The sequence below is a fragment of the Trichosurus vulpecula genome, chromosome 4 (assembly GCF_011100635.1).
Source record: "Trichosurus vulpecula isolate mTriVul1 chromosome 4, mTriVul1.pri, whole genome shotgun sequence".
NCBI lineage: Eukaryota > Metazoa > Chordata > Mammalia > Diprotodontia > Phalangeridae > Trichosurus > Trichosurus vulpecula.
This window is the reverse complement of record NC_050576.1, coordinates 185,444,134-185,583,776: the sequence shown is the minus strand read 5'-3', so window position 1 is coordinate 185,583,776 and position 139,643 is coordinate 185,444,134. Positions and strand designations below refer to the sequence as shown.

Below are 139,643 nucleotides of genomic sequence, written 5' to 3'. Positions count from 1 at the left end.
CTAGCATAAAGCATGTGGAGGGAGGGGGGAAGGGAGAGGTGACCAGGCTGGCACTGTCCAGCTTGTGACCATTCTGTAAACTAAAAATGCCCCTAAGCTTTCTCCTGATGCCTTGGCAGACCATGCCCACTCCTCTACCCCTAGCTGCCCCCTTGTCTTCCAGTAAGGTGGTGAGAGACACCCACCTCAGTGCCTTTTCTGCTCCAGGGTGGGCGCCAGCCAGGCTGTCTTCCTCCCTCCCCCCCCACCCCCCGCCCGTTGCAGTGTGCTAGGGAGCGGCGGGCACACCAGATGGCGTGGCTGGGAACGCAGCGACGTTGCCGGGAGGTGAGGGCTGGCATGGGAGCGAAGCAGCAACTTGCCTTGTGGTGCCATGGGGTTGGAGGGGGAGGGCACGTGCATCATTGAGGCCTTCCCCCCTGTCTTCTGACCCCTACCAGGGTGCCAATCCGACAGAGGCCCTCCTTGATTTGTTCTCTCTGACCTCAGTGCCACTTTCTCTGGGGCTGGACACTCTCCCAAAGCTGGCTGAGCACACTCCTAGGATGCCAGGCCCTTGGGCAAAGCGTTCTGGGAAGGAGCCACTGCTGTTTCTTCCCTCCATGGAAAAAGACAAACAAGGCAAGCTCCCTCTTCCCTCTACTCCATCAATGAAAGACAAAAAAATGGGGCAGAACAGTCCATTAACAAGTAAGTCTCCTGCCCTGGATGTGGTAAATGACCTTTGTTCGCAGTGACCTCAGACTCATGGTTATGGAGCCAAAACTCTCTAAGAAAGGGAAGCATTTCTCCTCCTGATGACTGTGCGCTCCAACATTTCTCTCCATTCCTCACTGCTGGACAGTACTTTTGGACCCACAAAACCATTTTTAATAGAGCCTTAATGGGAAACTTGAAGTGGGAGCTGGGTTCAAATCCCAGCTCTGCCTCTTAGCAGCTGTTTGATCTTAGGGGAAGTGGTTCTTCTCTCCAAGCCCCCATTTTTTCCTCTGTGAAATATTTTAAGGTCCTTTCCAGCTCTGACTTTCCATATGCAACTTTGCTTCTCTCTCAGGACTTCACCACCATGGCTCAGCTCTCTTTCCCTTTCAGGAACCTTAGAAGTTCCCTTAGTGCCTGTATCCTTCTCACTCTGGAACATCCCACCCTTCATCCCCTTCTCTTATTGGTGAGTTTCTCCTGGGTTCTCCAGTTTGAAGAAGGGCCCAGACCAGCCCTCCTCCTAGTTCTGCTTTTGACTCTCCAGACTTTGCCCCCATGCTACCTTTCTCATCCTTTCCTATCCCTCAGCCTTTCATTTCCCTTTTATGTGTTTCTTCCCTCATTAGAATGTAAGTTCCTTGAGGACAGGGATTATCTTTTTTTTTCTTCTTGTATTCTTATCCTTAGCCCTTAATACAGTGCCTGGCACAGTGCCTGACTTGACTTTTGTGCTGATTTGTGCAACTCCCTTCATAAGGTTTTAATGGGGAAAGCACTTTATACATCTTAAAGCCCTAAATAATTCTGAGTAGCTACTGCTATTGTCTCAATTGCCACCCACTGTTTTCCCACTGTGGGCAGCGCAGAACTGTCCCACCTGTCTCACTGTCAGATCATTGTTTGGAAGACTGAGGTGAGGAGGTAACATATTTCCCTTAAAAAGTGGGACCTGGAAGGGAGGAACCAACAGTGACAGGTGGCCTGACTTGAGGATGGAAGGGGCAGCATTAAAATCCACCTTTGAATAGGCCTCCCCAGTTCATAAGGCTGGCTCTAGACACTGCACCCTATCCCTCCAAATCATAAAGCAATTTCCTTTTAGTCTTACTGTGTTTTATTTCAACTAACGGTCTTGATCATTCATGATAGAAGCCAGGATACCTGGGTTACGTGCCCAGAACAGATATCCCCTTTACTCTTTTCCCAGCCTTTAATGTACCTTAAACATCCCCAGTGAGGGAGTTCAATTCCAAGGGACATGTGTGGAGAGGTCCTTAGCTTAATCTCCTATGAGGGCAAGGAGGGAAGGGACTGTAGAATTTAGAATGGGAAGTGACTGAAAGACCAGTCAATAGAATAAAATCTTCTCAAGGGCAGGGATTGCTCCTTTTTTGTTTTTCTATCCCTGGAGCATAGCACCTAGTATACAGTAGGTGCTTAATGAATGTTTGTTGAATTGAAATGAATTACATTTGGTCTAACCTCTTTACTTGATGAGGGAACTGAGAAGGAGCTGAGCCCAAGGTCATGGGGGCAATACATAGCACAACTGGTTTTTAGAATTGATGTAGTATAGAGAGTCGAGTATTGGACTTGGAGTCAAGAGGACTGAGTTTGAAATCCTTCCACTTAATCTTTTAGAACTCCAGTTTCTCCATCTGTGAAATGGGGATATAATAATTAACATTTGCAAAGCCCCTTATAGATATCTTGTTTTCACAATTCTGGGAGACAAGGATTGTTATTTATTTTACGGCTCACTTTACGGCTGAGGAAACTGAGACAGACAAAAGTTACGTGAATTGTCTGAGGTCAGATTTAACTCAAGTCATCTTGACCCTAGACCCCACTCCATCCACTGTGACACCTTTCTGCCTCAAAGCTTAAGGCTGGAGAAAAATGTGAGTTCCTATTATGACTCTGGTCACACACTCATTCCTGGAAACTACATAGATTGGGGTCAGACATGTAGGTGAGTGGGCAAGGGCAAGACCTCCAGCAGAGACTGTTATTTTTGTCTTGTATCCCCAGAACCTAGGACAGTACTTGGCTCCTAGTAGATGCTTTACAAATGTTTGTTGGTTTGGGGTGAGCCCAGCCACTCTGATCCTTCCTTCTAGCAGAAAAAGATTTCTCCCTCTTCATATTTTCTTATGGTAGTTTGTCTGGGCAGCTAGGTGGTGCAGTAGATAGAGCGCAAGGCCTAGAGTCAGGAAGACATGAGTTTAAATCCAACCTCAGACACTTACTAGCTGTGTGACCCTGGGCAGTTCACTTAACCCTGTTTGCCTCAGTTTCCTCATCTGTAAAATGAGCTGGAGAAGGAAATGGTGAACCACTCCAGTATCTTTGCCAAGAAAACCCCAAATGGGGTCATGAAGAGTTGGACATGACTGAAGCAATGGAACAACAATACCTTTGTCTTTTTATCACATGGTATTCTGTATCATATTTGCTGATGGGCATCACTCCCCCAACCCTTATCTGAAGGATAGGGACTTCATTTTATCTTTAAAAGGTTAGGATGTAAGGTTCTTGCCAGTAACAACTGTTTGCATTCTTTGAGTTTGTATCCTCAGTGTTTAGCACAGTGCCTGGTACACAGCAGGCGGTTAATAAATGCCGATTGATTGATTAGCATGTGTTTGGTAAATGAACGAATAAATGAATGAACGAACGAATATTCTCCTCCCCAGGTATCAGGAAGAGTCCCAACCACTTGAATTCCCAGAACTCTTCCTCTTACTTGGAATGCCTTCTCCCATTCCTGTCCACTTCCCTGAACCCTCCAAACTCTTCAGAGTATCACCTCTTCCATGGAGCCCTGCCTGACTGACTACCTTTGCCTTTAGTGCACTCGCAACTTCTCTGAATGATTTTGTCTAAACCATTTATTTAACACTTACCTCTGTTATGGAAGTTTCCAGTCTCCTGCCTCCAACACTTCCTTGTCAGAAACGTCATTCCTAATAACAGGTCACATTTCAATTTCATGTTGTAGTTTACTCTCTGGCAAACCCCATGAAGCAGGAGATGTTCGTGTTGCCCTAATTTTATAAATGAAGAGTTTAAGTGATTTTCCCTGAGCAAGAAAGTCAAAGAGCTAGAACATGAGTCCAGGTCATCTCATGGCAAGACCACTGAACTACACTTCCTCCTGTAGAAATATGATTATTTGAGAAACATGAGGATGGTTCATAGAATCTAGTACTAGAAGGGATCTTAGATATTGCCTAATCAAATCATAGATTTAGGACTGGAGTTTTTGGTTGTTTAGTTGTTTTTCAGTCCCACTCTTTGTGATCCTACCTGGAGATTTCTTGGCAAAGATACTGGAATGGTTTGCTATTTCCTTATTCAGCTCGTTTTACAGTTAAGGAAGCTGAGACAAACAGGATTAAGTGACTTACCTAGGGCCACACTGCTAGTAAATGTCAGGTTGGATTTGAACTCAGGTTTTTCTGATTCCAGGCCTTAGCATTCTATCCACTGCACCACCTACCTTCAGAATCAAAGTCATCTAGACCAGTGGTGTCAAACTCAAATAGAAACAGGGGGCTGCTAAACCATACATAAGGATCTCTAAAGACCACATAATAACTTAGAAAACCACACATTAATTGCTTGCCTTCTCAATGAGGGTGGGTGGGGAAGGAAGAAGGGAGAGAATTTGGAACTCAAGTTTTGAAAACAAATGTTAAAAATTGTTTTTACATGCAAGTGAGAAATAAGATATACAGGCAATGGGGTATAGAAATCTATCTTGCCCTACAAGAAAGTAAGGGGGAAGGGGTTAGGGGGTGGTGATAGAAGGGAGGGCAGACTGAGGGAAGGGGTAATCAGAATGCATGCCATCTTGGGGTGAGGGGGAGGGGAGAGATGGGGAGAAAAGTAACTCAAAATCTTGTAGAAATGAATGTTGAAAACTAAAAATAAATAATCTAAAAAAACCACACATTAACATTATCTACGTTCTGTTATATTTTTATTTTTATTAATTACTTGGTTAAATATTTCCCAATTACATTTTAATCTAGTTCACCTCAAGACTGCCTAACTTGTTTAATACCACATTTTAATTTAGTTCACCTTCAGACTGCCTGACTTGTTTAATACCTCCGATCTAGACTAATCCCTTAATTTTGAGATGAAGAAAATGAGGCTCAGGAAAGTTGTATCTTGTCAACAGTCAGAATTTGAACCCAGGACTTCTCACTCCTAATCTAATGTTCTTTAGATTGCATCCTATTGCCCCCTTAACCTAAGCCTCTCATTTTGCAGATGAAAAAACTGAAGCCCATACTGGTAGAGTTGTTACTCACCGAAGTTTACACAGCACATTCATAAAAGATGTGGGGCTTGCCCAGAGGTGTCCTGGCTCAAAGTGCAATGCTTTCTCTACTCTACCACAGACACTTTCCCAGCCTTGCTGTGGTCAGGTTCGAATGAAACCTTTGTTTCCAGAAGACTTGTACACTTTGATGAACAAGGATGAGTTTTCTTTCCCCAACTAGTCCATAAGTGTTTACACTTTGGGTGCTCCACACAGCCCGTGGTTGGTTCTCAGTAAACTCTGTGACTCAGGATAAGAAATTAGCTGATAACCCATAGGGATATAGGTAGCACAAAGAGCCTTGGGAGAACCGGGTTCTAATTCTCGATCTATGACTGCCCAGGTGACCTTGGGCAAGTCAGTCACCTCACCCTTGGGCAGGAGCTAAAGGACCATTTTGGCACTGAATCTGCTATAGCCTAAGAAACAAAGTCTAAAATCCTTGTTTAAATCTAAACCATCACTTTTAGGACACTACCATAGACTGGGAAACTATAGTATGTTACCCGTGGATGAGGGAGAAGGAGGAAGACGGTTTATTATGTTGATTTCAAAGATTTTGTGGTTTCAGGATTTTAAGAGCCCATAGGTATGGGCCTAACCTATTGTGTCATCTGGACAGCATGGAAGAATGGAAGGTGATGGGCCAGGAGTGGGGAGGGAAGAAACAGGGAAGCACTGAGGGCAGGAGGAAGAAATATGGAGAGAGACATGGGCCATCTTTTAGATTAGGGTCTGCAGAGTACTAAGTTAATAGTGGTTTCAGAGAACCTACCCTCTGAATCTCTTAGCATTTTCTTTTTTCCTATCACTTTATCTTTACCTTACATTCAGTAAAATGTTCTCTTTTTTTGGTAAATAATTCGATATTTATTTAGTACCTACTATGTGCTAGGGACCCAAAGATTTAAAAAGATCAAAGTCTCTGTCTTCAAGGGAGGGACTGCAATCTGCTCTCTGGGTCTCAAGTGTTTAATCAGTCAACCAATGTGCAATTATTAAAAGCCTGCTGGGTACTGTGTTAGGCCCTAGGAATGCAGGGATAAAAATGAAACAATTCCTGCCCTCAAGGAGCTTTAAAAACAAATTGCTGTCAATCTCCTTTGTTTTCACATCACCTACATTTCTCAATATCTCTCTTCCCCACTTCCCCTCCCAGAGAGTCATCCTTTATTACAACAAATAAAAGAGAGAGAAAAACCCAGTTTAGCAAAACTAATACATTTTAAAAGTCTGACATAATATATACTCTTGATCTCTCATCTCTGCAAAGATGTGCCTTCTCACTTCTCTTCTTTGGAGCCAAATGTGGTCATTATAATTTCTCAGTATTCCATTTCAATTGTTTTGTTGTCTTGTTTGTTTTGTTTTCATTTACATTGTTGTGATCATCTTATATACTGTTTTCATGGTTCTTCTTACTTCACTCTGCATCTGTTTGAATATCTTCCCATGCTTCTCTGTCTTCATTATAGTCATCATTTCCTACAGTATGGAAATCATTGCATTCATGTACCACAGTGCTTTTAGCCATTCCCCCAATGGATGGCTACTAGCTACAAAGTAGGCTACATCTACCTTGTTTCTAATTCTTTACTACTATAAGAAGGGCTGCTATAAATATTTTAGAGCATACGACACCTTTCTTTATATCACTGATAAAGAAGCCTACATTCTGGGGGTGGGGATAGGGGAAATGCACATAAATAGATACATACAGAAACAAATAGATACCAAACCTCACTCTACTATGTCTGGAATTCTCTCCCTCCTCATCTTTGATTCCTGGCTTCCCTGGTTTTCCTCATGTCCCAGCCAAAATCCTATCTTCTGCAAGAAACCTTTTCCAATATCCATTAATTCTAATGCCTCCCTTCTATGGATCATCTCCAATTTATCCTGTCTATATCTTATTTGCACACAATTAGTCACAAGTTATTTCTCCCAATAGATTGTGAGCTTCCTGAGGGCAGGGACTGTCTTTTGCCTTTCTCTGCATCCCCAGGTCTTAGCAAATACTGGGTGATAGATAAAGGCTTGTTGTCTTGACTCTATGGATATAGGTCTGCTCTTCTTCTGCACTTACAATCTTATTTTTAAAATTATTTAATATTTTATTCCCCCCAATTACAAGCAAAAACAATCTTTCACATTCATTTTTTCAAATTTTGAGTTCCAAACTGTCTCCCTCCTTTCCTCACCTCCCCCACCCATTGGGAAGGCAAGCAATTTGATATAGGTTATACATGTGTAGTCATGCAAAACATATTTCCACATTAGTCATATTGTGAAACAAAATACAGATGAAAGAGAGAGAGAGAGAGAGAGAGAGAGAGAGAGAGAGAGAGAGAGAGAGATTGAGAATAAAGAAAGCAAAGAAAAAGTATGTTTTCAATCTGCATTCAGACTCCAAAAGTTCTTACTCTGGAGATGGATAGCATTTTTCATCATGAGTCCTTCAGAATTGTCTTGGATCCTTGTACTGCTGAGAATAGCTAAATCATTCACAGTTGACCATCCTACAATATTGCTGTTACTGTATACGATGTTCTCCTGATTCTGCTCATTTCACTTCGCACCAGTTCATATAAGTCCAGATTTTTCTGAAAGAATCCTGCTCGTCATTTCTTATAGCACAATAGTATTCCATAACAATCATATACTACAACGTGTTCAGTCATTCCCCATGTGACAGGCATCCCCTCGATTTCTAATTCTTTGCCACCACAAAAAGAGCTGCTATATTTTTGTACATGTGGATCTTTTTCCTTTTGGTTTTTAATCTCTGTGGGATACAGACCTAGTGAAAGACCTAGTGAAATTACAATCTTAGAGAGTTACCTTGAGCACTGAGAGGTAAAGAAATTTGTTGAAGGTCACATGGCCAGTATATGTTAGAGATAGGACTTGAACCCAGATTTTCCTGGCTAATGCTCTATCCACCATTCAATATAGCCTCTCTAGAAAAATAAATACAAAGTAATTCTGGGAAGAAGGATACTCCAAGCTGGGGGAATCAGTAAAGGTTTTGGGTGCTGCTGCTTGGGCTTAGGAAAAGAAATTCCAAGGGGCAAAAGTGAAGAGGGAGTCTATTCCAGGCATGTGGACACACAGGGCAGACTATGAGGAGTGGATGGAGAACAACGAGAAAGTCAATAGGTTAGACTGAAGGGAGGAATGAAGGAAGTGATCTGTAATAAGACTGGGAAGGTAGACTAGGGCTAGGGAGTGAAGTGTTTCAATTGTCAAGCAGAGTCTCGATTTTATTTTGGAGTAATAGGGAGCCACTGGAGTTTACTAAATGGGAAAAATGACTTGGTTGGATTGGCATTTTGAGGAAAGTCACTTTGGCAGATACACAGGGGACAAATTGGAGAGAAGAGAGATGATCCAGGGAGACCAACTAGAAGGTGATGGTGATTGCTCTAAAACTCGGGACTTGGTGCTCAGAAGACCTACCTGAGTTCAAATCCTTTCTCGGAGAATTACTAGCTTTAGGACACTTAGAAAGTCACTTAACCTCTCTCAGGCTCAGTTTCCTCAGTTGCCAAATGAGGATAATAATAGCAACTACCTTCCAGGGTTGTTGTAAGGATCAAATGAAGTAACATGTAAATTGTGATGTAAATACTAGCTGTTGTTGTAGTTCAGAAGACAGGTGATAGGGGCTTAAACTAGGGAGGGGACAGGGTGAGCAGAAGGAAAGATTCAGATGTGACAGATTCAGCAATAAAGTAAGTGAAAGACTTTTCCAGGGCCTCAGAGAAGACAACAAGGAACCAGCAGCAGTATTTCTTTCCCCTGGGAAAAGGCTGCCTTGGGTCAGGACAAGTATTGGAATCTGAGCTCATCAGGATATTTCCGTGCTCCCATGTAAAGGGGCTGATATTTCATGCTTTAGGCAAATGTCTTGATAAGATTTAGAGCTGGAAATGAGGGACCTGAGAGACCACCTAGAGGGAACACTCTGAACTAATTTGGGGAGTTTTAGGGCTATTGGGGCTGTCCCTCCCTTGGAGAGCTAACAGTGGAGGAAATAGGTACAGAGAAGTAAAATATCTAACCTAAGGTCACTCAGCTAATAAGACAGACAAGCTGGGATTTCAACCCAGGTCCTAGGACTTCAAAAACAATGCTCATCCCACTATGTTTTCATGTCCCTTCTGGTGCTATCATTCCCCTGTTTCAAGGTCCCTCCTCGGCAATCAATCAACAAAGCTTTAATAATCATTCTCTGTGCAAGGTAACTTGTATAGCTGCAATGGCAAAAAAGAAATGGTCCCTTCCCTCAAGGAGCTTACAATCTATTGGCAGAAACAATATGTACATATATAAGTATGTACGGAAAAAAATTAAAACTGGACCTGTGGTTTCATCAATCTAGGAAGCTCCCTGTTAGGAACTTCTGCAATGTTATTAGCATCTTCTCTGCAGCAGTCTGGGGGTACTGAAAAGTTAAATGACTTACCCAAGGTCACACAAGCAGTAAGTATACTATGTATGTATACCTTTCCAGGTAGGTGGAGGGAGGGTGCCAGCAGATGGGAGGGTCAGGTGAGGGGGGAGATTGACAAGAAAGGCTTTACATAGAATTTAGCCCTTGAGCTTAATCTAGAAGGAAATAAGGGATTCTGTGAGGTGGAAGTGAGGAAGAAAAGCATCCTTCCTCCCCCCTCCAATAAAGGACAGCCAGTTCTGACATCGTATGGACTGCTAAGACACTTCCAGCTTTAACATTTTATGTTCTGAGGACCCTGCCAGCTCTGATTGTGCCAGACACAGTGCTAAGCAGTTTACAAAGATTTTCTCATTGGAGTCTCACAATAGCCCTAGGAGGTAGGTGCTATTATTATCTCCCTCTTTGCAACTGAGGAAACTGAGGCAAACAGAAGTTGAGTGATTTGCCCAGGGTCATACTGCTAGTAAGTGTCTGAGGCTGCATCTGAACTCAGGTCGTCCTGAGTCCAGGACCAGCACTCTATCCACTGCACTGCCTAGTTGCCAATAGTCTGCTATTCTGCTGCTCTGCTATTCTACATTCTATGTTCTAAGCTCCCTTCCAGATCTGACATATTGCAAGGTCCCTCCCACCTCTGATATTCTATGTTCTAAGGTCCTTCCTACCTCTGATATTCTATGTTCCAAGGGCTCTTCCAGCTCTGATATTTTATGTTCTATTTTCTAATGTCACTTTTAACACTAACATTCTTTTGTTGTAAGGGCCCACCCAGTTCTGACACTGTGCAGTTCTGGAATTCTTAGACTGGAGGCTCAGAATCAGGAAAGGAGGGAACACTCTGAACTAATTTGGGGAGTTTTAGGGCTATTGGGGCTGTCCCTCCCTTGGAGAGACAGCACATCCAGAGAATTCAAAGTCTGCAGGAGGGTGGCTGCCAGGAGTCCGTGGTGTATTTGGCGGGGGCCATACCAGTATGTCACAGATTAACCAGAGAGTTCTTGGCTCAGTCCCTAAGGTGGGGAGGGAGGGGGTTGTTGAGACCAGAACAAGTGTGAAACCATCTTCCTTTCCCTCACCACCCTCCCCTTCCTTCACAGATGGCTGACTGGCACAGTGGGTGGTACAGTCCAGGCCCTGGACTTTGCTTATCTCTTCTTGCCAGCTGACCCTATGGGGCCAGAGGGAGGACACAGAAATATCTTTCAAGGGGATCATTAGGTATCCTTTGCTAGTTCCCCTTTCCCCGTAGGGGCATCACCTAGTGTTCAGAGAACCCTACAAAGTTAGAGCTGGAAAAGATATTACAGACCATCTAGTCTGATGTACCCATTATACAGAAGAGGACACTGAGGCCCACAGAGAGGAAATGTCTTGACTCAAATAGCATAGCAATTTAGTGGAAAAACTAGGAGTGTGTGTGTGTGTGTGTGTGTGTGTGTGTGTGTGTTTGTGCACGTGCACGAGCACTCTCTCTGGAGCTCCAGAGCAAGATCCAGGTGCCTCTTAAACCAGTGCTCCTTCCATGGTATTACACAGCCAGTTGGAGAAGGGTCAAGATGGGGAGCTGGGAAGGTGGGGACAAAGTGAGCATTTGCTATCTTTACCCTACAATCATAGGTTGTTGTTCAGTCATGTCTGACTCTTCATGACCCCCGCAGACCATACCATTCATGGGGTTTTCTTGACAAAGATACTAGAATAGTTTGCCATTTCCTTCTCCAGCAGATTGAAGCAAACAGAGGTTGCCACTTGCCCAGGGTCACATGATGGTAAGTATCTGAGGTCAAATTTGAACTCAGGTCTTCCTGCCTCCAAGCCCAGTGCTCTATCCACTGTGCCATCTAGCTGCCAGTGAATCCAAGGCAAGAAGGAGACAAATAGATTTCAGGAGCAGGGGCCTGGAAAGGGGCTGCAGGGAGATGGGAAAGAGAGAGAGGTAGGGTCTGCTTGTAGGATGAGGGGTTTTCGTGGTGAGGCTTATTTGTGACTAGGCACATGTTTTGTCAGGCCTGAGGAAGAGCCCTAGATTCCCCACCCCTACCCCAAGGCCAGAGGGCGAAGAATGGCACAGGGCTCAGACCCCAGCTGTACTAGAAAGGGAAACCAGGATGGATCCATGCCCCCCTCACACACCCTCCCCCCCGACCCCGTCCCACCCCAGGTTACTAGACACGTGTTCCATTGCTCACTGGGACACACGCATTCACCCTAGCCCCCTGCAGGATTTGGGGTGTGGGAAAAGGGAAAGAGCCTGGGCTGCTCGGGGAGATGGAAGGGGGGAAAGGAGAGGGTAGAGGAGGGGGGTGGTGAAGAGAAGAGGCGCGTGGCGGCAGAGCTGGCGGGAGGGCGGGGAAAGGATGCTGCCCCTTTAAGGTGCCACCGCCGCGTGGCAGAGAAACAGCTTGCGCTATCCCCATCCCACCCGGCTCCGCTACCAACGAGAAACACAATGCATAACAATCAGGCCGGGCTCAGGCACGCTTGGAGCCGTGCCATCCGCGGGCGGGCGGAGCCTCCCATCCCCGCCAGCCAAGGGGGGAAAAGGGGAGGGGGACGGCAGGGAGGGAGAGCGTGGCGATGGCCCGACCGCGGACCCAGGCGTCCGGCCGCCCCTGACCCCTTCCCCGTGCCCTGCCCTTTGCCCCCACCCGCCAGACGACCCCGAGCTCCCCACCCTCAGCCCCCTCCCCGCCTGCTTTCCCCCCACTCCCACTCCCCACGATCTCTCTCCCCGCAAAGTTCATTTCTACCAACTCTTTCCAGACCACTTCACACTCACATCTGACAATCCGGGGCCCTCATTCTCCCAGTAATCACTCCACTGCACTAATTGCACATGCAAATATGCAAATGTGTATTAATTAATTACTATACTAATTAGTTCTGTGGTATTTGCGAGTAATAAATCATTGGATGGGAGCGAGGAAGCTGGAGACCTGGCCCATTTTCATTCCGCATAAAATTTTAATGGTCTCTCTGGCTGATCCGGGACAGCAGCTCCGAGAAGGGCTCTTAAAGGGGCAGTGGCGGCGGGAGCAGGATGGGGTGTCGGAGAGTGACCTCACGGGGCCTGGGTTGGGGGGGAACAAGTGAGCACTGTAGCTGGAGTGGGGGTGGGGAGCCGGCTGGGTGCTGTGTTGCCTTCCTCCTTCAGGGACAGGCGCCAAACTGGGCCTCCCCCTCTGCAGTTGGCGATGTTCCATTACTTCCTTCCTCACCCCTGGCCTGGTTCAGGTGGGTCCCTGAGCTTCCTGTTCCAATCCTGAGGGGCATCAGCTTAGAGATTCCCAGCACTGCTGCTCAGCCTGCGCCTCCTGAATCCAAGAGGAAAGGAAAATGGGGGCGGGGGAGAGCTGGGCCCTACCCACCTCTTTAAGAAGGTGGTAGTGGCAGTGGTGGTGATAGGGGGAAATCCCTGTCTGCATCCCCTGCCCAGGAGTGATTTTGGTGAGGAAGGGAAGTGCAGGATGGAGAAATGCCAGCAGAGCATGGGACCCCAAGATCCTGTTCCCAGGCAATACCAACCTCAGGGTGGCTGAGTAAACCAAGGCACAGATAAGGGGACTGGCATGACTGACTTGTCATCTGGAGAAAAAGAAGCCCAATGTCCTTGGTGCCACCTAGGTCCCTGGGTACAGAACCTCCTCCCTTTCTTTTTCTTTGCCAGGCTTAGGCCTATGGAGGGTACCCTCCAGTTCTCAGTTTCCACATGATCGAGCCAATGCCCCCGCCCTTGTTGGCACCAGCTGGCACCCTGGCAGAGCAGCCCTAGGACTGAGTGAGCCCTGGGGACCTGTCTTTATTACAAGGAGGGAGTAAGGGGCATGGGTTGGGGTAGTATAATCTGGCTCCTTTGATGTGGGGGAGCGGGAATTGTCAGAGGTATTTTACTGAGTGACCCACCACCTTCCCTAGGGGACTTGGGACAGAGCAGGCAGGTGCTGAGTACTTTGAGGCTGGAAGCCAGGTTCTCATACCTCATACCTCAAATCCTTTTCTTCACACCATAAACAGACTGTACCACACTACCACCCCCCTCCCCAACCCTACCTTTAGTTGCCCTCCTGCTAAATCCAAAGTGTGAGAATGAGACCATGTCTGAATGAAACATGCTTTGGTCTCCCAGGAAAGAGATGCTTGATGGCAGAGGAAGTTTAAGGAACCTTGGAATTCGAATACTTTAGATCTGGAGGGAATCTCCAATCCTCTTGTTTTCATATGAGGAAACTAGGATTTGAGAACAGAAAAGATTTGCCCAAGGTTACAAGGTATTAAGTGACAAAACCTGAACTCGGGATTCCTACTCAATTTCTTGACTAGGGATCCAATTCTCTTGTCCACAAAACATACTGCTCTGCTCTAATCCTGCTACAGGTCAATGGGGAGGAATTTCATGTTGGGCCTTGGTGGTGTAGAATGGAGACCATGAGTGTCCTACAAGCCTCCCTTCCTCCCCCAAACAATCAAGAGAAAATGGCTGGAATCAAAGGTTAGACAACAGGAGGGACTTTGTGATCGCAAAGCAAAAGACCAAGAATAGATAACTATGGGAAGGTCTAGACACTGTTTCCCTGGGAATCTTGAAGAACAGGAAAGATCACCTCCCTTGCCATTCTCTCCATGTCATAGGGCTGAGGACTATCCTGCCTGTTGACCAGAGAATGGGCAAGATGGGACCCCAAGAGAGCCCCTATTCCCACTCCCTGACCCTCACCACTGAGATCCACTGTGATTCCTGGTTCCCAAACCATCTAAAAACCTCAGAAATCTGGTCTTCTAGCCCGTTTTTTAACGCTGGCACCAAAGCCTTGCCTCAATTATGTCCTACCAGATGATCTCAAGTTTCCCCATCCCAATTCCTGGCTTATATAGGGCAAGGGGAAGGGAACTACCCACGATATGGTCTCCAGTCCAGCAGTTTGTAAACTGTGATCCAGGATTTCAGGGGGGTCCAGGAGGTCAAAACTTTTGTCATAATGATATTAAGATATTTTAATTTTGAATGTAGTACATATCAATAGATATAACTCATATAAACAAAAGTTCTTTGGGGTCCTCAACCATTTTGAAGATGTAAAGGGATCCTGAGACCAAAAAGTTTTAGAACCACTGTTTTAGTCTATCCCACGAGCAGCTGGGGTTCAATAGCAAGGAGTAAGACATTAACATGTCAGATCTGTTCCCTCTAGTCCCCAGCCCTCTGCCTGCAGGAGGGACATAGCTGGATCAGTTCCCTTGCCCACCTGGGTCAAGGTTCACCTATCGATCCCTGGAAAATGGGATAAGGAAGGGGAACAATAAGGGAGGCTGTCAGGGGCAAGGACAGCTATTCAATTCTTAGTATCTCAGGCTAGAACCAACATGCCAACAGATGGTTCTGATCTCCCACCATTCTGAAGATGGGAAAAGAGGGAGGGGTCCTTTCCATCAGGGAAGGAAAGAATTCTCCAGCTTTCCTTCTTTTCCAATCATCCCACTACAAAGAGGAAAATGGTATCTGAGAGAAAATGGAAATGGAGAATGGAAGTGAAGTGAATGTCTTGACCCTGGCAGCGGGGCAAACTGAGAGTTAAGGCACCTCTGGGTTGTCTTCATCAGGCAGGTAACATTTCCTAACTCTGCCTCTGTGGTACATTTTTTTAATGTACCACATTTTAAAGGATGCACATTTATCTCTTCCCCACCCCACTCCCCAAAGACCAATTGAACTTTTGAGATGCCCCCAGATGATCTCTAGAAATCCCTTTAGGTGAGAGACACAGTCCCCCTCCAAACTTCTGAACAGAGCTTTTAAGTGTTTCAGGGAACCCACTCCTACCATGGCTCTCCCAATGTAAGAAAGGTTCTAACTGAGCTCTAAAATTTAAAGCCCAGAGAACTGCCCTTACTAGCCCCCATATTCCCCAGGGGGTTTGGGAAAATGGAGAACCAGGGGGAGCATAGGGCTCAGTAGTTCAGAGCTTATCTGTGAGCCGCGCCCCCCCCCCCCACCGGGCCGGGAGCTTGGGCGGTAGGAGAGGGCATGGCAGCTGCTGGCGATTTATTAAGCAGTCACGGAAAAATTGGTTTATAAATTAACAGCTGTTTTAACTTTAGGCCTCTTCTTCAGGGAATGGAGGCAGTCGACTGGACCGGGATTGGAGTGTGTGTGTGAGGCTGGCTGCTGAGGGGTAGAGGGGAGGGTAGTGTGTATGTTGGGGAGGGGAAGAAGAGGCTCCAGAAGGAGGAATTCTTTTCTTCGGGACAGCTGGCACCTCTGTAGGGCACCAGACAGTGTCCAAAGAAGGAAGTCAGCCTTTGTCCAGGTACCCCAGACAGAGGATGCTCCCACAATGAGTTGGGCGGGTCCTCTCCTGAGACTGGCACTGTTGTTACTCCCAACTGCCTCCTGGGAGCACCAGAGGATAAAGACGTGCGCTGTTCCCATTTCTGCCACCAGAGGGGGGTCTCAGCCCATGTATTCCAAAATCCTGGTCGTTCCAGAGTCTAACTCTGCTGCCCCATAGGGATGCCCACCGTCCCAAGTACGAAAGCATTGTCCAACTGGGTGCTACCAATCCCCTTGTCACTAAGAGGATCCTTTTCGTCCTGCAACACGCCCCGTCCCCCCAAACAGTATGAGTCTCCAGAAGATATAATGATGTTTGTTCATTTCAAGGTTCCAGGCAGACAATCTCCAGAGTTCCCAATGGAGGTGCTGGGCCACCAGTGCCTGGGTAGTCCCTATGACCGTCTGCCACCCCAACCCTTCCTATGCTGCTTATCTCTAGCCAAAGCCCAGGGTTTCTAGGGGACTCCATGCCAGCAGCAGTGTGCCAATGTCCCTGCCATCCAGCCTGGGCTGGCTCTGGCTTCATGATGCCAAGGTCATGGATGTGATGCCCAGCTCCTAACAGAGGTGGTGCCAGCCCTATCTGCGCCAGCTGATGGCACAGTAGGAAACCCTGGCTGGCTGCTGACACCTGCTGGTCACAATTGGAACTCCAATACTTGATCTCAGGACGCTGTCAGATTTGAGGCTCCCTCCCATCTTCTGAAACAGCATAGTACAAAACCCACACTCTGCCCTCCAAAAGGCAGGGATTGAACTAGTCTGCACTGCTTGAGGTTGTAATCAAAGGAGGAAGGACAGAAATTAAAGAGAGTGAGAACTGAAAGGGATATTAAAAGTCCACCTCTATCATTTTACAGAAGAGGAAAATGAAGCCCAGAGAGGGGGGTTGACTTGCCTAAGGTCACACAGCTAAAATTATTAAATCAAACCTATGGGGCAGGGAAGGGTGGGGAGTGGTGGGAAGACCTGTCACCTAGAAGACCAGATTTCTGAGCATCTAGGATTTATTTGCTCCTTTTACTCAAAGTGCCTTGGTGGTTGCTTCATGAATAATAAAGAAGAATTAGCATGGTATTTTGCATTTCATTTGCATAGGGCTAATTTAATATCAAAATACACTATAGTTAGCCTTAGCCCCTGCCCTTCTCCCCTAGTCTCCATGGCCTTTCCCTCCCCCAATACCCATTCCTTTTCTCTAGGTGACCTCTGATACCCTAGTTACCCTTCTCTTTCCTCCCACAACCCCCACCTCTTTCCCACCCACCTGAAAAAAGTTTTTCCCCAAGTTCTTGAGGAGGTTTGCAATCGCGTAGGATCCAGAAGAGAAAAAAACCAAAGTAATAAAACCTCATTTAATTCCTAACGGAGGGCAGAGCTGTGAGCTGCAATTATCTTAATGTTCTGCTATTTTTACTCCCTCACTCACTCTTTTCTGATCTCTCTGTCTCTCTTTAACTGCCTCCTTTTTCTGTCTTTGTTTCTCTCTGTCGATCTTTCTTTTTACTGCTCTCTGTTCCTTCCTGTCTCTTCTGTGCTTTCTCCCCATCTGTCTTTCTCTTCATTCCTGTCCTTGTCTCTCAGTCCCTCCCCTACCCCAATTCCATTGCCCCTTCCTATTCTGGAGCCCCTGACATGTAGGGCTTACTGGGGTCAAGGTTTTCAGAAGCCTAGAAAGAGAGGAAAGAAGGGGGGTTGGGACTGAGAGTCTTAGAGCTGGGACTTTAAACCCTACCCAAGCCAGCCCTTTCACTTTACAGAGTTGGAAACTAAGGCCCAGAGGAGAGGATATGACTTCCCCAAGGTTACAGAGCTAGCCAGGAGCAAAGCAAGAGGCCAAGAACTCCACCCCACCCCAGGTCCTCTTCCTGCTGCATCGCAGTTTTACCCATTATTAATGCTTCTTCACACCCAAGGTGACTCCCATGACCGGGTCTGCCTGCACATTTGAATTCCTTGGCTGTTCCTCCTTCTCCATATTACTCGCCCCACCCCCTAAAATCATCAGAGAATCTTTGTCCATAGGCTTTCAAGAAGGAAGTGTTAGGACTTTGGTTAGGACCTATAGGTTTCCAGTTTGAAGGGACCTTAAAGGTGATCCAGTCTAACCCCGGTCAGAGGAAACTGAGGCCCAAGGTTACAATGAACAAAGTTCTACTCTCCCCACCTAGTGGCTCCCTTCCTGTCCTGCTCTTCTAACTCACCTCTGCCCTGGAGAATCATCCTCAAGAGCAAGGCCCAGAGAAGCTAAGAAGTTTGCCCTAGGTCATGACATTGGATTCAGGCAACATTTTCCTCTCCTACGATATGTTAAGATCTAGAAGGGCTAATGTAGGTCATCCTAGGCTCAGAGTCTATATGACCTGTGACTTATGTCCCTTCCATTGCCTTTATGGCTTAAAATATTTTATCCAGAGTCTCCTCTTCTCCAGGCCCCAGCCCTACTCAGGCAGGAGCCAAAGAGACGTCAGTGCAGGGTGTGGGGGGGGGGGGAAGGGAGCAGAAAACGAAGGAAGGGGTGGTGACTCACTGTCCTCTCTTTACCCTCCTCTCATCACCCATCTGTTCTCTTGGCCACCTGCATCCCTCTTCTACCAGTTTCTATGGACCAGGTTCTGAGTTCCCCTGGGACTCTTTCCATCTCCATTCCAGGACCTCTCCTCTCCCATCTCATCCCTTCTCCTTCTATTCAGTTCATGATCCCACACTGCCTACATTTTCCCTCTTCCCCTGTTCCACATAGGTGCACAGAATTCAGAAATTATCTATAAACCCTCTCATATTATAGGTGAGAATACTGAAGCCCAGAAAAGCAAAATGGTTTGTCCTGGGTCATGACACTCAATTCAGGCAGCATTTCCCTCTCATAGAAGCATATATTTAGATCTAAAAGAGACATTATCAGTCATTGAGTCTGGCCTCCCTCATTTTGCAGATGATAAAAACAGAAGACCATAGAGGTTGTGACTTGCCCAAGGTCACAGAGGTAATAGAATATAGTAGTGCTAATATTCAAATCCAGGTCCTCTGATGCCAAATCCATCCCCGCTCTTTCTACCGCACCATTCTGTGCCTCCTCTTTGCTCTGTGCCTTCTCTAGGCCCCGGTCATGCCCACCCTCCAAGGGACATGCCCAGGGCATGGCTTCACTGTGTCCATTCAAATGTAGGGACATCAGTGGGGCACGCCTTGTTTACTGTGCTGAAGGCACTGCCAAATATTCTTTCCCTCAAAATACTAGGTGTGTGTATGTGTGTGTGTGTGTGGGGGGGTTCCAGGCCAACCCTGCTTGCCAGCTCCACTGTGTCTCAGAGTTTTGATGCCAATGGAGCACGGGCAGTGCCAGTGATGCCCACACCCTAATCCCAGTGTCCTTGCATCCGGCTGCTTTGCCACAAGCTTATAAGTCAACAAATATAGCAAGTCAGGCTGAGCCTGAGTGGATGAGGGTGGGTGGAAGGGCTAAAGATTTCCAATTCCTTGCCCCCCACCCCTACCCCAGGGCCTAAAGTTAGTGCCTGTCCTTCTGTAAAACCTCTACCACCCTTTCTCTCCTGGTCCTAAAAATTACTGCCAGGAGCATGCCCTGGGAATTCATCAGAACCCAACAACCTCTGTTTTCAAAGAATTATTCCTGCTTTCCTCCTTCCCACCATCAAAGGCACCACTATGGGAGGCCTAGACTCTGCGCCCAAGGAGGTTTAATGAAAAAGTCACTGGGGGAGTGGCAAGGCAGAGTGTGGGAGGCAGGAGTGTGGAGAGCTGGGGAAGAAGGGAGGGAGGGAACAACTCCCCCAACTTCAAGCTGGCCCATCTAATTCCTGATTGTGACCAAGAGAAGGTGCAGCCAACACAAATACTCAGCCAGGGAGGCTGTAGTCCAGTGTACAAATACACAAAGATACACACACATCTAGAGTCCTGAAAAGGACTACAAAGTCAGATGAGGGTCATAGCACGTCACTACAAAGACACACAGTCCTACACAGATACAAACAAACGTTACACACCTACAAGTATACACACACTATAAATCTTTTATCATAGGACTTAAGGCTGGAAGGATCTCAGAGATCTAAGCCAGCACTCAATGTTGTTTTATCTATTGGAAAAAAACTGCTCTCTAACTCACACAGGGATCAACCCCCACATTTCACAAAGGAGAAACTGAGGCCTATCTAGTGAGATCCAAGGTCATACAACTACTAAATGTTAGGGCCAGAACTCAAACCCTTATTAAAAATCCAGCATAATTTTCATTAAATACACCATGCTGGTAAGTACAGACATAATAACACATAAAGTAAATACAGATATACTAACACATAAAGAGCCCTAAGGGGCACACACACACTCACCCAAACACAGAGACACAGATACACCATACATCTGAGGTATAATCAGACACACAGGGATAAAGACTGGACCTGGGATATAGGGAAGTCCAGGAAGAGGAAACACTCTACCAAGAGTGGCAAGCACCTTTTATGAAATTTCTGGTCTAAAAGAGTTACCCAGAGCAGAGGTGTCAAACTCCCTCTCTGAGGGGATCCTAACAGTATCAAAATCGGGAATGTTTAATGAGAAAATTAAAATGCAACACAACAAGACAATGTTAATTTGTGGTTTTCTCAGTCAGCATGTAGTGACAGGGGATCAGTTTCTACCTGAGTTTGATACCACTGATCTAGAGCTCCGAGAGTCTAAGCGATTTGTCCTGGGTCATAGTGTTAGTATAGCATCAGGGTTCATCTTCTCCTCCTGCCTCTTCTCTTTTTCCTAGGTTTTCATGACACTGCTCTCTCACTGTTCTCCTCCTACCTCTTGGACCCCTCCTCAGTCTTTGCTGGATCCTCATCCACATCACTCCCACTAACTATGGGTGTCTCCCAAGGGGTCTTCTCTTTTCTGATCTGGTGATCTCATCAGCCCATACAGGCTCAAGTATCATCACTGTGCATATTATTCATATAAACAATGTTTACATACCTATATATCTCCCTAATGTACATATCTTTATAATATATATCTATCTCTAGAAATCTATCTTTGTTGTTGTTCAGCTGTGTCCAACTCTTCATGACCTCATTTGGGGTTTTCTTGGCAAAGATACTAGAGTGGTTTGCTATTTCTTTCTCCAGCTCATTTTACAGATGAGGAAACTGAGGCAAATAGGGTTAAGCAACTTGCCCAGGGTTACACAGCTAGTAAGTGTCTGAGGCTGGGTTTGAACTCAGGTATTCCTGACTCCAGGTCCAAGGGTCTACCCACTGAGCCACCTAGCTGCCCAGATATAGCTATATTGTATATGTGTATATGCATATACGTATGGAGAGGGGGGCAGGGGAGGGAGGGAGAGGGGGGGAGAGAGGGGGGGGGGAGAGAGAGAAAGAGAGAGAGAGAGAGAGAATGTGTGTGTGTGTGTGTGTGTGTGTGTGTGTGTAATCTCCTTAATCTCTTTCCTGAGCTCCAGCCATACATTGCCAATGGCCTTAAGGACATCTTGAGCTGGACGTCTCATGGATGACTCAAACTCAGCATGTCCCAAACAGAATTCATTCTCCTTCCCTCCAAACCCTCCCCTCTTCCCAACTTCCCTATCGCTGTGGAAGGCACCATTATCCTTTCATTCTCACACTGAGGCTCACCACCTCGACGTCACTGCTCGCTTCCTCGGCCCACACATATTACTGTTCTCACATCTCGTTTCGATCTTCACACCATCTCTCATCTACATCCCCTCATCTCCACTCACACAGCCACCACCCTAGTTCGGTCCCTTATCACCTGGATTATTGCTTTCCTTGTTGTTCAGTCATTTTTCAGTCGTGTCTGACTCTTCATGACCCTATTTAGGATTTTCTTGGCAAACATACTGGAGCGGTTCCCCATTTCCGTCTCCAGGTCATTTGACAGATGAGGAAACTGAGGCAAACAGGGTCAAGTGACTTGCTCAGGGTCACACAGTTAGGACGTGTCCAATGCTGGATTTGAACTCGGGTCCTCCTGACTTCAGGCCCTGAGCTCTATCCACCCATCACCTAGCTGCCCCAATTAATACTACAGCCTCTGACTGAACCCCCTACCTCAAGTCTCTCCCACTGTGATCCATCCTCTGCAGAGTCAGCTTCCTAAAGCACAATCTTACCATGTCAGTTGCCTATTTAATACACTTCAACGGCTCTCTATTTCCTTTACGAACAAATATAAATTCTTCTGTTTGGCATCTAAATCTCTCCTTTCCAGTCTTCTTACACTTGATTCCTCTCCCCTCACTCTACAATCCAATCACACTGGCCTACTTGTTCCTCCCACATAATAGTCCCTATTTCCTTTCTCCACGTCTTTGCACTGGCTGTGCCCCACACCTGGAAAGCCCTCCCTTCTTCCCCCTGCCTCTCAGCTTCCCTGGCCTCTTGAAAGACTTAGCTCAAATCTCACTTTCTACAGGCTTTTCTCAGTCCCCCTAGATACAAGTGTCTTCTCCCGTGAAATTACTGTCTATCTACTCTTTATTTACTTCATACGTACTTATTTGTTTACATGTTTTCTCCCTCATTAGAATGTTAGCTCCTTGAGGCTAGGGACTGATTATGCCTTTCTTTATATATTCTTTATGTAAATTAGAGGCAGCTAGGTTCTATAGGTGATAGAGGACAGGGCTTGGAGTCAGAAGACCTGAGTTTAAATCTAACCTCGGCTGATTATTGGCTGTATGACTTTGAGCAAGTCGTTTAATTTGTCTTTTTAGTTTCCTAAACTGTAAAAATAATAATGTTGTTGTCAGTTGAGTCCAGCTCTTCATGACCCTGTGGACCTCAGTCCCCTCAGGGTTTTCTTGGCAAAGACAGCGGAGTGGTTTGCCATTTCTTTCTCCAGTGGCAGATGGGTTAAGTGACTTGCCCAAGGTCACACAGGTAGGAAGTTTCTGAAGCTGGATTTGAACTCCGGTCTTCCTGACTCCAAGCCCGGTGGTCTATCCACTTTGCCATAATTGCTAATAATAGCACCTCTCTCTTGGAATTGTTGTGAGGATCAACTGAGATAATATTTGTAAAATGCTTAGCCGAGTGTCTGGCGAGTTGTAGGCATTTAATAAATCCTTGTTCCTTTCCCATTTATACCTCCATAGATTAGCATCAGCATATAGTTAGTGCTTGTTGAGTGGCTGACTGACTCAGGTCCTTCTGTCCACTATGACACACTGACTCCCACCAGAGACGTATATACTAAAAAAAAAAGGATCCACAGAAAACACATACAAAGTCATGCAAATACACATTCTCCATGTACTCATCGATTCCCCTGGTAGAATGCGAACTCTTTGAGGCTGTAGATTGCTTCATTCTTAGTATTTATATGGCCAGCACCCAGCACGGTGACTGGCATATAGTAGAAACTTAATAAACGCTTGTTGACTCACTGATTTATGGGCACAAATACACACTTTTATATCATTGTGTTGACATACACTTAACAAGAGGCAATATGGTACATTAGGGAGATCCCTAGATGGTGGGTTAGTCAGTGAGTCAATAAGAAGACCTAGTTCTTCAGTCTCTTAGCTCTGCAATACCATTAACTAACTACATGGCCTTGGGTAAGTCACTTCCCCTCCATTGTCCTTGGTGTTCTCAATTCAGTGCCCTCAGCTGTAAAATGAAGGGCTTCCACCACTGACACTTTTGTCCTGTTCTAAGGCCCCTTCTTTTTGTTGTTGTTGGTTTTTTTTTTGAAGGGGGGGAACGCAGGGCAATTGGGGTTAAGGGACTTGCCCACAGTCACACAACTAGTAAGTGTCTGAGTCTAGATTTGAACCCAGGCTCTCCTGACTCCAGGGCTGGTACCCTATTCACTGTGCCACCCAGCTGCCCCTCTAAGGGGCCTTCTAATTCTGACATTCTTTATCATACGTTCTAAGGCCGCTTCCAAATCCAACAATTTGCACTGTATGTTTTAAAATTCCTTCCAGATCTGACATTCTAGATTTTATGTCCTAAGCTCCCTTCAATATCTGACATTTTATGTTCTATGTTCTAACCTCCCTTTTAGCTCTATTTTATGTTCTATATTCTAAGCTCCCTCTCGACTCTGACATTCTAGATTCTATGTTCTAAGCTCTCTTCCAGCTTGGATGGCCTATGGCTCTTTGATGAACAGAGTAAAATACACCTGTGACAAAATGCACGTGTAATACATCTTTATCTCCTTGCATTTCTGCCCCTCCTCACTCTGTTCCTGCTTCCCACATAAGATGATGACAGTCACTCCCCTCCCCCAGCTCAATGCCCCCAGACTTTTCTCAACCGTAATGTTGCCCCACTGCTCTTCCCTCTCAGCCATGAGCATATATGAGGAACATGCCTCACACATGTTCTGAAGCACTAAGTGGACAACAGCTGGTGGGTAAATTTCATATACATACATGAGTCCACATGTTCATACTCCTATATACTTACATACACACACTCACAAGTATGTGCACACACACATGCCCTCATGCTCTCTCCCCTATGTGCACGAAGGGAGCAGACATAGGGGAAGATATTACACGTTTTCACATGCTCCTACTTCTACACTCCTACACTCTCTGATACACCCACCCGCACATCAACACATTCCTGCACACCTGATATTTTCCCATACTCATGTAACCTGACCCAGCAACTACATTCTTTCTGACCCTATCCTCCCCCTGGGACTCAGAGAATCCCGGGAATGAAATAGTTAAAGGCTCAGGCCCCAGTTCCCCCTCCCTACTGCCCTCTCCACACTCCCCCACCCCCATTATCCACTCTGCTGGACTCCATCAATAATGCAGCTTCCAGTTCTGGGGATCCAGCAGGGGGCCCCCAGCCTGAAGCACCCCCCCAACCTGGCTCCAACTCTCTACCCCACCTCCTTCCAGTCCCAAAGAGAAAACAGTTCTCCTCTCATTGGTCACCTTCCTAAACACCCTCTCTGAAACTACCTAGGTGATAGTCCTAAACCAAGGGGCTGGGATTCGACCCTGAGGCCAGAGCCCAAAGGAGTGGGCAGGAGGGACAAGCAGGCAGGCAGACAGACAGACTCACCCTCTCTCACTCTCTCTCTCTCACTCACTCACACACACACACACACACTCATTCACTCACTCACGCCACATAGAGACAGAGAGATTGAGAGAAGCAGAGAGAGTGAGAGACACACACAGAAAGAGACAGAGAGTGAGAAGAGAAGAAAAAAAAAGCCTGCAAATCCTCATTCCCCATCGCTCAGTACTGTATTTTTATCTGTGCGTGAACAGTCCTCCTCCACACGTTGCCTGCCTGTCACCGCACCCTCTGAGGGGAAGGGGAGGGGAGAGAAGGGGAGGGTAGAGGGGAAGGAAAAGGAGGGAGGCGAGCGGGGGAGCAGAGCCCCAGGAGGAGAAGAACAGCTCAGGACCCACAGGCTCCTCCGGTTCCCCAGACCGCAGAGGCAAGAGGAGAGCCATCCCCCTCAACCTCTCCGTCCCCACCATGGATCCCAAAGATCGAAAGAAGATTCAGTTCTCCGTGCCTGCGCCCCCGAGCCAGCTAGACCCTCGCCAGGTGGAGATGGTAAGCAGAGAAGCGGGCACAATGGGCTCGGAGGGCACTGGATGTCACTGTGGTCACCCAGGGCTAGCTCTACCCCCTTTCTCTCTGCTCCAGGAGGCACCCACCTCCCTCCTAACATTCTACTTGACTTTCTCTTCCCCCTCCCTAGGATACCTGTCCTATCCACCAAATGCCAGGCTAGACTCCTGCCTGCTAGAGGGGGAAAGGTTTGGGACTGGGGGCAAGGGGTAAGGATGGATGGTAGAGAGGGTGGGGGCGAGGGGGGGGCTCCTGCTACCCATGGGAATGTTAATATGGTAATTGGGGGGCAGAACCAAAGCTCTCAAAGTTAGCCGGAGAGTTGGTCAACTTTTTCCTGGGGCACCAGTTCCCCCTCCTCTCCCCTAGATTTTTTCAATGAGAGCCCTAGGCAGCCAGGCAGCCAGGGGGTACTCGGTGCTTGTGGGTCAAGCCCATGAATGTATCACCAAGGGAACTTTCCAACCTCTTCTAATCCGCTCCACCACATATGTACTGTCCCCATTCCTCCCCCACAGCAATGCTTTCTCCTATCTGAGAACTGCTTGACTGAAAGGACATTAACGAAGCTGTGCTCCTTTCCCGAGGGACCCTAACACTGACCCCATTATTCCTATCCCCTGAAGAACCACTTCTTGCTTTCTCCCTCTCCAAGTACCTTGCCCCTCTCTAGCTTACCATTAGTTCCTCATCCTGACCCCATTCATCTCCTTTGGGGCTGAGGTACTAGGCTCCCCTGGGATCCTTAGAGTCCCCTGGTGGGGCTGTGGGAAATGCTTCCCACCCACCCCCCTCTCTTCCCTTCCCCCACCTGCAAAAAGGAAACAAACCGAAGCCCTGACTGCAGAACAACCAGACCTCTTGGCCCAGGACCCTTCCCCCAGATTGTTTCAAAATAATGTTTGTTGAAATGAAGCTGACCCCACGCCCAGCTCTAGAGAAAAATAGCCCAGAATTCTGGAGACTCTGTCCCTGGGGCTTAACGCTCCCCAAAATGGTCACTGGCTCAGTGGGTGTGGATTGTGGGGGGGCGGCGCTTGTTGACCAGTCAAGAAGGCAGCTGTATCACCTGCTGCTGAAATATAGCTGATTCTGAAGAAAAGCAAAGAAAGTGAGAGTCCCAACTCTAAAAGAACCATGAAGTGGGCTAGGGAAGAGAACAGGCAAAATAACAACAATCTCTTATGTTTACTTATCAATTCACCATCTAAAATGCATTTTCACATAGGTGGTCTCATTTTGGAGGGGCGGGGTGGTCCTTGGTGCTAAGCAGCATTTTTTTTGGTAGAAGAAAGAATGGGGGAAGGGTTGGTAATCTGGCATGGGGGAGATAATTGTTGGATCTTAACTCTCACCTGGTTCTCTTTATGAATTTCCCTGGAGCCCACAGAGGGGACCTAATTAATTGATGTCTCCACTTTTGGATCTCAGGCACTTGAAGCAGCTCAGGGGCTAAAACCACTGCCTTCTTGGCATGGCATGAGCACCCAGGGGGTGCCTTTCACTTCCAGCCTTTTTAGAGAGTCAGGTTTGTTCAATTGGGGGTCCTACATCAGAGTCAAGCTCTCTTAAGGGGCCCCTGGACAGAGAGAGACCCTCCACAAAAGGTTTCCCAGACTCAGCAAGACTGCATAGCAGAGGATTAGACACAGAGAAGGCCCATAGAGGTGGAGCAGACCCCTTTATAAGAGAGACCCTACAGAAACTCTAGGGCAGAAATCAGTTCCACCTGGAAATCAGCATAATGCTAGACAGAGATGCTTCCAATGCTTGCAGAACCCATCTCCTCTACCTCATCTCCGCAGGTGGATAGGGTTTCCCCAGGAGCCCTTGAATTGACCTACAGGAGGGCAGTGCCAAGTGGAACATGAGGGGATCTTCCCCTGGATAGCACAGCCCTGGCAACTGAAGCCAGACTCACATGTGCTTCCCCTCCGACTCCCTCAAAGACTGAAGAAATATTTGATTTCTCCAGATCTGTGATGCAGGATGGAGGGAGCAGATGCCTCTATAGATGGCCACTTGAATTGGCCCGTAGAACCCCGATTCCTGTCTCCTGGTAGGTGTAAGGGTCTAAATGGAGTCTCAGCTGCATTCACTATCCTGGCCCCCACTTTCTATTTCTGCAGATCCGCCGCCGAAGACCAACCCCGGCCATGTTGTTCCGTGTTTCAGAGCACTCTTCTCCAGGTGAGGTCCCTTCAGATAGAGGTGGAGTTCAGGCACTGGTGCTCCCCTGTATCTCAACTGATTTTGTAGGTTCCCCATCCTGATGTTACCCCTAACCACTACGATCTACTCTCCTAGACCTTCCCATCCTTGGGTTCTGCATGTCCCTCAGCCCCCTCTTGTTTGGTTAGCCCACTTGCCCCATCCTCCTGGGGGATGTCTACCTCCTTTTCCAGAAGCCCTGGAAAATGTCCTAGTCGTTAGAGGCTAGAGAGTTGGAGTAAGTCCTGGAGCTTGGGTATTCTAGGTCCTCACTGTCAACCCTAGTTCACTATTAGGTAAGAGAGGTCCCAAGCTAGTTCCCCTACCCACTGTCTTGCCAAGCTAGTTCCCCTACCCACTGTCTTGAGGACTACAGCTTGGGGACAATAACACTGATTCCAGTATCTGGTTGTTATTTTTTTCCCGGTCTGGTGATGGTCTGGTTCCAGAGGAAGAGGCTTCCCCCTATCAGGTAAGAGTTTCCCAGGGAAATATAAACAGATGGGGTCACCTAGGTCAATTCAACCAATTTGATTTGATTCAACAAACATTTATTAAGCATCGACTATGTGCAAAGTACTGTGTCCTCTTGAGGGTCACCCTATCAGCAAAGTGGCTGAGCTTTTGACTCAGAAAATAAATTTGCACATGAATTTCCATCTCATTCACAAGTTATTTGTATCTGCCCTAGACCCATAGACAGACAGAGCTAAAAGGAACCTTAGAGATCATTTAGTCCAGAGGTTCTTAATATGGGGTCTACAGCCAATGACAGATTTCAGGAGGGTCTGTGAAGTTAGATGGAAAAATTTTACATCTTTATTTTCACTAAATTAAATTTAGTATTTCTCTGAAATGATTTTTAAGAAATCATTATTCCTAGAAGGGGTCTATAGGCTTTACCAGATTGCCAAAGGGGTCCATGACACAAAAAATCAGGTAAGGACCCCTGATATAGTCTAGTGCCCTCGCTTTACAGAAGAAGAAACATGCCTAGAGAATGGAAGTGAGGGTCAGAGCTCCCATAGTTCTCACCTCTCTGATCTCACTCTACCTCCTATACTCCAAACAGGATATGGTCCAGGACACAGGGTGGGGCTAGGGCCTCCAAGGAGCTGGAGGCAGGGCCAATGAGAAAGCACCTTACAGGGTCACTGCTGGCTCTAAAGTACCTCTGACTCATTATCAACTTCCCCATCTTGTACAGGTATCAGTGACCAAGGCGGGCAACTCTAGGAGTCACCCTTAGAGACTAGCATAACCCCTACACAACCTGTGGTATCAGGGACAATTTGTTCAGAGTATCTTCTTGGCATCTAGGCAGGGCACTATGGAAGGACCAAGAAGGAAAGAATACTTGGGAAAGAGATAGGGTGGGCATGAGGAAGGGAGCAAGTGGTTGTGAGAGGGGGAGAAGAAGACAGGGTAGAATGAATGGCTTTGCTCTGTTAATCCCAAGCTTTCCCTCTGGCAGAGATCCTCTGGTGAGGGGCACCACCTCAAGACCAAGAGATCCAACCCCTGTGCCTACACTCCCCCTTCTCTGAAAGGTACTACCTACTTATTCCTCTATCTGTTCCTTGCCTCTTTTCTGGGCCTGGAGGGAATCAATTACATTCAACAAGTGCCTATTATGAGCCGGACACTGAGCTATGTGCTGGAAATACAAAAACAAAAATGAAATTGTCCTTGACCTCAAGGAGATTCCTTTTTGTCAAAGGGATACAGCATGTATGCAAATAGATACAAAATACGTACCAAGAAACACCAAGTACTTTCAGAGGGTGAAACGAATAACTAGAGAATCAGGAAAGGCCTCCTTGAAGAAAGCTCCAGGAAGCCGAGGGAAAGAGGGAAAGGGTTATAGCCAGAGATGGCCTCCAGGGGCGGGGAACCTGAGGCCTCAAGGTCACATGTGACTGTCTAGGTCCTCAAGTGCGGTCCTTCGACAGAATCCAAATTTCACAGAACAAACTGAAATTTGAATTCCGAGAAAGGGCCACACTAGAGGACCCAGAAGGTCATATGTGCCCTTGAGGCCATAGGTTCCCCACAACTGGTAGGCAAAGGCATGGTGTGGAACATGAAATATCCTATACTGAGTAACAGCAAATAGGACAAATTGGATGGAACCAAGAGTGCTTGAAAGGAGTACTGTATGATCAGCCCAGAAAGATAGGATGGAAACATGTTGATTTCTCTTTCTTGACTGTACTCATTACAAAGGAGGGTTCTACCAGGGTGGGGCATGGGGAATCAGGAGAAAGTGACAGGGGATAGAAAAAAAGCGTATCAATAAAACATTTTTTAAAATTAAATTAAACTTTAAAAAAAAAGGCTGGAACCTGATTGCAAAGGGCTTTAAATATCAAACAGGAGAGGTGGCATTTTATCCTCTCTGGAGCCAGGGAATGATATGGATGAAAGGGGGATTCAGAGAGACCTTTAGTGGAGGCATCTCTGAAATGGGCTACTTTCTTCTACAGTCCCCATCCCTCCTCATGTAATTCAGCTTTGTTGGATTATCATGAAAATATTTAGTCCTTTTGAGCCTAAAAAAAAAAAAAGTTAGGTGGCAGAACCTAAAGAAATGTCTATGGGTGTGTGTGTGCATGTGTCTACAATAAAATAAAAGTTCATATTTATATAGGGCCCCGGTGGTTTACAAAGCATTTTTGTGGCTTTCCTAAAGAAACTTCGTGGTATGGAGAGAAGGGCACTGAATTTGGAGTCAGAAGACCTGGGTTTGAGGCCCAACTCTTTGACTTCCTACCTGACTGAGAACTGGGAGACCTGGTTCTGTCAGTAACTAAGAGTGTATGACCCTGGGCAAGTCACTTACCCTCCTCCATCCTCATTTACCTTCTCCATAAAGTTAGTTGAGGGGAGTAGGTCAGCAGTGGAGAATCATCTAAATTCTCTAAAGTTTCTTCTTGCTATAAATCCTGTTGTTGAAACTTTAAGAAATGGACCCAGCTCTTGGTCCACTTTGTATGTTCAACCTGTTTCCTCTTTACTACCATCCTAATCTTCACAGATTGAGGAACGGGGGAGTGACAGGTCCTCCTTCTTGCTTCCTCTGAAGGAGAAGTCATCCCCACAATACTAGTATCTTCCTCTTTCCCCTTCCATGAGTTTGCAAAGATCTACATAGACTGAATCTATCTCTGTTTTTCTGTGTTGAACATTTTTCAAATAGTTACGCGTATGTGTGGAGGGGAGGGAGGAGATGTCTCTCGCCATCATCTCTTGATCTCTGCGCTCTTCCCCTTCTGAGCACTATGTGGGGCTAAGTACTTAAAGGCTCTTCCTCCCTTTTCAACTCCTGCCTGAGGCTCTTCCTGAACCCCTCCCCTTCTGTCTGTCTCCCTCCCTTTCCCCAGGCCAGATAGAGTGTAACAAGAGCTCCTGGGGGTGGGGGTGGCTTTAACTAGCACCGCATGCCAGCCAAAGTCAACAGGTGCATCCAGCTTGGAAGTGAAAGGAGAAGGTAGACGGGACTGTAGACTGTTAGTCATAGGTAACTGATTGGCTCCCATGCCCAGGCCCTGGGTCACCTCTTTCCTCATCTCCTAGTTCTCAACATTCCCATCTAAAGAAGAGGGAAGGACACTGAGGTTTCCCCAGAACAGGAGAGCTGATGGGAAGGAGGTCCTGGGACAGGGGAATAGTAAATGAGATGGCATTTTTCCTGCCTAGAAAGAATAGAAAAAATCAAATCCCTAGCCCCACTCCCAAAAGGCTTGGGGGAGAGGCTTCTGGAGACTGAGGGAGGGAAATGACCTCAGGAGGGCCTGGAAGAGTAGTCTATGATTCAATGGACCTTCTAGTCCAGCCCTACCCCCTCTCCACTTCTCTTAGGTAAAGGCATCTGACTTGGCTGGGCCTCCCAGGGGAGGAGGGGTAAAGGCAGCCTTGTTCCTCTCAGTGGGGACTCACGTTGCCCAGGAAATGTTCCACTCCTGGGGTCAGGCAGCCAGGGCACTCCAGGTGTTTCATGCTGAGGGGTGGCAACTGGCTGAAGGAAGGGCAACACAGAAAGAGGAACTGGGGAGGGGCAGGCCTGAGTTAAAAGGAAGGAGCAGATATAGAGAGACATGGGGAGAAGGACCCGGTTAGATACAGGCAGAGGAAGAGGAGACAGAAAAGCAAAGGAAGCCAAACTCCAGCATGAGCACAGAGTGTTCACACCACTCAGGAGTTCCCCCAACCCCCATTCCCCACTTCTCACACACACCTATTGTTGTTACAGGCTCTGCTCACACCTCACGAGCTCTGAGATTGTCCTCCCCCATTCATTTCAGAGTCCCTGGGTTCTGGGGTGGGGGTGGGGGGAATGCCTCAGCCTCTGCCTCTTCTCTCCCTAGGCCCCTTTTATCCTGGGTACCCCCAATACCATCCCTTCTTCTCCATCAGAACACACCTCTTCTTTTACTGATTCCTATGTCCATTTCATCTCCTAAATTCTCCCCCCACTAGGACTTTGCTAAGTTGTCCCCTCACCCCCAGGTTCCCTGGAATTCTTTGTCCCTTTCCCTGCTTCTGCCCCTACTACTCATACAGTGCCATAGGTCAGTTCTCTGTCTCTCTCTGAACCTCTGTGATTTCTCCTTTGGATGAAAAGGGAAGAAAAACAGTATGAAGAATATACAGGTTGCTAAGTGCTTTGAGATCCTGGATTGTTGGGAAGGATCAAATGAGATAAGGCAATTTGAAAAGCTCAAAAAGCTATGTAAAAGTTTATTGTATCTATTACCATTATTTTTTATTTATCCTCATGGCCGCAGGTTGGGGTCGGCTAGAAAGTGAGAGGTGAGAAATTGCAGGGCACTGGAGAGAGATAACTTTGAGGCAGGGAGACATTGAGGGGAGAAGAACAGGGGCTGGGAGGAGACCATGGTAGAAGGGGACAGGGAAGGAAAGAGGAAAGGGCAAGGAAGATATTAAGAAAAAAGTAGAAGCTGGTAAGGAGACATTTGGAGAGAGGGAAGGGGATTGGTCTAATATCTCGAGTCCTTTAGGGGCTCAAGGAGAGCCAGGACACAGAGGCCTCAGGTTTTAAGGGCTGATGCAGGCTTCTGGAGCAAAGGATCAAGGACAAGGGTGGAGGGATTTATGATGTTTTTATTGCGTCTCCAACTTTCAGAAAGTCAGGCAGGCTGTAGTGAAGGCCTGGGTCTCCCAGGGTGTGGAGTGAAGGGGGTGGAGGGGCCATTGAGGGCGGGACCAGTGGGCAGACAATGGAGGCACTGTTGCCATCCAGGGAGCTGGCAGAAGCCAGGACTGCTCTGCTCCCAGGCTCAGCAGGCAAGATTTCCAGCCAGGATAGGCCCCCCTGGGCCTTCCCTGTTGGGGCACTGTGCCAACCTGGGGATTGGGGAGGAGAGAGGGTGTGCCCAAGCAGTGGGGGTTGGGATGGAAGAAGGCAGGAAGCTGGACCTGGCCTACTGAACAAATACCCAAGCTGTGGACTTCCAAAAGAAAGCTACTTCATTTGCATCTTACACTGCATTTCCTTTCCTCGATGCTCATTTAATGTCTAAATGCTCAGAAATCATGCTAGACTTTACCTCCTCCCGTTCTCTCCCTTCTCTCCCCCAGTATTTTCTAGTCTTGCCCCTTCCCCCTCCCCTGGTGTCCCCTTAGTCCTCACCCCACTCTCCTGGCCCTTTCATCTCCTTCACTGTCAAAGTTTCTGCCCCTCATTTCCCCACTTCCCTTCCTACATATTCCAAGCTAGGATAGCTCCTAGTTCAGCTCCTCCCTGGCTGTAGGCCTGGCTTGGGGAAGTAGGAACCATGCCCATGCTATCCCTGTTGTTGAGATCTGTGCCCAGCCTGCTGTTTGTCAGCCCTATCCAATTGAGGCCTGTAATGACTTCTGCTTTCTAGGTCAATGCAGAGAGAGCTGGGAAGGAGGGGATGTGGGTCAAGCCAGCGGGGGCTGGGCTGGGAACTTTCTGGGTCCCTGGACACTCTGTCTACCTCAATATAACTTGGTATTACCCTCCTTTCATGACTGTGAGCACCCTATGGTTCCTGGAGGGGACAGCCAGTATTCACCAGGGGTGGCTGGACTGGGATCAAGGGTAATCAATGACAGAGAGATGGAATTAGGAGCACTCACTAGAGTGGGTGGGATGCTCAGCCCCAGGGCCAATCAGAAATATTCCTAGCATGCCAGACTACAGTGGAAACAGCCATGGCTTTGGAGAGGACCTGGGTTCAAATTCTACCTCTGACATTTATTACCTACGTGACCTTGGGCAAGTCATTTAATTTCCCTTGGCCTTAGTTCCCTTATCTGGAAAATGAGGGGGTTGAACTAAATGGCCCTTGAGGTCCCTTCCAACTCTGTATCTATGATCATAAAATTATAGGGCAGAGTGTCCAGGGGCTCAGACCATTATTGGTCTCTTCTGCCAGAAAAAAAAAAAAAGATGATTCTGGACTAGCACATGCCCAACCTGGCAATGAGAGTAGTGAGAGGTTTCTGTGACACTGGCATATTGCCCTCTAGAAAAAAGCCCTTTTCCCAGGTACCCCTATGTCCTTGGGGAGGGGGGGGACAGCTGGGCGTTTCCTCTCTGCCCATTGTCACTCTGGCTCCAGGACACGGCCCACTCTCCAGCTGAATCACAGGCCATGTTGGCTGCTGGCTTCCTGGCCAGAGAACGTTGACTCGATACTATGCCCACTTGGTCTTGCCTGGGCTCTGGCACCTGGCACAAGGTATTCGGTGGGGGCTTCTCTTTTGCCAGCATCCTGGGGGCCAGAAACTCTACCTCAGAGCTAACCATGGGCACAGCTGGTGCCAACCAGGCCTCACCCATCAGCCTCTGCCATGCTCTTTTCAGTTTGGCTGCTGAAAGCTGCCCTGACCCTTTCCATATAAGGAGGCATAAGAAAAATGGGTGGCATCCTCTGTCTCACAAGTAGGAATGCCATAGTTTCCCATAGCCCTGATTCGGGGCAAATTCCATGGTTCATTCTCCCATCTGGTCCTAAGTGACCACATGGGAGTGGATGCCCCACGATGCCCTCTCTGTGCCAGCTGTCCAGCGTATTGCTGAATCACACCTGCAGTCCATCAGCAACCTGAGTGAGAACCAGCATTCTGATGAAGAAGAGGAGGAAGGTGAGCAGGGAAGCCAATGTTGTCAGCGAGAGGAGGAGGAAGAGGAAGAGGAGGAGGAGGAAGAGGAGGAAGATGACTCCAGCCAGGCAGAGATTGTCAAGGGCAGAAATGAACCTGGTGAGTTAGAAGGTCTGAGATCATTGGGCCCCTGGGCAGCTCCTTTCTGGCTCATAGTGTCTCTTACTCTTATGAATTGTTTCAAAACTGTGGGGGGATAGCCTCACTGCCTGTGGGACATAGTCTAGATCTAAGCTCTTAAATTGAGGAGGGGGGTATACAGTTCTAATCCAGTTCGTCCAGAAGATCTTTTCTAAGATATTTTCTGGCTCTAAATGTCATGGTCTCCTCTAAGACTGGGACAAGAAGAATAAGCTGCTGCAGGGAGGCTTAAGGTTAGAATTAGAAAGATCTTCCCTGCAGGCAAAGGTAGGAGATACAGGCCTGAGGATGCTGGAGAGGTCCCTTCTTCTACCCACAGAGGATGGATGCAGGTCAGTCTAGAAGCAAGAGTCAGGATGATATGGGTTCTCAAGCATCCTATGGTTCTGGGCTGTCCTAGGTCCTCTCAGGACCCCAAACTCAAAGGTGACTCAGAAATCTAAACCACTGCCTTGTGGTGAGCAAAACAATGCCCTCTAGTGTCTGGATGGAGAATCAAAGTATCTAGGTTTAGGAACCAGTCAATCAGCAAGCATTTATTAAGCACCTACTATGTGCCACTGCGCTAGAAGCAAATGCTGGAGAGACAAATATAAAGAATAAAACAGGACATATTCACGAGGCCCTTACAAGAAAGGGATGCTATGAGACAGAAGTTGAGGAGAGAATATATTCCAGGTATGGGAGAAGACCCTAAGCATAGAGATAGAAGTATGCTTAGAGATCATTTAATCCAATCCCTAATTTGAAAGAGGTGGAAACTGAAGCCTAAAAAGTGACAAGGCCACAGGGAATCAAAGCTGGGTGTTTGTGTCTGTGGATATGGAGGCATCCAGATACAAGGAGAGGCCACAGAGGGGTTCCCAGGCAAAGAAAGATACCACATAAGAGTGCCCAGAGAGACCCCGTAGGGGAGTTCTTAATCTAAAGAGATCCCCTAAAGAAGAGCTTCCAGATGTAGAAACCCTCGCCAACCCATAAGAACCACACAAGGAGGTCCCCTAGCCCCAGAAAGAGACCCCACTGGAAGGTCTTCCAGGCCTAGAGAAATGCCTCAGCAGGAGCTCCTGGCCCCACAGAGGAATCCTGAACTGGGGATATGCCTTCTACAGAAAGTTTCTTAGAACAGTGATGTTATTCATTCTCTTGGTTTCTTGCCACGTTCATAGTATCTAACCTCCATTCCTTCTGCTGCATTTTTAGCATTATTCCCATAGGGCTTGTCAAACAGAAAAGTAATATTAATAGCCAATATTTATATAGCACTTTAAAGTTTACATTCCCATTTGACCATGGGAATGAAGAAGCGCTAATAATGTCCTGCCCCAGGTAAGAGGTAAACATTTGGTTCTCTATCTCCTCTTCTTGGTGAAGGGGTGAGTGGGAAGGAGAATGTCAAAATCTCTTATTCTGTAAGTCAACTAATTATCTAAACTCTTGTCCCCTAATAATCACTTGCATTTATGGAGGGAGGGAGAAAGGGAGGGAGGGGGAGAGAGAGAGAGAGCGAGAGCGAGAGCGAGAGAGAGAGAGAGAGAGAGAGAGAGAGAGAGAGAGAGAGAGAGAACATGTAGTCTCTCAAATCAGCAAAACTGGAAAGAGATGAATTGTTTGTTTGAAGGGGGTTCTGCACTCTCCCCTATCCGCAAAGCACAACAGTGGAAAAAATGAGAGGGAAATCTGCCTTTCCTCAGGGAAAATAAAAGGATAGGCAAGAAGGGGACCAATTTGTCAAGGAACAAAACACTAAACTGGACCAGCACAGAGACAGAGACAATTAGGGCACATATTTACCATATATACATACACTGAGGAGGCAGAATGGGCTCGATGGATAAACAGAGCTATTTGCCTCTGTTCCTTCTTCCACTCTCTCTCCTCAAATCCAATAGCTGTGAAGCCGACTTCTTGTGGCCAGGGCCTGGAGGGGCCTTGGGAGCGGCCACCCCCGCTGGATGAGCCCCAGAAGGATGGAACCTCTGAAGGCAAGAGAGAGGAAGAAGAGACTGTGCAGAATGGTGAGAGACAGAAGGCATTAGAGGAGGCAGTGAAGGGGTGAAGCTCACAGGCAAAGGCACTATGTCTAGGCTTGGGACTCGGGACAGGGACTGGTTGAGGACTTGGATTGGGGTGGAGGGCCCCATGACAAAAGGCAAATTCAGAGAGAGGGCTGGATACTGAGCCAGTTCATACTTATCTTGCAGAACCTGGTGAGGGGACCCAGCCTCCTGGTCCTCCTGTCCCTGGCACATAGACACCCCTGAATGCTGTTTCCTCCTTCTACCAACAACCCTGGATACCCCTAAAGAGGGAGGAAGATGGGGGAACAGCACTGTTTCCCACTCCCTACCCCTACCTCTCACCTGCCAAGGCTGCAGCTTCTGATACCTAGGAGACCGAGGCTAGTCTATGTGTTTGCTTGTTTGCCTGTCCCTTTGCTGATGCCCAGGGCCCCCAGACAATGCCCAATGCCCACCCTTACCATTCATACTACTCCCTGATTTCCCCCCTTCCTGAGTTGAGAAGGTGAGGTTGGGCTAGCTTTGAGTCCCATACCTGTCTTGTCCAATGCCTCATGCTGGAGATTTCAAGGCACTGGACTCAATAATTAAACCTCCTACCATTTCTGTTTCTTGGAGCCCCCTCCTTTTTAGGCATAGGAGACCCACAGGGCAGGACCCTAAGCCCAGAGTGGGGGGAGAAGCAGAGGGAGATGAGATCTCCCCCATTCCTCTGGCTTCAGGAGCTCTCAGCATCTTTCCTCTTGAAGGACCCTTTGTAGTCCCTTTCCCCTCATTTAGCTTTCCCCAAGGCACAGGGCCCAAGTTTCCTCCATTCCTACCACTTCTGATGGGGAGCCTAGATGTCTGAGTCCCTGGGACCCCTTTCCCTCACCCTGAGATGGTCTGGGGGGAATTGTGTTTGTTTTGTTTTGCTTCGATGCCAGGAATGCAACCTAGCCTATGTGTGTGGGGATGTGTACTTCTTCTGGGTGGGGGTGGGACAAGGTTCCCCTCACCCTCAATCTGCCCTGTTACCCACGTTCCCTTTTCCCTACCTCTGCCAATGGGCCTGCTCCCCTCCCTTGCTGGAATAAAGCTTTGTAAATAACTGCCCTGCTCACAGACTTTGTTTGGGAATAGATGGGGGCAGGGGTAGGGAACCTTCGGCCTTGAGGCCACATGTGGTCCTCTAGGTCCTCAAGTGCAGCCCTTCGACTGAATCCGAACTTCACAGAACATATCCCTTTAATAAAAGGATTTGATCTGAAAAACTTGGATTCAGTCAAAAGTATGAACCAGAGGACCTAGAATGCCACATGTGGCCTCGAGGCTGCAGGTTCCCCACCCCTGAGTCAGGTTATGGGGAAGTGGAAGAAGGCAGGTAGGGCTTTGGACATTGACAGATGGGACACTGGACTTCAGGGATGAGTAGTAACTTGCCCAGTAACTCATCATAGTAAAGTTGATCCAGGTGTCAGGACCAGAGTATAGGTTACCCTCCTTCCAGTTCAATGTATTTGGGGGGTGGTGTAACGGAAATTCCTGTTACAGAGGTAACATATATGGGAATTGCTGGGGGAGAAGTTCAAATTCTCTATTTCCTGCCTCCCCACAAAGACCAACCAGAGAGATTAGAAGAATGGATCTGGGTAGAAGAGTTTTCCTGGGTTAGTCTCAATTATCCACAGCCTCAGGCAAAACCCAGCAGAGGAAAAATCTCTCCTATTTTCTCTTTATGCACAGCAATGTGCTATAGAGACATTTTCTCATAGTATTCTGGCTATGGGCAGGGAGATAACAGAAACAAAGCTGTTGAAAAGCACCTTTTGGGGGAGGGGGTTAAAAGGAGACCAGAGCTTCCAACCTCACCCAGGCTAGAAGTGCAGTTGCCCTTCAAGACCCACTCCTAGCTGCTGATCAGTTAAGGAACCCTGACCCACTCTGTTTCTGTCCTGGGTCAGTTTACAGCTCCTTAGGCAGCTGTCACCTGCCTCCATACTGGATTTAGTACAGTCAAGTGATCAGTTTGAGCACACCGCAGCTAGAACTCCTGAGCTCAAGCAATCCACCAACCTTGGTGGTCCGTTTAGCCCAGATCACAGGTATATGTGAACACTAAGATACACTTTTTAAAAAAAATTGTCTGTTACCTAATGATGCCTCAACCTCATCACCACCTACTCCTTCCTCTGCAAGAAGCTCTTCTTGCTAAGGTCAGGAATGACTTCATTTCCGACTCTAATACCCTCTTTTCAATCCTTATTCTCTTTGACCTTTCTGTAGTTTTGATACTAATATTGTTCTTCTTCTTCGATCATGACTGATTCTCCATGACCCCATGGGCCACAGCATGCCAATACTGTCCAGAAGGTTTTGGCTCTTTTTTTTTTTGGCAATGATAGTGGAGTGGTTTGCCATTTCCTTCTCCAGTGGATTAAGGCAAACAGAGGTTAAGTGACTTACCCAGGGTCACACAGCTAATAAGTGTCTGAGGCCGCATTTGAACTCGTCTTCCTGACTCCAGGCCCTCTATCCACTGAGCCAGCTAGCTGCCTCCTTTTGACACTGATAACCACACACTATTACTTATTAGCTACTTTTTCCCACCCTTGGATTCAGAAACTTTACACTCTTATGGCCCTCTTCTGTTTTCTCCCCTTATTTCTTATCCTTACTTCCTTAAGATGTGTTCCCCCTCAAGAGAATGTTCTTGGCTCTTCTTTTCTCTCTCTTCTTTCTCTCCCTTGAAAATCTCATTGATATCCATAGCTGTCATAGTGACCTTACTAAAGCAGAGGTCTGACCGTGTCACCCTCATAGCCACTCATAAACTCCAGTGGTTCCCTGTCACTTTCAGGATCAAATATAAACTCCTCTGATCAGCTTTTATAACCCTTCATATACTGGCCCCTTCTTCTCTTTTCAGTTTTCATACATTTTATTCCCTTCCACATTTTCTGTGATCCAGGGACGCTGTCCTATTTCCTGTACCTCATACGAGACATTTAATCTCCTGACTGGTGGCATTTTCAGTGACTGTCCCCTATGCCTAGAATATTCTCCTTCCTCACCTCTGCCTACTGGATCCCCTGGCTTACTTCAAGTCTCAGCTAAAATCTTACCTTATGCAAGAAGTTATTCTTTATCCCCTTTAATGCTAGAGCCTTCCTCCTGAGATTATCTCCCATTTATCCCATACGTGCCTTGTTTATTCATAGTTTTGATGTTGTCCCCCCCATCAGGCTGTGAGTTCCTTAGGAAATGGGACTGTTTAGATCTTTCTTTGCGCCCTCAGAACTTAGTACAATGCCAGGCACATAGAAGGTATTTAATAAATGCTTGTTGACTGGCTGACTTAAACTATTGTCTTTCCACATGTGACTCCCAAATCTGTATCTTCAACCCTGACCTTCCTCCTAAGCTCCAGATCTGCTTTTGTTAACAACCAACAGGATAGCTCTACCTGAATTTCCTACTAGAAGCTCAAACTGAACAACATGCCCTAAGCCAAATTCATTGTATTTGACTCCACTGCTAAAAACATGGGGTTATCGCTGATTTCTCTCATATCCAGTAAGTTACCAAATCAGTTCTACTTCTCAGCATACCCCTGCTAGAATAATCTTTGTTATTCATAAAAAGTGCTCATACCTTCTCTTTTTGAAAAATCTTCACTGGATCTCTATTTCCTCTAAAGCGAAGTCTAGACTCCTTTGCATTCCAGGCATTCAAGTCATTTCACAATCAGGCTTATCTCATATTTTGTTGTTTAGTCATATCCAACTCTTGGTGACCCCATTTGGGGTTTGCTTGGCAAAGATACTGGAGTGATTTGCCATTTCCTTCTCCAGCTCATTTTATAGATGAGGAAACTGAGGCCAACAGGGTGAAGTGACTTACCCAGAGTCACACCAATAGAAAATGTCTCACATTACTGTTACCCTTACTGAATTAAGTCAGACTGTGTTTGGGGCTATACAGAGTGGTCTTAGGACCCTGAATCTAAAGATGGAAGGGATATAAAATATCATCTAGTCCAACTTTAATTTACAGATGAAGAAAATGAGACCCAGAGAGCTTAAGTGATCCAAGGTCAGAGACAGAAATAGTAACAGCTGACATCTATATAGCGCTTACTATGTGCCAGGCACTCTGTTAAACCCTTTACAATTATTAACTCATTTTGATCCTCACAACAACCCTGAGGAGATGATTTTATCATCTCCATTTTACAGATGGTGAAACTGAGACAAACAGTGGTTAAAACGACTTACCCAGTGTCACACAGCTAGTAAATGTCTGGGGTCACATTTGAATTCAGATCCTTCAAACTCCAGATGCAGCTCTCTGTCCTCTGTACCGCCTAGCTGCCTACAGCAGAACCAAGGTCTTCTGACTCCAAACTCAGCACTCATGCCACTGCCTCTCATTAAACAACTCTCTGCCCACTTCAAGCGATCTCTCTCACATCTCTAGGACCATGTTCCCTTTTCTTCCTCACCCATCCTTTAAAGTACAATTCAAATGGCCCCACCTCCAAGAAGCCCTGCCCAACTTCCACCCCGACATGCACTCATATAATATAGTTATCTACGTTGGTGTCTTATCCCCTTACTAGACTGTAAGTTCTATGTGAATAGGGACTGGGTCTTATCTAAACTTTGGCTCTGCACTAGGACCTGGCACAGAGTTCTCTGAACTACAACAAACATCTTTGTTAAACGAATGGGTTGGTTCCTTACAGCACTTAGAGGAGGGGGGTTTGCAAGCTATTTTTTTTTCCCCTTAGTGGGTAGGCTGGGGTAGGGGCCGGGATTTTTCCAGAGGCACCTGCCCAGCAGCTGCTGTGTTTTGGGGCTAGGTTATAACTAACTGGGTAGGGGGTGCAGGGGAGGGGCGTGATGGGCAGTCCGGGGCAGGGTGGGTGTGGCCGTGATGGAGACAAGCCTCGGGATTGGCTATCTCCTGGAGAGTGGGACGCGACCCATCTTCCCATCCTCTGATCATCCTCGGCCATGGACCCACACACGGGGAAGTGGGGGGCCTGGCTCCCGCTTGGGAGATCACTACCTTAGAGGGAAGAAAGTTCTTGGCAGCCCCTCTGTCCTTGCCATACCCTCCTTCTGGTGTGTCCCCACTCTGGGCAGAAGAGAAGCCTTTCCCCAACGCTGACTTCTACACAGCCGCCGGCTCTAGCCTTGCAAGGGGTGGAAGAGGGGGCGGGACCTGAGCATAAGAGGGAGGGGCATTGCAGAAGGGGTGGGACCTAGCAAGAATCACGGCCCGTGCCCTGCGACCCGGGGGCGGGCTCAACCCCGGAAGAAGCGATTCCGGTACGACTAGTGACTTCCGGTCTGGTCCGCTGCCGGGACCGGACAACCGGGAACTGGAGAAGGAGGAAGCGTCGGAGCCGCTGCCGTCATGGAGCCAGCGGGCCCTGGGGAAGAGGACAGGACCAAGGTAGGTGATGTGCGGGTGGGGATGTTCAGTTCGGCCTGCTACCCCCTACTTCCGGCCTGGTGTCCGCGTTCCCTCCGTCCGTCCCCGCCCTCACCCCTCCGCGTCCCAGGTTCCGGCTCTTGCCCACTCTGTCTCTCTCTTGTCCTCCAGAAACCTGAGAGGGGAGATGGGGGAAGGCGGGGGGAGAGTTCCTTCCGCGCGTGCGCCATTCCGTAGGAGGAGGGAAGTTGCCCCCCCCTCCCTTATCCCACCCACCTAGGATTCTGCGGGGTGAGAGGGGGAGGGGGCAATCATACCGGGACTGGGGAGTGTGGCGACAAGTTGGGAAGGATGTAGCTTCTCCCCCTCCTCCCATCCTGACCCCCCGAGTTGTTGGCACCTTCCTGTCCCAGGAGGGTCCCCCACCCGTCCCACCATTAGAGGGGCGGGTCTGTGTACGAGGGCTGGGGCTCTGTACCCTAAGGAGAAGGGGATATTGGGATAACAGATGTGGGCGTGGGGCTCAGCATCCTCGCCTTTCCTCCACACCTCCCCTCCCGCTTGTGACCCCCTTCCCAGCCCCCACTCACTCCTTAAGTCACCTTAAGCCCAACCCCCAGCCCTTGAGTCTCAGGACTGTCACAGGACCTTCCTGGTCTCCCAGGACTTCCAGGGGTAGGGGGTCCTGGTTCAGGGGCTTATGCATTTGGGGGTTAGGAAGAGTAACGTTACATAAGGCAGCAGCAAGGCTCCGTCATCACTGGTCTCCCCAACCTCAGATCTCCCACTCCCCAAGCGCTTTTATCACCTAAACTCTGCGAGACACACACTGGCAGAGCAGTGTCACTGGAACCTAGGTTAGAGAGCCATCATCCTCCGGGACACCTTCCCCTACCCTTCACCTTACGGTGTTAGAACGGTTTAAACAGAGAGATCTGTGTATGGGCTGGGGGCGTGTCATGATGGTTCTCTTTAAGCTTGATACAGGTAGGACCCGTCTGGGTCCTCGGGAAGACTAAAGCAGCAACAAGGTTCAGCAGCTTCCTTTTCCCCACCTTGGATTAATGATCTTTTCTCAAAATCCTTAAATTACCCACAATCCTGCCACAATAGAAACGTAGCAGACCAGTGAGGCTGGAACCTAGGCTTGCAGACCAATAACTTCTTGACCCCCAACCTCTTTTGTGCACAACCCAGGATTCTCAGGAACACTATCCCTTAATTATCTTGCCTTATAGGACTTATGGAAAAGGAAAGGACCTGGAAAGGGCCTTAGGTCATTTAGTTCAACCCTCTCATTGTATAGAGGAGGAAATCAAGGCTGTGAACAAGGCCTGGAGAGGTTAAGGATTTGTTTATCCATGTGGTAAGTAGCTGTGGCTTCTACCAGCCACAGAACAGGAGCATGGAAAAATGGTATCCCCTAGACTGCAGAGCAGCAGAAGACGTGCTTGCCTTGTAACTCCTTTTCCAAATCATCAGAGTGCACCAGTAGTCTGAGTTCTTGGGCATTTGTCCCAGCAGCTGTTTACTTTGGAGAGTTCTGCAGCCCCAGAGGGGGAATTAGTATGAATGAGATCGAGTTGGAGTGGTATTCCTGAATAACAAGACCATCTACAGGACTCTTAGAACTCCTTCACCTCGTGGTCATTCAGGTGGAGAAATTGCTTAAGGACCCAGCCTACTTTGTCTTGGAGCTACAGGTAAAAATGAGGCCTTCAGGGAGGAGCCAGTAACAAGGAGTTGGGACCTCAGTGAAACTGGGTATCAGTGTCAGAAATGCAGTCCTTTCCATAGGAAAGTGATACCCTTGACATACATCCCTGAGAAGCATAGATACTTTGCGTTGTTTCTCTGGTGGTCATCTCCATTTTAACAGATGGGGTAATTGAGACTGGAAGACTGAAGGGATTTGTCAAGGGGCATGGAGCTCATAGGGGCTAGAATTCGGTCCCAGGAGTGCTGACTTCAAAACAAGGACTCTTTCCCTTTCACTCTGTTCAGTCAGCCACATGTCATTGTTTGGCTTCCCATGTTGGTAGTCCATAGTACACTTTTGGAAGGGCATTGGCCCTGGCCAGTGTTCCTTGGAACACTTTGACCCTGTGTGAAGGGGTTTGGTCCTTAGGGCAAAGGAACCCAGGACTTTGGCCTCATTAGTAGCATCTTCAGCCAATGGAATTAAAGAACTTGGACAGCTGATACTTGGGGGAGCAGGGAAGCCTTGCCTGCATACCTGTCCATGAGCAAAAACAGGTTCATGAGAATGGGGGGGAGGGAAGGGGAAACTACCAAGCTTTGAAGGAGCCCAGCTTTCCCTTTCTGCTGCCGAAGCTTCTCTAGAAAAGCTAAAATCCTTCCTGCTTTGGGGGAGGAGGACCTGACCTTGTAGAGGACTTTGATGAGCTCCTCTCAGCCTCACCTCTGGAGCCCAGATAGCTCCCAGGTGCCAGGGACCAATGCTGGGATAGGGTACTTAGTGCTTAACTCTCAGTCACCTCCCTTCAGATGAGGGGATGGGATCTGGGAAACCAGATCTGAGAATCTGGTTTCTGTTTTTATTTTTCTTTTCTATCTTGCACTTCCCAAACACAGCTGTGAGAGAAAAATGAACGAGGGTTTCACCTTTTGATATCTCTGATACCAAACCCCTTGTCTTTCTCTCACCTCTCCTCCCCCTTTCACTTCTTTAGTAATCTCCTGCTTACCTGAATGAGCCCTCTGCCCTCCCTCAGATGGGGGGAAGAGGGAGGAGGCAGCTATCCCAGGATTAGATAGCAAGAACTTCTTTGTCCCTGAGTTAAAAATGGATGCAGAAATGCAGTCCAGAGTCAACTTCGTGACCTGTTTAGCCTTGGAAGCTGGCTTGCTCAGAGACACAAAAGAAGGTGTGGTGAGAGGTGATTGTTCCCCTACAAGATGGGGAGGATTTTAGCTTCTCCAGAGAAGCCTGGGCAGTGGGAAGGTGAGGTTGGCTCCATTGAAAGTTGGTAGCTGCTCTCTTCACTCTTAACTGCCTCTGTAGGACATAGCCTAAAGGGAAAAGCATTTGTCTCAAAAAGAACAAGGTAGCACGCTCTGAGGAACTAGATGCAGCACTGAAGGTTTCCTGAAACAGGCCTTGGTGTTGAGTTGAGGGTCGGGGCTATCCTGCTGCCTAGCCATTTCCATACTCAGTTTTTCTTTTGAAACTTTGGGGAAAGTGCAGTAGATCTTTTCCCCATTAGCAACCCAACCCAGCATTGGTCCCTGGTACCTGGGAGCTCTCTAGGAACCTCTGCCACTACCCTCTTTTCACCTGACCAGATTTAAGAACCTCTTTTGTGGTTCCCCTGTCCAGGTGGAGATTAATCAGGATGGCTATAGAAAGTGAACTCTGTGTGCATTTACATATACTTTTACAGTATAAACTGACCCCTCCCATGGAATCATACCAGTTTCCTTGTTCTATCTGTTTCTCGGGAGAATGGCCTGTCTTAGATGTCCTCAGCCATATTTCATCTGCTTTGCCAGCCATCACTGCCCTCATGAAGCAGTGTGGGCTACGTATAGGGCTGGGGGAACACCAAGGGGAAGAACAAGACAGGCCCCTCAAAACCTCATCCATGCTGGGTGTCAGTGGTGTCTCCTTATCTCACCTCCTTTCTATTATTGGAGGCAGGGGGGACTATTTCTTATGCTGTGGCTTCTCCAGTCTCATGCCTCTTTCTTCTTTGTTCCAGAGTTATGGTGAAGGGAAAGAGAAGGAGCAAAGCTCCTTATTACTGCTTCATTGTGTGTGTTGGGGAGGGGGTGGTGATTGTGGGAGAAAAGTGGTTAGGAAACAAAGCCTGGTTACTCATGGATCTTCATCATTCACGTGGATTGTGGGAACCCCACCCCCAACAACCAGAGTAGCTAGCTGATCAGGACTCCTGGATGGAGGGCTTTAGGAAAGACTCTTTCTCAATGTGGGGGACCCAGGGGAAATTGGTTGGCTTGGGGGCTTGGTGGGGGAGACATTAGGGAAAAGTGAAGTTTACAATGAGTAAGGACGGGGTGATTAGCCTGTGAGACAAAGCTTGAAGTCTGTAGCCATCTGAGGCAGGGTTGGGGGTGGAAGAGCCTGGCATTTTAGGCTGACTCCACATTATATGAAATTGGGTCTGAGGTGTGACTTCAGAGAGCATGTGTATTTTAGAGGGGGGTGGGAGGCAGACTGACTTAGGATGTGAGCCAGGGGCCTGTGCTGAGTCGTGCTAAATTCGGTGCTAATAATAATAATGATGAGTATTAATGGGATGGCAGGGTTTGGGAGGGAGGTGCTCATAAAATAGATGTGGCTCTGACTCCCCCAACTCCTCACGGCGAAGGAAGCACACAAAAGGGGGAGCCCGGGTCATTGGAGACAAGACTTGCCTGAATTTGCTCCCATGTCTCTTGGATGAATGTTCAAGGCTCCTTCCCCTCTCCCCAAAGCAGGGCATGATGCAGTAAGGATACTCTTCCCCTGCAACCTCTAGCCCTCATTCTGCTAGCTGGAGAAAGCTTGGTTAGGGCCAGAGATCAGAGCTGGGCACTGGGCCTGTGAATCCACAGCCCAGGATGTCCCTGACTTCTGTAGGTAAGGGCGGCATAGTAGTAGAAAGAGCATAGGACTCCAAGTTAGGACAACACTGAGTTTGAATCCCCGCTCTGACCTAAGGGTAGCCGTGTGATCCTAGGCAGATCACTTAACCTCTGTGTCAGGTTCCACAATTGTAATATGAGGCTAATGCTCCCACCTCGCAGAATTATTATCAGAAAATGAGAAATCTAAAGCACCGTAGAACTATAATGCAGACCGCCCAGTTATATTTACTCTTGCCCTTGTCCAGGAAGAGGGTTGTAGACCACATGGATGGGCATGGGAATACCCTGAGCCCCAAGACCAGCTCACTTCCTCCTCTGGGAGAAACTTCCCCTTCAGGGGTCAGGCAGGCTCTTTGTGGCTCCAGAGGACAGTTGTGAAGAAAAGTCAGCTGGTCTGGTGTGTGTCGAGGGGCAGAATCACACTTTAGGCAAAGATGGGGGAGAATGGTCAGAAAGGCTTACCCGATGGGAGCGGGGAAGGGGTGGGTTAGCAGCTTCGGACAAACAGAAAAGGGAGTGCTGCAGGGAGATCTGCCCTGCCCCCCACTGGGCACCCTGCTCATTGCCTCCCACCCAGAAATCTCTTGTTAAAAGCCTCTTACTAGGGATTCTACCTGTACTCTAGGTTTTAGCTGTTCCTGTTGTATTTTTCCTTCATTTTTGAAGAGGACCATGGCATCAGGGAAATGATGACCTGACTTGCAGTTAACTTGGACTTCAGTGAGGGAAGGTCACCAGCCTCACTTTCTCCTCTAGAGCCATCTGGATCCAGTGACCAGATATTCATCAGGATGACTGGAGATGGCCCAGGATGCAATGGGAGGCCCTGGCCCTTTTAGGCTAAAACCTTTTCAGGTACTCATTTAGAGTTAGTTAATGCCCATTCAGTGAATAGGCCTCTTTAAGAAGTTAGAAAAAGAAAAAAAAATCAAGGTGGGAGGGGAAGACCCTCTGGGTTGCTGTTCCAAAGAGAAACAGTTACCATGGACATTCACTCTAAGCCAGGAGTGCCCAAAATACAGCCAGTAAGTAGATCTTGGGCAGGGACCTGTTGTGGTCCAATCTATGGACTTCCCAGTTCACTGGGTTTAAGGTTTTCTCAGGGGAAGAGGGAAGGGAATGGTTTCTGGTTTCTATTTTTCTGTGACTTTTCATCTCTCTCTGATGAGAGTTAGCTGTCAAGCTTGGCTCAGATTTCCCTGCTCTTCTTCTACCAAATGAGAGAATTAGCCTCCATCAGGGGTTCTTAACCTAGGGGTCAATGGCCTTTCATCAATGGGTCCATGAACTCATAAGGGGAAAAAATTAAATCTTTATTTTAAAGTAATTGATTTTCTTTGTAATTCCACATATTTTATTTCATGAATTTCAAAGCGTTATTGTGAGAAGGGATCCAGTTGGATCCACAGGCTTTGCCAGACTTCCAAAGGGGGTCCATGATTAAAAAAAAAAATTGATAATGCTTGCCCAAGATAAACTCAATGGCCCCTTCCAGCTCTAACATTCTATGAGTCTGAAGTCTATAGGAACATAGATCTCAAGCTGGAAAGGTCCTCAGAGGCTCTCCAGTTCAACCCTTTCATTTTTCAGACGAGAATACTGAGGCCCAGGGAGGTTAAGTGACTTGCCTGGGGTTGCAAATATCAAAATTGGAATTTGAGTCCAGCTCCTCTAACTCCATTGCTTTCCCTCTCTACCCTAGGATGTTAAAACTTCAAACACTCCCCCCTCTTGCCTTAGCAGTTCAATTCCCGCTAACAAATTGTGTGTCAAATCTGCCGCCGTCCCAGGCGGACTCGTTCACGCCCTGCAGTTCATTTTATAACACCTCTGCCAGTGCTAGGGAGGGGTGGTGGGCATGTACCAGAGACTGTCACAGGGACATTAGCAGCAGGCTGGCTGAGGTGGGGGCCAGAGGGGTGAGCGAGAGGCAGACTGTCTCTAGCACCCCAGCACTCCCCCCCTTCCCTTTGCTCTGTTCATGTGTAAAAACACAGATTGATCTAAGAAGGTCAACTGCAAAAACTAGGCTTGTGCCCACCGAGCTGCCCAGGTAACAAATTGGGGCAAGTTATATTAAAATTCTAAAGAGTGCCCCAATAATAGAGCAAAGCCAGCAGCTAATGAGTTGGCCCTGCCAGCTGCTGCCCTTGCTGTCTTTCTCTGTCCTGCCTTCCCTGGCCTAGTGGAAAGAGTAGAGTAGGCCAGAAGGAAGCCTTAGGGATCTATGAGCTCTGTTTGCAGACTGAGTATTCAGTTGTTCTTGACTTCAGAGAACCCAAGAATGTCAGGGCTGGTAGGTCCTGAGACATGAGTCCAAACCTCTTAGTTTAGAGCGGAGGAGGACATGCCTAAAGACACAGCTTAGTGACAGAATCCAGACTAGAACCATGATGCTCTGAAGAACTCAGATTTCCTGAGTCCCAAGCCAGGTCTCTGCTTGTCTGAAAAGATTGGAATTCAGTACTCAAGAAAGGGAGTCAGGGCCTTGAAATGATAGACACTCCTTTCTCTGACTTTTGGCCAGCTCTCCCCACTCCCCAATTCTTTCTACATTTTTTTAAGGCACAATATTTGATTCTCCAACCTGCTTGCATTTCTTCCTCCAATCTTATCTCTGACATCCTCCCCCCTCCTCATTCTCTCCCCTCCCCCCTTGTGTCTCGTTTCTCCTGGGTTTATCTGGGGTGTGAGTGAGTGTCGGTGCTGTACTATCTCATGCCCAAGCTGTTGTCACTTGTATTTGCTCTTGAAGGGAGGGGGGAGGGAAGGAGAAATAACTTAGGAAAAAGACATACAGAGAGAGACACAGAGTTAGTTTAGAGAAGAAACTTAGAGAAAGAAGAAAAAAATATGGAGACAGACCTGGGAAGGAGAGAGACAGAGAAAGAGGAGACATACATACTTAGGGAGAGAACTCACAGATGAAGGAGGTTAGAGGGAGGAGAGGACGGGACAGATGAGGAGAAACATGATGAGAGGAGGAGGCCCGATGGGAGGAGAGACATCGAGGAAGCAGAAAGGAGAGTCAGACATGAGTAAAGACAGAGAGATGTTAGGAAATGTCGTGAGCCCTGGAGCTTCCTCTTTCAATAGGAGTGAAGGATGGGTGTTTACCAGTGTTGTAATGCTACGTGCTGCTATTGGATGTTGGGGTGGCTCGCCGTCAGCTGCTGGTCACCATGTCTTCCATCCTAGGTGTTGCACACCCTTCCCACCCAGGAAGGAATTAGGAGAGCCCCATGGATGATGGAACCCCAGCTCAGGATAAACTCACCCGCTGTATGGTTTCTCTGTCAGTGGAGAGAAGCATTATTGACAGGGCACAAATGATCCCCTTGTTCTCCCTTGGGGACAGGACTCCTGGGTCCCATTCTTAGAAGCCACAGGAACACATATCCTGGAGCGTGACTCTCTTTTGCCTAGTCCCGCGCGCCCCCAATGCTGCCCATGTTCCCCATATGTATATAGATCGAACTTGCCTTTAATGCAAAGAGATGTTTGGGTAGGGGGATAGAAGGAGGAGTTGGCTTTCAGCTTACAGGTTTTTCTGAGGGACTTGGGGATGCCATACAGTTCCCCGATTACCTTGGCAGAGCTTCAGTGGTTTTTAAAATCTGAGATATTTTAAGAACAGAATCATTCTTACTGGTTGGGGCAGAGTTAGGTGTGGTCTTGCTCAGAGATCAGGGTACAGACAAGCTCACTTCTCCAAAGCCCACCCCACCCCCACCCCCTGCCCAACCCAATATCACTCGATCAATTATTGAAGGTGAGGGAGATCCAGGGATATGGTAGAGAAAGGGGAGAAGCAGACCCTGATTAATCCCAGGTAGCAAGCCAGTTGCTTGTCTCTCTGTTCTCACCATACCTTCCTTGAGTGGTCCCAAGGATGAATGAGCTTTTAGAATGAGTTTGTTTGGCTCTTGCACCCTGAGATCAGGAGCAGAAAATCCAGAGTTTCCTCCTTCCCCTCCTACAAGGAGATCCTCAGTGTGGTCATTGTAATCCCTGACTTGTAATTCATCAGACTCCCATCCCTTTGGAAGGAGGTGGAACAGAGATGGTTTCAGGAAAAGTGAGGGAGAGATAGAGAGAAGTTGTATCATATCTTTTTTTTTTGGAGGGGGGAAGGCAGGGCAATTGGGGTTAAGTGATTTGCCCAAGGTCACACAGCTAGTAAGTGTGTCATGTGTCTGAGGTCATATTTGAGCTCAGGTCCTCCTGACTCCAGGGCCGGTGCTCTACACACTCTGCCACCTAGCTGCCCCCCGGTGGTATCATATCTTTCTGGACTGACCACTCACCACAGAACATTATTTGAATTGAATCCTAGCACCCTTCAGCCTCTAAGCTTCCCCCCCTCAAGCCCCCTAAATCATCCCTCTTGGACATTGGGGATAGCAGCTTCTCCTTGTACCAGAGAAAGGGAAAGGATCATCAGGCTTCTTTCTGGAGATCTCAATGCATCCTGGAATCTCTAAGGAGATCGTGGACCAGGGATGGGGAACCTGCAGCCTCGGAGTGGCCTTGAGGTCACAGGTTTCCCATTTCTGTCACAGACACTCTGGGCCAAGGCAGAAAGTTAGATATTGAACTGATGATTCAACCTGGCCAAGCCTCAGTTTCCAAATCAGTAAAATGGGGATAATAGTACCTGTAGTACTCAGGAGGCATTGGGGCAGAGCAGATGGAATGCTAGATCTGGAGTCAGGAAGACCCAGGCTTGAATCCGCCTCCTTTCAGACACTGTGACTCCTGGCTAAGTCTTGTTACCTTGGTCAGCCCTCATTTCCTCGCCTATAAAATTGCGGTCATAGTGGTCCCTACCTTACAGAGCTGCCACGTGGTTTACAGGAGATAATCAGAGAAGTGAAACCCTCTGCAAACAGAAATGTGAGCTCTAATTGCCTTCCTCACAGTGCAATACTGTATATGTGAGAGTGCTTTGAGAATATCAAACTCTGAGAAAATGTTGGGTGATCGTGGATTGGATTGGGGCTCCCTGGTGAGCCATGCCCCACGCCCTTGATGTTTCACAGGCTAGATCTTGGGGATGTGTGTGTGCTGCCTCCATCTCCCTCCTTGAGAATCAGGAAAATAACCAGGGGTAGAAGGGAGGGAGGCAGAGGATATCTCCCACTTCTACCCTCACCACCAACTGTTAGCAAGCTGGTCCTGCTCTTGTGATAGTCTTCACTCGAATAAAGAATTAAAAAATTCTTCGAGAAGTGGGCCCCCTCCCAACCCAATCCCCATCTCCACCCCACCCCTAGAGTTGCCAGGGGAGAGGGGGAAGGGAATGTGGCTTTGTCCTCCGCAAACAAAGAACAGAGCTTAGGCTCCCTCCTCCTAGGGAGAGGGGCCAGGCTGTTGGCAAAGCACAACGGCCCAGCCAGCATTGGGCTGGACTGGACTCTTAGGAGTGCCCCAGGAAGGGATTGGAGACAGGGGGTATGGAGAAGAAGAAGCTCAGATCCCGAGGGATAACAGTGGGGGTGAGGATGGGTGTGGGCCGGTAGAGTTTGCTAAGAAAAAAAAAGATTCTAAAATTCTAGGGTCTCTGTGATCTGATAATTACACAGTTGCAATGGGGGGCGAGGGGGGGGGAGACTGTATGTTTGTTGTCTCTAGAAGACTATAGTGGAGGGAGGGGGTCTGGTCAGCTGCTGTGGGGGAAGGGTTGTTGGGAGCAGAGGGAAGAGAACTAGGGGCCACTTAATGGGGTATCAACAAGTGCCAAGGCTCCAGATTTGGATCCCAGGCACTGCCCCTCCCAATAGATCAGTCTTGCTCTTTCTAGTATCTCCCCTGTTTTCCTTCACAGATACATTGCTGAAAGCTCTTCCTCCCCTCCAGTGAGGGGGGAGGAAGTCCCACCAGGATGACCAAGCTGCCTGTCAACTCATCAAGGGACTTGGAGCAAAGTCTTCCGGCTGTGGCCTCCTTGAGCTCTTCACTGCCCAGAAGCCAGAGCTTCCAGCCACCCTTCTTCCCACCCCTCCCAGAGAAGCGCAGGGCCATTTCGGATGTCCGCCGGACCTTCTGCCTCTTCGTCACCTTCGACCTGCTCTTCATCGCTCTGCTCTGGATCATTGAGCTGAATGTGCGTGGCTTTGCCTAGTCCCTGGGACAGACATACCTCTCTAGGCTTCAGCTAGCCTTCTTTTTAAAATGGGGGCAGGATGGAAGTGGAGACTGTCAATCCCCCCTCTCCATGTCCCATGTCTAATATTCTTAGATTCTAGATTTGAATTCTGATGTAGTTAACAACTTGCTATGTGACCTTGGTGTCTCTGGACCTTAATCTGTTAGCAGTGAGAGAGCATCTTACCTCCACCCCCCAGAAGGCTTTAGGATAAAATGAAAGAACGGAGGCAAAATATCTTAGAAAGTAAAGGGATGGTGTGGTGTAGAGAGTGCTGGACCAGGAGGCAGGCATTCTAGAAACTGCCTGTGCCCCCTTGTGCATGTCATTCTGTGGGCCTCAGTTTCCTCCCCTGTAAATGAGGGTGTTGGATCTCTGAGGTCCCCTTCAGTTCAGTTCTTCTGTGGTTCTTTGGTTCCCTGACTCTAAAATCCAGTTCTGTGCTCCTCTTCTTCCTGCCCCTTTTTGCAGTGATCCTCATCTTTCTCCCTAGGGAAACCTCCATCAGTCTAGATTTTGTTAGACTCCATCCTCCCCAAGATGGAGGGATGGTCTAAACTCAGTTCATTTTCATGGTGACCACCACCTTCAACAGACATTTACTGAGTGCCCTCCGCATGCAAGGCCCAGATCTGGGCTCTGGGAATGCAGCACATACTCAGATAGGTACACACCAGAGTTCCAGCTAGACTTTACATACATAAATTATAAAGATAACTTTTACTGGCAGCCAGTCTAAGAGAGGTGAGGTGTGTGGCCCAGACAATAGAGATTCCTGTGGGTGAGGGTGGGCTGGGAAAGGCTTCACAAAGGAAGCTGGACTTTGAGAGATGGACAGGTCTTCACCCAGCACAAGGGGCCAAGCATTTCATGCAGAGGGAGAAGGATAATAAGATGGGAAATCAGGAATGGACGTGATATGTCTGGCAGACAACAAATGGAGTAATTTTTGATTATTTGTGTAATAGGCTAGAGTTGCGTTAGATTAAACTGGAAAGGTCGGTTGGGACCAGATTGTAAAGAGCTGTAAGTACCAGACGGAGTAATTTAGAGATATCTTGGAGGCAGCAGGGGGGTGTTTGAACAGAGGCCAGTTTGCTGAAATCTGTGCTTTAGTAACATTAGTCTGTCAAGGATGGATGGTCTGGATTTTCCGAAGGTGAGCCTGGAAGCAGGATGACCTAGGAAGGTAGGCCGCTAATCCAGGTAGGATTCTGCAGTCCCCAAGTCTCTTGCTGTGTTCTTGGGACAGGTTGAGATTAGAGACAGAGATTTAAAAGTTAAGATATTGGAAGAGACTTTAGAAACCGGGGGAGGCTACTGAGGTCCCCAGGAGAGAAGTTGGTTCCTCACAGTCTAGTTAATGGCAGGGTCAGGATTAGAACCCAGGTCCCCTTATTTCGGACCTATCATCAGCACAGAGACGGTAAATAAAATGATTTCTCTGCAGGGTCCTAGGAGCAGCTGTAGTTTGTGGGTTTGAGAAGGAAGAAGATTCAGAGAAGTAGGAGGAGAATACTAACACTGCCTTCAGTTCTTGTAGCACTTGGCAGTTTTCAAAGGCTCTCCACACGTGATTTTGTGTGTACCTCACGACCGCCCAAGGTCATAGAGCTTGTAAGTGGGCTGGAGCCTGCGTCCTAACTCCCAGGCCTTTGCTTCATCCGTTGTGCCACAGATGGCATTGCTGCCAGGGGCAGCTGCCTTCTTCTTTGCCCCAGCAGCCTCACTTAAATTGTGGTGGCCAGGCTCTACCACGCCCAAGCAGTTGGGTTCTAATCATTCCTGGGTTGTCCTCCATATGCCCCGTCTCTCACACTCTACTTTCCAGTCCAGCTATCTTTGCCAGAATTGGAGAAGGCTCCATCTCCCCAAAGTCCTTTCCTAGTGGACTAGGGGAGAACTGACTGTATTAAATCACATGTATGTAGTTGGAGATAAGGGAGAAGAACAGCATACCCATTTATTCCTTCATCCTGGCCAACCAGGCAGAGTGATGGATTCTCCCCATTAGATGCAAATCTAATCAACTGATTTACCACCTGGGGCTCTGTCTGACACCACTACCCAACGCCCTTTCTCTCCCCATTCCCTGCCCTCAAGCTCCCTCTGACTCCCTAGATGGATTGTTGACTGGGAAGGTGGAGGGATATTAAGTTATGCAAATATTGTGTTTACTGAGATCCGATCTATGTCCTTCTATATGAGAGGCAGGCCTCTCATAGCAGGAGAGAAGCTTTCCAGGTCTCCTCATCCCTATCTCTCTTCTGTCCCCACTCAATCTTGCCTATTTCTCACACATACCAACTCAGAGGTGCTTAAACTTGCTTCTGCCAGTCTGGGTTGCCTTGGAAACAAAAGTCCCCAGCCTGCCACCAGACTCCCCTTCCACTCTCCCTCCTTTGGAGCTGCATGGCCCTTTAGTCCTATTTGATGAACCTGCTTTGATGAGTTGTCCTATTTGATGAACCTGTTTCATGCTTCAGAAACATATAGGTCTAGGTCAGGAGTGGGGAACCTGCAGCCTCCAGGCCACATGTGACCCTCAAGGTCCTCAAGTGCAGCCCTTTGACTGAATCCAAACTTCACAGAACAAATCCCCTTAATAAAAGGATTTGTTTTGTAAAACTTAGACTCTGTCAAAAGGCTGCACCCAAAAACCTAGAAGGCCATATGTGGACTGGAGGCCAAAGGTTCCCCACCCCTAGTTTAGGTATTATGTCAGGGGTCATGGAGAGGATTTAGAATTTGCCACTAACACGCTCACACCACAAGTTTCTTTTCCCCATTGACATTTTTAGCAGAAGACAAAGCATTGGAGGGTTGGGGTGTGAGCAAAGCAGCAGAGGGGGGAGCCAGCCCTGGCCGATGGTTCAGCCAGCTCACCATCTTTCTGTGTGTCCCTACTCCCAGACAAAGACGGGCATCAAGAAGAATCTAGAGGAAGAGATCATCAACTACAACTTCAAAACCTCTTTCTTCGACATTTTTGTGAGTGGCCCAAGCATGGAGGAAGCAGCCCGTTGGCGGCTTTCAGATCATCCTTTAGGTTTTTCTTCTCCCTCTCCCTTTGTTCTCTTTTACTCAGTGTTTGTCCTCCCAGTCTAATGGGGGAAACACCTAGCCTCTGCCCCCAGGAACATCCTAGTGGCCTGAGGAAGACACACAGAGCCTCCCCCAAGCATGTAAACAGACAGTGGTTGGGTGAGGTGTGCTCCTTAAGGGCCAAGGGCTCTCCTGGAGTGGACAGGCTTTATTTGGGAAAGCTGCCTAGAGGAAGTGTGTGGCCCCACCCCCTTAGTCCCATGGGAGGACAAAGTCAATCAGATTTACCTGCTCATCGTAAAGGAACCTGGGAAGTGAGAGAGGGGACAGATTCATTTCCAGTTTGAGTGTAAGCCCCTGTGGTTGGGGATGGGTACCATGTCTGATCGTGTATCACCTGGAACACCAAGTACAGAATGTTGCATGTTGCCCATTCATCTAATATGTGAATGCTTATTGAATTGCTTCCACCTATGGCCCCCTCCTCCAGCTTCTAGCCTTCTTTCGGTTTTCGGGGCTGCTGATGGGCTACGCTGTTCTGAGGCTTCGACACTGGTGGGTGATCGCGGTAAGATGCCAAGCCCCATGCCCAGTTCCCTTCCATAGAATACATTGGCCCATTTGACATTGGAGGAGTGGGAGTGGGGGAATAGGTGGAAGAGAGGCCTGAACTCCTGGCTGCTTTTCTCCCTGTTCCGGCCAGATTACCACACTCGTGTCCAGTGCCTTCCTCATTGTCAAGGTCATCCTCTCTCAGGTCAGTGATCCTAGGTGGGGTTTGTGGGGAAAGGGATGAGACTCTTGGAGAGGAAGAGGCTTGGAAATGTGCTTCTTATTGTCCAGGGTGCTCTATTAGGGGCAGTGGTGGAAGGCTGACAAAGGATGCCCTCCAGCGCTTAAGTCCAACTGGACTCACTTCCTCCTTACTTTTTGTATAGTTATAGTTGAGTAAATTGGGCTTGGGGTCCTGTCCCATCTCTTTCCTGAAGCCTCTCCCATTTCAGGAATCCCCGCCACTTTGATAATCAGGAAGTTCTCCCTTAGGTCCAACCTCAGTCACTCCTGCTGTAGTGCCAGCCCGTCTCCCTCTGTGGAGAGAAGGCAGAGGGCTCCTGAGGTGTTGAGATCAGGGAAAGGGCCCATCCTCACACACACTCACAGCTGGCCAGGTTTGGCCTTCCCAGGGGTGGAGCTTTGGGGGTGGGGTGATCCACCCCCTCACCGAGCCCAGCCGACTCTCCCCAGCTGCTCAGCAAAGGCGCCTTCGGCTACGTGCTCCCCATCGTTTCCTTCGTCATCGCCTGGCTGGAGACCTGGTTTTTTGACTTCAAGGTCTTGACGCAGGAGGCAGAGGAGGAGCGATGTAAGTTCCACAAGGAGGAAGCAAAATGGAGTGGAAAGAGCTCTAGATTGGAGTCCCAAGGCCTGGACTTGAAGCTTAGTTCTGCCCCTTTCTACCTGGGGCATCTTGGCAAGTCACTTTTACATGTCCAGGCCTCAGTTTCCTCATCTGTAAATGAGGAGACTGGACTAAACTATATGTAAGGTTGCTCCTATGATTCATTGATTGGCAGGGCCAGGGGGAAGCTGTCTTGGGTAGGAGAGAGTAAGCTTGGGGAAGAGTGCCCATGCCTATGGAGGAAATCCTTCTGGTGCTCGTGAGAAGTCCAGGCACAACTGGAAAAGTCTTGAGATTTTTCTCTCAAGTATCTCAGGTGATGGCCACTCACCAGTGGCTATCAGACTCCCAGTTTTCCTTTTGTCTGGAGTCTTTTTCCCTTGCCATTTTGCTTGTCACTGTCACCCATAGAGCCTGGGAGCGGTAAGCAATATGACAAGTGTGGGCCCTGGGCCAGCCCTGTAAATCCAAGGAGACATACTTGGATAGATCTGGGGCTAGTGCTGTGCTGAAGGGAAGATAGGGAGGGCACTCCAGGAAAGGGAACAAAGCATCTGTGGATCTGTCCCCCAGGGTATCTGGCTGCCCAGGCTGCTGCTGTCCGGGGCCCCCTGCTCTTCCCTGGGGCCTTATCTGAAGGCCAGTTCTATTCTCCTCCAGAGTCATTTGCAGGTGAGACATGTAGCTTCTCCCCCCTTTCCTCCTCTAGCTGTCCTGGAGATTGAGTAAGAAGGAAGCAGTCATTGGATCCATGTGGAAATGGGAGGGCAGGGGAAAGAAGGGAAGGCCATCTTAGGGTTCCTCTTTCATGTCAGGTTCCAAAGGGAGAATATCCGTGCTTCCCCACCACGTACACACACATGCTAGCACTCTTCCCCCCATTCCACTGATCCCTCTGTCCACTTGGCTTTTTTAGGATCTGACAATGAATCTGATGATGAAGGACCTGGAAGGAAAGGCTTCTCTAGCCAGGTATTTGCCATTCCCCTGCCCAAGGACCCCAGACCTGGCCCCCCAGCATGGTGACCTCGAGGAAAAGGGTCATGTGTCTTTGAGAGGGACAGATTAAGAAGGGGCTTTAGGTGAGATCTTGGGTCAAAAGTATTTAGATAGTCAAGTGTCTGTTCCTTCTCAGCCTGAGCAGTGCTAGGGCTAGGGGGGGGATTCAGACAAAAGAGGCTTCTAGTCATCAAAGTCTGTTGGGGGAAACATGGGAAAGGATGAAGAGAGCCAGGGTGGGTGGGGTCAGACCTAGAGAGGGAGAGTGAGGAGTAATGCTGAGGGCCAATGGAGTAGCCTGGGGGAGGGGGAGCTATGCTTCCTTGTAGATTCCAGCCCTGTTTCCTCCTGCCTCTGCTGGGAAGAGAGTGGGGAGGGAGAATGTTGTATGGACCTGTTTGAGCAATGCACACATGGATTGTACTAGGATCGGGAGTATATCCAGCAGGGGAAGGAAGCCATGGAGGTGGTGGACCAGATCCTGGCTCAAGAGGAGAATTGGAAGTTTGAAAAGAATAACGTGAGCCCAAAGCTAGCCCTGGCTTTGTGAGGTGGGAGCAATGGGGGAGCTAGAAGGCTCTATCTGGCCATGAAAAGTGGAGAGGTAGTGGTGGCACGGGATCGCTAGGTTAAGGCTGAATTCTTGCCCCAAAAAATCAGATCCATGCCCGCCATTTGGGTCTTGGAGGAACTGATGCTCTCTGTGATCCCCATGTTGGGTTCCAACCTTCCCTCCCTTCCCTCTCTAATGTCGTAGGAAGAGGCAGAGCAGCCCTCTACTGACTCTTGTGGAGTGTCCCAGCTGGTCTTGTCAGGGATGCTCTCTCCCTGCCTGGTCCTTACCCAACCGGCCTTGCCATCACCCCAGACCCCCTCTGCCTTCCCTTCCTTACTCCCCTTCATCTCTCAGTCCCATGACAGTCATCTTCAGCTACCCTACCCCTCTCTGCTGCCTTCTCTCTCTACACCAGGAGTATGGGGACACCGTGTACACTATTGAAATTCCTTTCCACGGCAAGACATTCATCCTCAAGGTAAGAGGTGACCCCATTTGCAGCCCCACCCCCAAATACACAACTGCCATGCATCTAGCACCTGCCAGACCAGCTGGCATCCCAGAGACCATCTGATCAAGGATCCCCAAAGAGGGTCCTTAGTTGTCCTCAAATATTTGAGGGGCTGTCATGTGGAAGGGGGCCTAGCTTTGTTCTGTTTGGCCCCAGAAAGCATAGCCAGGAACAATGGGTGGATGGTGCAGAGAGGCAGATTTCAGGCTACTTAAGGGAAAGCTTCTTCGAAATAAGAGTTGTCCAGAAGTGGAAAGGGCTGTTTCAGGAGGTGATGAGTTTCCCATTCCCTAGAGATTTCCTTTTTTTTTTTTTGATAGCATATCTTTTTTTAACATGTGCACTGCACTGAGGTAGCCAAAACATTGCCAGCTCCCTAGAGGTTTTTAAAGCAGATGCTGGGTACCGCTTGGAGGTTGGGAGGGTAGGGATGGTAACAGGGATTTCTGCTTAACTATGGATTGAATTGAATGACCTCCCAAGGCCTTCCCAGTTCTGAAATCCTTTCAAGAAGAAAGTATATGAGGAAGTGAGATTCACAGATAGGAGCGATGAAGAGATGGGCCAACGGGGCTGCTGAAGTAGGGCCACTCTTGTCCCCTGGGGCTGAGAGGCAGGTTAACAAGTTGTATGCTTGCCTTCGCCTCTCCCATCAGGCTTTCCTGCAGTGTCCAGCAGAGCTGGTGTACCAGGAGGTCATCCTGCAGCCTGAGAAAATGGTCCTGTGGAACAAGACCGTGAACGCTTGCCAGGTAAGTCTGCCAAGGGTCCATCTCACCCAGACCCCCAAGTCTCCTTCCTGGCTGGGATACCTTAGACTGCTCACCTTCCAAGAAGGAAACTCTTACTCTGATTAGTGGAGGGGAGATTGAAGTTCTGGAGTAGAAATGGAGGGAAGGGGCCTCAATCCTGATCTGTGATGGAGCCACAGGTGCTGGGACCCCTGTCCCCACCTCCACAGCCTCCTCTCAGCACTGAAATGCTGATCCCTGAGCTCGTGCCTGGTAGAGGGTCAAATTGATTTTCTCCTGAATCACAGATCCTTCATCGAGTAGAAGATAACACTCTCATCACCTATGATGTGTCTTCAGGGGCTGCAGGAGGTGTGGTCTCCCCCAGGTAAAGGCTGCCTCCCTGCCTTTCTCTTCCTCTATAAGCAGAATCATAAAACCCAAGCCAGAGGGGACCAGTCCCATTCTGTCCTTCCCTCTCCCATCAAGCCACTTGACTAATTCTCTCCCCCCCCCCCATCTCCCTTCTCTCAATTCCCTCTTTCTGTTTCCTCTGTCCCATCACCACTCCATCCCCAATTCTGACTGCTCCCCTTGCAGCCCTCATGTTCCCTGCTTTCTTGGGGTGTGACCTCCTGGTGTTAAACTTATCCCTTACTTCCTTTATTTTCCCAGGGACTTTGTGAATGTCCGGCGAATTGAGAGGCGGAGGGACAGATACCTCTCCTCCGGCATTGCTACCACCCACTTTGCCAAGCCCCCACTGCACAAATATGTCAGGTGAGGCCCACAGGGTCATTTCAGCCAGTCCCTTCTCTGAACAGAATGGCTCTATCCCCAAACATGTCTCAGCAGGAACTTCAGGGCAATGTCCTCTAAATGCCCCCCAATGCCTGCCCTATGTTCATGTTCCCTAATCCTCTGGACATCCCTTATTAAACCGGTAACCCACGTAATGCTTCTGGGAACTCTCCACTGGTCACTGTGGGCACAGCTGCTGGAACCCAGCCATGAGGGGGATGGTTGGGGAAAGTCAGGAATCCTGACTGTGGAGTCTAGAGTAGGCAGCCCCCCAGGGAGGGCAGACACTGCCATCAGGCACCCAGGGTGGCAGGAGAAAGAAGAGTGTCTATCCCTGGGGGAAGTCCTAGGAGATAGGATACTGTTCTCAGCTGTGTGACTTGCAGGCAGCTACTTCCTGGTCTTGGGCATCTGTGTCCCTCTTTATGAAGAGTCTCAGAACCCCACCAGAAGAGAGGAGGGCATGATCTTCCACTGTCAACCTTTCCGGGCTGTCCTCCCACTTTTACTTAGATAACCCTTCTGCACATTAAGCCCTAGTCTTATTCCCATCTCTTACCTCAGTTCCTACAGTGAGGGAGCAGATAGCTCTTTTGGGGTCCATCTGCCCATCTGTCCCTGCCTTAGGGACGACAAAGTTTTTCCTTGGGCTTTGTCCTTATAAACCCCCATGCCAGTCTTGCTGCCAATGTTCCTCAGAAAGCCAGGTTGATAGGAGGAGACCCAAAGCCTCCGAAGAGGGTCACCAAGAATGACTGTCCCTTTGGGGCTGGGATTGAATCACACTGGAACAGACACATAAATGAGCTAGGCTTGAGCTTCATGTGAAGGAACCAAGAGTGGGGACTCCCACCTCCACCCCCTGCCAAGTGCCTCCTGGGTTCTCCCCTGGGTCAGGGATCTTTGGGTGCTCCCCAGCAGCACCTCACCGCTTCTTCCCTCATCCCCAGTTCAAGTTCAGGAGTGAGGCGAGAAGGTGGGGTCGTTCAGGTGGGATACAGGGCAGTGTGCCCAGACTGTGCCTTACTCTCTTATGTCTCCCTCCCCAGGGGTGAGAATGGACCTGGTGGCTTCATTGTTCTCAAGTCGCCTAACAACCCTCGAGTCTGCACCTTTGTCTGGGTCCTCAACACAGATCTCAAGGTACCTTAGAAGTGGGACTGTGTGAATGTCATCCAGACCCCCTGTCCCACACAAGTACAGCATGCCACCCTCTGTACCATTTCCCCACCCCACTGGGATTTGGGGATGCTCCTCTTTCCTCCCCCCACCTCCCAGCCCTGGGGCTGTTTGTGGGGCTGCAGTTAGGGCTGCAGGAACACAGTGTTCTCAGAGTTAGACCCCTTCCTAAGCTTCCTAACCCCTCCCCCTGTTGCCTGGACAGAAGGGCCCCCTGTTGGTGACCAGGTACCCCAGCCCATGCTGTCTGAGGCTGAGCTCAGCATCCTCTGGTGGAGGACTTGCAAGGACCACTTCTTTCCCTCTCTAAACCTGGAGGGAGGAGGGGGATAAGAAAGACATTTAACTCCTTCCTGCCTAGTGACTCTCTTCCCCCCAAACTAGGGCCGACTGCCCCGATACCTCATTCACCAGAGCCTGGCTGCCACCATGTTTGAATTTGCCTTCCACCTCCGGCAGCGAGTTGGGGAGTTATGTGCTCAGGCATAGTGGCCCTCCAACCATCACCATAACCATCACCAGGTCAACAGGACCATGGATCCATCCATTGCTCCTAGAGACATCCGCCTCTTCAGCCTGGACTAGAAGCCTGCCCTGGGCAAGGGGCTTGGGGGCTTTTGGGCTCCTCCGTTCCCCTGCCCTCCAGAGCCAGATGGTTCCTTGGGAGCCCCTGCCCCTCAAAGACCAGCTCTCAAAAGTATTATGGGGCAGGGGGTGGATAGACGTGCTAGGGCTCACTCTGCTGGTTAGGGGTGTGTCTGTCTTGCTGGTATTTACATGTCTTACCACAGGGGGGCAGGGCATAATTGAGGGGAGAGCAACCACCTCCTGACTCCTCAGCAGTGTCGAGGTGTGGTAGGGTCTGGGCTTGGGGTGACAGGCAGAGACGTCCCCAGTATACCCAGGCCTGTGTTACAGGACCAGGCGCTCCCTGTAACCAGTGGGTGGGATAGGGAATCATTGGTCCCCCAGATTTCCAATCAGTTTTTTTATAATGATTATTTAAAGAGTCTGGGACTCTTTTTTTTCCACAAAAACTGTTGGAGGGAGGGGATATGACCTTGCCTGACTGGGTGCTACACCTGCCTTCCCTTCCCTCCCCCCACTAGTGCTTCCTTGGGGGCCTTTGCCCCAGCTCATTAAAAACCAGAATGGAACAAGCCTGACCCTGGCCCTTTGTTGGAGTAACCTTTGGGAAGGGGCAGTGATGGGGTGGGGCCAGGAGGCCAGGAATGGGGAGGAGCTTTGGCCACTGCCACTCTTGGCCCTGGGATCCTCTCAGTCTCTGAATTTGCGGTTTAGTTAGTCCAGGAAGAATGTCTGCCCTTCCTGTACCCCAGGTGCTTGCACAAGCTACCCCATTTGAACACGGTTGGGTGTGGGGGCAGGACTGGTTATGGGTCTGGATTCAAGACTCTACCCCTATGTTTTATCTCTAGCCACTGAAGTTGGGGAGGGTAGGACATGTGACCAGGTGGGCAACTACAGCTGGCAGTGGGACTAGGGGCTGAAGGGAGACGGCGGGAAAGGAGAGAATGCATTGCAGGCCTCCAAAACAGCCTGGGCAAAAGCACGGAGATAGGAAATCGAGTGTTGGATTCAAGAAACAGAAAAGCCAGTCTGGCCGGACCGTAGAGTTCATGGAAGGGCATAATAGAGAATAACGTGGGAAATGTAAGATGGGACCAACAGCAAATGGGGGACTCTGCAATGGATCCTGGAGGGACTGGGGAGCCATGGGCATTTCTCCAGGATTGGACTTCATGACTTTTAAGAGCCCCTCCTGCTCCAAAGCTATGATCCATGCTCTTTTCCACCCATAAAGCCCTGTCATGGATACCCACCACCACCTCATCAGGTCCCTTGTTGGGAACTGCTCAAGGTATTAGCAGAGACAGATAGGTGGTACAGTGGGTAGAGTGCAGGGCCCCTAGTCAGGAAGACTCATCTTTTCCTGGCAAACCACTCCAGCATCTTTGTCAAGAAAACTCCACTTGGGGTCATGGAAAGTTGGACACAACTGAAACGGAACAACAAAATTAACACTGCTCTAAGGAGCAGAATTCAAGGGTGGAGGGGACCTAAGAGAGGTCCAACCCCCTCATTTTTACAGAGGAGAAAAAATGAGGTCCGAAGAGGAAAAGGAACTTGCCCAGGTTTAGTAAGAGCTCAGTAGAGATAGGAGGACCTAGTCCTGACCCTTCATCCAAGGCCAAACCATCCCACCTCCCCATGCACCAGTGAGTGCAGCTGAGGGGATCCTGCCCTTCCCACAGACCATGCCACTCTCCAGTGCTGGCACCGCCCCGGGGAACAGCTGCTTTGGCCCAGCTTGGCCGTAGGAAAGACAAACAACAGACAAAGGTCATCAGTGCCCAGGAGACCAGAGAGGGCATTAACACCCCCTCTCCCACCTCTCTAAGGAAGGGGACTGGCATATGAACACTGAACTAAACTAGTTAATATTCTCTAGAGGGAACTGTTGGGCAACAGGAAAATGTGCCCTTTTTCTTATGGTCCCAGGGATTTGTGAACACAGAACTCTTAACCCCTTTAGATAACCCAGAGGGCAGAGAATATGTCAGGGCCAGGAGGAGGGGGACAGCATGTCCAGGAGAAAGGACAGAGGACAGTTGTGGGATGTGAAGCCTGCCAACCCCTGGAGGTGAAACTGTGGGCACTGCTGGAGCCTGACATGTGCCGATCTGTTTGCAAACATGTCCCCAAACTTCCCTCTGCAGAGAGGGACGAGCTGGGGTAGGGAGGGCAAGACTATTGTTCCCAGCAGTTCTGGGCAGGGACCCCAGTGATGCATGCACGTGGCTGGCCTCTGAAGGTGCATCAGGAGTGCTGAGGGCTCCAGAAGTGTCTGTCTCCTGCCTCACTCCCCAAAAGGAGACTGGGCAATCAATACCAAGCCAAGTCCATGATTTCTGTCCACATCCTCTAGCCCTGGAGTGTCTTGGGGAAGTCAGTCAGAGGGAGCAGTGTTTAACCCTGTCCCACCCCCCAGAAGCTGAAAGTAGACAATCCCTGTCCCTCCTTTGCCCCCCTCAAATAAAATGCACGCTATATCCTCCATGCCCCCCCTTCTTTTCCTGAATCTGGGCTCCAGATATAGCTCCTTCGCAATGGGCCTGAAAATAGATTGGGGGTGGGGGGGAGGCAGGGGTTATATAAAGCATCAGAGAGAGGACCAGATTGAGAGAGAGCTGACCCATAGTGACCATGGCTGCACTCGACTTGAGCTGTGAGGTATCAGAAGAGAATGTGGACCGCAGGGAGTCTTTTTGGGCTGAATGGAAGGATCTGACACTGTCTTCCCGGCCAGAGGAGGGGTAAGCGTCCCCTCACCCCCACCCCAAGACTGAACCAAGGGAACCCCATCTCCCTGGGCTAGGTGGAGGGTAAGCACCAATGCTATTAAGATAGGGATGCCCATAAGCAGGGATTTCAACTGTGCCCACGGAGGGATGTCCTGCTCTTTCACACATACACACACAGAGGCACTCAGACCCAGGGGAGCCAGAGAGCCTGTGTTGGACAAGGAATAGGCACCTCTCACCCTTGGGAACAAGGGATGTAGGGAGCAGCTATTCCCCAGGGTTCTCTTTTCCACACACAATGCTCTTTTCCCAGTTGTTCTGTGCATGAGGAAGATACCCAACATCGAGAGACATACCACCGGCAGGGGCAGTGCCAGGCGCTGGTGCAGCAGTCACCCTTGCTGGTGATGCGGATGGGCATCCTTGGCCAGAGGTTGCAGGAGTACCAGCTGCCGTATGCAAGGACACTGCCTTTGCCCATCTTCACACCCTCGAAGGTGGGCTTCAAGGAAGATCGTGAGGCCACCCCCATCCAGCTTCGGGAGCTCCTGGCTCTGGAAACAGCTCTGGGAGGGCAGTGCTTGGACCGGCGAGAGGTGGTTGAGATTAAAAAGGAGCTGCCTCCTGTGGTGGCCGCCAGCCATCCCCAGTTTGGCAAACCGGGTGCCCCCCGCCGCTCTTTATCCCGATCCCTGTCCCAGGAAGCACAGAGAGGCTGAAGGGGACTTGGGGTGAAATCCCTTCTCCCCTGACTCCTGTGCCCACCCTGCTGTGGGCACTACCCAGCTAAGACCTGGGGGGGGAGGGCTGGTCATTAAAGCTTTGTAGTTAGCCCGGAGTTGGGTTGGGGAAGTGGGAGCTGAAAAACGGAACATGTGGGTCTTCTGAGCTCCCAGAGGGAGGAGGCGATAGTAAAAAAGATGGGAAACTAGGGTATATCACCACCATCTGAGAATTGCTGACAAGAGTTATATGGGAGACTGCTGAACACCAGGATCTAGAGAAAAAAGGGGAGATGTGAACAGGGGGAAGTGAGAAAGCCCCTGAAAGAGACCAGATGGAGGGGGGATGTGAGACTGGAGGAGGGAGCCCCAGTGGGAGGAGACAGGGGTGGGGGAGCAATGTCGGGTCCCACCCAAATATTATCTGTTAGTGCTACAATAAAAAGTGAAAGCTGGCTCTGCATTTGTCTGCCTTTTCCTCCAGCCCCTGGGCACACTCTTGATGTCCAGATCTGCAAACGGTTCTCCAGCTCCTGCCAAGGTCCTAGGTTAAATATAGTGTGACTTCTGAGCAGCGCTCAGGCTAGGGTACAAGGACAAAGCTGTAAATAGGGGCAGCTGCCTGATTCCCCGCTCCCCCCCCCCCCCCCCCCCCCCCCCCCCGCCACTGGACACAGGCAGAGAGTTCCAAGAGCCTGGAAAAATGGGTGGAAAGATTAATCCCTAAGAACTGATGTGAGGGCTGTCCATGGTCAAGCTGAGTAGGGAGGGGCAGAGGTCAATGACACCAATCCCTCCCTCTGACTCCTGGTCCTTGTTTTTAAGGAAAGTCTCGGGAAGACCTCTTCTGGGAACCCAGCTATGTCCTGATCCCACAAATGCAGGGAACCTGAGGGCACAGGGGGTGCAGGGCGCTCAGATGTCATGGTGACTCATGTCCCAACCATGGAGGGCAGGCAGGAAGAGAATGTTCTCACTACTACCCCCCCCCACCCCACCCCCAGCAAATCTTCCTCCTACCCTCAAGCAAGCGCTGTTCTATCCCCTACACAGTGCCGGTAGCAGGGTGGTAGGAGGGAGACAGAAAGTCTAGGCCCTGGGGAAGGAATCTAAGGCTTATGGGGGGCTCTGGGCACAAGGCAGAGCAGGAAAGGCCAATCTGGGTGCTTAGGAAGGCCCAGCTCAAAAAAGTGAGTATAAGGGAAAGAATACTGGACTCAAAGTCGGAAAATCTGGATTCAAATCCCAGCTCTGTTATTTACAACCTGTGTGACCTTGAGCAAGGGATCTTCCCTCTCTCAACCTCAATTATCCCACTAGTAAAACTGAGTGTTTGGACTACATCTGTCTCTAAGGTCCCTTCTAAATTCTATGACCCTGCCTGGCCAAAATATGCCTTCCCTCTCTCCTGCGTATAAGGGAAATTGAGCTGTCATTAGCGGAAGACACTGGGTAGCCCCTCTCCCTACAGGTGGAGGAATCCAGAAAAACCTGGGAGACCAGGAACCTCAGAGAAGGGACCTAGGCACCTGGGCTCCCCACTAGCTCTAAGAAATAAATCCAGTTAGGAGACCGGAAGCCTCAGAGAAGCTCCTACTAGTTCTAAGAAAACCCTTAGGAACAGAAGTTTGTTCACAAACAGCAGCGAGGCACTAGCCTATCCCCCCTTTTTCTTCCCTCTCAAAAGATACACTCATTTCCTCCAGAGTCTCTTTCTCCATGGTGGTCCCTACCTCTATTCCTCCGTCCCCTAGAGAATGGGAGAACCCCAGGACAGCAGCCTTTTCTCCTGTCACTTGCAACAACACAATCTTCATGTCCTCCACCACCCGCCCCCACCCCTGCTTTGGCTGCTGGTGAATCGGAGTTGCCAGGGTCCCAGCCTCCTGTTCCCCAGTCTGGAACAGAACCTTCTGCCCTCAGTTCCGCCCCTGTGCCCCTTCCAACCCATGTTCAGGACTAGATAAGTGGATCTGAGCAGAGGGGCCCAGAGGCCTGCTAACTGCATTAACTCAATTCTCCGCTTTGGCAAGCCGTGGTTGCCCTGCTGACTCCCCTATCATAATAGCCATCGAGGGACAGGGAGGTGGCTGAGGTGGATAAGGGAGATACCACTTGGCCAGCTTTGGGGCCCAGGGCAACAGAGGCGAGGATACAGGAGGCACTAAGGAACAGACTGTCCTGTGGGACTGGGGTGGGGGGGGGCGGGGAGGGAGAAACTAGAGGGAGGAGGAAGGGAGGGAGGGAACAGCCCAGAGGCACTTGGAGGCAGAAGAAATTAAAAGGGGAGTGGGGGACAATGCAATTGGAGGGAAGAAACTTGGGCAGAAGGGAAACTTAAGCTTAGTAGTAAGATTCTGAGGGAAGAGAAACAGGAGGAACTGAAGGAGTAGGATGAATGGGAAGAAGTCTTGTAGACTCAGGGTCTGAGGACTTTGAGTCAGAAGAGACCCTTAATCAATGACCACAACTACCCCCACAATCCTGCCCCTGCTTCTTACAGATGAGGAAAGCTAACCGATAGGGAACTGGATGTGGGGTCAAGACACTTACTAGCTGTGTACCCCAAGCAATTCACCAACTCTCTGAGGGTCAGTTTCTTCATCCGTACAGAAAATTGGGCAGCTAGGTGTCACAGTGGATAGAGTGCTGGGCCTGGAGTCAGAAAGACTCATCTCCCTGAGTTCAAACCTGGCCTGACACTTACTAGCCATGTTTTTGCCCCAGTTTCCTCATCGATAAAATGAGCTGGAGAAGGAAATGGCAAACCAATATCTCTGCCAAGAAAACCCTGGATGGGGCCATGAAGAGTCAGACACGACTGAAGAAAATAAACAATAGAAAACTGGAGATAGTAGTAATACTTAAAGCATGGGATTGTATTGAGGATGAAGTGAAGGCTATGTGTGAAGGGTCTTGGACTCGTTAAAGTACAATTATTATTTTAACAGCAGGGCTCTTTGCGCAGCACCAGAGAGAGGGTGAGGCTTCAGCACTGGAGAGGCTGGAGCTGGAGAGTGGGACCGATGGATTTTCTTAGCCTTTGTATTCCAAGTGCCTAGCACCGTGCTTGGCATATAATAAGAGTTTAATAAATGTTGGATAAACTGAATTGGAAAGGACTGGAGAGGAAGTACCGAGGAGGTGGGCTCTGGGTGGGAGGGAGCAGTGGAGCTGGACATAAAGATGCATCCGAAGCATGGTTGGGACCTGGAGCCAGTGTTTAAGCCTCGGGCATGCACCGTCCCTTCTCCCTCCCGCCTCCCCCACCCCCACCCCCACGCCCCTCAACCTGGACGCTGTGCCCCGGCGGCTGCTGACACTAAGCGAGATGGATGGGCCCACAAGCATAGGGACTGTCGCCTGGGGCAGCGCATCCTTCCAGTGCGGCAAGGTGGAGGGCGGTGAGGTGGAGCGCGGGGGCGGGGGCGAGCACCGAGGGCTAGCATCATTCCACATTTCTTGCACTGGGCCCGGCTAGGTGGGGGAAGAGATGGGGGGAGTGGGGGGGATCCAGCTGGAGATAAATAGCCCTGACACGGGCGAGAGATCAGGCAGGCAGGTTGCAGGATGAGCAGCGAGGATACCGACGCGGTGACTGGGGCATCTTCGGACCCAGGTAGGGAGGCGGTGGCGGCCAGTTACCAGCGCTTCGAGCCTCGCTCCTATCTCCGAAACAATTATGGACCCCCTCGAGGGGACTTGCGCCAACCAGGCGGTGTGGGACCCTGGAAACTGCGATGTCTAGCCGAAACCTTCGCCACAGGTGAGCAGCAACGGGAAATTGAGGCATGCCGTGGGAGGGCAAGGGGAGCCCAAACCGAAGCAAGCGGAATTGGAGAAAGGTGAGGTTGAAACTCAGATGGGCACAGACTAACAGACATGAAAAAACAATCTTAGGAAGACAGAAACAGGGTGGGGGACAGGGACAGAAAAAGAGAGAGAATAGGGTGAGAAATAGAGAAAGACTGAAAAAGAGCTACACAGAGAGAGACAAATATATGAGACCAGGAGAAGTAGAGAAGGTGGCGGACAGACCTAGAGAGGAGATCCGCACAGGTGAAGAATGAAGCAGATTGAGGCCAAGGAGTGGGTATACTGTGACTAAAAAGTTGGCTGTTGGTCCCTTAGGAGAGGTGACTGGCCATAGCCTCATTGATATTGGCTCTGGCCCCACTGTGTACCAGCTGCTCAGTGCTTGTGCCCACTTTGAGGACATCACTATGACTGACTTCTTGGAGGTGAATCGCCAGGAGCTGGGGGTCTGGCTTCGACAGGACCCTGGTGCCTTTGACTGGAGCCTCTACAGCCAACATGTCTGCCTCATCGAGGGCAAAGGGTGAGTGAGACGCCATAGGTGGGGTAGACAAAGGTGAGGAGCCTGAGACAGGAGGGGAGAAGGGGAAGGAGACAGATGTGAGGTGAAGGGAGGGAGTAAAGCGGGGTACAGATGTAATGAGATGCTGCTGAATGTTCATTGCAGTTACGTGAGTAAAGTAGGTAGAAGAAGAAATTAACCATGGGTAGTCACCAGGTATAGAGAACTAGAAAGATGTCAGTAACTGGGTATTATTGGCGTGGTGAAAAGCCAGGCATCTCATATGAAGAAATGGACACAAGGTGGAACCCAAGAAAGCTGGGTATGGACAGTAAAGCACACAGGAAAGGGCTAAGCATCAGATCAGAACAGGGCTGAAGGGAAGAAGCTTGCTGGCAATAGGAAGACTGGACTTTGGACATCCATGGAACTTACTGGGAGATTAAGGCACTGAGGAAAGGCACTTTGAAAGGGTTGTATTCTACTACTCTGGGTCCTTATCCCATCCCACAGAGAGTCCTGGCAGGAGAAGGAGTGCCAGCTTCGTTCCAAAGTGAAGAGGATCCTGCCCATTGATGTGCACCAGCCTCAGCCACTGGGTCCTGGGAGCCTTGCACCTTTGCCCACTGATGCCCTGGTCTCAGCCTTCTGCTTGGAAGCAGTAAGCCCTGACTATGCCAGCTTCCAGAGGGCTCTGGATCACATCACGACCCTGCTGAGACCCAGTGGGCACCTCCTGCTCATAGGAGCCCTGGAGGAGTCCTGGTACCTGGCAGGGGAGGCCAAGCTGTCTGTGGTGCCCATTCAGGAGGGGGAGGTGAAAGAAGCTTTGAGTCGAAGTGGGTACCAGGTTCGAGATTTCCGAACATATACCATGCCTGCATACCTGCAGACGGGCGTGGATGATGTCAAAGGCGTTTTCTTTGTGTGGGCACAGAAGATAGTGGCATGAAAGGCCTGAGATATCCAATATCTGGTGCCCATTCATTTCAGAACCTGTATTGATGCCTGAGCTGGCACAATAAAAAAATATAGTCCCCATTTCTTAGCTGTCCATAGTTGCTGTGATTCTCACAGAAAATGTCCGGAAGCCTCTCTTTTTGCTAGGCATGGGGGAGGAGGGAGAAAGGACATAAGAATCCAGTACCCTTGTTCAATAAAGTTTTCTTTTTTCATGCTGTCTGCATAACATTGGGTCAGCCTCCTTACTGTTTCTAAGCTGAGGGGTATGAGAAGGGAAGTGAGGGAGCAAAGAAAAAGGGGAGTCTGGAAGAAACAGGTTAGGGAAAATCATGGGATTGAAGAGGAACCTTGGGGGGAGGAAGATTAAAATGAGGGACACAGGGCACCTTCCCCTTTCCTCTACTTTGGGCAAATACTCGACAGTCATTGAACCTTCAATTGGTTCTGGATGTGTCTCCCTTTGTTTCTAGTTCCCCTTATGTCCATAGTTCCACGTTTCCTCTGGTTCTCAGTTCCTTTCTCTCCTTTCCCTCCCTCTTCCCGCACATTTAGTACTGGCCTAGGAAAGTAAGGTTCTGAATTGGTCTGTCAGAGGCATTCCTCCCTCCTCCCCTCATATATTTTCATTGTCGCAGGTACCAAACACAGGACCCCCTCCCAAGTCCTCAAACTGGAGGTGGGAGGGGTAGGAGAAAGAGTCTCAGCTCCCCCCAATCACTAGGTCTTCCTCTGGGATATAAAGTCTCCGGGACCTACAAAGTGCCACTGTACAGCAGGAATGCGCCAGGGCTGCCAGCAACCGGCAGGGGTCACCTTCATTCAGGCCCAGCTGTGCTGGCAGAGCCCCTAGGCCTGACCTTTGGGGAGAACAGGAAGACTCCCCTCCCTGAACAATCATCTTTCCCCCTCTCCTTGATGCCCTTCTTCTCCCCTAAAATACAAAAATAACATAGAGCAGCATAAGGTTTGCAAAGCATTTTATATACATGATCTCCTGGAAGCCTCACAACAACCCTGTGACGTGGGTACTAGAGGGATCATTCCCCCCATTTCACAGATGAAGAAATGGGGCATCAGGAAGGTTAGCGACTTGGGGGTCAGACAGATGATGGCCTCTAGCGCTGGTGCTAGTGAGAAGACTGCAGATCGGGTGGCACCCAAGCTAGGTAACAGAAACGTATTTAAGGAAAGCTACTTTCTTAGCTTGAGTCTGGATCCCTGATGGGACTAGGGTTATCCCGGCACAAAGTAAGGGATGGAGAGGGGAAGCCAAGGTGATGAGCCTGGGGTGGAAATAAAGGTGAACGACAGAGAGAAGGGTTGAGGAGAGGATATACAAAGTCACAGCCCTTCATTCAAAAACCTTTATATACCCCCATCCCCAGCTGCATGGCTCTCTTTGCCTAGCAGGGTGCCTTGCTAGGAAGCCCAAGACACGTTCTGCTGAGTTTGACTGAATCCCCATGAACGTGCCCACACTCACATCTATACTCAGGCACACACTCACACCCGGGTTTTCCCTGAGAAGCAAGAGAATGAGCCAGTCTGACAATGAGCCAAACAGTGGCTGGGTTTCTCTGGCTCTTTGCCTGGCTGAGGGATGGAGATGGGCTTGGGGCCCTGCAAGGGAAAGGTGGTGACTCCTCCTGAGTGTGTGGACAAAGCAGGGGCCTGCTTCTTCTAGGCACACTCTATGGGTCCTCTGTATCTCTCCTGGGGGGCTGAGACCACTAGCCCCAACCTGGGTATGCCAGACAACTAGCATCCATCGCCACCTAGTGGTGCAATGGGGGAGGGCACCTGTTGGGAAAAAAAAAAACCAGAGGGAAAGCCCCCTACTCACTTTCCATCAGGGCAAGGTTAATAGATATGGGAAGCCTACTGAGAATGGAGGTGGAGCTGGCATTTTGAGGGGTAGAGGGAAGCTACCCTTGAGCACCTGGGCTAGGTGCACACTCACTGCCTTTCGATTTCTGTAGGGCAGTGGAGAAGTGTTGCGTCTGCTCATCAGGCTCTGCCTCTAACCCCACTCAATGTCTGAAGAATGGCGGCGGGGCGAGGGAGTGGGAGATAGCTCAAATCCAACAGCACTCTGAAGGCAGCGAGAGGGCAACGTTGTGGAGGAAGGGGCAGAGTCCTGGAGTCACTTCTCCACCCCCCACCAAGTTTAAGGAGTAAAGGGAAGGAGCCAGGCCACCGTATGGGCTGTAGCTCCCCACAGCCAGAGCTGAGGCCAGGGCCAAGTAGAACTGTCCCCCGCCCCTTCAATCTATCTTTAGTGGGACTGAGATGTCCTTGAGAAGGTAGAGACTGTCGTCCATCAGGAAACTGTGGGAATAAAAGAAGGAAGGGCAGTGCTACCTGGGCCCCCAACCCCACTTACCCTTCTGCCTGGGCCAAAAAAGGGGACTGAGGCCCTCCTCATCAACCCAGCAGGAAAAGGTGGGATCCTCTGGAAAGTGGGAGATGGGGAATGGCTGACATCATGAACCTCTAGGGATGGAACTGAAAGACCTCTTCCATCCTCCAACTTGGGCAGGGGGTGAGGAGGGTGTCAGAAAGGGGAGTCCAGCTGAGTAGGCATAGTGGTCAGTGTCTTCTCTGGGAGGTGGAATCAGTTGGTACATGAGAAATACAAATGGGGAGTGGGCTAAGGGTCACCCATGGGGCTGGGACATAGGAGCCTAACAAAAGGAGATGCGCATGTCTCCTGTGGAGGGTGAGTATGGGGCATGAGTTTGGGAGAGGGGGAGATAGGCATGGTGGGTACCAACCTGAAGAAGAGGAAGTGAATGGGGATGGTGCTGATATGCCAGATGGCATGGGCATCCAGGACCCAGAAGATGGGAGGGAAGTCCAGCAGTTCAAGGAAAGCCAGCCCCTGCAGCAGAAGCATCACCACAGCGCACTTCCACACGTGAGGCAACTGAGGCCGGTTCCAAAGACACCAGCCCAACCACCACACCAGATTTACCAAGCCTTGGGGAAGGAGGACCACAGGGGAATGGTGAGGGTGTCTAGGAGCCCTTCAGCCCTCCTGGACTTCTTGGACTCTGGCTCTAGGGCCCCCAAGCCCTTCTTATTCTCTAATCCCAGTTCCCCTGACTTTCCTGGATGACTCCCTTTTCTAGGCAAACCCCTCTGCAGATTCCCTTTGTTCTACACCCCGTTTCTCTCCTCTCCTGTCCCACGACCATTATCCCCCACCCCCACACACTATTTCTCAGAACAGCCCCCACAACTTCCACCCAGGCCTACTCTTTGTCTTCTCTTCAAACCTACTCCATCAACCACATCCCCAGTAAAAGTGCAACCCTCTCCTTGCCCTGCTTCAATGGGTCTCTGCCACTGAAGCCCAACCAGTCATTTCTACAGGTTGGAAGAACATAATTCAAACTAGGGTCTTGCTCTGTCTTCTTGGACTCTTCCTATGCCACTATTATCTCTTTTAACCCAACACCCCCCTGCCTTCCACGTGGTTTCCCACTTCACCCTCAGCCCAGCCTCACCCATGGCTACGTTGGCCACCATGTTGTAGCCGTAGTCGAAGTGGACGAGGCTCAGGTAGGAGATGTGGGCAGCTAGCAGCAGCAGCAGGAACCCCCCGAAGGCACTGGCCACAGCTGGGCGCTGTAGCCCCAGAGTCCTGTGACATCCCCCCCACCACCACCATAGAGTCACTCAGACCCAGGCGTCCATTTTCCTGGAGGCCACTGGCTTGAGTGCCACTGATGGCCTCTGACACAGCAAAAAGCCAAGAAAGGGGGCCTCACACCCATTCCCCTGGTGCCTGCTTCATATAAGAGCCCCCACTCTACCATCCCTTCGCCTGTACCCCTTCAATAATGACAGTCTAGATGTAAAATGAGGGGGCATGGAAAATGGGGAAGGGGTGCCAGAGAGCTTGCCAAATGAACCAACTCAGGGAGGAAGGTGGGTGGAGAATCATGAGAAGCCTTTTTGGTTTCATCTGTCCCCATCTGAACCGTCTCCCAGACCAGCTGGGTGGGCCTTGGTGGTGGTAGAAGGGGGCACTCACCTCACACAGCACAGATAGATAGAATGCAGAATCACCGTGGAGGCACAGAAGTAGTCCATTTTCTGGGGGACGTGTCAAGATGAGTGAGAGTTTATACCTGCTTCCCTCACTAGTGGGAGGGTAGGATGGGGGAGGAGGGGTGGAGGAATAGGCAGGCAAGATTCTGAAGAAAGTGGATGTATTTTTCCCAGTCAGCTGGGGAATGAACCCCACTCCCCTAACCCAAAACAGGAAACACGTTCTCACATGAGAACATAAGCCTGGGACATGAGGTCAGAAGAGCTTGGGAAGGATACCCAGCCCAGCCCCTACCTTGGCACCTTAGGCTCCCTTAGCACAAGAAGGGTACTCACCTCAGTGAGGCTCGTGTCCCTTGTGTGAAAGACTGTGGACCAGAACCAGGCATTGAGCGAGACCTGAGGAATGGGGTAAGTGCAGTGGGCAGGGGATTAGAATTGGCCCCAGCTAATGGAAGAGCCTCCGGGGGTCTCCAGCCTAGCCTCCCACTGCTCAGGTGGTGTTTCCGGAACTCTCTGTCTCAGGGGCCTCCCCACCTCCACACACACAGCATCCTAATATGGCTTTTACTTCTACATCCTCACATTTTAAAACAAAGTTTTTATCGACAACCTTTGTTTTTATTTAACTTTTGTTTCAAAGTCCCCCCCCTTCCCCACCCAGTGAGCTATCCCTACAAAAACCATACCAAAAAAGGGGGGGGGGGCGGTGGTGAGGAGGAGACAGTTCAACAGAACTGACACCCCACCAAGTCTGACAGTATGTGTAATGTTCCACATCCAGAGTCTCCCATCTCTTTGCAGAAAGGAGGAGGGAGGGGGACTCTTCTTAGCTCCTTTTGTTCAGCTTTCAGTTCAGGTTTTGGGGGTGGGGGTTGTTCTTTTCATTTACATTGTTGTAGTCACAGTCTTCCATCTGCCCACAACCCTCAATTCCAAACATTTAGCTTTTCATTTCCTGGCTTGGGGAAAGTTAGTTGTTTTCCAAATGGCTAAGGAAGACCTACTAGAGAAATCCCTATCCCCAAATTGTGGTTCTTTCCCATCATCTTCTCCCCCAGCCAGGGACATACCAACGGCAGCTCTGGCATGGTCCTGCCAAGGCCTGGGAACCTGTTTTTTCAGGACTGCCAAGTTACCCAATCTCTAAGACAACAGCCCCCAGGGGCCACACCTCCTCCCTGGCAGTGGTCGATGACAGCTCCCTCCACCCAAAGACAACAGGTTAGGGGGAGACAGGTGACCTCAGCCTCTGGGCTGGGGGTGAGGAGCCGGATCCTGGGGTGGAGTTTGTTTTTTGGTTTGTTTTTTTTTGGAGGGGGGCAGCCAGCTTGGGGTGTGTCAGGTTTTAAGATCAAGCTGATCCCACCACAAAAGATACCGAAAGAGCACAACCAGGCTAGGCCAGCCCAACCTGATATACCAGAGCCCAGGCTGGAGACCATAGGGAGGAGTGAAGGGGCACTGACAAACCAGGGGGAGGAGAGGAAAAAGAGGAGGATAGTTTCTGTGCCTTCGGATAGAAAATTAATTACATGGAACTAGATGCTAAATATCATGCAAATGAGACTGATTACTTTCGAGTTAACAGTACAGAATTACTTTATAAGGAGACAACAGTAAAAAGTAGGGCCTTGAGTTTGGTGAGGGACAAAAATCCGGCTGGAAAGGAAAGTGAACGAGGTCTGAGAATGCCCTAGAGGTGGGAAGAAGGGGCAGGGCTGGGGAAAGGGCAGAGGGGCTAAACCAAGGCAGAACAGACACAAGTTAGGGTGAGGGGAGAGTAAGGGGTGATAAGAGTGACTTCACACAAGGAATGACAGAAAAGATGGAAGACCGACAAGAGGACACAGGTCTGGATTGTGGGGATCTGGGAGGCCTCGGGAATGTGAAACCCAGAGTCATGCTGGAGTGGGAATGGCCCTGCGATGCCAAGTTTGTGTGTCAGGGGGCTCAAGACAACATGCAGGATGAGCACTAGATGTTAGAATATATCCCCGAGTGCCTGGCACATAGCAGGCACTTAATAAATGCTTGTCGACTGATAGAAGGGACTTGAGAGATGTCATTTCTGGCCTCAGCCATTTTGCTGGTTAACTTTGGGAGGGTAGCACACTTGGCCTCTTGGGTCTCGTTATTCCAGAAGGGATGGACTAGACGGTCCTGAAGGTTCCCTTTGGCTCAGATCTTCAATGGCTCTAAGTCACTATTTCTCCCTCACCACAGGGTAGGTCCCTACCATCACCCAGGCCACCAGGGCACATATCTCAGGCTCCCTTCCCCCCCAGATTCATTTTCCCTTTCCTCCCCCCCAGCCCACCTCTTCTGGGGATGGTCAGGAAAAGGGGACAAAGTTCTATCAGTGAGGATTTTGATGGCATCTTGTCTGGAACAAGATGGGCAACTGAGGAGACTGATCAGATTCCGGGGGTGGGGGGCCCTCCCAAGCTGTGCTTCTGAGGATGGGGGCGGTGACAGGGTAGGGTGGAGTTACTACATGACAGGTGACTGGGCCTGGGCCTTGAAGTTGGAAGGAAGAGCAGGGCCACTGAAAGTCAGGTAGGGCAGGTTTCCCAAAGCAGACGAGGTGTAATTTGGAAGGAGAACAGAGGACCTGGTGCCAACGATGCTTGAGAGCCAAGAAGGGAGCCAGCCGGCAGGGATTGGGCTGGCAGTCACCCAGCTGCCTTGTTAACCACTACAGGAAGGGGGAGGCGTGAAATGGGCTGAGTTAAGTAGTAGTTGAGAATGAAGAAGAAGCCTGTCTTCTCCTCTGGTTTGGACTTAGGATCTCCCAGGGTGAAATGTTCACCTTGGGGAGCAGTGCAGGAAGGCTAAGAGCCTGTGAGAACACCTCTCCTAGCCCCACTCCTCTTCCTATGTTCCTCCCATTTATAATGACCTGCTACTCTGCCGTGCCTCACCGTGCCTGTCTGCAAAGCCGGACATCTCTCTACTTGGTGGGAGGATTGGTCTGGATTTTTCCTCTTTTGACCCCATTTTGCTTGCTCACTGGGGCCCCTCCCCAGGAGAGTAACAAGACCGATGAGCTGGTCTTGGGATTCAAAGACACTATGGTTCAAGTCCTGGCTCTGACCATGTCACCTGGACTCTCTGAGCCTCAATTTCTCCCACTCAGACCTTACAGGCTTGTAGTCTAACCCTCTCGTTTTACAGATGAGGAAACTGAGGCCTCCAGAGGTGAAATAATGGCCCAATGAGAGGCAGGCTTTGACCCATGCCACCCCTCCCTGTGCCACGCCCCTTCATCTTTTATCTTGGAGGCCCCAGGTACAGAGCAGGGGCTTCACACAGGCTGGCTGAACTGCATTCAATAATCTGAAAGCGTGCTGAACTGGGAACTTTCAGGATGACCTCAGCTCCTCCTAGCTACTCAGTGGAGAGCAGATTCCTGTTCTCTTCCTACTTCCTGGGGCATCAGAAGCCAAATCCAGGGCTAGATCCCCTTCGCTAGTGTGGCCTGGACACCCTGCTAAGAGGAAGACCAAGGGGCAGGATTGGGCACACGGGCCATTGCTGCCCTCCTGGCTCCTCTCAGGTCCCAAGGCCTCAGGGCTCAGTGCCCTCTAGTGGGAAGCACTCCCCTGTCCCTGCCTCAGGGTTATGGTGGAGGAGATGCTCATGCTCAGGGTGGATCCTTACCATGAGTAAGGAGGTTCCATTCTTATGAGGAAACTTGCCAGAGCACTAGCCTGGGCATCTAAGACCCAGGTTCTAAGCCTGACTCTGCCTCAGACTCTGTGTGACCTTAGACAAGTCATGCCACCTCTGGCTGGTTCCACTTAATGGACTTAAAATGGACTAGACAAGATGCTCTCTAAGATCCCTTCAACTCTAAAAATTCTCCAGGGCTGTAACTCTAGCTCATGTCTGGGTGACCAAGAGTCCTCCCAGAGCCCAGCATTTGAGCAGTCAAGGGTGTGGGGCCAAACACTCACACCCTCCCCCTCCCTAACATCCCATCCCCACCCCCAGTCTGGGAGAAATAGATTCTATTTCACTTTGCCTGGAGAGTCGTCGGGAGGGGGTCATTGGCACTGGCTAGTTTCCACTTCAGGGCAGGGAGGGGTAGCCATCGGAGGCCAAGTGAAAGAGGCCCAAAGCCCCCAGTCCAAACCAAAGCTCCTATCCTACCAGCCCTACCCCACCCCTAACCTGGGGGGGTCAGCAGTGGGGGCTGGGGATAAGGTGACCCTGCCAATAAGAAGGCACTGCTGGAGGAGATCGAATAACAAGAGGCCCAGCAGGCGCCAATAGCTCTGCATAAACACCACCGAGAAGCCACTTCAGAGCCAGCAGCATGGAGGGGGACTGAGCTGCTGGGAAACGGGGAGGGCAGGGCAGGGGTGGGCAGCCTGGTTTAGTCATCTGCAAAATAAGACCATCAAGGAAAAGAAACTAGAATAATGAAATAAACTGCTGGGTGAAAATCGTGCTCAATGCCATGAAGAATCGTGAAACCCTGGTGTTAAGACCTAGTGCTCAGGATTGTCACCAACACTCCCTTCGAGACAAGCAGATCTTTAAATAGCTCTGTGCCTGGGAAGCAGGGAGAGTCAGAATGTTAAATATGAAGGCTGCTGTCATCCGGAATGCCTTCCTCCAAGAGGCCACTGCATCTCACCCCCTGTTCTGGCAGAAGGGAGGGGAGGGGAGAAAGAGGTCACACCTCCCACACAGGACAGGTGGGAAGTCCTTTCTGGGGTCTAACCTCCATTCTGCCTGCTGAATCCTCAGCCCACCACAGCCTCTGCAGACCCATTCAGAGAAGGTCCTTATGTCTTCACCTTAAATTTCTTTTTTCCATGCTAAATAAAGGGGAGGATTGTGTTGGCTGCTGGAAAAGAAAGTAGGGATGGTGAAGGCAGTACTATGCCTCTGGGCCCCTTTCTCTGTCTTCCAGCTCCAGAACAGGGCAGGGACGACCGCCATGCCTGGCCTTTGTCCCTGGGACAGAGGGAGTTCCCAATCCTACCAGACCAAAGAGCAGCTCTGCCTGAGCTATGAATGGCCTGCTGCAGCTCAGCTCCCTGCCTAAGGGTGTAGATTTACCCAGCCCCAAGAACAAGGAGACAACATAGGAGTTGCCATCTTTCCAAGACAGGATGTGCCTCAGCCCTGGTGGATAGATACCCTAGCAAAGGAGACCAAGGTCCACAAAAGTCGGGTAATGCAGGATTCTAGAGTCTAGAAGAGGAGTGAATTCCTTTGTACTAAACTTCCCAGTCCCCCCTTAAGTCAGTAACCCCCTGGTCCTTCCAGAAGTCCCAGACTACAAATAAAGCTGCTCAGATGACACGCTACACAGAATAAAACCTCTTATTCTTCCAGAAACCAACAAAAGGCCTAAAGACCAAGACAAAAATGAAAGGTGAATTATGAAACCCAATTAAATGACAGTTCTCTCTGGGTTCTATGGGTTCCAGTCTTAGAAATCTGAACAAAGCATTTAGCACTTAGCAAATTGTAGCCCGGCTGAACAGAAGCCCCACTTGTCCATCTCAACATCCCTGGAAAGCCCAGGGTCATCACCAAGAAGTCAGAGTTCATCCTCTTGGACGGCCTAGTCCCTTTAAAAAGGAGAATGCTCAAGGGCAGGAAGAGAAGTAATCTAAGTCCCAGCAGAGGGGGGTGTCCCAACACGTTAAAGTCAGGAGGAAAGCCTCAACAGTTTCCAGGTAACCATCTGGAATACTTAGTCACTGGCCTCCCTGCAGACAAGGACCCCAGGAGTCCCTTCCTGTCCTATGATTCATGTGGAAAATTCAGAGAACTGGGTTGAGAGAACTCAAGCAGGAATGTTTTGTTCTCATGTGACAAGTGAAGGTGTGAGAAGCTAGGACAGAACCCAGGCAGAAGCATAATGAGGCGGACATAGAGAGACAGGGGTGGGGTGGGGGGGACCTGAAAGCAGGGAAGGAGCAGAGCAGAAGGGCAAGGCCTTTCTGCAAGGCCTCATCTCCCTGGCCATCAATCTAAAAGAGAAATTATAATGTCCTAACACATATTGATCTCCCTCATTTTCCCAACTTGTCATTCAGAACATGGTCTGGATTTCTCGGTTGCCATCAGCCCTTTGCCCTGGTAGGATTAAGAACTCTAACTCCAGGGACCCTGCTGGACACACTGGGCCTGGAGGACCTCTCTGCTCAGTCCCGGAGCCAACAGAACAAGGAAGGGGTGTGGAAGGGACACAAGGAAGGGAAATTTGGTCTTTGTTCTGTTGCAGGGGTTAGGGTGCTGGGCCTAGAGTCAGGAGGACCTGAGTTAGAATTCTGACTCAGACACTGAGTAGCTGCATGACCCGAGACAAGTCACTTAATATTTCCGATTCTCAGTTTCCCCATCTGTTAAATGAGGATAAAGATGGCATCTACTCACAGGATTACTGAAAGGAGCACATCAGATGATAGACAGAACACATGTCGAAAAATGTAAAGTGTCCTGTCGATGTGAACTCTTATCATTCTGGTCTTTCTCTGTCCACTGGCTCTCCCCAACTTTACTTCAAACATAGGCAGCTCTCTCCGAGTCTTTCTGCCAGTTGCAGTTACTATCCCATCTCTCCTGCCCTTCATCAACCAACTTCAAGAAATTTGATTCTGCTTGTTCAACTCAACAAGCACCCGCTGAGTACCTACTACGTACAAGATGCCATCCGCCCTTTCCTCGACCCCTTGCTGTCTGCCTTTCAGCCCCATGGGCTCCCTTCACAACTGTTTTTTTCCAAATCCAATCATCTTTAAACGATTTAAATTTTCTAACGATTTTTAAAATTTTAATGATTTAATGTTTAAAATTTAAACGATTTAAAATTCTTGGGGAGAGGGGAGGGAAGAGAGAAAAAAACTGGAGCTCAATATTTGATAAAAGGGAATGTTGAAAAAAAAAAAGAAAAAAAGGAAAAAAATACCATCCCCATTCTTTCTGACCTCCTGAAAGCATCTGATACTGTTACCCATCTCCATTTCCAGTCTCTCCTCATGCCCTTGTTTCTGAGACACCTGGGCACCCATTAAGTTGACCCTCCTCTCCCCAATGGCTTCTCTTCAGGGAAGGGATTCTCTGGGGTTCTGCCCTTGGCTCTCCCCCTCCCACAGCTTGAACTATCATCTCTCCTTTCAAGTGTAGCTCTCCAGCTCTGCACCACCTTCTCAGGCTCTAGGCCCACATTTTCATCTACCTACAGGCCATTATCACCTGGCTGTCCCATCCATACCTCCAACTCAATATATCAAAAATCTAGCTTTTTAATCGTAAAACTTGCCATCCCTTCTGACCTCACATGTAGGTGGGGTTATAATTCACCATGTTTGAAATCTCAGGGCCTCCTCTGATGGCTCTTCTAATGCCAATCACCAAGCCCCATTGATTCTTTGTCAATAATAGCTCTTGTATCTGTACTCTCCTCTCTCTTCCCACTGCTACTATCTTAATAGAGACCTTTGCTGCTACCTACCTGGATTACTGCAGCCACTTTTTATTTTTTGGTTGAGGGGGAAAGGCAGGGCAATTGGAGTTAAGTGACTTGCCCAAGGTCACACAGCTAGTAAGTGTATCAAGTGTCTGAGGCTGCATTTGAACTCAGGTCCTCCTGACTCCAGGGCCGGTGCTCTACTCACTGTGCCACCTAGCTGCCCCATTGCAACCACTTCTTATCAGTTCTTTCTCTCTCTACTCCAATTCATCCTGCATCCTGCCTCCAGAAGAATCTGCCCTGTGCATTGATCTGTCCATGTCCTTATTCTGCTCAAAACCCTGCGATGGCTCCAGACTGATTACTGAGAAAAATTCAGAATGTTTAGCCTGACACATAGTAGGCACTTTAGTGAATACATTCTGTGACTGATTCCAGACCTCACAGCACCTGGCATTCCTACTTCCCTGGGTTTCCAGACTTATTTTGTTCTATTCCCCCCAGGCATTCTGCGCTTCAGCCAAAAGAATCAATCAATTAAATGCCTACTATGTTCCAGGCTCTGAGATACAAAGATAAAAAACAAAACTGCCAATGCCCTCAAGAAACTTTCCTGCTGTTGGGGACAACAATGTATACACACAAAAGTAAATACAAAATATACATCAGATAAACATAAAACAATTTAGGGGGATGGGGAGACATAAGCAACTGGAAGGATCAGAAAAGACCTCACGTAGGAGGAAGTGATATTTGTGCTGAGTTTCGAAGGAAGCCAGGGATTCTGAAAAGTGTATGTGTGTGTGGGGGGGGGGGGGTACAGGTAGAGGAGGAGAGAACTCCAGGAATAGGATACAGCCTGGGCAAAGGCCTGGTGATGGGAGATAGAAAGTTGTATATAAGATTTAGATGGCACATAAGCCAATATGGCTAGAATAATTAGTATATTAAGGGGGTAACATATAATAAATCTGGAAAGGTCAGCTAGAGTTAGACAATGAAGGAATTTAAATGCCAAACAGGAGTTTACATTTTATCTTAGAGACGGGGAGTGCCATGGTCAGACCTGTGCTTTTAGAATGCCATTTTGGCAGATTGGAGAAGTGAGACATGGAGAGAGGAGGCCAATTAAGAAGAAAGTATGCTAACAGTCTAGGTGGTAAGAGCCTGAAACAGGGAAGTGACCATACGAATGAAGAGAAGGAAAAAGACAGGAGAGGCTGTTCAGAGAGAAAGAACAAGATTTGGCAGCTGACTGGCTACCAGGGTGGGGTGGGGGGCGGTAAGAGAGAATTAAGAGTCAAGGATGGGTCACAGGTTGTGATCCCAATTACTTCCAAGGATGGCAGTGACCTAGAAAGGAAGAGGGATGGGTTGGGGGTGGCAGGAACATAATGTTTGGGGCATGCTGAGCTTAAGATACCTACAGGACATCTGGTGGGAGATATGTAAGGAGAAGTTAGTAATGTGGGAAACACGGGAACTGGATACATAAAGCCTGGCTAGACTACTGTCATCCCCCACTTTCCCATCCTTTCCCACATCTCCTTAAGGATTATTTTGTATCACAGTATTTTTGAACAGGTTTCATCCCTCTTACATGTCAACACCACGGGGGCAAGAAGCCTGTCTTACCTAAACTTTGTACCTTTCCTAGTACCTAGCAACCAGGACTTGCACACAATAGGGAGGGGGACTGGACCTATGATTTCATCAATACTGTATAGGAAACTCCTTCAATGAATACAGGCCAGAACCTTCTCGGTAACTTATAATTCCAGATTCTAAGTACTGGATGGGTAAGTGACTCGCCTGGGGGCACACAGCTAGTATGTGTCAGAGGTAGAACCTGAACTCAGGTTGTGCCAGCCCCAAGGCCAGCTCTCAGTCCACTGTGTCATGCTTTCCTGGCACTGGATGTAACTCAACAAGCAATTACTAAGGTCCTCCTAGGTGCTCTGCATTGTGCCTCGAATCTGGAACAAGAAAATCCTTGCTGACAAGGAGCTAACATCTTACTGGGACAATAAGACATTTAAACAGAGGAAGACACATAGTAAAATTTGAGGAGGGAGAGTGTACTAAGTAGGGAGATCAGGGAAGGCTTCCAGGAGGATGTTGCCTGAGTTCATTAAGCCTTGAAAATTCTGAGAAGTGAAGAAGGAATACATTCCAGGCATGCAAGACAGCTGGGGTGGGGGGGTGGGGGGGCAGAGACAAGAGGCAGGGGGTGGAATTCAGAGAAGGGTAAGCAGGCAGCAATGTTAGAAGGTGTAGGGGACAGTAAGCCTGGAAAGGTGGGCTGGAGACAAACTGTGCAGGGAGGGCTTTAAAAGAGTCCATCTCCTTTTCCTTCTTCCAAAGTGCTACCCTCATCTCCTCACCTCCTTCCCAGTAAGCTTTTCCTAATCAACCCTACCTTCCTGGGCACTCTTTTACTAGGTCTCAGTCTTCTAGGTGCTCACAGATTCATTTGCAGTTGTTTGTACCTACAAAAAAGTGTTTCAGTTCTATTCAACCAAGCTGAATTTTGTGGTGGGTTTTTTTTTTTTTTGCATATTTGCATTTGTTGGTATTTCCTCCCATTTAGAAAAAGGGCTCCTACACGGCAGGAGCTGAGTCTCTTTTCTTCAGCATTCTTTGGGACATCTGGAACTCCAGCCTGCAAAGGCTTTCCCTACTGTCTCCAACACCAGCACCCCCACTCCCAATGCTGCTGCTGCCTGTCAGGGGTTCTCCATTCCTCTTTAAGGAGTCAAGCGCCAGGGCAGATTAGTGCCCAGTTACCTACCCAGGCAAAGGCCACACAGGTGTGGTACATAGGGGAGGAAGCTGGGACAGAGGTCCGATACCGGCTGAGCATGACCAGGTTGGCTAAGCCATTGAGGAAGGAGGCCACAGCTGAGGCTGGTTCTTGGAAGAAAAGGAACCGAGAGAAGGGCCACTGGAAAGGAAGAAGCGGCTCAGAGTCATGCATCACCTGGGTGCCACAACACACATCCACAGCTTTATGAGACAACTTCCGCAATCATCAGGAAAGTGGGAGGCCTCTCTTCTATGTTTCTGTCTCTCCTACTTGGCCTCAGTCCTGAATGATCATACGTTCCCTTACAGTGATTTGGGCCTGGTTTGTAGACCAGAAACCTTCGATGTTGCTTTGCACCTACAAACAGGCCTGGGAGTTCTACTCAATTAATTTGCATCACAGGCAAGTATACATTTGTGGGTATTTCTTCCCCCCTGGAAAGCTCCATTGGGCGAAAGGTTGGGAGGATAAAACAAAACGTCTGACCAAATTCACAGCCTCAGGCCCTGCTCTTTCCTATGACCTGCGCAAGATCCTGTCTGGGGCTGCAAACTGCTCCCCTTGGAATACCGAGGCTGAGCAATGGGAAGAACAGGGACTGAGAGCCAGGACACCTGGGTTCCCATGTGATCTCTTCCAGTTACTGGCTGTGTGACTGTGGGTCAGTCACCTGGCTCACCATTGCCTTTCTGTGTCTCCCCATATATCCATATTGTACTGTATTTGTAAAATGGGCCTCACATTACAGCATCTACCTGTCTATCTCACATGGTTTTACTGAGGACTGAATGAAAGATTGTATCTGTGAGACCATATTGGAAGCTATTTAAATGTTTACTATCACCAGTTATGATGATGACCTACCTCCACTGCTGGAGAAACAAGTCAAAGCATGACAGCAGGTTGAGAAAGTCTTATTTACTTACAAAATCTTTTTCTTACTATTAAAAAAAAATGACAACATCTCTGCCTGAAAGGTCTGTGTTCCTATAGCATCCATGAGGCCCATGCCCGGCTCACCCATCTGGTCTCCCCAGGCCTGGGACAAGACACAGAGTTCCCACTGGATCGTCAGAAATGAAAACAAGGTCAAAAAGAAACAAACAGCCCAGGGCCCACTTCCTAGCACTGTAGCCTCCTAGATCACGCTCTTCCAGCCCACAATCCAACTCCTATCACCCTCCCCCGGCTCACCGGAAGGCTGCCCCCCAAATACACCTGTCACCATCCTTTCTTCCAACTCACCTTTCCATGAAACTGAGGAACTCTGTAACCTTCCCGGAGGTAGAGGCCCACAGTGACCCACATGCATTCATACTTACAGTCATCCTTACAGGTCCAGCCTGAAAGAGACAAAGAGTTTCTTAGTAACCCCCAACCCTACTCTCTGTCTTAAAAAATCTGGATGGGGACTCAGAGAAATTTCATTTGCAGATCAGTGAGAATTAAAATAGAACTGAACACTCTGGCCTCTATCCCCATGACACTCATCCCCAGGATGAGATGACACCTAAGAGAAGGATATTGAAAGCCGGATGAGAGTTGACTGGACAAATAGAGAGATTTTCTGATTCTCTAAAGGAGATAAAACCCATCTGAGCTGGGGTCTTCCCCACCCACCCAAAGGCCCATCTCCTCCCAAGTTTGTTTTCACTTTATGCAGGAGAGAAGTCCTTGATGCAGGGCCTGCCTCCTTCTCTCCCCACCCCCACCCCCCACTTTGTCTCTTTACCTCCACAGAGAAGATTTCCCTTGTTCTGTAATATGAATGGAGAAAAACTAGGTCATCTCCCCATCTCCCAATATGGCTCAAAACTCCTGGCTCCCACACACTGCAGGGAGTATGTAGCACAGAGCTCTGTATGTGCATATGTGGGCCATTTGGGGGCCAAAAGAGCTAACAATGGTGGGAAGAGCATTGTGTTGGGAGTTAGGGGATATGGGCTCTATCCTGGATGCTTCTAACTGGCTGTGTGATCCTGGAGAAGTAAGTTCACTCCCCTGGGTCTTCATCTGTAAAATGAGGCTGATTACATGGTCCCCAAGGCCCCTCTCAGCAATAAGATTCTAGAATTCTAGCTCTGGACCAGAGGTGGCCTGAATTCCATAGCCCCACCCTAGTCCCAACCACCACTGAACTTAATCCAACTAAATTCAATGTTTTCAAAATGACAACTATGTGCAAGGCACAGAGGCACCGAGATGACAAAGATGAAAAACAACATAGTCCCCTTAGTTAATCTGTTGACAATCTAACTAGGGCAATTGTGTATAATGTACACAAATGCCTATTATACAAGGGAGAATAGGGTAAGGATGAGGAAAGGCCTAGAAAAATGCTAAGAGAAATTTGGAGTAGGAGAGATCAATTTCAGCTGGGGTAGGCCAGGAAGGCTCCATGGAGGAGGTGGTACCTGAGCTAGGCCTTGAAGTGGCAGAGGTATGGGAGACAGCCTACTCCTATAAGAATATATAAGGCAACACTAGGGACCAGGTGGCTAGAATGCAGGGTTTCTGAAGGGGCATAAAATGAAAATGAAATAAAACTGAAAAGGCAGGATACACCAGATTACAAGGGCTTTAAATGTCAAACTATGGAGTCTGCATTTTAGGTGATAAGGAACGAAAGCCAGCAAAGAATCTGGGGAAGGGGAATGATGTAATCAGAGCTCTACATTAAAAAGATTACTTTGGTGATCAGCATAAAGATGAGGCTGCAAAGGAAAGAGGTTGTTTGGGAAGTCCAGGTTAAGAGGTTATAAGGACCTGAACCAATCCAATCCAGTCAGGCCAAGCCTGTCGATTTCACCTTCACAGAAGACCTTCTCCTCTCATCTTCACACCTGTCAAATAGGCCCCCTTCTCTCCTCTGATGGTGCCATCACTTTAAGGCAGGCCCTCATTTCCTCACACCTGGATTATTTTTACAGCCTGCCGGTAAGGCTGCCTGTCTCAAGTCTCTCCCTACATCAATCCATCCGGCACTCAGACACTAAAGCAATTTTCCTAAAGCACAGTTCAGATCACATCACCCCTCTATTCAATAAACTCCAGTTTGTCCACATACAAAATCCTGTTTGGTGATTAAAGTCCTTCATAAGTATCTCTCGTTGTGTTACACCTTACCCCTCCTCCTCTTCCCTCATGGACTCTTCTATCCAGAGACGTTGGCTTTCTCCTTGTCCCAAGCACAAGACTCTCCGTCTCTCAGCTCCATTTCTTCTCCGGAGGTCCCCTGTACCTGGGATGCTCTCCTCTCTCATCTCTGCCTCCTGATTTCCCTGGCTTCTTTCAAGTCACAGCTCAGCCCACCTTCTACAGGAAGCCTCTCCCAATCCCCCTTAATGCCAGTGCCTTCCCTCTGTCGATCACTTTCTATTTATCCTGCATTTGGTTTGTTTGTGCGTTGTATCCATGAGGCTGTGAGCTCCTCAAGGTTAAGGGCTGTCTTTAGTGTTTCTTTGTACCTTTAGTACTTAGAATAGTGCCTGGCACATAGTAGGCATTTAACAAATGTTTACTGACTGACTTAAGAAAGGAAGCAGCAACAAGAGCTGAGAAGTGGGTATGCGTGCAACAATATGCTGGAGATAGAATTAATAGGTTAGCCCTGCCCCCTCCCAGTTCCCAGAAGCCTCTCCACTAAGCAAGTAGTTGGACGTGGAGTACGATGGAGAGGAAAGAGTCAAAAATGCCTCCAGGTTTTGAGCCCAAATGGCTCAGAGAAGGACTGTGCTATCAGTAAAAACAGGGAAGCCAGAAGGAGAATCAAATGATCACAGATTAGCGCTGGAAAGGCCCTTGGAGGCCTGTCTTCCAATACTATCATTATACAGGTGAGGAACTGAAGCCCAGAGAGGTCACAGCTTGTTTAAAAGCAGAGCCAGAGCCCAAACGGAAGCCCTCTGATTTCACTTTATTTCAAACCTAGTGATCTCTCCATTGTACTATGCTGCAGTTTTTTGGGGGAAGATGAATTTAGTTTGGAACACATTGAGCTGGAGGTGTGGGAGTGATATCCAGGTGGAGAAATCCAGCAGGCAGATGGAAATTCAAGATTGTGGCTCAGGGGAGAGATTAGAGCTAGAGATCTACATTTTGGAGTCATCTGCAAGGGGTGATAATTGAAACCATGGGAATGGATGTGATCACCACAGAAGAAATTCTACTGAAAGGAGAGGTTTGAGAGTGGGACCCTAGAAGACATTTAGAGGGCAGAAAGAGGAAGATGAATCAGCAAAAGAGGCAGAGAAGGAACGATGAGAGAAAAGGAGAACCAGGTATAACAGTGTCACTGAAGACAAAACAGGCGAGATTAACCAGAAAGAAGAGGTGACAGTGCCCCTAAACTGCAGAATGTCAAGGAGGGTGAGGACAGAGAAGAGGCGGCTAATAGCCATGAAGAGGTCACTGGTGACTCTGAGATTCTGAACAGTCTGAGGGAGTCATAGGATCATAAAGCTAGATCTCCTGAAACTGTCACCAGTGACCTTCTCATTGCCAGATCCAGTGGTCCGTTTACTGTGCTCATCCTCTTGAACATTTCTTCAGCATCTGACACTGCTGACCAGGCCCTCTTCTTCCTTGGTTTCTGGGACACTAAGTTTTCCCAGTTCTCCTGATACCTCTTTAATAAGTCTTTCTTAGTCTCCACTGGTTCTTTTTTTTATATATATATATTTTCTTGATGTGTGTGTATACATACATACATTCATACATATATACACACACATATATGTATACATATACACGCATACATACACACACACTGTGCTGTTCAGTTGTTTCAGCTGTGTCCAACTTTTTGTGACCCTATTTGGGGTTTTCTTGGCAAAGATACTGAAGTGGTTTGCCATTTCCTTCTCCAGCTCATTTTGCAGATGAGGAAACTGAGGCAAACAGGGTGAAGTGACTTGCCCAGGGTCACATAGCAAGCATCTGAGGCCAGATCTGAACTCCAGTCTTTCTGATTCTAGGCCTGGCACTCTATCAACTGTGCAACCCAGCTGCAGAGTGAGTGAGTGAGTGAGTGTGTGTGTATGTGTTTCTCTAGGCTCAGAACCCTAGTGTCAAGTCAACAATCATTTATTAAGGACCAACTGTGTCCCAGCATTATGCTAAGAGCTGAGAGGGCATAAAGGCAAAAACAGGCCCTGCTCCCAAGGACTCCATAGTCTAATAGGGAAGACAACACGTAAACAACTATGTATAAATGAGCTATATATAGGATAAATTGGAGGTGATCTCTGAGGGAAAGCACCAGCATTAACAGGGAATTTCGAAAGGCTTCTTGCAAAAGGTGGGATTTTACTTGAGATCTGAAGGAAGCCAGAGAAGCCAGGAGGTGGAGATTAGGAGGAAAAAGAAGAAGACAGCCAGCAAAAAGGCACAGAGTCAGGAGATAAAGTCTTTTGTTCAAAAAAAAAAAAACCAGCAAGAAGGCTGATGTCATTGCATAGTAGACTATGTGAAGGGGAGTTAAAGTATAAGATGACTGGAAAAGTAGGAAGGAACTTGGAGGCCTCTCTTCTAATACTCTCATTATACGGGTGAGGAACTGAAGCCCAGAGAGGTGATAATTTGTTTAAAAGCAGAGCCAGAGCCCAAATAGAAGCCCTCTGATTTCACTTTATTTCAAACTCCATTGTAAAACAGAGGATTTTTACATTTGATCTTGATGGTAATAAAGAGCCACTAGGCTTTATTAAACAGGGGAGGTTACATGGTTAGACCTTCATGTCAGGAAAATTACCTTGATAGCTGAGTAGAGGATGGACTGGAAGGAAGAGAGACTTAAGGAAGGGGGCCAATAAAGCTATTGTATAACAGGCAATCAATAGTTTAAGCAGGAGGTGATGAGAGTGTGCACCAGGGTGGCACAGCAGTGTCAGAGGAGAGAAGGGAGCGCATATTAGACATGTTTCAAAGACAGAATCTACAGGATCTGGTAACAGATTCAATCCTATTTTATAGATGAGAAGACCACCTTCAGTAAGAGACCCTTCCCACTAACCACCCTCCCCCCAAGGGGCTAAAGTCTTACCCTCTAAAGGTTATCTTCCAACTACTCTGCATGCATCTTGTCCCATACACATTATCACTCCCATTAGAATGCAAGCTCCAGAGGACAGGGACCACCTTTCTTTTTACTAATTGTATCCTCAGCCAGTAGGTGGTTAACAGATGTTTACTGGATTTACTGGATTAGGGATTATTTGCAACACTGGTGCCTGGTCCATAGTAAGCAATGCTTGAGGACCAGAAGACAGACATTTCTTGGCCAAGGCTACTGAGCTAATTAGGATCAGAACCTAGACTAGAACCTAGGTCTCCTGACAAAAGAACCCAGGTTCCTTTACACCGTACCCTCTACTCTCGGGGACTTTCTTCAGAGAATTCCGCCTGTAGCTCTCTTCATAACACACTCTGCCTGTTTGTGCATCATTACCTCTCTGAGGCATTGTGAGCTGCAGGTGAACAAGGATAAACTCTGCCTCTCCCCTGCACAGCACACAGGAACTTTAATCAGTGTTTGTGGAATAGAATTAAATGGAACTGAACGGAATCGAATAATTACGATGGTGACGATGGCTAACGTTTTTGTGGTGCCTGTTATGTGCCAGGAGTTTTATCATCTTTTATCTCATCTGATCCTCTCAACAACCACCCTGGGAGGTAAATGCCCTTATTGTGCCCATTTTGAAGAGGAGGAAACTGAGGCTGAGAGAGGTCCGGTGACTTGCCGAGGGTCACGTTAAGTGTCTGCGGCCACGTTGGGACTCGGGTCTTCCTAACTCCAGGCCCGGCACTCTGACCTCTGCACCCCTTGCTCCTACCCCCAGGATATGCCAGGTATGGAGGGGGGCAGAGGATCCAAGGTTGGGTGGTCCAGGACCTCCAAGGTCATCACTGAGCTGTCATCCACTTCCCCAAACCTACCCGTGGGGAAACCAAGGCACAGACGCCGGAGAGGAAGAGGGGGAAGGCAGGGGACAATGAGGTGGGTGAGGGGGCGGGGGCGTGGCCAGGCTACTGGGCGGAGCCTCCAAGAGGCGGGGCTCCTACGCGGGGCGGGGCTTACCTGCCAGACTCATGTAGATTGGCTGGTGGGAGCGGAAGTGCTGTAGCCCGGCCCCGGAGCAGTTCCACTCGTCGCAGCGGAGGACGCAGTCTCGGTACACGGGCTCCCGGTCACCTTGGGAGGCGTCCGCTAGCGCGGCGGCGCCGGCCAGCAGGGCCAGCAGGGTCGTCCGCCCAGCCATCCCAGTAGCCTGGGCCTGTGGCCGCCTCCCTCACCTCCGCTTCCGGTCTCGCCGGAAGTGTTGGGTGTTCATTCTTCACCAAACCACACCCCCCTCGGTTCCTCACCCTTTCACTTCCCCCATTCGCCGTGGTGCGCTTCCTGAGGGTTCCGAGGCTCCGCGGGTAACCTTCCGACCCTCGAGGAATGTTTGTCTTGGGCGACACTACCCCGGCCTCTCCTCGCCAGTTCCAGAATTAAACTGTTAAAACATCGGATTCTGTTTTGTTTTTTGCTGGACTGGTTAAGGCAGTTTGCTGTCGAGACATGTCGCGATAGTACATCTGCTATTGCTACAAAAAAGACTTGGGGCCCGAATCCTGAGACTCCCAGGCCACCTGAGAGCAAGTTCGGCTGTGGGGAAAAGGAGCCTGAAGAGTGAATGTGGGTGGGTGGAGAGCAGGAAGTGGGAGGTTGGGCTGTAACCCCCAGAATATGGGAGCTGGAAGGGACTTGGGGAGCATCTAGCCCTAGAGTCCCTGGTTTGGCGTAGGAGGAGCTTGCCCATGTGTTACAGGAACGATGTGGCTAACCACGTGAGCGTCCAATTGAAATTAATCTAATCTCTTTATTTGTTTTGCACATATGCATGCTAAATTCCGGAGTGTAAAGGAAGGTTTTTCTAATGTGCATATGCACGGGAAATGCCAGAATTTTTTGCCTTTCATATTGAACTGGGGATGCTGGAGAGGTTAACTGAAAGCCTAGGGGCAGGTGGACCGGAAACGGTTTGGAAGCCACCCCTCCAAAATATCTAGTTCAACCCTCTCATCTTACAGAAGAAAAAACTGAGGCTCAGAAAGGGCAAGTGACCTAACGGCAGGCACACAGCAAATTATTGACAGAACTGGCGCCAGATCTAACCCGATTCAGTGCACCTTCCACCACAGCTGGCTGCCTCCCTCTGAATCTTACTAGAAGAGGAAACTGAGGCACAAGGGGGAAAATGACCACAAAGGACACACACACCCCAGGAGGGCTTTGCACAGATCAAGCACTCCACAAATACTTGTTTATTGATTATAAAATGAGGAGGTTAGACTAGTTTGCTCTTTCGAGGTCTTTTACTGCTCTGATATTTTGTGTTCTGTGGTCTAATGTCACTTCCAGCTCTGACATTCCGATTAGGTGACTCCGTGTTTAATGTTAGTGAATTGCAGAGTTAAACGCAATTTTTTTCTGAACGTGGAACAGGGGCCATTTGGAAATACAAGTTTAGGGGTGTCCTTATCTTCTTTGATATTTATTCAGCGTCTGACGTTGCTGACTAATCTCTCTTCTTCCTTGGCTTCCTTGGAGACCAGAGGAGAGAAGAGAAGGCAAGTTTGAGGTTAAGGTAGTTTGAGGATCTGTTACTTCCCATATGCATATCCCGCCCACTAACTGTGGGTATACACCAATGCTCTGACCTGGTCCATCTTTCTCCTGCCTGTCTTTTTCTCTCTTTCTGTCTCTGTCTCTGATCTCATCAGTTCTCACAGGTTCAGTTGTCTCTAACCAGATGTTTCCCAGATTTACTGTATATCCAACCTTAGTCTCTCTGTCTCCCCATTTGAATACAAGCTCCTGGGATTGTTTTTTTGCTCTGTACTTATACCCTCAGTGTCTGGAACATAGTAGATGCTTAATAAATACAGTTGAATGATCGAGTTCTAGTCTCATCACCAACTGCTTACTGGATATATCCACCTAGATGTCCCATAGACACCTCAAACTCAACACATCCAAAACAAAATTCATTATTTTTCTCCTCAAATCCTCCTATCCTCCAAACTTCCATATTTCTGTTGAGAGCACCTTCCAGTCACTCAGGTTCGCAACCTCAGTCGTCCTCCACTCTTTATTCTGCCCTCCCCTCCCTCCTTTATGCCATCCCCCCTCATATCCAAAAAGTTGCTAATTCTTGTCAGTTTTGCTCCTACAGCTCTTGAATTCATCTCCCTCTATCTCTCAGACAACTATTAAGCACCTGCCATGTGTTAGGCCCTATTCTAAAGTGCTGGGGATACAAAATGAGTCTAAAGACAGTCCTTACTTTCAATTACAGGCATTTCTGGTTTGGTGTTTTTGTTTGTGCTATGGAATGTGTGTGTTCATATATGTGTCTGGGAGGGGGCTAACTTGTCGGCATGCATATATGCGTCCTTCTGGATGTGCTTATGTGGGGGCCCTTGCATGAGCAGGGACAAGCCTGAGCCTATAAGTGGTCACCCTGCCCTGGGGCTGGGCTCCTTTCTTTACAGAATGCAGCCTTGGTTCAGGCCTTCATCACCTATTACCTAGACTATTGCAAGAGGATCTTCAATTGGTCTTTCTGCCCCCAGTCTCTTCTGTGCGCAGATACCAAAGAGATGTTCCTGAAGCATAGGTTCCTGAAGCATGTCATGTCACTTCCTGGTTTCATCCCCTTGTGTATCCTCTCCTGCTCTGCCGGCTTCTTTTCAACCTACAAACATACTTAGTTCTCCACAATCCTGAAATAAAAAACCACCACCACCACCACCACCACCACCACTACCACCACCCCCAACCTTCCCAAGACTCTGCTACCTAATCAAGCTCTATTCCTGTATCTCCCTTTCCTTTCACTGCTAAACTTCTAGAAAGAATAGTTTAGGCATTTATACTCTAATGGGGGTACAGATGCTAGCTCCATACCACCACCCACCCACTGAGTCCCCAGAAGTCTGGATTCTGTCACTAGAACTCTACCATACGTGCTTTCTCAAATCACTCTAAAGATGTCAATAACCTCTTAATGGCTAACTTCCCTGGCCCATATTCATGCTCCATCATCCTTAACATCTCTGCAGGATTTGATGCTATTGACCATTTTGTCACTCTAGATACTCTCTTCAGTTTGTTTACCTTTTGTTGTTCATTCGTTTCAGTCATGTCTGACTTTTCGTGACCCCGTCTGGGGTTTTCTTGGCAAAGATACTGGAATGGTTTGCTATTTCCTCCTCCAGCTCATTTTACAGATGAGGAAACTGAGACAAACAGGGTGAAGTGACTTGCCCAGGGTCATACAAGCTAGTGTGTGAGGCCATATTTGGACTCAGCAAGATGAGTCTTCCTGACTCCAGGCCTGACACTCTATACACTGAACCACTAGCTGCCCAGTTTTCCTTTTATCAGTCTATTTCTTCTCTGTCTCCTTCACTCTTCCTACCTCCTAGGTGTTAATTCTCATAAAGTTCTTCCCTAAGCCCTCTTTCATTTCCCTTCTAACTGTCCCCCAGAGTCCCATCCTCAGTCTTTTTCACTCTACACCCTCTCTCTTGGTGAGTCCATCTACTCCTTTGACTTTAATTATCAGCTCTAGGCAAAAGACTCCCAAATCTATCAATCCTGAGTTTCATTTCCCTATCTCCAGCTCTCTGCTGCATTTCTTCATCTGGATGTCCCACTGGTACCTCAAAGTCAACTTGTCTGACACTGAACTCATCCTCTTTCCCTCGAAAGACATATTCTTTCCAATGTAAGTCAATTCAGTGTTTAAAAAAAAAGTCTAGCACCTGTCATGTTTAAGATGCCTTGCTCAGCCCTGAGGATACAAAGATACACAGCTCTGGGCTTTGAGGAACTTACCAGCTGATAGAGGGTGGCAGAACACAAGGGATATATTCATCTTCCTTACCTGGTTTTGCTTCCAGTCACTCTGGTTCAAAACCTCCATGTCCACCTATGACTCTTCCCTCTCCCTCACCCTCCACATCTAATCAGCTATCATGTACCAGTCTTGCTTCTTTCTCTCTTTCTCATCCATTCTGTGTTTTCCGCTCATACTACCCACCCCCTCAATTCAGGCTCTCATGCTTTCTTATCAGTAATAGCCTCCTAAACGGTCATCCTCCTCCCATCTCTACCCTTTTTCAATCTATCCTGCTAAGATAATGTTCCTAATAATGCACAGTTCTCATTTTATCACCTAGTGCTCAAAAGTTGCTTGTAGGCTAGAATACAAGGTTTCTTAGCCTGGTATTCTAGGCTCTCAGTAGACTAGATCTGGTCTACCTTTCCAGACTTATTTGACTACATATCCCTTCACCCAGACTTCATTTTAACATTCATTTAACACTGTACAGAGAAAAATAATTATTTCTCATATTAATAGCCAATTATTAAAATTGGGGAGACCCCAGCTTTTTTTTCCCCCTGTCCTATTTTCTTTTCCAATTTCTCTAGGATAGGGCTGATAGAAAATAGGATGAACATTCTCCTCATTCTGGGCATTGCTACTCTACCAAACTAGCTCAGCCTTGGGTAGGGGCTCTAGATTCTTTGCCAAGGCTGGGGTGGTAGTCTGAGTATGGGGATAGGCTCTCTGGCTAAGAGTGACTTGATACCACTCTCAGCCCCTCATTGGAGTGAACTCATTTGTCTTTGTAAAGTCTGCCTGTCATTAATTGTTAACCAGTCAAAGTTGATTGCCATCCTCAGGAACACTCCTCTTCCAAAGGGCATGTGAGTCCCTATCATGGTTGCCTTTGGCATTTGAGAGTGCCACTGACATGTTTATTAAAACTACTGGCATTATTAATAAAACAACTAAGTACCTGGAATTATATCTCTCGAACTTTTTAAACATCACATTACTTATTATTGTCTGTTCCCTCATCATCTTGCTGTCTTCCACGTCTGTACGTTCACATAGATCATCCCACGTAACACACTTCCTCCACATCGCCAACCATTCATTCATTCCACAAACATTATGGTGTATGTGTCAAGCACTGAAGTAGATGCTAGGGATGAAGGACTCAGCTGAAATCCTTCCCTTTCTTTAAGCCCCTAGCTCAGTGTCACCTCGTCCATGCAGACTTCAAAGTCTTTACAGATCTGTCTGTTCTTAAATATTTGTTTTCTAGCTCTCTACTTTGTCTTTATTACATACTACCTCATATCATTCTTATTTGTGTATATACCTAATTCCCTCTTTGCTACCCCCTCCCCTGGCCCCATCAGCTGTAAGTTCCTTGAAGGCAAAAATTGTTATTTTTTCATCTTAGATTAATAAAAGTATTTGTTCTGTAAAACTTGGACTCAGTCAAAAGGCTGCACTCAAGGACCTAAAGGGCCATATGTAGCCTTGAGGCTGCAGGTTCCCTACCCCTGGACTAACTCATGAATTTAAGATAGCCTTTCGAGTCTTACCCAGAGACTTCTATTAATTCTGCTGCAGGCTTATAGTACTTCTCTGAGTGTTCCTATCCCCTTTGAGGAAAAAACAGGATTACTAAGGAGTCAAGCTTTCCATTCTTAAGGTAAACCCACGTCTCTAGGGATTTATACAATCTTCCAAACTTATAGTATGACCCTAAGTGAGGCCCCCAAAAGAGGACAGTGATTAATGTCAATGAAGAGTCTACCGTAGGGAAAGGAACCATGTGTACAAAAATATTTAAAGTAGCACTTTTTGTTGTAGCAAAGAACCGGCAACTAACAGGGTACCCATCAGTTGGGGAATGCCTGAACAATTTGTGGTCTGTTAATGTAATGGAATACTATTGTAATGGAAAAAGAAAATGGTGAAAGGTACAGATTCAGAGAAACATGGGAAGATTTGTATGAACTGACCTGAAGTGAAGTGAGTAGAACCAGGAAAACTGTATATGAGGACTACTTTATGGTAAGGTTCACCAACTTTGAAAAACTTAAAAACTGATCCGTGCAATGAGCAGTCATAAATACAGACTACTACTAATAATAAATAATACAAATAATAATAATAAATCATGCTTCTTCCCACCTCTTGGTAGAGAGGTGATAGAAGAGAGGTGCAGAATAGTGCATTATATTTCCAGACACAGCAAATGTACAGATGTGTTTTGCATGACTTTTTTTGGTTGTTGTTGCAAGAAAGGGCTTTTTTTTTTTTTTTAGGAAGGGGAGAGTTATAGTAAGCACTGGGGGTGGTGATAATGATGCAAAAGAAAAGAGTATCAATGAAAAATACATGTATGAGAGAGCAAAAGGAAATTTGGAAGGGGTCTAAGATACTAGGCTATGTTGAGACTAAGCCAAGCTACTTATAATAGAGAATTTGCAGTTTCCCATACAATCTTTTCTGTACCTTGTATGTAGAGATGTTCATGTTTGTTGAATTCATAATGAGCAAATAGAAAGGGAAGTGGGGAAGAGAGTTTTACCACCTCTTCCTAAGCCTACACAGTCCATATAACTCACAGTTCCAGTAAAGTTTCAGATTTGCTCTTCTAGATCATGACTTTTCCCTACTGCTCCTCTGCTGTAGCTCTTGCTTTTTCTATGAAGTAAATATGGTCTGGGACTTCCTCTACTTGGCCCTCTTCATCTGGTGCTGGTTCTTAGATACCCTTTGAAGGGCCATGTGATTCCAGCTGTCCTAAGGAGGCATCCAGGTGGCCCTTCCTGGGAACCGAATCCAAATCTCTGTGTAGCCTTTCTCTGTGTTTCTTTGTTCCCAGTTTTCCAATTTCTTCAGCTTTTAGAGCCCCTATAGTCCTTTTAATGACCAATCTCAAGTGTATAACTTAGGTGCTTGTACCTGGGCAGCTAGTGGACGGAACATTGGGCTTGGAATCAAGAATCCTCATCTTCATGAATTCAAATCTGGCCTCAGACATAGCTGTGTGACCTTGGGTAAGTCACTTCACCCTGTTTACCTTAGTTCCTCATCTTTAAAATGAGCTAGAGAAGAAAATGGCAAACTACTCCACTATCTTTGCTAAGAAAACCCCAAAATGGAGTCATAGAGATTCGGACGTGACAGAAATGACTGAACGAGAATGCTATCAATAAATCCTCATCCAATTGGATATTCCATTTCTGTCCCAAATTCAACATATTTAAAACAGAACTCATTATCTTTTCCCTTAAACCCTCTCATTTTCCAGTCGTATCTGTTTCTGTTGAAGGATTCTTCCAGTCACCCATGTTCACAACCTCAGAATCATCCTCCATTCCTCACTCTTCCCTCATCCTCCATATCCAGTCAGTGACTAAGTCTTAGTGATTCCATCTCCACATCATCTCTCTCACCCATTTCAAGCTCACATTACCTCTGACCTGTACTCTTACTTCCTCCTAATTGGTCTCTTACCTCTAATATATCTTCCACACATCAGCCAAAGTAATATTCTTGAAGCATAGGTTTGACCGTGCCACTTCCCTGTTCAAGAAACTCTCATAGCTCCCTATTGCCTCCAGAATCAATCAACACGCATTTGTTAAGCACTTATTATGTACCAAACCAATACAAATCCCTCCGTTTAGCATTTAAAGTCCTTCCCAATCTGACCCCACCCTACTTTTCCAGGCTTATTACATATTACTTTTCTTCATAAGGTCTCCATTCCAGCCAAACTGGCTATTTGCCTTTCCCCATACATAACATTCCGTCTCCAATCTCCATACCTTTGCATAGGCTGTATCCCCCCAACCTGAAATGCACTCCCTCTCTCTGAATCCCTAGTTTCTCTCAAAGTTCAATTGAACCCTGCTATCTGTTAGAAATTTATCTTAATGGCCCTCTAATTTCTAATGCCCTGTCTTCCCAGAAGGTACTTTGTATTTATTTAGTTATTTTGCGTTTATTTTCTGTGTACATGTTGTTTTCCCCCAGTCAACTGTTAACTCCTTCTGTCCTGAAGGACAGAAATGGCCCCGCTTATATTTATGTATGTGTACCACAGTACCTAGAGCATAATAACACTTGATTTATTGATTGCCTGACACATAGAAAGAGCTTAATAAATATTTATCAAATGAATGAATGAAGTGGAAGTTACCTATGTGATCCTCCATTGCTATATCCATGTGGGGTCAAAAAGGGACTAAGGGACAAGACATCTTCATATCTTGAGGAGGATTTGGGGGACAAAGAGACAGTAGGTGGTTTTCTCTGGTTGTCCTGGTCATAACAGATGCCTTTGTATCCCTGGGGCCTATCAAGGTACCTAGCAGGCATCTTGATAGGATAGCAATAATTAATTGATAGGTGATATAAGAAGAACTGGAAGAACATTGTACACAGTAACTGTAATTTTGTAACAATGATTAACTGGGAAAGACCTGTCTACTCTGATCGCTACCTGATCCAAGACAGTTCCAAAGGATTCATGATGAAAAAATGCTATCCACCTCCAGAGAGAGAATTGTTGAGCTCTGAATATAAAGTGAAGTATAATTTTGTCACTTTTAAAATTTTTCTTGCATTTTTTTTTTGCAATATGGCTAATATGGAAGTTCTTTTTGCTTGATTTCTCATGTATAATTGATATATTGCTTGCCTTCTCAGTGGGTGAGGGAGGGTGGGAGAGAGGGAAAGAATTTAGAACTCAAAATTTTAAAAGAATGTTAAAAATAAATTGAAATGGTTTTTAAAAATAATTAATAGAATCATAGATTTAGGGCTGGAAAAAACCTTAGAGATCATCTAGATTCAAGTACAACTCCTTAATTTATCTCCTCAAATGAGATAATGGATATAAAACACTTTGCAAACCAGTACTCTGGAAATTCCCGCTATGATTTGATAGATGAGGAAAAACTGTAAAATGAAGTTATGGGATTTGCATGAGGTCACACAAGCAGTAAGCAGCAGGTCCAGAACTGGAACCTTGGATTCTTGGATTCCTAATCCAGATTGTTGGATACCTAATCTAACATTCTGAATTGAATGGAGCATGGAGAATGATGCAGGCTAATTAACACACAGTCATGTAGGCATATATGTACATGCACACATTAATATGTAAATGCAAACTCAAGTGTACGTGCATACTGCTATTAGGACTTAGATTCAGGGCTGGGACCGGTTAACCCAGGGAGGTGGCCTGAACCTCGGACTCTTTCTCTCCTCCCCAATGTTTGTTTTCAATTCTCTGACCCCAGGGTGGCTGGTGAGATGGGTGGGGTTGAAGGGGAGGAGACTCCTAGGAAAGCACTCCTTTACAGATACACACATGCACACACACACACACACACTCAAACACACAATGCACCATGTGTCCCCAGGGCCTTGATGGCTAGTTAATGATTGATGGTATTTCACATGCCATTGATTCCCAGACTCTAGCCAGGCGACCCTTAGAGGTCACCCCAGAAAGGTGGTGCCCCACTCTCGCCTCCCTTCAACCACCAAGACCTAGAGAAGAGGCTAAGAACCTTCACTGTTTTCTTCCTGTCTTTGTCCTCCAGTCTCCCACCAACTTCTCAGGCCCTCGTTTTTCCATTTTTTCTGTCATTCAGCTTCTCGCCATCTACCCTTCATCCTTCTGGCCTTCAGATTTCCCTCTAAGCTCCCTCCCTTCTCTGCCTTTGCTTCATTCCCTCCTCTTCCTCATTTCCTCCTCTCTTTGATCCTTGGTTACTTCCTCCATTCACCCCTTTCCCTGCACCTCATTTTCCTCCAATATTCACTGCCTGTGTTGTTGCTGTTCCCTAATGTCCCCCACTCTCGATTTCCCATTCCTGATCTCTCTCCCTATATATAGAGAGAGTATTTATATATGTACTGTATATATAGAGCCACCTTTATTTCAGCCTCCTGTCTCCGAGGTTCCCCAGTGCTCCTGACCCACCAGGCATTCCCTCATACTCAATCTTTCTCCCAGCCTCTCCTGCCAGGCCCTATGGGGAGAAGGGGGGGTGGGGTGGGGTGGGTTAGAAGCACAAGGAAAGGGAGATTCGAATCTGCTGGGCCCACCCCCTGCCCCCTCTTCTCTACTCTTTTCAAACAGCAGACAAGAATTTTCCCCCCTTCCTTCCTAGCTCTGAATGAGCCCATTCTCTGTAGCTGGAGCCCAGCCCCTCCGTGAGCCTCCTCCCCAGGACTAGAGCTCTGACACCAGCTCCTCCTCCCCCCACCCTCTTGTCTGTCTAACCACTCCCCGATTCTTGCCTCCCTCCTTCCTCCTCAGCCAGCCACTGACACCTCATTGTTTTTCAGATGAAGACTTCTCTCTAGAAGGGTGGCTCTGGTTTGGAAGGAGGCGACCTAGGCAAAAGGAGTGACCACGATGTCTGCAATGGCCCCATTTGCTGTGTGCTGTAGTGCCCTTACCCCCAAGGTTTTCATAGGTAACCAGTGGCCTCTGGTCAGAGAGGACACTGATGGGGTACTTGATTTCTTACTGTTGAGCCAGTAGCTGAATCAAAGCCTAAAGTCCACCCCACCTAGTTGGTTTTCCTTGTCTAAGCTGGCCCCAGCTCACACATAGGAGAACTGGGGAGAGGGAGGAGGATGAGAAGAGACACAGAGCTTCTGGGCGGGGGGGGGGGGGGGGGGGGGGGGGGGGGGCGACAAACTCTTAACTCTCCACTTTCTCCCTCCCAAGTGTTAAATGTACCCTCATTAAGATGGTATCAACTCCCCACACCCTCACTTTCCCTAGGCTTCAAATCTCCTGTGTGAGCCAACAAGATTTCACTGACAATAACAACCATCTTTGTGTTCATCTTTGTTTTGTGTGTCTCATACGGGTTGGAAGAGCCTCGCTTCTCCACTACCAGGAGGGTCCCGGTTGGAAAAAAGGGAATTCTGGATAGAAAGACCTCCCCGGACCCAAAGAAACCCTATGGGATGAAGGGAACCTGAAACAGGAGTCCCATAAATGGGACCCTGGACCCAGAGAGAGTCTATAGGCCAGTGGAGAGATTCCCCCAAAAGTTCTACACAGAAACTCCCCAGATGGGTACATACCTCACAAGGGAGACCCTAAGCCCAGAGAGAACCTATCGAGGATGCCTCCGGCAGAGAAATTCCACATAAACAGAGGGGCACACAGACATTCCACAGAATCTTCAAAAGAGAAAACCCACAGAAAGTCCCCAAACGGAGAGAGGCCTCACAAGACAAACCCTGGGCCCAGAGAGAGGGCTCTGGACAGAGACCCTGGTGAGGCAGTTTCGGTCCTACAACAAATTTTGGGGGCTGCTTCACTAACATTAAGCAAATCTGTCCCTTTTCCACCTTGTTATAGTCAAATTTCTGAGCCTGAGTGGCTGCCTCTTTCTCTCAGAGCCTGAGGAAAGGATGCCTAGAATATCTCAAACTTAGTATATTCCCTTCCCTATCCTTCCACAAAGGAACTAGGACTTGGATCCACAAACCAAGGGCTCTGTAGGCATTTCAGGGGGTCTGTGAACTTCCATGAGGAAAAATCTTTATTTTCACTAACTTCTAATCTAACTGAAATTTAGCATTTCCTTTAATTACCTAAGACATTATTGTAAGAAGGGCTCCATAGGCTTCACCAGGCTGCCAAAGGGGTCCATGACACAAAAATAGTTAAGACGCCTGTTCTGGAAGAAGGGGTTGGAGTAGGGAGTTGAGGTGAGGGTGAGCATGGGGAGATGGAATGGAGCTTGTTAATAAAAGTAAGGGGAGCCTGGGTTAGGGGAGGATGGGGAAAGGCGGTCTTGATTAGGGTCCCTTCAAGAGTAGAGGGTTGTATAACAGGAGACTGGGAAAGCCTGGTGATGAAGAAGCAAAGTATCCCCAGTCTGTCCCCAGCCCCTCCTTCCAGGAACAGCAGGTTTCTAAAAAAGCCTCCAGATTCAGGGGAGATCAAGGCACCCCCAGGCCTAGCCAGGGAGATAGAAAGTAAAGCTGGGAGCAGCCACTGCCACTCCCAGAGACTTGTTGGAATGTAGTTAGGAGGGGGGGGGAGGGCGGGAGCGAGACCGAGCTGCGCGGTCCCGAAAAGAAGAGGAGGAGGAGGAGGAGGAGAAGGAGGAGAAGGAGGAGGAGGAGGAGGAGGGCAAGCACTGACTGCTTTGAGGAAGTACAGGAATGAAGTTGTAGAGCTGAGATTCCCTTGCAATCCTGGCTAAAAGAGAGAAGTCAGCAAAGAAGGAGAGAGAGTACCTCCACTGAGCCAGTGACTCGATCCAGGGGATTCCTGCCCGGACTGTGGTGGTTCCCAGGATCCCCTTATCTCCCAGCCCTCGGGTTCCGCCGGTGCTCCTCCTGAGCCTGGGAGCCATGGGCCCCGGGCCGAAGTGAGGACCATGGACCTGTCGGGCTGCTGCTGTTGGGGGCTCCTTCTGGTCCTTCTGCCCCCAGCAGTCTGGGGAACCCAAGGTGAGTCCGATTGGGAACGAACTGTCTGCAGCTCTTCTCTGCAAAGAATCCTCAAGGGGAAGAAGAACTGGGGGGACATTTGACAGGGGTGGGGAGTGGGAGCGAGGAAAGCAGACTTAGAGAGCATGGGAGTCAGTAGAGGAGAAATATGAGCAAGCCTCGGGGGAAGGGGGTCTCCCGGGAGGGCCTGGGGAGATGAAGTCAGAGAGATGAAGCCGGATGGGGAGGTAGGTAGACAGGGCAGGGGGTAAAGTTACATTGAAGGGGCCCGAAGTAGGGCTTGGGTCCCAGCCAGCTCTTGTCAAACAGGGAAATTGTCAAAAAGTTTTACAAAGTTGACCAGAAAAAATAAAGTCCTCCTGTGTGTGTGTGTGTGTGTGTGTGTGTGTGTGTGTATTTGTATGTGTGTGTGTGTGTGTGTTCCTTCTGTTTGGCTCTTAAAATCCACAGCCACTAATCTCCAGACTGAACTGGGCTGGGCTGGCTTTTCTCTGGGGGTCCCAATTTGTACCTCAGTCCTCCCTCCTCTTCTGCCCCCCCCCACTCTCAACTTCAGGCTGTTACTGCTCCAGTTCCTGCCTCAGGCAGGGGGGGTGGGAGGGTGCAGAGAGGTAACCAGTTGGACCAGGAGTGGGGAGAAAAGGCTCTAGGCTTGCTTGGATGTTACCACACTCACTAGTGTGGGGAGGGAGGCCAAGAGAGGGAAGAAAAGAGGGGGCGGGAAGGGGAGACAGTTGTTTTGAATAAGTTTCTTCTGGGCCAGTCTGGGAAGGAGAGAGAGGCTTAATTTTGTTGGGCTTAACTTGGCAGGTGTAAGGGATGGGACATAAAAAGGGGTTCTGGGTAGTCTTGGGGTAGAGGGGAGAGTTCCAAAGGTTGGGGACTTAGGGGGCAAAATAAAAGGGACCTCTTGGAGCTGAAAGGGTAAGGGATGTTGCTTTTGGTCTGGCCTTTTCCTTCATTGGGGGTGGGGGGAGAAAGGGATGAGGTGGGATAGGATTGAAGGCTGTTGAGGGCAGCATGCACTTGGGGAGAGGATCTTGTCGGATGTTGTCTCAGTCTGTTGAGTCTCCCTGTATGTGCCTTTGGGGGCGGGGTCTGTGTGTGTCTCGATGTCAGTAGGTCTGTTTTGTCTGTTTGTGTGTGTATTCCTTTGTGTTACCAAACAACACTCTGACTCCATAACTTGGGTTTCTTTGCACTCCCAGGATCCTTTAGATGGCTGGGTCAGGTTTGCTGGAAAGCCCTGAATAAACGTATCCCATCCTCCCTATTTGGATCCAGGACATAGTACCTGGTTTTTCCTCTCGACCCCACATGTTTAGCTTCCCTCACTTCTCTGATCCTCAATCCAGAGTCTCTTTAGACCCTAGCAGGGCAGTTAGCATGTAATCTGGAGTCCTGAAACTGTTTTTGTTCAACTGCTGAAAAAACTGGGTGGCCAAGAAGGGAGATCTGATGGGAGCTTCTGTTATGCTAGTGAAATGGGTCTATGGTTGCCTCCCTGCCTCACCTTTGTGCCTCAGTTTCCCCACTGGTTTCCCTACTATTGTTCTTATGCTCACATTTTAAAAACTCCGATGGGCCTGTTCAAAGGAGAGAGAAGATGGACATGCTGGGGATGGGGGGTATTGAGGAAGGGAGAGTCAAAGGGCCAGTTCATTATACAAGTTGCACCCTATCCCATTTCACCAGGGGCAGCATCCTGTGAGGATATGTCACAGATAATTCTACCTAAAGGAAATTACCTGTGAGGCTGGGGGAAGGGGCATTCTGGGAGGGATTTCAGAGTCAGGGCAAGAGGAGGAAATAAAAGGCAGAGAGGTCAAACTTTTTGCCAGGATCCTATCTCATAGGTTGAGGAACTACTGACTTGGAAAGCCATGTAAATTCTCAATGTCTATATTATCTACAGCTAATGTTTATTATTATTATTAATATTGAGGATGACTCCCCTTTCATCCACCACTTCCTCCCCCCACGGTAGTGGTTGTGCTCAAGGGGAGTAAACTCATTTTGGTATTAAGTATAATGGGGAAGATAAATCCACTTCATTTCAAAGGCTCAAAAAAACCCTTTAATTTTATCATTGATTGTTTTTGCTATGACTAACTAGTGAGACTGAGAGTCAATCACATTCCTAAATTCACTCTCTCCCTAGTGGCATCATCCTTAACAGTGCCATTTCTCTCTTTCTAGAAAAATAATTCTGACCCAATTCTCTAGTCTTCCAAGGGATCCCCCCCCCCAAAAAAGGGAAAGCATTGTCTTCTCCTAGTCTTAGGAGTTCACCTCTTTTGCATCATGGACCCCTTTGACAGTATGATGAAACCTATAGACCCCTTCTCTGAATAGTGTTTTTAAATCATCTAAAGACATGCTATATTTCAATTAGAGGTTAATGAAAATAACTATTTTCTTCTCTATCCAAACTCATGGACACGCTGCCCCACCCCCAAAAAAATCTATGGTCCATGGACCCCAGATAAACAACCCTTGCCCTTTGGTGTAATATAGAATACTGGACTTAAAAGTCCTGGGTTCGAATACCATCTATTGCATTTATTAGCTGTGTGACTCTGGACTCTACAACAACCTTGTTGGAGCCACAATTTCCTCATATATAAAAATAGGGTTCATGATACATCCACTCTTGTCCCACAGCATTGGAGCAGTGTTCACTGGGTGAGCCTGAGAAGTCCTGTCAGTGGGAAGAGGTTTTGAATGACGATTCTCTTCCTGAGCCACCACCTCTCCTCCACCTCCCACCTTCAGCAACAATAATTTATGTTGGCATCTCTCTACTGCTCATGCTTCTCTGGTACACACACACTGACACACAGACACACAGACACACACACACAAACACACACACACACACACACTTTCATCTCCCTTGTCTTCAGTTGATTGGGCAAAGGGGGGAAAGGGACAGGAGACTATCCATGTTCCATGAGCAGAATTCTGTTCCCTGGTCAGGGAGACTGGTTGGAATTGGGGGGTGGGGTCAGTGTTATTGAGGATGGCAGGAAGTCTTTGGGGTGTGGGTGGGAGTGAAACAACTGGGGCGGAAGACAGGGGAGGGAAAGGCAGGGAAGAGGGGGCAGCAAGTGAGGGCAGAGCAGGCATCATCAAGAGACTGGGTCTCTGCTTCTGTGGGTGGCATGGAGAGTTCTACCATGGGGGTAGTGTCAGAAACTCACCCCAAACTCTCTCCTGAAAGCATGTATTTGGGGCACTGGAATTAGGAATTGCACTGGTCTAGGGATTGTGGGTGAAGTGGAAGGAAATGGGGAGATCCTTCTGGGGTCTGATTCCTTCTAGGAGGAGTAAACCCTGGTTGTTGCTGAGTGTCATCATGGAGGACCACATATGAGAAAGGGATTGGTCAGGAATGAGGATGCCATATTGGTAGGACCTATCAAAACAAAAGGAGGCAAGCAGCTCAGTATAATAGAAAGAACACTGACTGTGGAGCCACAGGACCCAGGTTCAAAATCTATCTCTTAACAATTACTACTTGCGTGACCTTGGGAAAGTCACTTAATTTCCCTGAGACTGTATTTCTTTACCTCTAAAGTAAAGGGACTGAATTAAATGGTTCAGAGGTCTCTTTACAAAGGACCAGGGTATGATAAAGACTTAAAAAATACTAAGGGAAGATGGGAAACTAGACTGTGTATCCTCTGACTGTGGGTCTGGAAGAAGCTAGTAATTTTGACTTGGCCAGGGCCACAAGGTCAGTGTGTGTCAATGGTGTGACTTGAATCCAGGTCTTCCTGGCTTCTAAAACATATATACATTAAAAGTACATCTTTTTTTCTTGAATTCAGAAAGTCCAGGATCTGTGGACTTCTTGGGAAGAGGCAAACTGGAAGCAAGAAGGTTCCTTTGCAGGGAATGAGACTGATCTCAACTTTACGCAGAAATATCGGCAGAACCAATGGAGTGTGGGGCTCAAGGATAGAAAGAGTTTCAGAATAAAGAGCAAGTGTTAGCAGAGAGGGAAGTTCTGTGTCTGGAGGGGATGGAGAAAGGAGGGAGCCTGGGCAAGGATGGGAAAAGGAGTGTAATCTCCAAGTCCTCTGTCACAGTGTCCGTAGACTGTGATCTGGGTGTCAGTGTGTTAGGATGTCTGCTGGCCATTGGTGCTAAAACTAGAAGCTGGGTTGCTGGAATGAGTGAGTTTCTTTTTCCTCCTCTTCCTCTCTCCCCAGCAGTATGCAAACACTCCAATCTGGGAGTCTCATAATAAGCAGCTTAAGGGTCACAAAATGAGCAAACAAAAGTGCTGGCACTCAGGGCAATCTCCACTCCTTCTTCAGCCCCCTTTCTTCCCAAAGTTGAGATTCTTTTTGAAAGTTTATTAGTGACACTAAGAGTGTATATGAGCCACTGGACCTTTTTTCCCATGTCATTCTCCTGCCATACTGCTTTGGGTGTGTGCCTTAGAACAAGGGAACTAGTGGGGGGTGGGGTTAGGGGGGCTCCCTTCCCTGGGCCTTGGGCTGGGGCCTAGGGAGACAGCTGGGCTGGGACTGAGCAGCTGAAGTAGCTGGGGGGAGCTGGGCCCAGCAGCAGGGTCTTTATTTTGGGCCCTGTCTGCCCCTTGGCTCCAATTTCTCTTGGGAGCTAGGTGGGGGATGGGAACAAGGATGAGTTCCACAGGGGAGATAGAGGGAGAGGAGAAGCTTTCCCTCAATGTGGAAGGCTGGACTCTTGGGGTCCCTGTTTCTGGCTTCCAGTCCTTCCATTTCTCTCCTTGATAAGATTTAGTAGTTAGAGATAGAGGATCTTAGCATTTGGGAGGAGGGAGGTGGAGGCTCACAGGGAAAGAATCTCTTGGCTTCTGCCCTCTTTACATCCAGGCATCTGGCCTTCAGGACTCCCCTGCTCCCCCCAAACTCTCAGGTGGGCAGAAAAGTAGGGCCTAGATTGCATTCTTTCTCAGCCTTTGAGGTAGGGGATAAAACCTGCTGAGAGAGGAGGAGCCTGGGGTATGCTAGAGAAGAGGGAGAGGATTTGGGATGGAAGTGTTATGCAGGAATCCCAGGCAGCCCTGTAAAATGCAGGACTGTGTGTCTATAGTGGCCCTCCCTCTGCCTGCCACCCCTCTAGGCACACCCTCCCAGGTCAAGATGCATCAGGTGACTCATCTTCTCACCTGAGCAGAAAAACAAGTTCAGCAGGGCACATTAACCCCCTCCCTGCCAGCATTCATGGAACCAGCTGATAATATGACTACCCCCCATCTCCCACCACCACAATTTTTCTTTCAAAGAGGGCTAGGGAGGCCTCTTTGCCCTGATTTGTCTACCTGGTAGGTATCTCTTGTCTCAGTTAGCCTTGGGCCCAGGCAGACACCTGGCTGAGGTGTCTATCATGGTGTCACTCAGCTGGTGGTTAGCAGTATGTGCTTGGTGGTGGGGGTTGGGGGTGTGGTATGATGAGCTGTCTCTGTGGCAGAGCCTTTGCCAATTTTTTCCAGGCTCTCACCCCCTGTGGGGGCGTGGGGATCAGTTTGTACAGGGTTTAGGCACATACACACACCATTACCTTGACCAAGTTCTGCCGTGATTCTGGCTACCCAGAATAGTAGTGCTAAGAAGATCCACCTTCTTTCTAGGCTGGGGTCATCCAGCTCACCCTGTAGTGACCAGGGGCCCTGGCCTTACCCCACCCCCACCCCCACCCCCAACTCTGACCCTCACTAACACTTTCTGGGTGGTATTAGTGGTGGGAGGATATCCTTTGCCAGGAGGTTGGCATGTGGGTGGTATTGGAATGGGGTGGGGAAAATGCCCTGGGTTTGTTTGGGAGAGGGAGGAGGGGAGCTAATGATTCATCTTCCCCCTTGGGGGATTTTTACCCTATTGGCACCATGCCAGAGTCTTAGGGGACAGCCTCTGAGATAAAGGGGGGTTTTCTCTGTTGGGTCCTTTATGAGAGGAGGGGAGGATAAGGTCAGTTACACACTCCTACCCCATCTATGGTAAGCATCATGGGCCTGGGACAAGGCTACCATGCCCACTCTGGGATCTCCTGTCTTTTGCATGGGTACAGTTGGCAAATGATTCACTCCAAATCTTTCCCCCTTTAGCTCATAGTTTTGTTTAGTGGTTAACTCTTTGAGTAGAATTATGGGTCCAGTGATAATTGGGGTAGGCTGCTATTCCTTCATTGGGCTGGGACCTAAGCAAGTACCCTCCCTGTGTATTTGCGCCCTAGCCGGGGAAACAGGACTTCTGGGTCCCTGTGGTTGCTGTGAGAATTCTGGGTCAATGAGGTTTAAATGAACAGTGCCAGCACTGACCATGGCATATTTTCCCCCTCCTGCTAGTGTGCACAGGCACAGATATGAAGCTGCAGTATCCTGCCAGTATTGAGAATCACCTTGACACACTGAGACACCTGTACCAAGGATGCCAGGTTGTACAGGGCAACTTGGAACTCACTTACCTGCCTGCTGATGCCAACCTCTCCTTCCTCCAGGTGAGACCCAGAAATTACTCTCTTCCCCCAGGTGAAATGGCACCTCCCCTTACCCCTCACCTCAATCTGGGACGTCTTCTCTCTCTCTCTCTCTCTCTCTCTCTCTCTCTCAGCAATCAAAATTAAATTATTTGCCCAGGGTCACACAGCTAGTAAGTATCTGAGGTGGCATTTGAACTCAGGTTCTCCTGCTCTATCCACTACACCACCTAGCTCACCCAACATCCACTCTCTTAAAGCTGACAAATCCTTTCTTGGATCTTCCTTCCCATTCCTCTACATCACCTACTCTTTGTCCTAAGTTGATCTCAAACAGCATTTTATCGCCTAGCTCTCTGATACACTTAAAATGTATAGGCTTCGCTCTTGAAGGTCCCCCGTGTTTTTCCTCCCCTTCAAGTCCTCTGCTCTCTCCCAGCTGGCCCCAGGCTTCCACCAAAGCATCTTCCCATGTGCCATACTGCTAGCCTTACTGAAATATTCCTCTAGGTGAGAGTAGTTGGTCAAGAGTAAATAGTCCAGTAGGCAGGAGAGGGAAACATCATAAAGCACTGATTTGGCGTCAGTCCATCAATTCAAGACCTACAGGGCACCAATAAGGGCAAGATTAGCTACAAAGCATCAGGTGTAAAACAGCTAGACCACCAAGGCCCCCCTCTCTACCCTACCAGCTAAGCGGCACATGGATAGAAAGAGCTACATTAGGACTCAGGATGACCTGAGTTTTAACACCTCTTCAGAAGCTATGGATACATCTCTAGGCAAGTCACTTAACCTCTCTCCCAGCCTCAATTTCCTCATGTGCAAAATCCAGGTAATAGTAACACCAACCTCATCTGACTAACAGTAAGAACCAAAGGAGATATTTGTAAAGGGCTCAGCCAACTCTAAAGGTGCTGTATCCAGACTAGCTGTTTTTGTTCCAGCCCCTTTTCAAATGTAGGCCCTCAGGCTTTTTTCCACTCAAACGTGGTTGGCTCAGACTCCTGAACACCCTTTAGACCGTTTCACCATCTTTCTCTAGTTCTGTCCTGGAGGCTCCATCCAGAGAGTAGCCTGTTTCAAGAAATGTTCTCTATTTACACACAGATCTCCTAGCCAAGTGTATCAGCCTTTGGAAGGCAAACCCTCTCCAACCAGTTTGTAGACTCTTAAGTTACAATTACAAGTCCAATTTACATTGAACTTCCTTAAAAGTTCTGCTCCAAAGGTTACAGTCCCGTTTACCTTATCAAGGCTTTGGGCTAACTCTACCAGGGAAGGAAGGCAGGGGAACCAGCTGAGACGTGGAAACCATTATCGATATGAAGGCTAGGCCCAGGCAATGCTTCCTGGAAAGATCAGAACCCTCCACCAAACCCAGCTTGAGGCCCTCGACCCAAAGAAAGGGACCAAGAAGGCAAACTCCCATTGTTGCTTCAAAGGGACAAGCAGACAAGCAATCCCTGCTCCCTTATCATAAAGAGGGGACATATTGAGGCACTTGAGGCCTGGGATTTGGGATACAAAGTGAAGAACCTTTCTTCCTAGCTATCTACATCTCAGGTATCCAGATCTCAGGGTCTGCATAACAAATAAATCTGGGGAGACCTCCCTTGTAAATGGCATTGCCCAAGAACAGCCTCCAAGCTAATTCTTGGATTGGGAGGGAGAATAGGACCTCCAACTATATCTGCCCCAGGTGCCAGAAGTCCAAGTTATGGCTCTGAAGGAAGTACTCTGTATTGTAATTATCTGTATTACCACAAGGCTCTAAGTTCCATGAAGGTCTAAACTAGGGATTCTTAACCTTTCTCTGTGTCATAGACCCCTTTGGGCAAGCTCATGAAGGCTAGAGAGAGACCTTCTCAGAAAAATATTTTTAAATATATAAAACAAAATACATAGGATTACAAGGGAAACCAATTATGTTGAAATACAGTTAGAAAAATATATATATTTTTAAATTCATGGACCTCAGGTTAAGAATCCCTGATTTAAACTTTATCTCCCTGGGCTTTGGACAGAGTAGGATTCCAGATATAGAGGGGAAAAGGGACCTTAGAGGTGAGCTAGTCCAACTTCCTCATTTTACAGGTGAGGAAACTGAGGTTAGGTATCCTAGGATCTGAACTCAAAACCCTTGACTCTAAATAGGGCAGTTTTTCCATTACAACATGCTGTAGTTCATATATAATTGTTGACTAAATGAATGAAGAAATTAGATTCAGAATCATAAGACCTACTTTCAAATCTGGGCTCTGCTATTTATTTGTATGTCCTAGGGCAAATCACTTCAAGGAGATCTACTATAAAATGGAGATGGTATTATTTGCATACCTACATACCTCACTGTGTTATTGAGACATTGAAATAAGATAACTTATCTAAAGCATTTCTTAACTATAAAGTGTTATATAAAGGTCAGCTATTGTTATTGTGATTGAAGGGACCAACAAACAAAGGAATGAAGGAAGGAATTCCTCCCACTACTGAATAAGTCCTTTTTCTTCCTGTAATGCATCTGCCTTTGGACATCTCTTCTTGGGGCTGGAGACTTCCCTCCTCACCCAACGCACGTGTGACTTCCCCACCTCTCTCTTTTCTCACATTTCCTAGCTTGATCCCCCAAATATACACTCCCCTGCTCCTTTTTTCTTACCTCCATCTTGATCAGTCTAAGAGTCAAGAGAGTTGGCTTCAAGTCCTATTTCTTCTACTAACCCGGTGTTACTAACCAGTAACTTCCACAAATCACATGCCCACTCTGCTTTCTAACTATAAGATGGACTTATCTGACCTATGCTCTGCCCCTGAAGATGTTGTAAGGCTTAAGTGAGAGGGAGAATGAGAAAAGGAGGAAGTGTTATATAAGTGTGAGTTAGCAGTAGTTAGATTTGGACCTGGAAGAACCTTAGAGGCCTTGTTTTACAGATAAGGAAACTGAGGCAGGAAGACTGTTATTTGCCCAGAGTTACATAGCTAGTACTTAAGGTGGGATTTGAACCCAGGTCTTCCTGACTTCAAGTCCAATACCTGCAAGTAGTTTGTTGTTATGTCATTTCAGGCATATTTGATTCTTCGTGACCCCACTTGGGGTTTTCTTGGCAAAGTTACTGAAGTGGTTCGCCATTTCCTTTCCAGTTCATTTTATGATGAGGAAACAGGGCTAAGTGACTTGCCCAGGGTCACACAGCTAGTAAGGGTATGAGGCTGTATTTGAATTTGAGAAGATGAGTCTTCCTGATTCCAAGCCCAGTGCTCTATGCACCATGCCTCCCAGCTAACTACTAACAAGGTAGCATGGAATGGTGGTTAGAGAGCGGGATTTGGGCTCAGGAAAACTTGCATTCAGGAATTGCCACCGACACATAGCTGCTCTGTGAACTTTCTGTGGCCATGGGCAACTCTTAGTAAGTTATTACCAAGTTATGGATCATCATAAGTTTCAAGGATTTTACGTGTTGGGAGTTCCCTGCATCAGTGTTCTAGACTGAAGACTATTAATAATTATAAGAGGCATCATGCTCGAGTGGGTAGAGTCCAGTGCCTTATCTAAATGCCACAATGCCTCAAGTAGCTAAGATGTTATTCTTGTTGATAATATCAGGAGAAAGTGTTGCCTAATGGTTAGAGAGCTGGCGGGCAATTGGAAAGACCTGAGTTCAAGTCCATTTCTGACATATATTGGCAGTATGACCCTAGAGAAGTCAGTAAATCTCTTAGTGCTCTAGGCCAGCTCTAAGATGATAAGTTTGTGGCAAAGGTACCAACTTGCATTGGTGGAGGGAATTTCCTCACCTGAGAATTTCATATATCAATGAAATCACAAGTCTAGACCCAATCCAGTCCCCTAGTCAGAGTTAACACTAGGAGACTGGACTTGGTCACTAAGGATGGATGAGCCCAGTGCAATTGAGAAAGATTGCTTCTTGGAGGAGGCATTCTTGGGGTCTTGCAGGACACCTTGACATTTCCATTTTACATCCTCACTCACCAATTCTTCTGCCCCATTCCCCAGGACATCCAGGAAGTGCAGGGGTATGTGCTGATTGCCCACAGCCTGGTGAAGAGCTTCCCGCTGCAGAGGCTACGCATCATACGAGGCACACAGCTCTATGAGGACAAATATGCCCTGGTTGTTCTGGACAATGGGAATCCCCTTGGGACTGCCCCTCCCACACCACAGGGCCTCCCTGGCCTTCGGGAGCTGCAACTTCGAAGCCTCACAGGTAGTGGAGAATGAAGGGAGTGGTGCACAGAGTGATAGGTGGTGAGCAGGCGTACTATAAAGGAGTGATGCACAGAGCAATGGGTAGTGAGGAGGAGTACTGTAAAGGAGTGGTACACAGAGCAATGGGTGGTGAGGAGGAGTACTGAGGGAAAAAGTAAAAAATTAAGGTACCAAGTAGAGTCAGTATGGCCTGGGTTCAGATTCCACTTCTGATACTTACAGTGTAACAGTCTTGGACAGCTCATTTAATCTCCCTGGGCCTCAGTTTCCTCTTCTGTTAAATAAGAGAGTTAGACTAGATGACCTCTGAGATTGCTCCCAGCCCTCGATCGATCTACGATCCTATTGTGGGAGGTGAGAAGAAAACCGGGGGGAGATAGAGAAAGACACATGGAATAGCTTGCTGATACATAGAGAGTCCTAGCTGACAGTCTGTCAGTTCAACAAGCATTATTAAGTGCTTAAGATATGCCAGATAATGCTAAAGACTGAGACAGAGAAAGGCAAAAACAGATCTCAGCCTGAAGGGGCTTACATTCTAAAGGGGGAAACGACACTGAACACTAGGCACATACAAGACAAATATCAAGTAAAACGTTAAAAAAAAAACCCAAATGTTAAAAAATTGTTTTAACGTGTAATTGGGGAAAAAAAAGTATTATTTAAAAAGTGGGAAAAAAAAAAGGTGAATAGCAAGTAGATGCGGGTAGTCTGAGAAAGGAAGGGACCTTAGAAAGCCATCTTGTTCAACCCTTTGTCTTTTACCAGAGGGGGGAAATGAGGCCCAGAGAGAGAAAAGGACTTGTCTAAGGTCACACAGCAAGTTGGTGGCAGAGTTTGGATTAGAATCCAGGTCTCATGACTCTTAGTTGACGGTTTTCTAAGAGAGAAAGAAGAGAAAGTCCAGCTATGCTTCCATTTGTGGCCATATCATCATTCCCCTCCCCCTCCTACCCCCAGAGATTCTGAAAGGTGGGGTCCTGATCCTGAACAACCCTCAGCTATGTCACCAGGACACAGTGCTATGGACCGACATCTTCCATAAGAACAACTACTTGGCTACCACCTCCATCGACACAAACCGCAGCCGAACTTGTGAGCTCAGACCCTCCCCTCCTTTTCCTTCCCTCCATCATCTTCCTGACTCCTTCCCTTACTGTCTGTAATAACAACACCAGTCCTGCTTGTTTATAGAAGTTATTGAAGGTTTACAAAGTGTTTCCCCCACCACAACCTTGTGAGATAGATAGTCAGTGGGGAAATTGGACTATCATGTAGTTAGTGATGGAGACAGAATCTCTGGGGGTCACAGATTATGGCTTATTCTAATACTTACCGGCACTGCCTTAGAATAATAGCTCGCATGATCTGGTGTTTAAAGGTTTACAAAGCCTGGTCCACACAGCAGCTTGAAACATCCAGGCCCTGTGTCCCCTGACCTCCTGACCCCTCTACTTCTAATGCCCAGCCACTGACATCATGCCATTGTCTCCCTCCTATGGTTCCTTCTCTATGTCTATTTTTCTCTGTCTGTCTCTCTCTATCACTTTCCTAGTCTGACTTGTATGTCTCAATCTCCTCTCTCTCTCTCTCCCCAGGCAGCCCTTGTTCTTCATCATGTAAATCCGGCAAATGCTGGGGGGAAGGACATGACAACTGTCAGAGCTGTAAGTCCTAGAGAGAGCGCCAGGGAGGAGAGCCCAGGTTTGGGGCTGCGGATAGAAGCCTGTGTCCTGTGGGTTGGAATGTGAACTCAACGAGGCCTTGGGGGCTGATGCTTAAGATGGGTGGTTTGGTAGAAGGAATGAGATGGAAGGCCTCACCCTCTTCCCTTCCTCCCTCACCAACAGTGACCAGCACAATCTGTGCCAGTGGCTGTGCCCGCTGCAAGGGGCCCCTCCCCACAGACTGCTGCCATGAACAGTGTGCTGCTGGCTGCACTGGCCCCAAGCATTCTGACTGCCTGGTAGGTGCCCACCTGGCATTATGCTAATGCCCCCTTGCACCTTCCACCTGCTCTTTTGCATACATGTTTGCCTGCTTGACTTATTCACCTTTTTGCTCACTTCTCCCTATGACAAGGGTGTTATAGAATTCTATCCCAGCTCCTTGGCCTGGCCCATGGCAATGCTCTGGCAAGGATGACAGGGGGAAGTGGGCACCTTGCCTGGCACTATCCTTCTCTAAAGCCATGTTACCTCCTGGATAGTTCAGTCCACTTCCCTTCCCCAAGATGCTGGTATGAGGGTGGGTATCCAGGGGTGCGGAGTGATTCTAGATTGCCTAGATAATCAACATATTCTGCCCTTTTATGCTTATCCCCTGGCCCCTAACCCTGTCAGGCCTGCCTCCACTTCAACCACAGTGGCATCTGTGAGCAGCACTGCCCACCGCTGGTCATCTACAACTCAGACACCTTTGAGTCAATGCCTAATCCTGATGGGCGATACACCTTTGGGTCCAGTTGTGTGAAATCATGTCCCTGTGAGTGCCTCGGATGTAGGGGAGGAGGGAATACGTCTATTAAGGGTGAGGTATACACCCTAGACAGTAACTGGTTAAGGGGTAGTGGGGCTCAGGCCTCTAAGACCCCCCCAAAGGTCAATGAGGCCATCCCACAGGCTGTATTGTCTCTGGGAAGAATGAGACCAGATGAATGGTGGTGGAGGAGGTGGAGTGTCCTAGCCTATGTCCTTGATTCTTTCCAGATAACTACCTGGCTACAGACGTGGGCTCCACCTCCTGCACCCTTGTGTGTCCCCTCCACAGCCAGGAGGTGACTGCCGAGGATGGGACCCATCGGTGTGAGAAGTGCAGCAAGGCCTGTCCCAAAGGTATCTCTGCCCTCTCTGGACCAGCCAAGACATCCCCCAGAGCTCCATGCTCCACTGGTCCCCTGTCCCTCACCATAATCCCACCCCAAGTCACACCCCCTCCCTTCCACAGCCCAAGTCTCCCCACCTCCCCTTCCCCACCACCAATCTATAAATGATCACAACCCAGGTAAACTCTTACCCAGTGTAACCTAGCTCAGCCATCCTCCCCACTTGTCTCCTATCTCCAACACCTCCTCACATTCAAGGCTTGTCTTCCCCTTCCTTCCAGAAGCCCCCTTATCCTGCTTTTTAGATGATGGGGTGGGGTTTCAAAGTTCAAGAACCCTAGACCTCTGGATTTTGACTGAGGAGACCTAGGTTCAAAGCCAAGCTTTACTATCCACTAGCCCTCAATTTTCTCTGTAAAATGGGAGAATGGGACTAGACAATCTCTAAGCCTCACCTCACTTTAACAGTATGAGTCCATGATTCCTCTGACTCATGCCCAGCACCTTGGGGCTATAGATTGGGGGAGATGAATGCCACAACTAAGGCATGCACCTTACCCTACTCCTGTCACATTCCCTACAGTGTGTTATGGGCTGGGCATGGGGCACTTGCGGTCAGTGAGAGCTGTCAACAGTACCAACATCCAGGACTTTGCCGGGTGCAAGAAGATCTTTGGAAGCCTGGCCTTCTTGCCTGAAACCTTCACAGGGTAGGCATGGGATGGGCACAGAAAGTGTTAGACTGGATGGCTCAGATTGGGCATGGTGCTACGAGAAGGGAAGCAGGCAGTTCTGGGGGTGGTTCTTTTTTATTTTTTTTTAATTTTTTGGGGGGTGGTGGTTCTGAAATGCACAATGATGGAGCTGGGGGAGGGCTTAGAATTTGGAGTTGGGAGATGAGGCATTAAATAACCAGAGAAGAAGGATGGCCAGCTTGGGGAGCACTTCCTCTGTCACCTCCTTACATGAATGACCCTTGTCAACTCCTCCATTTCCCTCTCCCAGGGACTTGGCCACCAATACTTCTCCACTAATGCCTGAAGATCTCAAGGTCTTTGAGAACCTGGAGGAGATCACAGGTGGGCACATCCCTGCCTATCCCTTGGTACCCTCATCAAGCCTTCCCCTCTCCCCTTGGGTCTTAGGGTCCTTCCACCCAGGTCTTTCTTCTCTATGGTGGAGTGACCTGGGGGCAGGCCTGGTTGGTGGGTACCCTCTATGTTGCCCAGTTATCATCTCACACCAATCACCCTGTTACCCTCAGGCTATCTATACATCTCAGCCTGGCCTGACAGCTTCCCTGACCTCAGCATCTTTCAGAACCTAAGGGTGATCAGGGGAAGGGTGCTGCACAAGTGAGTATTGGGCTGTGGGTCACAGAGGATCACAGGAGAGAGAGGGGGGCTACCTGGGCCAGGATAAATAAGAAGGAGGTGTGGGGGAGGGGGAGGTTTGGAGAGCCTGTAGCCTGAATACCAGCAGCATGTATTTTCTTGGGGGAGAAGATTCAAGCAGGAGCATCTAGGAGGGCCCAAAGGTAGCAGAAAGGCAGGTTAATGGAGGCATATTTCTGGGAAGGAATGAGGACTAATGAGGAATACTATTATGGTGCCTTCAGATGAGAACCTACCCTTCTCCTTGCAGTGGTGTCTACTCCCTGACACTGGAGCATCTGGGTATTGGCTGGCTGGGGCTGCGGTCACTGAGAGAGCTTGGCAGTGGGCTGGCACTCATCCATCACAATGCCCACCTATGCTTTGTCCACACGGTGCCTTGGAACCAGCTCTTCCGCAATACCCGCCAGGCCCTACTCTACAGTGCCAACCGACCTGCTGATGAGTGTGGTAAGGCAGGCACCCCCTCCCCCCAATGCCTTCACTCCTTTTCCTGTCGTTTCCAAGGCACCCACATCTAGGTGGCCTTTATGATATTGACATCTGGTGCCAAGCTCTCTGAGGACTAACCCCATTGCCCACTGAGCTGGCTGCCTCCTGCGCCTGGTATGCACACCTGCTTTTGCTAAACACTAGTCTGGCACTGCCCCCTCAGCATCATTGCCAGTCTTGGCCAAATGCCAGCTTGCATCTCTCTGTGACACTGGCAATTCTCCCTTTCTTTCTACTTTGACCCCTGGAAGTTTCCTGGGTTCCCAAGTGACCTTTCCCAAGAAGTTAGGGCCTAGGGTGAGGTCCTTGAAGTACCCAAGTACTTCTTGGGTTTGATTCGCCTTCATTCTTCTCTGATAGCAAGGGAGGGACTAGCATGCTACTCCCTGTGTGCTCAGGGGCACTGCTGGGGCCCCGGACCAACTCAGTGTCTCAACTGCAGCCAATTTCTCCGAGGGCAGGAGTGTGTGGAGGAGTGCCGGGTCATGCAGGGGTAAGGAAGGGTTTGGATGAAGTGGGGAGGAAGAAGGAGGCTCTCAGTCCTCTGTGGCTTTGCCTTGCTCACCTTCTCTACCCCATGCCCACCCCATAGGTACCCCCGAGAATATGTAAAGGAGAGGCGCTGCTTCCCATGCCATGAGGAGTGCCAGCCACAGAATGGCACTGAGACCTGCTTTGGATCGGTAAGCAGCTGGGAGGAGTGGGGCACTATTCTAGGGGTCTGATCCCCTCCTGTCCCTCAGGCAGGGGTCCGATAGTATATTTGAAGAATAAGCAGAGTAGAGAGTAATAAAGAATCTAGGATCCAAGACTCTCAGAGTTGAAAAGCATCCTCACTACTTTGAGGATGTGGTTCCGTCAGTGTGAGAGGCTGACAGTGCACCACGGACAGACTCAGGGCACCATGTCTCTGTAACCTAGAGAGAAGATAGTGTTCAGTCGTTTTTCCATCGTGTCCGACTCTTTGTGACCCCATGTGGGGTTTTCTTGGCAAAGGTAACCGGAGTGATTTGCCATTTCCTCCTCCAGCTTATTTTACAGATGAGGAAACTGAGGCCAGCAGGGTTAAGTGACTTGCCCAGGGTCACACAGCTAGTGGTTTGCTATTTCTTTCTCCAGCTCATTTTGCAGATGGGGAAACTGAGGCCAATAGGGTTAAGTGACTTGCCCAGGGTCACACAGCTAGTGGTTTGCTATTTCTTTCTCCAGCTCATTTTACAGATGGGGAAACTGAGGCCAATAGGGTTAAGTGACTTGCCCAGGGTCACCCAGCTAGTGGTTTGCTATTTCATTCTCCAGCTCATTTTACAGATGGGGAAACAAAGAGTTGGATTAAATGACCTCTCCAGTCCCTTCTAGCTCTAAATCTATGACTCTAGATAACATATGTAGATAGGTGTAATTTGTTATAAGATGGGAAATGCATGAGAGATGCCAGGTGCACCCACCCATTGGTCCTAGACAACACAGTGTAGTAGAAAGAACCCTGGATGGAAAGTCCGAAGGGACTTGGATTTAAATTCTGGCTCTGTCGCTCTGTCACTGTGAGCTTGGGCAAATCACTTTCCCTCTCTCAGCCTGTTTCCTTATCTGTAAAATGGGGAAACAGTATTTCTTGTTTACAAAATAAAATGTTATCAATATCTCATTTTGCACACCTACATTTTCCCTAGCACTCTTACCCTCCCATGTTTCATAGCAAAGATTTAAAAAGAAACAAAACTAGGAAGAAAAAAATCAGTAAAACTGATATATGTGTATACGCACATGTGCATGTTGCAAAAGAAAACACACACCAAAAAACAAGAAGAATGAAGAAGGTGAAAGAAGTATGCTTTAATCTTAAAGTTCACCAGTTCTCTCTAAAGAGGTGGATAGCATTCTTCATAGTGTGTCCTTTGGAATTGTCTTGGATCTTTATCTAAACTTCCCACCCCACCGGGGCCATTCCTCCACCTCCCTCTCCCCGAGAGCCCTTTAAAAAAGAAAGAGGAAGCAAAAAAAAAAGTTCAATAAAACTGCTTCGTACATCCAAAAAAACCCCCAAACCACCTAATGATGTATGCCACATGACACACCTGTGGACCTCTCCCATCCCACCCCTACCCCTGAAAAGGAGGGGAGGAGGTCTTCTGATGTTTCTCTCTTCTTCAGGGCCCAATTTTGCAGCCTTTGTTTTCCATGGTTTTGTGGTGGTTGTTCTTTGCATCTGTATTGCTGCCTTCATTGTGTGTGTGGTTTCCTTGGCTCTGCTTACAGGAAGCAATATTTTTGCCACTTGCCTACCTTGTAGGATTACTGGGAGGAAAGCTCTATGTCATCCCTAAAGCACATCTATAAATATAAACTATTAGCAGTAGAATTATTACATCCACTAAATTCCTCTTCTGGTGCCATTGTGGCATGGAGCTGGTCCTAGGTTCTCAAAGACCATGCCAGTAAAGCTCTGGAAAGGTTATAACTTAGGTCTGGGTTGGATGTCTTGTCATCTGAGGACCAACCTAAGCCGACTTTAGAGAGGCTCCAGGTTGACAACAGATGAATAGTTATCCCTTCCACATCTGGAGGGGAGGAGGGGATTAGGGGCACAGTGCCCCCTTGATTTGGAAAATCCATGTAAAATTTTTTGGCCTTCCCTTTGTGCCAGAGAAGTCTGAATTATTATGGCATTAAAAGATAACATATGTCGATATTATACAATACTATACAATACATATATTTTACACATTTCTGAGTTTCTATACTTTTTCTCTATTATCTGCTAGCCTTTGCATGTTGCCTGTGGTTTCTGCATAACTCCCACAAAATTCCCATTTAATTTCTTATGCCAACCTGAGATATATAGAAACCACAATGGGGAAAGTCTGTATATGGAAGGGATAACTGTACATTTTTCAGCCCTGGCTTTCAGAGATTTTCCATCAAGATATCATCTGATTCAGTTGTCCTCAATTCAAGACCACCTACTATGGACCAGGCACAGTACTAGACTCTTTAGATACCAAGACCAAAAAAAAAAACAACGTTCCTGTCCTTGGGGGAGCTTACCTTCTACTGGAAGGAAAGAGCACATATGCAAATCCATAAATCCAGGGTAATTTGGGGAAAGAGTGACCACTAGTGGCTGGGGATTAGAGAGATCTTCATCACCTAATAGGAGCTGGTACCTTTATCTTTGAGGGAAAAAAGAGCCTGAGAAGCAGAGGTGAGGGGATCATAAACGCATTTCAGAGACACGGACGACAGCCTGTGCTTTGAAAGGCTTGGACGTGGGATATGGAATCCCAAGATCCGAAAACAGATCTCTTTGTGTGTGGAGGGTGATAACACGAGGTCAGTCAGTGAATAAGCATTTAATGAGGGCTGTTTATGCACTAGGCACTGTGCTAAATACTGGGGGTACAAAGACAGGCAAAAGACAGTCCCTGCCCTCACAGAGTTCACGGTCTAATGGAGGTAATTCTAGAGAGGCAGGTGATGGTCATATTAAAGAGGAGGAGTTTTCCTGAGCTCTCCTGGCAGCAATAGGAAGCTATTGAAGATTTTTTTTTTTTGAGCAGGGTAGGTAATGTGGTCAGACCTGTACTTAAAGGAAGATCGTTTTGGCAGCTGTGTGAAGGACAGACTAGGGGCAGCTTTTACTGTTATTGTCCGTCATTCTTGAAGAGGACCGTGACATCAGCGAGGTGATGCCATGACGTGTGAGCGAATTGGATTTAAGTGAGGGAGAGCTGAGGGCAGCTAAGTGGCACAATGAATAGAGTAGTGGACCTGGAGCTGTGTGACCCTGGGCAAGTCACTTCACCCTGTTGGCCTCAGTTTCCTCATCTGTAAAATGAGCTGGAAAAGGAAATGGCGAACCACTCTGGTATCTTTGACAAAGAGTCTGACACAAATGAAAGGACTGAATAAAGGTGAAGGACAGACTAGAGAGAAGAAAGAGACTGGAAGCAGGGAGATCAATTGGGGGGGCTATTGCAATAATCTAGGCAAGAGGTCATGAAACCTACACTTAGCAGTGTCTGTATAAGTAGAGAAAGGGGAAGAGATTGTGGAGACAAAATCAAATGACTGATTCTGAGGTTGTGAATTGCAGCGACTGGAGGGATGGTGGAGACTCAAAGGCATAAAGCTTGGAAGAACCGAGGGTTTATGAGGGAAGATATTGAAGTCCATTTGGTACATAATGATTATGAGATGCTTACAGGGCATCCAACTGGAGAGGTCTGGTAGATATTTGGCAATATAGGGTGAATTCAGGAAGGAAGAAACTATGAGGGCTTGATGAGACAGACCACTAAGAGAATGGAGAGAGACAAAGACAGAGAGACAGGGAAAGACAGAGCGAGACAGAGAGACTGAAAACACAGACAGACACACATACACACAGAGGGAGAGAGAGAGACATCCACACAGAGGAAGGCTCAGGATAGAGCCTTGTAAGTGTACCCATCCTGAGGAAGAGGGGGGCAGGTTTAGTGACCCCACAAAAGAGACTTGAGAAGGATGACAGAAAGCCAGGAAGAAACTTAGGAGAGAGGAGCCAGTGTCTTCAAAGGTACAGATGGACAAGAGTGTCCAGGAGGAGGGGAGGGTCAACAGTGTCAAAAGCTACCACGAGGTCAAGAAGGGAAAACAAAACTTGGAAATGAGCAGTTAGGAGATTACAGGTGACCTTGGAGAGAGCAGCCTCTGTGGAGTGATGGGGTCAGAAGCTAGAAAGCAAAGGGTTGAGAAGTGGGAGATGAGAAGTACCTTTTGTTAGAGTCTTGGCTATAGTGCTGGAAACAGCTGTGAAAGGACAATAGCTTGGGTGTGTGTGTGTGTGTGTGTGTGTGTGTGTGTGTGTGTGTGTGTGTGTGTAAGGGCCAGTTAAAGGTTTTTTAAGACCTGGGCCTGTTTGTAGGCAATGGGGCAGGAGCCTGTAGATAAGGAGAGTCTGAAAAGAAGAAGAGGAATGATCAAAGGAGTCTGCTCTGGGAGTACGTGGGAAGTGACAGAATCAAGGGCAAAGAAGGGTTGGTTGGCCTTGACAAAAAGGTGATCTCTTCCCCAGAGACTAGATGAGGAGAGGTTGGAGAATGAAGTGAGCTAGTTTTGTGGTGTGCGGTCACGAGAAGAGGGGGTTCCTGGCTGGTCTGGCAGTTGGCCTGGCAGCTGGCCTTGGTTTTCTCAACCTTCCCATCAGTAGAAAGAGGATCGTTACTGATAAAATTCACTAGTTCTTAATGATTAACATGATTAACAGGACAGTCTGATGTTTGTACTGGGTCTGGGAAATTGCTAGGTTGAAGGGAGGCTCTGAGAATCCCAAGGTGAGGCTTCAGTTTTCTAAATGGAGAAGTGACCTGGCTTTCTTCCCCAACTGTGTCCCTACACACACTCCTGACTCCCGAGGCCAACCCCCAGCCTGGATGTCATTGCCTCTTCTCCCCCAACCCCTTCTTCTCTGTACTCTTAGGAGGCTGACAAATGTGTAGCCTGTGCACATTTCAAGGATCCCCCTGCCTGTGTGGCCCGATGCCCCAGTGGGGTGAAGTCTGACCTCTCCTTCATACCTATCTGGAAGTACCCAGATGATGAGGGCATTTGCCAGACCTGCCCCACCAACTGTACCCACTCGTGAGTTGGAGGGCACTTACTGCAGTACCGGGGATGGAGCAACCCATGTTTCCCTTTACCTTACTCTTATTTTCACATGGGGGAATCAGAGACTAAGGGTGGGAATGGGGGAGGGGGGAGAAGATATTCTCTGAAACTTATTGAGAAAGATCGTTGCTCTCTGCCCTGACTCCTCTGAAACTTATTTTTAAAGACTGGGGTGGGGAAATGGGGGCTCGGTGCTCTTCTTATCCTAATTCCCACCCCCTCTACTGTCAGAGGACAGATGGTGGTGCTTGGGGTGGGGAGTCTCCCTCTAGTATTGGGGATCCCCAGGCTAACATATCTTTTCCTGCAGCTGTACTGTATTGGATGACAAAGGCTGTCCTGCTGAGCAGAAACTCAGGTGTGTGTGGTCCCTAGGAGCTCCCTTGGAGGGGGAATTGGGCCCAGGGATGGCTTCCCCTGTATGCTAACATGCTAACTATGGTAACAGGCATTGGCCTCCCCCCAGCCAAGCCTCCTGCTCCCACCCCAGAGAACCTTTCACTTTCATTGTTTCTACCTAGCCAAGCCCAAGCAGCCACCTCTAACCTTCAGCTTTTGGCTGCCATCCCATCATCCAAATGGCCCAGCCCAGTAACCTCCTTCCACTCCCAACCTCCTTCACACACCAAGAAGCTTGGTCTGATCTCACCTCCCTCTCCCTCTCCATGTCTCCCTCCAGCCCTGTGACCTCCATCATTGCTGGGGTGGTCGGGGTGCTCCTAGCCCTCATCATAGGCCTGATCATTGGCATCTTGATTAAGCGTCGGAAGCAGAAGGAACGCAAACACACTATGAGGAGGCTGCTACAGGAGACGGAGGTGAGAAGGGAGGGAGCCGTGGACCAGCCAGACTTGGGTGGCTGTGACAACCAGCCAGACTGTGACCACATCCCTTCCATCCCCAGCTGGTGGAGCCCCTGACGCCCAGCGGGGCATTGCCCAACCAAGCTCAGATGCGAATCCTAAAAGAGACGGAGCTGAGGAAAGTGAAGGTTCTCGGTTCTGGGGCTTTCGGCACAGTCTACAAGGTCAGGGGTGGGGCCAATCCTGGGGGCGGGGTCTAGAAGGAAGTGAGGTTTGGCAGGGGTGGGGAACCTGTGGCCTCGAGGCCACATGTGGCCCTCTAGGTCCTCAAGCACGGCCCTTTGACCAAATCCAAACTTCACAAAACAAATCTTAATAAAATGATTTGTGCTGTAGAACTTGGACTCAGTCAAAAGGCTGTACCCGAGGACCTAGAAGGCCACATGTGGCCTCAAGGCCACTGATTCTCTACCCCTCGGAGGGATCCTAGGAGACTGGAATGAAGCAAAGGGAGGAGGGTGGGGCTAAAAGGGAATGAGGCCTTTGCTGTGTCTTGTCAATCCTATCTCCCTAACAATTTCACACCTGTCCCTTCTCTACCCATTCAGTCACCATCCTCATCACTGCTCCGCTGGACTAGTGCATTAGGCCCCCTCCCACATGTCTCCCCTTTCTCCAGCCCACCCTCCACATAGCTATCAAACTGATTTTTCCTAAAGAAGAGCTATGACCATGTCATGCCCCTGCTTCAAAGAACTCCAGTGGCCCCCTCATTGTCTCTAGGATAAAATAGAAACCCCTTTATTTGATATATAAGCCCCTTCACAACCTCACTCATCTACCTTTCCAGATTTATATAAACATTATATGTATCATATATAATATATAAAAAATTACTGTCCTCAGTGAATTCAATGAACAGCCAAACTGTCCTGTTTGCTATCACTCACATATAATATTCTATTTCCAGTTCCAATATCTTTGCATAGGCTGTGCCCTATGCCTGGAATGCCTTCCCTCCTCAGCTCTGATTCTTAGAATCTTTAGCCTCCATCTCCCTCAAAGTTCTCCTTAAGCACCACCTTATACATGAGGCATCTGAGCTTCTAGCGCCTAACTGCCCCTCCCCATTACCTTGTATTTTTCTTTGCATATATACTATATCTATCTGTCTATGTTTCCCTGATAGAATGCAGCCCCCCTTGAGAGCAGGGCCTTGTATCTCTACAGTTTGAAAAACATACACAATAGGAACTTCAAATATGCTTGTTTAACTGATTGGTCTATTAATAAGGGGAGGAAAAGGAACCAAAGCCCTAGGGTAAAACCAGAGAGTTGAGAAGGGGCCAGAGGGGTTTTTAGAGGGTTAAAAAACAGGGTTGGGCTTGATCTTCCCTTTCCAGCTCACACATTCCCTTTCTTCTACCCCTTGCCTAGGGTATTTGGATCCCCGATGGTGAAAGTGTGAAGATTCCAGTGGCTATCAAGGTGTTGAGGGAAAACACATCCCCCAAAGCCAACAAGGAGATCTTGGATGTAAGGTTCTTCCCTCTCCCCCCATCCCCCACCAAGGATGTGAGATACAGCAGGGGCCCTTTGGGGAAAGAGTCAGGACTCAGGAGAAAAGACTGAACTTAGATTCAGAAGACCTGTAGTTGGGATCTTGTCATTGCTAAACAGGGCTAGTGTGACTCTGGCAAGTGACTTAGTCTCCCGGTGCCTTAGTTTTCTCCTCTGTAAAATGGGGAGGAAGTTGGCTTCCATGATGTCTAAGATAGCTTCTAGCTGAGTCCTTTGATTGCAGTCACATTAGCTGTTCTTTAGCCTCTTCCTCCTCTGTAGGGTGAGGTTAGAGCAGTCTCTTCCAATTCTGATCCTCCTCCTAGATACACACTCACACCACATCAATGTAATAGTAGGGATGGTGGGGGGCAGGATCTCTGTCCCTTTCTAAGTATCCCTTGGGCCTCCAGGAAGCATACGTGATGGCAGGTGTCGGCTCTCCATATGTGTCTCGCCTTCTGGGCATCTGTCTGACATCTACGGTGCAGCTGGTGACCCAGCTTATGCCCTATGGCTGCCTCCTGGACCATGTGCGTGAAAACCGAGGGCGACTCTGCTCCCAGGACCTCCTCAATTGGTGTGTGCAGATTGCCAAGGTACAGTCACAGGGATGCCTCTCTATGATAGCCATCCTCCCACAGCTTCTCCAAGACCTCCACAGATGAGCCCCAACATGTGCCCTCTATATGCCTTCCCCATCTCCAAGACCTTCATGAATGAGCCCCAACATGTGCTCTCCATTCCTTTGCTGCCGCTCCTCCACCACCACCCCAAGACTGAGCCTGTAAGCTTCAAGGAGAGGGCTATGGATTTGTAAACTGTAACTGAGTTGGCAGAGCTGTTAGAGGTGAGGGAGCATTCACCAGGGTCAGTTCTGTGCCTCCAGAACTGGGCAGGGAGGAAAGTTATCTAGAGAAGGTGGGACTGGTGCAAGAGTCCCTACAGAAATCATCAGATCCAGTTCTCTGCCTTTAATCTCAGGGGATGAACTACCTGGAGGAGGTTCGGCTAGTACACAGAGACCTAGCAGCCAGAAATGTGCTGGTCAAAAGTCCCAACCACGTCAAGATTACCGACTTTGGACTCGCAAGGCTCTTGGACATTGATGAGACAGAGTACCACGCAGATGGGGGCAAGGTGAAGGGGCTGGAGAGGGTTGGAGCTGGAGGAGGAGGTACCACTGAGTAGGCAATACATATCTGCCTTCCTGGAAAAAAACCAATGAAATAGGATCCCAGTCTCAGGGATGGTCTGTGTGACTGAACTATCTTCCCCGTGCAGGTTCCCATCAAGTGGATGGCACTGGAGTCCATTCTCTGCCGAAGATTCACCCATCAGAGTGATGTGTGGAGCTATGGTGAGAGGGGCAAAATACCCCTAATAAGGGAGGGTTTTGTGTGACTTTGGCAAATCGCTTACTCTCTGGGCCTATTTTTGAGCAGGGTAGTGACTTGTACTTTGGGGAAATGGTATTGCCAACTGCGTGTTGGAAAGGGGAAGAGAAGAGAAGCAAGATCAACCAGGAAATTCCTAGAATAGTGTAGTCAAGGGGTGATAAAGATCTGAACTAAGGTAGTAATGGTGAGTGGGGAGAAGAGGACAGAGGTAGGGACCATTGAGGTGCAACCTCCATCATTTTACATATAAGGAATCCAAGGCCCAGAAACGTCAAATGATTTGCCCAGGGTCACACAGCTAGTAAATGTCTGATTCTGGATTTGAATTCAGATCTTCTTAAGTCCAGATCTAACATTTAATCTACTACACCACAGATGCAAAAGGATATTGTGGAGCCAGAATTAAGTCACTTGGCGTAGGGATGAGGTAAAGGAAGAGGGGAGGTTTGAATCTGGTTGATTGGAAGGAGAATGGAGGTCTCAACAGAATTGGGAAAATTTGGAGGAAGGGAAGGTTTCAGGGTGGGGATGAGGAGAGATGAGATCAGTTTTGAACATAAGGAGTTTGATATGTTGACAGGACAGCCAATTGGAAGTGAGTAGTTAGTAACACGAGACTTGAATTCAGGAGAGAGGTTAGGCCTGGACATACGGACCTGAGAATCATCTATATAAAGAAATACCCGTGGAAGCTGATGAGATCACCAAGGGTGTAGACAAAGAAGATGAGAGGGGCCCCCAGCCCCATGGGCAGCAAGACACAGAGGATGAACCAACAAAGCAGCCAAAAAGAGAGGAGGGGAATCAAGAGAGGTTAGCAGTACCAAAGCTGAGTGAGAAGAGAGTACCCCACCAGGAGGGTGGTCCACAAGGACAAAAGCCATGGAGATAGAGGAGGGAGAGGGCTGAGGATGGGCCATCGAACTTGGCGGTTTGGAGCTAGAAGCCTTGGAGGATGCAGCTTCTGCAGAATGGCAGAGCTGGAAGCCAGATTGCCAGGATTTGAAAAGTGAATGGAAGGAAGCAAGGATTCATGAAGCACCTACTATGTGCTAGCATGCTAAGTACTTTACAGATATCTTGTCAGATCCTCATAACGGCCCTGGGAGGTTGGTGCTATTATTATACTCATTTTAGGGTTGAGGAAACTGAGACAAGTGTCTGAGGGCAAATTTGAACTCAGAACTTCCCGACTCCAGGCTCAATGCTCCATCCATTGCGCCACCTAGCTGTGAGGTGAGGACGTGAAGTTAACAAACAGTTTAACAAACGTGTAATTTGTTAAATGTTGCTGTTTATTGTAATTTGACCTTGCAAAATTATAGTAACATGGGAAGGAAAGGGGCATGGAGTTGGTGTAAGAAGAGAGATGGATTTGAGGATTGTAGGATAGGTATTATACCTTTGATTTCGTCGGTAAAAGGAGTTCCCCAATAGGACACTTCCTCTAGTGAAGGCTGATACCTTCAATGAATTTAGAAAGTTGCCCAGAGCATTGAGAGGTTAGGTGACTTCCCCAGGTCTTCCTGGCATTGAGGCCAGCTGACTACTGTGTTACGGTGCTGAGTGAGGTGGGGGACTGGTGTAGGAACAGAGAAGAGCTAGATGAGGGGAACCATTACCCCTATTCACCCCAGGTGAAGCTTGCTCCCCAAAACTGGTGTAAATAGCAAGCAGGAATGGCCGAGGTCAATTTCTCCCTTATTCCCACACCACTCCACTCCTCTCAGGTCTGTGATGCTAAAACAGGAATGGGGAGAGAATGTCCTTTTGCATCCTCCGCATTAGCCCCAGGATGCCAGACTACCAGACTCCAAGCCATGGCTAATCGTTTTCTCTCCCAATGGGAAGGAAGGGATAAACAGGGAAGATTCCATCGTATCTACACATTCCACTCCCATCCTTCTCTTCTCCCCCTGTGACAACCCATCCAACCCCAATCAAGCTTGGGCCTCAGAGACTGCATTTATTCTCACCGGTCTAATGACTTCCCTATTTCTCTTCTCAGGGGTGACAGTGTGGGAACTGATGACCTTTGGGGCTAAACCATATGAGGGGATTCCTGCCCGAGAGATTCCTGACCTGCTGGAGAAAGGGGACCGACTGCCCCAGCCCCCCGTCTGCACCATCGATGTCTACATGATCATGGTCAAATGTAGGAGACTAGCCCATAATTCTAATAATAATAATGCATTACTCACATTTATAGACAATCTGATAGTTCGTGAAGCATTTTTTTTCCAAATGTTCCTGTGAGCTAGAGTGTAGGTATTGTTATGATATATCCTCAGTTTACATATGAGAAAACTGAGATTCAAAAAAGCTAACAGGGTCACATGGCTGGCAATCATAGGAACCAGGACTTGAACTAGGATTTTCAGAAAGTGCTCTTTATGATGTACCGAATAAAGGGAGCTCCCCAGGACATGTCCAGGGAAACTTCTGTGGGTTTATTTCTGCTTCAGTTTCCTCATTGGAAGAAGGGGGACTATAATGGCATTCCCCTAGGCTCGTTGTGTGGATCAAATGAGAGATAAAATATATATGTATATATGTGTACGTGTATATATATATTTTAACCCTAAAAAAATGATTTTGAGCTGGAAGGGACCTTTGTAGATCATCCAATCAAAGCCACTCAATTTATGGATGAGCAAAGTAAGGCCCAAAGGCTCCCCCACAGTCACAGGGCCAGTGAGTAACAGAGCCAAGGGTTGAACTCAAGACACAGGAATTTAAATGCAAGTCAGAGGAAGGCCTGGCCCAAAGGGCAGCTCAGACACTGTAGTGGGCTTCCTCTCCCTGACAAGCCAATGGGTTTCTTTGGTTGCTGAGGGGGCCCCTTTTGTTCCCCTTTGCCAGGTTGGATGATTGACTCTGAGTGTCGGCCTCGGTTCCGGGAGCTAGTTACTGAATTCTCACGAATGGCCCGAGACCCTCAGCGCTTTGTGGTCATCCAGGTACTAGGACACCTAACTGCACAGAAGCTGTATCCCACCCCTCCCTGTCCACACAGGAAAGGGTGCAAAACTGAATAGCAGGCCTCCTGAGCCCTACCCTCACGCCCCAGGATTTTCCTTACTACCTGTCTTACCCTTCTCTTTCTGCTCCCCGATTCCTCATCCCTACAGCCAGCATTTCCTCCACAAAACCCTGTGGCGCCATCTGCCTTGCCTCGTTTTCTGACCTTTTTTCCCCAATAAACTCTAACCCACCCAACTTCACACGATGATGGGGACAAGCACGTTGGTGAAGGGGTTGGCATGATTGTCCCGTTCCCCCATTAGAATGAGGATTCTGGCCCAGCCAGCCCCCTGGACAGCACTTTCTACCGCTCACTGTTGGAAGAAGACGACATGGGAGACTTGGTGGATGCAGAAGAATACCTGGTGCCCCAGCAAGGCTTCTTCTGCCCTGACCCTCCCCTGGCTCCAGGTCCTGGGGGCACTGCCCACAGAAGACACAGAAGTTCTTCTACAAGGGTAAGGGGTGGGGGCAATATCCATTGGGAAGAGAAACCCAGCCTGTTACCAGGCCATGCTCCCATCTTGTCCCTCCAGCCAAGAAGGACTCTCCTCTATTCACACCCTCATGACAATCCTCTATTTTTGCCCCCAGAGTGGCGGGGAGCTTCCAGGCGGACTGGAAGGCTCAGAAGATGACACTCCCCAAACTTCAACAGAGCCTTGGGAAGGGACTGGTTCAGATGTGTTTGATGGGGACCCTGGAGGGAGCCCTAAGGGGCTACAGGGGCTCCCCCCTCGAGACCTCAGCCCCCTGCAGCGCTACACTGAGGATCCCACAGGGACACTGCCCCCTGAGATGGATGGCTACATTGTCCCACCTGTCTGTGGCCCCCTGCCAGGTATGGACACCCTGACCTGGGAGCTAAAATTCTGAGCCAGCTTCTTCAAGGGCTTAAGCTAGTTTTAGAGGGAGGAAGGGAAATCAAGGTGCTCCCTTTCCTAAGCCAAGGTCTAAGCAGTCCCCTCAAAAGGAAGGCTTTCTGGTAGCTATATATGGTTCAATTTCCCTGACACCCAGGATCTCTTTTTCTCCAACATTTCAGAATACGTGAACCAGCCAGAGGTGCACCTACCACCCCCTTCACCTCTGGAGGGGACCCTGACTCCCCCTCACCCATCCAGCTCCACCCTGGAACGCCCCAAGTTGCCTCCTCCAGGGAAGAACGGAGTGGTGAAGGACACATTTACCTTTGGTGCAGCTGTGGAGAACCCTGAGTACTTGGCCCCACATGGAGGCGGTCCCCTTCATCTTTCCCCAACTGCCTTCAGCCCAGCCTTTGACAACCTCTACTACTGGGACCAGGATCCCCCTGACCGAGGGGCTGCTCCTAATGGCTTTGCAGCGACCCCCACAGCTGAGAACCCTGAGTACTTGGGTCTGGATATGACTGTGTGATCTCTGGAAGGCCCAAATGCTGAGATCCCCTGAAACTCTGCACTGCACTTATCACGTTGGGGAAGAAAAACAGACCATTCTTGAATGCCCTGACCCATTATCTGGCCAGAGTGAGAAGGGGGATTGCCGGACCACAGACAGAAAAATCTGGGTTGCTATCATCACAATGCCCCTTCCCTTCCCTTTCCGGCAGCTCTAAGGTCCCCAGCCCCTTGCTGGGGGTATATTTATTGGTTTCTGAGCTCCAGATGCCTAGACTGGAATCTTGGTTTGGAACGTAACTGCAATTCAGGTGTATATGGCCAGCTCTCTCCACTGGACATATGCCCCAGGCTAAGTCTCCTGCTCCTCCTGCACCTGGCTCCCCCAGCTAGGGTTCCTACTACGAGAGACACCAGAGAAGATATCCAAAGGGAGATGGAAAGAGGACCCACGATCAGGGATAACACCTCATCTCCAGAGACGGAGCACCTAACTGACTTCTGTCTGCTCCAAGTAGACAATGGAGGCAGAGATGGTGATGGGGGTTGGGGAAGGACCCCCAGAGCCTTGAATCCTTTGTACATTGTTTCCTTTGAATTTGTTTTTTTAACTTTTTTTTTTTAATGATGAGAGGAGTGTGTAGAAGAGATGCACCATCCTCTCTGCAAATATATTTTGGAAAACAGCTGGCTTCTGGCCTGTGTCTAGGGATCTCTCTGTACCTTCTGCCCACCTTGTCCTCATAGCTGACATGCATCACTCTGGCCCTGTCTTAGCAGGCTAGAGCTGGGTGGTGTGGCCCTGACAAGAACTGGGTATATCCCGGCCCCCAGCGATGGGTGGTGGTGGTGAGTGATGGGGTCTGAAACTTCTCCAAGATGAATCCTGGGGACGCCAGGCTATGTTTAAATGGAGCGAGCTGGATTTAGTTTAGATGTGAAGGTCAGCAGAATGGCTTAATGAACAGAGGGCCTTAAAGTCAGGAAGACCTGATATCCAAATTCTACCTCTGACACACACGAGCAGGTAACCTTGGGCTCCAAACTCTCAAGTGCTTCAGGCAACTCTCTGAGACTATAAATTAGAGCTGAACAGCAATGGTGGAGGAAGTTTCCACATGGGAGTTCCCTATGCTGATGAAATCACAGGCCTAGACTAATAAATACAAAAACAAATAAGGAACAGTACTACTGAAGCTTCAGAATGGGAAGTTCCTTCCTTGGGGGTCTCCAAGCATGGGAGAACTTTGTGAACTTGGGGAAGGGGCCATCAGACACGATGGGAACCTGGGACCTCTGCCAAGTCTGTTTCTGGATAAGGATTCCAATCCCCTGGTAGAAAGGGGGTTACATCTGTTGTTTTGGGGTGGGACCAAGTGAGTGTGGGTGTGTTGGGGAGAGACTGAGATGGGGCAGAATAGATGGTTAAGCTCAGCTTTCTGGGCATCGGTTTTTCCCTCCCCTTTCCCTCCCTTCTTTCTTTCCTTTTCCTTTCCATTCCTTCCAGTTGAACATCTTCCTAAGCTAAGACACCTCAAGCTGGGCATACCACAGAGGGGAAAGAGTAGCAGCGTCACTTTATTGCCAACAATTGGTGTTTCCCCTAGATTAAAGGGATGTGTTGTGTGTGGGGAATAAATTAGAAGTTTGGTGGCATCTCATTGGCACTGCCAGGCAAGGGAGAGTACAGGCATCTTCGAGGCACCGTGTGTGTGTGTGTGTGTGTGTGTGCACGCGCGAGCGTGCATGCACCCGTGCGTGCATACATTTGTAGATGTGAAATTTCTATGAGACACTGGGGGTGGGGGTGTTCTCCTCCCTACTGTGAGCTTGGGTTGAACATCCCCTCTCTAGGGAGGTAGCAGCCAGGCTTGTACCTGGAATCTCTGAAGCTCTTGCCCCCTGGCTTCACCAAGAAGTGGCTAGGATCTCTCAGCACAGAGGGAGTGGGAAGAGAGGTGACAAGACCAAGAGGGTTGTTGGGGATGAACCGATGCTTGGTCAGCAAGATGGACTCTCATCCTAATCTCCAATGAGGAAGGACTTTGCTAAGATGGAGAAGACCCCAATATGGGAGAGGCATCCAGGACAGAGGGGTATATAGGGAAGGAGCCCTGGCCTAGGAGGGAACTGGAGACCTTGAAGGGTCACAGGATGACACAGGGGGGGCGGCTATTGGTGATCTTTTCCAGAGGTTCTCCACTACTGGCTCTTCGAATAGCCTCAATGAGCTGGGGGAAGAGAAGGGGACATTTGTGAGATGGTATGGAATGAGGCACCCCTACTGTCCCATTCCCTCATCCCCATCCCTGTGCTACTCACATCCTTTTCGTAGGGAAATCCCCCATTCTCCAGCTTGGAAAAGACCAACTGCCCATTGATCTCAATCTCGAAGGCTCCTGATGGGAAGAAAGGAGGAACGGTTTGAGGGGTCATTGAGGAGTCAGAAGTCAGGAGACACCCTGGGACCAAACAACCCCATTCCACAGACACCTTGGGCTCCCAATGTGTCCTGGCACCAAACCTTTGGCTTGTTTCCTCTGAGCCACCTACTTACTAACGTGGGCCTAACTCCAGGAAGAGAGCTGGGCAGAAGGGTCTTGTAGTCTATATAGAAGGAGCAACTGGGGACCTCAGGTCTTCTCCCTGTGCCCTGTACTTGTCACCAGACAACCTGGGGTTCAAGGCCCACGCTTGCTACTTATTAGATACCGGCCTTCTGGCTGCTCCAGGAACAAGACCCTCCATTGTTTGGCTCTAGGTATCTTCTCTGTCCCCCATGCCTGGAATGCTCTCTCTCCCCATCCCTGTCTACTGGCTTCCCTGGCTTCCTTTAAGTCCCCACTAAAATCTCAACCTCTATAGGAAGCCTTCCCCAACCCTAATTCCAGGACCTTCCTATTTATCCCGTATATAGCTTGTCTGAGTATATTTGTTTGTATGTTGTGTCTCCCATTGGACTGTAAACTCCTTGAGAGAAGAAACTGTCTTTTGCCCCACTGTATCCCCAGTGCTTGGCATAGTGCCTGGCACAGAGTAAGCATGTTTATTGAACTGAATCAGATGTATACCTGAGAAAGATGCTTTTACTACAGGAAGCTGGAAGGGACCTTGGAGCTCAAAGTCCAATCTATTCGTTTTTTACAGAGGGTCACAAAGCCTCAAAAAAGTTAAATGACTTACCCAAAGTAGGGGTGGCCAGATAGGAACTAAGGTCTCTAGGAGATGCTAAAGATCTTTTCATTATTCTGCATTGTTTGCTTTAATCACTTAACCTCTGAATCTTTATTTTCCTCATCTGTACAATGGGGTTCAAAATCCAGCCCTCACAAAGGAAGTAATGCCTGTGAAAGCACTTTAAGGCTCGATAAACTCAAATTTTTATTATTCCGGTCCCCTCTGGCCCAATCTTGCTAAATTTGAAGAGCTTCGCCCTTAGGTTGCCCAGGCTGGCCACTGACTTTTCCACCATAGTAGCTCCCAATGCCCACCTACTAAGTGGCACAGGACTTCGGATGGAAGTAACTCACAGGACAAAACCGGGGATTTTGGATTTGTTATTTGGTCCTTGAGAACAGGGGCCTGGATTCCCTTTGGCATCTCTGGTGCCTTACCTCTGGAAGGCGCATTGTAAATGCTGGTTGGAGGGCTGGGATTGAGACCCCCCTCTCTCCTAACATATCACCTCTCTGAGTAGGGGAGGGCTGCCAGCCCCAAGTCCTGCCCCTGCCCCTACCCCACTGTCTCCCATCTCAGAGTCCCAAGGACCCTCTTCCATATCTCCTCCCGTCAATGCTCCTCACCGGTGCCACCGAGGCGTGACTCTATCTGGATGCCAGGGTACTCTTCCTTCACAGCGCTGGCCAGCTCCAGGTAGGTGGACTCAAATCCGCAAGGTTCACTGCAGGAGTAAGAGTTTGGGAGTTGTATTTTTTAGGAAAGGAGGGCAGAGAAGAGGAAGGAAGATAAAGGGAAGGTAGAGGACATGAAAGGGGAGATGAAGAGAAAGGAGATGAAGGGAGAAGAGATGAGGGGAGAGGGGATAAAGGGAAAGAAGGGGAGAGAAGGGGAAGGAAGAGGACATGAAAGGGGAGATGAAGGGAAGGGAGGGGAGGGGAAGGGAGAAGAGATGAGGGAGAGGAGATGAGAGGAGATGAGGGGAGAGAAGGGGAAGGGAAAGATGGGGAGGGAATGAAGGGAAGGGAGAGGAGACAAGGGGAGGGGAAATGAAGGAAGGGGAGGGGAGGGAAGGAGAGTGGAAGGATGAATGGAGGCGAGGAAGGAGGGAGGGAATGAAGAGAGGTGTGGGGAGGGATAACGGGATAAGGGGAGAGAAGGAAGGGGTAAGAGGAGAAGGGATGAAGAGAGAGGAGAGAGGAGGGATGAGGGGAAGGATGGTGGGAGAAGAGAGCAGGATGAGGGATAAAGGAAAGGGAAATGAAGGGAATGGGAAAAGAAGAAAGGAAGAGGAGGAGAGGAGGAGGAGTGGAGGAAGAGCTGGAGAAGGGGAGGGGAGGGAGGAGGGCAGGGGCAGGAGGAGGAGAGGGTCCCCCCCCGCGCCCCCCTCACCAGTACTCCACCACGATGCGGACCCCACTGCCGGGCAGGGGCGCCCCTGGAGGGGACTCTACGAGATCGGCCCCGGGCTCCCCGCTCATGGCTTCGCTCTGCTCGGCTGCACTCGCCCCGGACGGAGCCCAGCCAGACAGGCAGACCGACCGGCTGAACCCTGAGCCCGCAGACCGGCCGCCGCTTCCGGGTGTGACGTAGCGCCGGGTCACGTCACGCGCGGCCGGTCCGGAGGCGGGGCCATCCTGAGGGCGGGGCCTGTCCGGAGGCGGGTCAGATCGGGGGCGGGGCTAGGTAAGGGCAGGGCCCGGCCGGTCCTGTGAATGGCTGGCGGGGATGCAGCGCCCTCTGCTGCGGGGAGCCGGTACTTGGGTTGTCGCGGGATCTAGGTCTGGGTCTTAAACTTTCCCAGCCTGAAGTCCTGGAACTTTCCTTTCACTTCTAGGCTCCCACCCCAAGCCCTGGACTTTCCTCACTCCGTGCCTTTGCTCA

The 139,643-nt window shown here is 48.6% G+C and overlaps 7 protein-coding genes across 7 annotated transcripts; 5 read left to right on the top strand and 2 right to left on the bottom strand.

The window, feature by feature from the left end:
* The first annotated feature begins 24,824 nt into the window (after positions 1-24,824).
* PPP1R1B (protein phosphatase 1 regulatory inhibitor subunit 1B) lies at positions 24,825-38,043 on the top strand. Its single transcript, XM_036756538.1, has 7 exons — positions 24,825-25,406; positions 27,554-27,614; positions 28,085-28,107; positions 29,110-29,185; positions 34,689-34,889; positions 36,824-36,949; positions 37,136-38,043. Exons 1-7 carry the CDS (start codon positions 25,326-25,328, stop codon positions 37,183-37,185), a joined length of 618 nt encoding a protein of 205 aa, XP_036612433.1. The 5' UTR covers positions 24,825-25,325; the 3' UTR covers positions 37,186-38,043.
* Positions 38,044-41,935: 3,892 nt separating this feature from the next.
* STARD3 (StAR related lipid transfer domain containing 3) lies at positions 41,936-63,519 on the top strand. Its single transcript, XM_036756426.1, has 15 exons — positions 41,936-42,394; positions 52,812-53,090; positions 56,046-56,123; positions 56,668-56,745; positions 56,881-56,934; positions 57,423-57,540; positions 58,150-58,248; positions 58,493-58,548; positions 59,003-59,095; positions 59,547-59,609; positions 60,299-60,394; positions 60,682-60,761; positions 61,049-61,153; positions 62,224-62,317; positions 62,738-63,519. Exons 2-15 carry the CDS (start codon positions 52,869-52,871, stop codon positions 62,840-62,842), a joined length of 1,341 nt encoding a protein of 446 aa, XP_036612321.1. The 5' UTR covers positions 41,936-42,394; positions 52,812-52,868; the 3' UTR covers positions 62,843-63,519.
* Positions 63,520-65,543: 2,024 nt separating this feature from the next.
* On the top strand, positions 65,544-66,858 carry LOC118848135 (titin-cap). Its single transcript, XM_036756896.1, has 2 exons — positions 65,544-65,691; positions 65,993-66,858. Exons 1-2 carry the CDS (start codon positions 65,582-65,584, stop codon positions 66,396-66,398), a joined length of 516 nt encoding a protein of 171 aa, XP_036612791.1. The 5' UTR covers positions 65,544-65,581; the 3' UTR covers positions 66,399-66,858.
* A 3,113-nt stretch (positions 66,859-69,971) lies between these two features.
* PNMT (phenylethanolamine N-methyltransferase) lies at positions 69,972-71,671 on the top strand. Its single transcript, XM_036753559.1, has 3 exons — positions 69,972-70,167; positions 70,533-70,740; positions 71,233-71,671. Exons 1-3 carry the CDS (start codon positions 69,972-69,974, stop codon positions 71,669-71,671), a joined length of 843 nt encoding a protein of 280 aa, XP_036609454.1.
* Positions 71,672-72,642: 971 nt separating this feature from the next.
* PGAP3 (post-GPI attachment to proteins phospholipase 3) lies at positions 72,643-93,523 on the bottom strand. The gene is made up of 8 exons (XM_036756617.1): positions 93,064-93,523; positions 87,228-87,325; positions 85,968-86,120; positions 76,075-76,137; positions 75,722-75,783; positions 75,192-75,328; positions 74,457-74,661; positions 72,643-74,010 (listed from the first exon to the last, which is right to left on the bottom strand). The coding sequence occupies exons 1-8, from the start codon at positions 93,242-93,244 to the stop codon at positions 73,947-73,949; spliced, it is 963 nt and encodes a 320-aa protein (XP_036612512.1). The 5' UTR covers positions 93,245-93,523; the 3' UTR covers positions 72,643-73,946.
* Positions 93,524-105,042: 11,519 nt separating this feature from the next.
* ERBB2 (erb-b2 receptor tyrosine kinase 2) lies at positions 105,043-135,268 on the top strand. The gene is made up of 27 exons (XM_036755091.1): positions 105,043-105,352; positions 111,693-111,844; positions 115,845-116,055; positions 117,018-117,152; positions 117,656-117,724; positions 117,908-118,023; positions 118,400-118,541; positions 118,766-118,891; positions 119,465-119,591; positions 119,887-119,960; positions 120,146-120,236; positions 120,526-120,725; positions 121,128-121,260; positions 121,360-121,450; positions 126,229-126,389; positions 126,727-126,774; positions 127,096-127,234; positions 127,321-127,443; positions 128,657-128,755; positions 129,193-129,378; positions 129,764-129,919; positions 130,064-130,139; positions 132,188-132,334; positions 133,042-133,139; positions 133,467-133,661; positions 133,798-134,044; positions 134,249-135,268. Exons 1-27 carry the CDS (start codon positions 105,280-105,282, stop codon positions 134,599-134,601), a joined length of 3,768 nt encoding a protein of 1,255 aa, XP_036610986.1. The 5' UTR covers positions 105,043-105,279; the 3' UTR covers positions 134,602-135,268.
* MIEN1 (migration and invasion enhancer 1) lies at positions 131,457-139,353 on the bottom strand. Its single transcript, XM_036755098.1, has 4 exons — positions 139,152-139,353; positions 138,386-138,483; positions 136,905-136,981; positions 131,457-136,813 (listed from the first exon to the last, which is right to left on the bottom strand). Exons 1-4 carry the CDS (start codon positions 139,238-139,240, stop codon positions 136,730-136,732), a joined length of 348 nt encoding a protein of 115 aa, XP_036610993.1. The 5' UTR covers positions 139,241-139,353; the 3' UTR covers positions 131,457-136,729.
* Between the last annotated feature and the right edge of the window lie 290 nt (positions 139,354-139,643).

Bases quoted from the DNA above. Each gene is read 5' to 3' on its own strand.
- MIEN1 (XM_036755098.1), bottom strand. From the start codon at position 139,240: ATGAGCGGGGAGCCCGGGGCCGATCTCGTAGAGTCCCCTCCAGGGGCG. The intron at 138,484-139,151 runs GTGAGGGGGGCG...TTACTCCTGCAG, and splicing joins CGCATCGTGGTGGAGTACTG to TGAACCTTGCGGATTTGAGT. The intron at 136,814-136,904 runs GTGAGTAGCACA...CTCTTCCCCCAG, and splicing joins GATTTCCCTACGAAAAGGAT to CTCATTGAGGCTATTCGAAG.
- LOC118848135 (XM_036756896.1), top strand. From the start codon at position 65,582: ATGGCTGCACTCGACTTGAGCTGTGAGGTATCAGAAGAGAATGTGGAC. The intron at 65,692-65,992 runs GTAAGCGTCCCC...CTCTTTTCCCAG, and splicing joins TCTTCCCGGCCAGAGGAGGG to TTGTTCTGTGCATGAGGAAG.
- ERBB2 (XM_036755091.1), top strand. From the start codon at position 105,280: ATGGACCTGTCGGGCTGCTGCTGTTGGGGGCTCCTTCTGGTCCTTCTG. The intron at 119,592-119,886 runs GTAGGCATGGGA...TCCCTCTCCCAG, and splicing joins TTGCCTGAAACCTTCACAGG to GGACTTGGCCACCAATACTT. The intron at 133,140-133,466 runs GTACTAGGACAC...TTCCCCCATTAG, and splicing joins AGCGCTTTGTGGTCATCCAG to AATGAGGATTCTGGCCCAGC.
- PPP1R1B (XM_036756538.1), top strand. From the start codon at position 25,326: ATGGATCCCAAAGATCGAAAGAAGATTCAGTTCTCCGTGCCTGCGCCC. The intron at 28,108-29,109 runs GTAAGAGTTTCC...TCCCTCTGGCAG, and splicing joins AAGAGGCTTCCCCCTATCAG to AGATCCTCTGGTGAGGGGCA. The intron at 29,186-34,688 runs GTACTACCTACT...TCTCTGTGCCAG, and splicing joins CACTCCCCCTTCTCTGAAAG to CTGTCCAGCGTATTGCTGAA.
- STARD3 (XM_036756426.1), top strand. From the start codon at position 52,869: ATGACCAAGCTGCCTGTCAACTCATCAAGGGACTTGGAGCAAAGTCTT. The intron at 56,746-56,880 runs GTAAGATGCCAA...TGTTCCGGCCAG, and splicing joins GACACTGGTGGGTGATCGCG to ATTACCACACTCGTGTCCAG. The intron at 58,249-58,492 runs GTGAGACATGTA...TGGCTTTTTTAG, and splicing joins TCCTCCAGAGTCATTTGCAG to GATCTGACAATGAATCTGAT.
- PGAP3 (XM_036756617.1), bottom strand. From the start codon at position 93,244: ATGGCTGGGCGGACGACCCTGCTGGCCCTGCTGGCCGGCGCCGCCGCG. The intron at 87,326-93,063 runs GTAAGCCCCGCC...TGTCTCTTTCAG, and splicing joins AATCTACATGAGTCTGGCAG to GCTGGACCTGTAAGGATGAC. The intron at 75,784-76,074 runs GTGAGTACCCTT...CACGTCCCCCAG, and splicing joins GGGACACGAGCCTCACTGAG to AAAATGGACTACTTCTGTGC.
- PNMT (XM_036753559.1), top strand. From the start codon at position 69,972: ATGAGCAGCGAGGATACCGACGCGGTGACTGGGGCATCTTCGGACCCA. The intron at 70,168-70,532 runs GTGAGCAGCAAC...TTGGTCCCTTAG, and splicing joins AGCCGAAACCTTCGCCACAG to GAGAGGTGACTGGCCATAGC. The intron at 70,741-71,232 runs GTGAGTGAGACG...CCCATCCCACAG, and splicing joins TGCCTCATCGAGGGCAAAGG to AGAGTCCTGGCAGGAGAAGG.